Here is a 121,896-nt window from a genome sequence, read left to right as displayed (position 1 = left end):
CTCCCCACTGACAGTGCAGAGCCTGCTTGGGCTTCTCTCTCAGCCTCTCCCCGACTTGCATGCTCTCTTTCTCAAAATAATAAATAAATAAACTAAAAAAAAAAAAATTAAAACCATTTGCTAAAAACTCCACCTTCCCTTGCAAATTTGAAATGTTACCTTCATCAAATACTCCATTTACACGTACATTTAGGTCTATGGGCTGAATGCTTTTTCTTTGATTTGTCTACTTTGGTTTTGTTGCTGCTTTAGTTACTGTAAAAAGTCTCCATATTTGACAAGGCTAGTCCCTTCTCTTTAATTTGCTGTCTATTCACATCTGTTTGCTTTTTAAAAGGGTTTGCAACACACCTACAGGGTACAGAGAGGCAAAGGATAGGGCACCTGGGTGGCTCAGTTGGTTAAGCAACCAGCTCTTGATTTTTATTAAGGTCATGATCTCACTGTTCATGGGATCGAGCCCCGAGTTGGGCTCTGCGCTGTGTGAGGAGCCTGCTTGGGATTCTCTTTGGGCCCCTTCCCTGCTCATTCTCGCTCTCTCAATAAATAAACATTAAAAAAAAAACAACTTAAAAACTATATAGAGGCAAAGGAAGATGTGGGTTGACCTGATGGAAGCTTCCTGCAGTATTCCCGGAGAGAGACGGGGGATACAGAAGGTAGAATAGATTCGCTCTCCCCTTATATCCCAAATTTCAGTCATTTCCTGGTATACCACCTTTATAATTTTTGACATATCTGTATATTGTCGACAGCATTAACTTTTTCACTAATTCACTTTAAAATTTTAAATATATTAGGCTTGTCCTACATGCTGTCTGTAAAAGCACAGATTCAACGCGGTAGTTATATATTTTTCTAACACATTAAACAAAATAGATAACCATGAAGATAAACATTGTTCGTCCATGTGGCACCTACAGTTATTTTGTATACTACCAGCAGCTCTGGAAACGAGTAGTTTGAGCAAACCATCCCCATCTGTTCTCCAGATGAAAATTCTCTCTCAGCAAGGAGCCACCTGGGCTGGCTGGTGATCTCCATATTGTCTTGTGCTAATTGCTGGTAATAAGATCTACGGCATGTGTTCTCACGTAGGTCACGTAAAGAAATGACTAGTGAAGTGAGTAACAGTCATACACATGCAAGACACTGGTAGCAGTTTCTCTTCTTTGGAGTTCTGATGTTCCTGCGAGCAAATCCTCCCTTGCAGAGACCTCTGAAAAGGGCCACAGATGATATCATAGGCCAGTGAGAATGTTCACGGGATGATAAGACGGTGAAGTGATCAGGAGGGCAGAGACAGACAATAATGCCAAAGGCCAGAGCCTTAACACCCTTATCTCTTAGTCTTTATTAAAGGTAAACAGGGATAAATGGAAAATGCCATCCCAACGTTGTGAAGATCAAATTAGAGAGCGAGACTGCAGGGAATCAAATATCTTGTACTGACCTGTCACAAGCACTTACTCAGATACAAGCAAACACACACCACACTCTTTTTTTTTTTTTTCCCCTTCACCCTAAGGTGATTCTGGCTTCCAGGTTTCTAAATGCTCTGGTTTCAGGATCTACCTCTTTTTACTGAGCACCCTCAGCACTGATAATAATAAAGGTTACAAAATTACCAATACTAAAATCTCGGTGCCAAACAGAAGCGGCTGCTTCCGGCATGGAGATTGGAATCGCTTCCATCTTCTGTGTTATAAAAACAGTATAAAATAATCCAGTTTCCTTCTGTTGGTGGCCATGGAAACTAATCTCCAATATTCCTTTCAGTGAATGAATAATTCTGAAATCTACAGCATTCTTCAGCTGCGTCTATTAATTTGCTCCACCTTAAAAAACAATAAAACTACGGACCTTAAAATTCAACCTGCACATTTTCAATTGTAAGGCCCACTGGTTTACGAGTAATTTGGGGGTGTTGCATAGGAGAAGCTCCTGGGGAGAGACTCACATGATTGCTTGTCAGAGGAAAACGCCGAGTCTTGTTTCCTTCAGTATCTCTCAGAGACCTCCCCATTTCCTAGTTCCTATCATTTAGGTCTCTTCCAAGGGGCTTCTGCACTGCAGTGTGAAACACTGTTTCTTACCTCTGCTCTTCCCGGCACTGGAAGCCTTGGTATGTAATCCCTGACCTTTCAAGCAAAATCCCCACTCTTGCTCGGAGAGTCCCCAAGAGACCTGCCTGAGAGGGCTCACTCACTCTTCATGCGCGCCTCGAGGCCGATCCGTTTGCAAACTCCGCTTTCTGGCAAGCTTATGGAGCCTTAGGCCAATGAAATTTCACCTCGAGTTTCTCAAAATCTAACTGCACAGTGTTGCCAGCCTCATCTTGTTCCCCCAAACAAACGATAGCCCTCTTTCTGCCAATGTAATTTATTTGAAGGGCTGTCGAGGCAGGGATTAGCACGAGGCCTCCAGTTACAGCTTCCAAGAGCTCGGTGCCAGGTGACGTCATTCTACCACGCGAGTCTCAAAGGGGGGTTTGAGGACACGGCCGGCCGTGGAGCAGGGCCTCTGCCGGCGCAAGGCGGCGCCGGCTATTTAAAGCCATTCCCTGGCGGAGCAAGGACGGGACAGGGGTGAGGGGCCAACTGTCCAGAGGGTGACAGAGGGTACAGGCAGAAGGCAAAAATGACAGGGAGGAGTCCACTTGGGCAAAGGATTCCTTACTCTCTTCCACCACAAACTGCCAAGGCCGCGTCCCGTCAGCCTCGCGGCGCGTCCTTCAGTAGGTGGCGCACATTTGTTTTCTTCACACCTTCCACACTGGCAATCTGGTGGAGACCGAGAGCCCCGCCCCCCCTTCTTTGAATTTGCAAATCTTAGCTCTTATTTTAGATGATCCAAATGTTCCTTCCACACCCTGTTAGAATGACAAAACAGGGAATTCTGGCTTTGGAGAGGCAAGGGTATGAGGAAGATGTGATGCACTTTTGGGAACCGTATTTAAATCTTTATGTTATTTTGGGAAATACATGCGCAGTCACATGGTCTCAGTTCTACAACTTGGTATAATTCTTATACTTGCTTTGGCGCAGAGCTTTAAATCCTTTAAAAAACTCATGTAGCAAAGAAAGCCTGTTCCCTTAGGTTGGGTTCTCCCAGAAGTAGACTCTGAGTCAAGGATCCAGGTACAAGAGATATATTAAGGAAAGGCCCCTGGGAGACACCAGTAGATGAATGGGAGGACAGGGAAACGGCAGGTGCTGAGCGAGGGAGTGATTTCGTGTGAAGTCCCAGTCTTGGCCTGATCCAGAGGGGAGCTCTGGAGAGTAATTTATGCCTCAGAGCATGTCCTTCCTTCCTTGGGGCAAGGAAGATGTGCTTCTGGGCTCCACAATCAGTCAGTCACTGGCCTTAAGTCAAAGGGAGTGGTAGGGTGGGGTGGGAGGTGGTGTGGACACAGGGGCCAGACACACAGGGGGCTGGACACACAGAGCCGGCAAGAGGGGCTGGAGGGGAAGTGGGTGTGCACTAACAGCGTTGGCCACCGGACCACCCTCCACACTGCCTGCTCTTACCACCAGGCACTACTTAGAGGTCTTTCATCACATTCTGCTGCAAGAGGAAATGAATGATATCTTTTGAAAGTCCCGGGGTTGGCTTTTCATCATCCAGAGACACACTTCCTTCTCCCGATGGGTAGAAGTGGACATCCCTGGAATGCCTCTGTAAGACCGAGCAGCCATCCCGGTTGAAGATGACCCGGGCCATTTGGAAACTGCGGAGGGCATACTTTCGGCTCTCCTGGCCCTTCAGTTTGTTGATTTTCTGAGACAGGCACTGGCAGACTGCTGCGGAGAGTGCATTTCCAGAGGCCGGCTGTGGACAGCCAAACACTTCATAGAATCTATCCAGGGATTTCCGAAGCCCATCATCCTCTGCCTTGGTCTTCACCTGGCCCTTCACAGAAGGGTCCAGCCAGAAGTTCTCAGAGGTCCAGGAATCATTTTGTTCAGAATTTAGGTTACTGGTATCTGCAAGACAAAACACATTCCAGTACTTGAACACACATTCAAAAAGGCCAGAAGCAGATGATGTCTCTTCAAGTCACCTGCTGCTCCTGGGTGACTGGCACTGGGCAGGACTGGCTGATTTTGGAATTGATCCCCACCATCCTGGGGGTTATGCCACTTGTTTGCTCCAAACAAGAACATCTTATGTGCATGTTTCAGGAGTTCTTATCTATGGTCTTTGTACAGAAGTTCAGGGTAGTTGTGAATTTGGGTAGGGAGAAAACTTGTATCTTTATTTTCACTAACCTCAATCAGAAATTAAGCATTCCCTTCCATAATAAATGTAAGCAACAAACCTACTAGCAGCAGTACGTATGACTTTGTTGCCAATAGCTCACAGCTATTTTCATACCACATTACAGTCTGCAGAAGATGTTTCAAAATATCATTTATGCCATCACTATGCTCTGGACTGAAGTGTGGCCTCCAAAATTCACAGTTGAAGCCCTAGTCCCTAACGTGACTGGATCTGGAGATGGGGCATTTAGGAGGTTACTAAGGTTAAATGAGGTCATAAGGGGTGGGTGCCTAATCTGATAGGAGTAGTGGCCTTATAAAAAGAGGGAGAGATCTCTCTCGCTTTTTCTCTCTCTCTTGTCTGTCCAGGTGCAAGACTGGGGAAAGGCAATGAGAGGACACAATGAGAAGGCGGCCTTCTCTAAGCCAGGAAGCCCTTCCCAGACCTCAACCATGCTGGCACCATGATCTCAGACTTCCAGTCTCTGGAACTCTGAGAAAATAAATTTCTGTTGTTTAGGCCACCTGGTCTATGGTATTTTGTTATGGTGGCCCAAGTAGACTAAGACACAGTTATTGGTCCTGATACTAGAACTTATTATTTAAACATTAATTAAAAAATATTCATTATAATATTGTAAATTTGTTCTTTAACTTAATAACTACATTTCAATATTTTTCCCTTGATCATCCCATACATTTCAATTTTTTCACTTAAAACATTATTTAAGAAAGGGTGGGAAGGCTTCACCAGATGCCAAAAGGATCCATGGCACAGATACAGTAAAGACCCCTAATATAGACAGTGCTGGGCATTTACACAGTTCAGACATTTTCTTTTTCTACTCCTTACAGTAATCCTATGGACTCTTTATCTCTCAATTAAAATCACCACCTTTCTGTTTTTTAAAGGAGTAACAAATAAACTAAGTGATTTAATAATAGACAATAAGAAGCCAGAAATGGAGCCAAATCCTAGTCCTTGATCTAACTTTCTGTACCTCTTTGGGAACCTTAATTCTTTTTTTTTTTTTATGTTTATTTATTTTTGAGAGTGAGAGAGAGAGTGTACATGCACATGTGTGCAAGCATGAGCGGGGGAGGAGCAGAGAGAGAGAGAGACAGAGAATCCCAAGCTGACAATGTGTTCTAGAAAAGATTCCCCACAAATAATTTACAGAATTCTTTATACACCAACCAGTTTTAATTTTTAAAATTGTATACATTAAATCAAAATATATTTTCCTTTTTTGCTCTGATATAAGCTTTAATAAATTACTAGCTTTAATTCCACACATACACCCCTCACCCCATTAACTCAACTAGTAGCTATGATAAAAATATTTGCACTCACTAATGATTAAAAAAGTTGTGTGATGCAGTGGATGGTTATAGAAAAAGAGAAGAGATTTACAGTTTTGACTCCAGTTTTGCTACCAGCTAGACACCATACCACCTTGCTGAGCTTTGGAGTTCTCATCTACAAGAGTTTTAGTAAATGATCTCTCTTCTAGAACTTCTATGGTAAGACAAGGAACAGAGGAGTAGTTAATCCAAAGCACCCAAGAAGGATGTGGACACATGGTGTGAGACACACGCAGCCCACACATGGACGAGCATTCACTGGTCCACCACACAAGTCGCCCAAAAACAAAGCACTCAGCCACCTTGAAGAATGGCGATTCCAGGCTGATTAAGGACAGTACAAGATGGGCCTGGTGCATCTTACTATCTAGAATGCTCAAATATTGATGGAGGCTTGTCAAGGGGGAGCAGAGGCCAGCTCCAAAGGGATCACCTGGCCACATCTGGAACAACTTAAGCATCAAAATAAATTATGAGAGTACCTGTAACTGATGGTAGCCCAGTTATTAAAATATAAAACCATAGATCCATAAAATAATTGCAAGTTTGCTGAGGAACAGTCTCAGAGCACTTCCCCATAAAATACTTACCAGTTACAAATGGGAAAAAAATAACTTCAGAGTGGAGAATCATGGCACATATCACCTTAATCAAGTGACCTAAGTGAGTATCACCAGTAATGGGACAAATTGAAACCCTGTTGCCACCTGACCAGATGCAGGAGGAAGACCCAATACCACTTCTCTGATAGTCCTGCCGAAGGTGCAGCCCCTGAACCCAGTTATGAGGGAGCGACAGATAAAACCAAACCGACAGACGTTCTACAAACTGACTGGCCTGTACTCTTCAGAAGTGCCATGGTCATGAAAACCCAGAAAAGACGGAGCAAAAGACGGCACACTGAAGAGTACCAAAGAGTCTTGACAACTAAAAGCAACACATGATTTTCAACTAGATCTTTTTGCTATAAAGAACGTTACTGGGATCGCCTGAGTGGGGCCTGAGGATTAGATGGTAGTAATGTACCCTGTGAACTTCCTCATTTTGATAGTTTCATTCGGTTATGTAGGAGAATGACCTTGTTTATTGGAAAATCAGGGGTGGTGGGCATCGGGCTGGCAACTTACTCTCAAATAATTCCAGAAAATAAAAAATTCTTTGTATTATACTTGCAAATTTTCTATGAGTTTGAGATTCTTTCAAGAAAAATAATTAAATAATTACAGAATTATTTAATTAAGTCATTAAATTCCTCCTCTGGAAGAATAACTGTTAAAATTTCCTTTGGTGGCCTACTTTAATACTAACACAAACAAACAAAAGCCTTAGCCCAGGGCTTGGTGAACAGTACTTGCCTAATAAACAGTACTATTGGAGAGCCAAGGGGAGAAGGGGGTGGGCAAGGGGTCCCACAATGGCTAGATGAGGTGTCCCTTCCCACTTGCTTCCACAAAGATGATCTGGTCCTGGGTAAGTAAGGCAGGAAGACAGGGGCTGAGAAAGGTCAATGGGAAGAGTGAAAGAGAGAGGGAAGGTCCTCAGCAGTAACACTGAAAAGGCTGGAGAGTTCCTGAAACTGCCCACCGAGGTAGCCATTTATACAGAACCCTCCAAGTAGCATAGCATGTACTTATTAAGGAACTAGTCAATAACTTTGATTTGAGCCTAAAGAGCCTAAAAAACTAGTGTGGCTCCTCTGTTTTTCATGTAAATATCAAGCAGATTGCAACTCATCTTAAAGAAACCCTCCTTCCCTTTTCCAGAAAAGCAATGACAACATGGGTTGAGTTATTTACCATATCAGTTCTTTTGAACACTGTCTCCAGCTCATTTCAGTCTTTGATTTCCTTTTAAAATCTGCTTTACCAACAACAAAGCCATCTCTCTAATCATGTGGCTGTTGTGGCCTTTCTGATACCTGGGATTTCTTTTCCAGCAAATAGAGCTAATCGCTTTTCTTTTCCTCATGAACCTACATGTGTACAGAATGATGATCTTTGATAACTCAGTTCCTGCTCAGTGGTGCATCCTCACAGTTATGTTCAAACTTCAATCTTACATTAATAGTTCAAACTTACATTAAAGTTCAAACTTTAATCTTACATTAATATAGGCCAGACTTGTAAGGCTCTCAACTTGGGATGGTAATATCTACTCTAGGGACAGTCTGGGGATGTTTTTGTGTTAGTGATGGAAAATGGTTGTACTTAATGAGTGGGATCAAGGATGGAAACATCCTGTAATGCACAGAACAATCCCATACAACAAAGAGTCATCCTCCCCAAAATCACAATTATGCCTCCTATCCCTTGAGAGGAACAGTGGCTCAAAGGATGGATTCTGGAAAGAGTGGGAAGTGAATGGTGAATCCCACTGCATTGTAATATATTGAATTGCGTTGGGCTTCCCAAGGCACCTTTGCTATTGATCCCTGCACAATCAATGCCTTTCTTGCTGGCATCCATTTGTACCATGCATTCCTCCCTTCTCAGACCTCGAGATGGCATTTTATTTTTCTCAGCAAGGGCCCCAGTCCCAATCATTTTGGCATTGTCTAAATTGAGTGGAATTTCCCTTTTTGTTCCAATTTCTTTAGGAATTGACAAGAAGAAAGGGAGGAAGGTAGCACTTGGTATGGCCATACTTTTGCATGCATTTTCAAGGTCACCTATCTACCAGAGCACCCATTTGTTAAATTCTCTTTTGATGAGAGAGAAAACAGATAGCATAGCTGTTTAAGATTCTTACAAATCTAAAGCCATTTTTATATGTTTAGGAGTCATAGATGGCAATTCTAGGCAATCAATTTGCATGAGGATTTGAGATGAATGGTTGCATTCTGTGAGATGCCATCGGCTTTTAGAAACCCAGATGTTTAATGGGGGTTTCTTCCAGAGAATCTTCCACGACTACTTCTGTGGTTGATAAATGCGCAGCAGGATTTTATCTCTGTGAAACATTTAGCTTTCAACTTTAACAAGTTTTTTCCTAAATGGATTTGATATTTTGAATTCTGTCTCCCTCATGCATCAGCCTCAATAGCCGCCCACTCTGCCTTATTTGTTCAGACTCTCTTTTACTAGTGACTACTAATTGGGAGGATCTGCGGTTTCAAGGCTGCACAGAGCCAAAAGAAATCAAAGACTTTATATTAAAAAAAAAAGAGAGAATTATCAGGATTTAAGGAAAGAAGGAACATGTGGCTCATATGGTCTCCTTTCGTGTTGCTCAAAGGGAAAGCAGCCCCTTTTCAGGGCAGTGCACAGTCTGCTAAGAGTGGTCCTTCTGCCTTGGTTTGTCTGTTGAGGTTCCTTGGAGTCTGTGTGGCTCTAAGAAAGTCAGGGGTGTAAGAACAAGGTGAGTGGGGAAGGGGCGTGTTGTGGTCATTAGTGGTCACTGATTAGCACGCTTTGGATTCACAGATTCGTCTCCTTTATGACGGCAGTAAGACGTCAGAGGCCTCACAGGCTCTCTATGTGGGTGACACTATGATCTATAATATATGAGTGACTAGTGCCCATGATCTGGAGCCCTGCTCTGCTAGGTTGCCTCTCTCTGCCCAGACCTTTCTTTTCCTTCTTGCCCTCGTCTGTCCCTATCACTCCTGCCACTCCACTCCATGCCCCGCAGAGATAAAAAGGAGCGGCAGCATCGCCGGCTGAACAAGACTAAGTCCTGTCTCCAGCCCCACAGGCTGCATGAAACTCTGACTGGTGCAATACCTCTGCATCATTGCCTTGAGAAGTCTGGCTTCGTTTCTGATCCTTGCAAGCTCCCTCTTCAGAAGTTTTGCACTCGCTGTTCCTCTGTGTGGAACATGCTTTCTCTACACATCTGTATGATTGGTTCCCTCACCTCCTCAGGTCTCTGTTCAGATGTTATCTTTTCAGTGAGGGCTTCTGTATCCGGTTATGCTACATAACAAGCGAGTGCCAAATCTCAGGGGCATAAAAGAACAAAGGATTATTTCTCACTACTTACAGCTCTGTGTCATACAAGCAGGTCTGTATCATCCTTGCCTTTATGCCAGACCCTAGGCCAATGGAGCAGCCACTATCTCAACATTGCTCTGTGTCATACAAGCAGGTCTGTATCATCCTTGCCTTTATGCCAGACCCTAGGCCAATGGAGCAGCCACTATCTCAACATTGCTCTGTGTCATACAAGCAGGTCTGTATCATCCTTGCCTTTATGCCAGACCCTAGGCCAATGGAGCAGCCACTATCTCAACATTGCTCTGTGTCATACAAGCAGGTCTGTATCATCCTTGCCTTTATGCCAGACCCTAGGCCAATGGAGCAGCCACTATCTCAACATTGCTCTGTGTCATACAAGCAGGTCTGTATCATCCTTGCCTTTATGCCAGACCCTAGGCCAATGGAGCAGCCACTATCTCAACATTGCTCTGTGTCATACAAGCAGGTCTGTATCATCCTTGCCTTTATGCCAGACCCTAGGCCAATGGAGCAGCCACTATCTCAACATTGCTTAGTGACTGCGGCAGAGGGAAAAGAGCATGACAGAGCAGGCAGTGACTGGGAGGGCTTTGTCACTTCTGTTCACATATCGTTGGCCAATGCTAACTAATTTCAAGAGAATGAGGATGCAAAATTCTCCCGTAGGAGGCAGAGAGTATTGGTGAACAATAATTCAGTCTACCAAACCATCCCTGAGCATGCAACTAAAAATTGCATTTCCCTACAAATCAAAACCACAATGAGATACAACCTCACACCTGTCAGAATGGCTGACATGAACAACTCAGGGAATAACAGATGTTGGGAGGATGCAGAGAAAGAGGATCTCTTTTGCACTGCTGGTGGGAATGCAAACTGGCGCAGCCACTCTGGAAAACAGTATGGAGGTTCCTTCCTCAAAAAATTAAAAATAGAACTACCCTACGACCCAGCAATTGCACTACTAGGTATCCAAGGGATACAGGTGTGCTGTTTCAAAGGGGCACAAGCACCCCAATGTTTACAGCAGCACTATCAACAATAGCCAAAGTATGGAAAGAGCCCAAATGTCCATCGATGGATGAATGGATATATATACACAATGGAGTATTACTCAGCAATCAAAAAGAATGAAATCTTGCCATTTGCAACTACGTGGATGGAACTAGAGGGTATTATGCTAAGTGAAATTAGTCAGAGAAAGACAAATATCATATGACTTCACTCATATGAGGAATTTAAGATACAAAACAGATGAACAGAAGGGAAGGGAAGCAAAAATAATATAAAAACAGGGAAGGGGACAAACATAAAAGACTTAAATTGAGAGAACAAACAGAGGGTTGTGGAGGGGTTGTGGGGGGGGGGATGGGCTAAATGGGTAAGGGGCATTAAGGAATCTACTCCTGAAATCATTGTTGCACTATATGCTAACTAATTTGGATGTAAATTAAAAAGTAAATTATTGATTAAAAAAAAGAAAAGAGAGAAAGAAAATTCTATTTCCCTTACTCCCCTAGACCCTGGCTGTCCCTGTCTCCCTTATCTGCCTTATATTTCCATATAAACATACTAACATCTAATAACATATGATTTGTTTATTGTCTAGCTTCTGCTCATGGATTTTTGTTTCTCTTAATACCTGTTGTACCCTCAGGGCCTAAAACAGTGCTAGCACATGGTAGATGCATTTAAAATATTTTGATGTTTCATTTATTTAATGAATTTCATTTTTTCTTTTAAAAATTTTATTTTATTATTATTTTTAAATGTTTATTCATATTTGAGAGATAGAGACAGAGTGCAAGCAGGAGAGGGGCAGAGACAGAAACAGAATCTGAAGCAGGCTCCAGGCTCTGAGCTGTCAGCACAGAGCCCAATGTGAAGCTTGAACCCACAAACTGTGAGATCATGAGCTGAACCGAAGTTGGACACTTAACCAGTTGAGCCATCCAGGTGCCCCTAAAGATTTTATTTTTAAGTAATCTCTACACCCAACATGGGGCTTGAATTCACAACCCCGAGATCAAAAGTCACATGCTGCAACGACCGAACCAGACAGGCACCCCTGATGAGTTTCATTTACAAAGATGTAAATGTGCATGATTACTGGGTGACCAGTACTCACTAGGGTGACTAGGAGGTTTGCCCAGGATGACCCCAGTTTATGCCTGTTGTCCCAACTAATTATTAATAGCACCTTCTTTCACTCTCAAAAGGGCCCTGATCACATAATTCATTACATGTATACGTGTATCATGATACATCACATATAAGTTCCTGTCATACATACCTATGTCAAAGGAGGGCTGAGTTTTGATGCCAGAAATAATCTGGTCTGTGGATTAATAAGATGCCTACACACTTTTGTTTTTCTCCTATTCTTTTTTTTTTTTTTAATTTTATTTATCTATTTTGAGACAGAGAGTGAGTACAAGCAGGGAAGGGGCAGAGAGAGAGGGAGAGACAATCCCAAGCAGGCTCCATGCTGTCAGTGCAGAGCCCAATGTGGGGCTTGATCTCAGGAACCAAGAGATGATGACCTGAGCCAAAATCAAGGGCGGGCTGGTTAACCAACTGGGCCACCCAGGTACCCTCCTAAACTTTCTATTCTCCTGTCCTCCGAGACAGTCCTCCTTTCCTTTCCCTCTGCTTCCACAGCAATCATTTTTCACCTACCCCCTGGCTGGGCAAGGACCTTTTGGTTTCGGCCCTGCAAGTAATACGGGCCTCAATTTACTTCATCCCATCAGTAATTCACTTTGATTCCTTTCTCTGGTTTCATCTGGCTTTCCACCACTGTACAGTAACAGCAGCCCCGGGGTTCTAAGGTACCTTACTCTCTGTCTTATTAATAACATAAAATTAATGACAAAAAAAAATCAGTAAAATTACGCCTCCTTTTGCCAGATAGCAGCCTGCCATCTGCAGTTTGTGCATTTTAGAATCTGCAACTGTTCCTTTAAAGGACAAAACCCACAGACTCACAAAGGGGTGTGGGTGGGGTGTGGATATCAAGATATTTAACCCAAATGAACACTTCAAAAGATGGATGATACTGTCAGGTGTTTCTGAAACCTCAGCCTAAGTCTGTACTTGTTTATATCTGAAAGCTAATCCTGATGAATCACCCCGAGAGGAGGTGGCCTATGCTGTCACCCTTCATCCTAATGACGAACAGATGCAATGGGCAAAAGCTAGGGTCCTCTAAAAGGCAACTGCTGAGAAAGAAAATAATGCTGGGGGAAAAAACCCAAAAATTTGTGTGATCGGCGAAAAGCCCTAAAATTAAGTGCTCAGGGCAATTAAGAAGGCTCATCTTTGCTGTCTGATCTGTCAGCTGCCTTACTTTTACCTTGGCATTTTATATTTGTCTTAAGAAATTAAAATGTCCTGAAAATTACACAGGAACTGGAATATCCAAATTCACGCCTTTGACATATTGTCATATTTGCTTTAAGTCTCTTTTCTTATTAAAGAAGGAAACATTTTAGGGATGGGGTTTAAGGAGTGCATTTGTGATGAGCACTGGGTGACATAAGGAGTAGCTGAGTCACTATATTGCACACCTGAAATGAATATAATACTGTATGTGAACCATACTGGAATTACTTTTTTTAACATAATTTATTGTCAAGTTGGTTTCCATACAATACCCAGTACTCATCCCAAGTGCCCTCCTCAATGCCCATCACCCATTTTCCCCTCTCCCCTACCCCCCATCAACCCTCAGTTTGTTCTCTGTATTTAAGAGTCTCTTATGGTTTGCCTCCCTTCCTCTTTGTAACTTTTTCCCCCCTACCATTCCCCCATGGTTCTGTTAAGTTTCTCAGGATCCACATATGAGTGAAAACATATGATATCTGTCTTTCTCTGACTGACCTATTTCACTTAGCACAATACCCTCCAGTTCCATCCACGTTGCTGCAAATGGCCAGATTTCATTCTTTCTCATTGCCAAGTAGTATTCCATTGTGTATATAAACCACATCTTCTTATCGATTCATCAGTTGATGGACATTTAGGCTTTTTCCATAACTAGGCTATTGTTGAAAGCACTACTGTAAACATTGGGGTACATGTGCCCCTATGCATCAGCACTCCTGTATCCCTTGGGTAAACTGCTAGCAGTGCTATTGCTGGGTCGTAGGGTAGTTCATTTTTAATTTTTTGAGGAACCTCCACACTGTTCCAGAGCGGCTGCACCAGTTTGCATTCCCACCAACAGTGCAAAAGGGTTCCTGTTTCTCCACATCCTTGCCAGCATCTATAGTCTCCTGACTTGTTCATGCCACTCTGACCGGCATGAGGTGGTATCTCAGTGTGGCTTTGATTGTATTTCCCTGATGATGAGTGACATTGAGTATCTTTTCATGTGTCTGTTGGCCATCTGGATGTCTTCTTTGAAAAAGTGTCTATTCATGTCTTCTGCCTATTTCTTCACTGGATTGTTTTTCAGATGTGGAGTTTGGTGAGTTCTTTATAGATTGAACCATACTGGAATTAAAATAAAAACAAACAACAAAAAAAGAAGTAAATCTTTTAATTAAAATTGACCATTTCTATATAGAAATTTATTCCTTCAGCCCATGTTTAAAATGTTTTACTAATTTTTTAAAGACTTTATTTTATTTTTTAAAGTGTTTTTAAATGTTTATTTATTTATTTATTTTGAGAGAGAGACAGAAAGCATGCACAGGGGAGGGGCAGAGAGAGAGGAAGAGAGAATCCCAAGCAGGCTCTGCATTGTCAGTACAGAGCCCGGCATGGGGCTCCATCCCACAAACTGTGAGATCACGACCTGAGCCAAAATCAAGACTTCGATGCTCAACCGACTGAGCTACCCTGGTGCCCCTTAAGATTTTATTTTTAAGTAATTTCTACACCCAATGTGGGGCTTGAACTCATGACCCCAAGATCAAGAATCGCATGCTCCACCAACTGAGCCAGCCAGACACCCCTTCTGGCACATTTTTATACCTTATACCAATGTTCCCATAATACATGTGTGAGTATCATCTTAATTTTACTTTCCATATACAAAGTTTTGCATTTTTTCACTTAACTTTGACTTTTTACTTCAGCCATTGTTGATATTATGTATGAATCTGCTTTACAGTATCCTAATATAAGAACATACTGCATTGGGGCATCTGGGTGGCTCAGTGGGTTAAGCATCTGACTCTTGATTTGGGCTCAGGTCATGATCTCATGGTTTGTGAGATTGAGCCCCACCCTGGGCTCTGCGCTGACAGCACACAGCTTGCTTGGAATTCTCTCTCACTCTCTCTCTGCCTTCCTCATCTCTGTCTCTCTCAAAATAAATAAATAAACTTAAAAAAAAAAAAGAACATACTGCATTATTTTTCGTCTATTGCATTCTCTTGCTGGTAGACATGTAGATTGTGTCTGACTTTTTCCTCATCACAAACAAGGCCTCAGTGAACCCCCAGTGCCTGCCTCCCAGTGTACTTGCAGAGACACTCTCTGGAATTACATCCAGTAGCGGAACTGCTTAGTCCAAGGGAACGTGGGTGTTCAATTTCACCAGAACCTGCCAAATCGCTCTCCAACTGGCTGTGGCAATCCCCCCAGCAGTATCTGTTGTATTTTCCTGTTTCTCCACAGCCTTGCCAAACTCTGATACTGTCAGGCATTTAAAATGGTATCTCCTTACTCGGATTCACATTTCCCTTAACACTCAATGTGGCTAAGCTGCTTTTCATACGCTTCATGCCCACTTCTTTACCATTCGTATTCATACTCTTTACCATTTTTCTACTGGGCTTTGTCCCTTTTCTATCTTCTTTTTATTTTATTTAAAAAAATTTTTTTAATGCTTATTTATTTTTAACAGAGAGAGACAGAACACCAGTGGGGGAGAGGCAGAGAGAGAGGGAGACACAGCATCTGAAGCAGGCTCCAGGCTCCGAGCTGTCAGCACAGAGACCAATGTGGGGCTCGAACCCAGGAACCGTGAGATCACGACCTGAGCCAGTCGGACGCTTAACTGACTGAGCCACCCAGGCGCCCCTCTACCTTCTTTTTAATGGCACACAAAATAAATTACAGAGAAAACAATATCTTTGTTTGACTTTTCTCCACTTGATCTCATGACTAGATTATCCCTGTCTGAGGCTGGACAAAAGATCTTGAGGTTTGTTTTTGTTTTAATGGCAAATCTCAAGTAAAACAACTTTCACAGTGTCAGTTTATCACTTCCAAAATAATACTGTGTCTCTACTCCATTTAGTAAAAAAAAAAGTCACGCACCAAGCTGGATCCAGGGGCAGGGAAAACATCTGGCTTCCGGAGTCTCATTTGCCAGGCAAGAAAATTGAGACAAAGACCAAGTCTCCAGAATCACTTCATGAAGGGCCTGGAAAATAGACCACGGAAAAGGCTAATCTGCTTATTAATTTTCTTAATTAAAATGCTCTTCATGTGGCTAACATTTGCCATAATTAGGAACAATGATAGCTTTACATGTTGGCCATGAGGAGCCAGTCAGGGGAGTTCGAGGGCCTCCCTAGATGATTCAGGTAATACAAATTTAGGAATCACAGGCCTGGATCTTAAAAATGCTTAACAATTCTCTTCTTTCCTAGAAGATTAAGGCTTAGCCCGAGGCTTGATTTAAAACAGCTTGGTTTTGCATTTTGTTAAGTAATAACCAAATTAAAGGATCAGAACCTGAGCCCCCCTTTACAGTAGAAAAGCCATGGGGAATTATCTGGTTCAGCGGTCTCACTTTGAGGACCAGTCTGATAGCTAGAACTGGAACAAGAACGGCGATCCCCCGACCCTGTCCAGGTTCTGGGGTACTTCACCACCCAGAACCCCAAGAGGGGACTGAGTGGTGAGGCTGTCAGACAAGGGAACCTGAAAGAGAATCTCCTTCAGGAGCCACTGGGAATTAGGAGCTTCCTGTAACACTTAAAGCAATCATTTAAAAATGTTTTCCCCCCTAAATGTTTTTTTTGAAATCATTTTACACGGATGTTTCTGCAGATTTGTCTCACATCATGGCCTAGATAGTAAGGTACAATCGTGAGCACAAAAGAAAATCAAACGATTCTGATCTAGGTTGCTATGGTAACATTGCTATTTTGAATACGACTGTTTACTTTGGCAGAGTTAAGTTAAATGTGAGCAGCTAATTAAGATGAGGCTTGAAACTTTAACCCTAACCTTCACTGTAAGAAAAAAAAAAGCACTTTAAAAATGATGCTTGAAGTGTTGCTGGAGACATTTTTAGAAGCGGGATCATCTCCCTTTGCTGTGGAAGCAGCAAACTGATTTTTTTCCTGAAGAAGAATGGGGGCCTACTCACAATCTGTCCAAATCCACAAGTTAGTATTTGCTAATTTGAAGATATAAAGAGGAACAGAATCCTATCAAAACAGAGCCAGTTCCAGTATTGACATCAGCAGAGTTTCTGAGACTGTGATAGACAAGGAAAGTCTGATGTCTTTCTAAACACAGTAGTATTTTCCTTAACTGCATATTTGTATAAACAGACTTCACATCAAATCAATTTAAGTATATCTATGAAGTAACAGATTGAACTGTAAACAAATACAGCAGAATGTGAATATATAGCTGAGTGCTCTCCCCTTCAAAGTAATCATCCTGGGAGGCCAAGCTCTCATTTTCAAAATGCTGACATCACTGAGAACATGCTGGAGCCTCCTAGGAAGTGTCTCCACTCCCCCTGAAAGCTTCTTCTGAATGTCCTCATTGGTGGCAAATCTCCATCCTCAGAGGACAGAATTACCTTTTTGGAAATTGTCAAAAGGCATTAGGAGTAAAATCTGATAAATAATGTAGGTGATCAAGTAGGGTAACATGGAATGGAATAAAAAGCAAAGTTCATCTCCAAAAAGAAATCGCTTGGGGCGCCTGGGTGGCTCAGTCGGTTGGGCATCCAACTTTGGCTCACGTCATAATCTTGGGGTCTATAAGTTCGAGCCCTGCGTCGGGCTCTGTGCTGACAGCTCAGAGCCTGGAGCCTGCTTTGGATTCTGTGTCTCCCTCTCTCTCTGCCCCTCCCCTGCTATGCACTGTCTCTGTCTCTCTCTCTCAAAAATAAATAATAAAATATTTAAAAAATTGTTTTTCTTATGTTTCACACACTGGCTCTGAAAGCAGTTCTTACAAAGGACTCCAAAACCAATTGTGCATAATGGCAGGCAGCATGGTGTTATACACTTTCAAATTTGTTGCTTTAAAGGACATAACTGGTTGCAACAGCCTCTCCTCTGCTGTCCTGCCTGCCGCTCCCTGGAGGTATATTCAATGAATTTCTATCTTTTTTATAAATAAATATATAAGTAAGTAAGTAAGTAAAGGACAGAACTAACGTGAATTTAAGTTCTGGCTTCTGTAAAACAGTTCATAGTCATAGATCAGAAATCTGACTGTTTCTGTCCTGATAGATGAAATGCTTACGAGCATGGGCTGGGTTTGGAAGGCTTGCGTTTGAGTCCCAGGATGGCCACTTACTGGCTGTGTGACCTTGGGCAAGTCACTTAACATCTCTGAATCATCATGTCCTCATCTGTAAAATGAGGGTGATAATGGTCATGCCTTGCAGGACAGTTGTAAGAATTAATGATTTATTAGCATAAATCCTAGCACACGGTTCACACTCAGTAAATAAAAGCTACTTGGCAATTATTATCATAGTGACAAGAGCAGCACCAGCACAGTGATGTTACATGTAAATATTTAAGAAATTTGTCATTTAACATCCAAGGTTTTAAGAAGTGAATTGTAAATGCTCTTGTATGTCTCCATGCAGTGACAGATACATATCACAAGGAAAGTCCAGATAAACAAGCGTTCATTCCTGACTGGAAGGAACATCACCTTTATCAACAGCCTGTGCCTCATCCTGGTATCAGAGTTGCTGGGATGAATCACAGTAAACAATACCCATCTCACGGTTAGGACTGACTATGGAGAGGTCCCAAGTGCATGCTCTACAAAGCAAATATGATCCCAGTGTAGGTGGAAACAGCAGGTTCCTCAGTGTGGGGGAGTGTCAAACACAGAAGCCCAGACTGGGGGTGGGGGCGCCTCCAGCTGTCCCCTGACATGTCTCCCCAAGGGGGACCAGCACCAGGGTGTGGGTGGGATTGTAGTGACTCAACCTCCAGGGGCCTGATGGCAGTGGTGGTTTCATAGTTGATAGAAACTATGAATCAAGTGAAAAGCTTCAGGGAAAAGTTTAGGTTAGTAAATACATTGAAGAAGGAGAAACAGACTGCATCAAAAAAATTTAAAAAAAAAAGAGATCGGGAAATTAGGCAGAAAAGATCTAATGTTCACAGAATGGCTGCTGGCTGAGTCAGAATTGTAGGGCTAAGTTAAAGTTTAAAAGGCAAGATAAGACTGGGAAATACACTGAGAACAGTCATAGGAGTTAATCTTTCCCTCTCCCCCTGCACTCCCCCATTTACCGTTGAAGTTGAAGAAGGGCAAAGCTTTGAGCCCTCTTTTCTGGAGCAAATAACATCAGAAAACATAGAAAGCTCAGAAACTGGGGAAGCCATAGGGGGCGTCTGTGTGGCTCAGTTAATTAGACTCTCGGTTTTGGCTCAGGTCATGATCTCACAGTTTTGTGAGTTCAAGGCCTGCATCAGGCTCTGAGCATGCTTGGGATTTTCTCTCTCCCTCTCTGCCCCTTCCCCACTTGTGCTGTCTCTGTGTCTCTCAAAATAAACAAATAAACTTAAAAAAATTAAAAGAAAAAAAAGAAGAAACTGGGGGAGCCATAAACACTTAAAAACAGCATGATTGGAGTGCCTGGGTGGCTCAGTTGGTTGAGCATTTGACTTCAGCTCAGGTCATGATCTCATTGCTTGTGAGTTCGAGCCCCTCATAGGGCTCTCTGCTGTCAGTGCAGAGCCTGCTTCAGATCTTCTGTCCCCCTCTCTCTCTGCCCCACCCCGCTGGTTCTCTTTCTGTCTCTCTCAAAATAATTTAATTTAATTTAAAAAAACCAGCTGTGATACAACCTATGCAGAAAAGGCCTTATAGATAGTAGAGAAGTAAAAGCTGGGGCTGACTGAATGACAAAAATATTAGACATGAGGGGTTTAGGATGTATTTGTGTTGAAAATGTTTCTAGCATGAATTATTAAGAGCTAGTAGTGGAGGCAAATAGGGAATTGAATTTCTAGTTTTACAAGGACATCTCTAGTAGGACTGCAAAGATAGTTATATATTTTTGACTAAAAAAATGTGGTGGTAACAAGATCCTTCTTGTTACCAAATATCTAAAAATTCTGGGTAAATTTTCTTTTTAATCTTTTAAAATGCATGACTGAGCTGGAATAAAGTACAGGAAATCCTCAGAGACCAAAAGTCAAGATGGGGTGCTTGAAAGGACATCACTGCATAAAGCTGAGAGCCCTGAAGTCACACACTTGGAGAAAAGATGAACTAGGAAAAAAAAAAAAAAGCAAGCTTTGCAAAGGGTCCCAATAAGAAAACTTGTTTGTCTTGGCTTTGGCCCTGGGTAGAGAAAAGGAAAAAAAAAAAAAAAACCAAAAAAACATCTTTCTGGAGATTTAACTATGAGCCAGACCTCGCATGTGTTTGTGGCCTAAATTGAGACTATTTTTGTGGTCTAAAGACCTCCAAGTCAGGAATTTATTTTAGTATATTTCCAGAATAATGTGCCATTATATGTTTAGAAAAGCAGATGAAAATCCTCTCCAGAGGAATGTACCTTCACTCAAATGTCATAAGAAACCCCTCAAATAAAATTCCACTGAATAGGAGCTCACAATAAAAACGGTACTCACAAAATACACACTGAAAACAAGGCACTGGAGCCAGCCTCAGATTGAGACTCACAGAAACTTTGGATATCAGTTAATGGCCACAGAATATAAAACAAGTACGTTTACTATGTCAAAGAAATAAAATAGGGAGGCTCCTGGGTGGCTCAGTCAGTTGAGCATCCGACTTTGACTCAGGTCATGATCTCGCGGTTTGTGAGTTCGAGCCCTGTGTCGGGCTCTGTGCTGGCAGCTCAGAACCTGGAGTCTGCTTCAGATTCTGTGTCTCCGTCTCTCTCTGCCCCTCCCCTGCTCATGCTCTGCTCTCTCTCCCTGTCAAAAATAAATAAACATTAAAAAAAAAGAAAATAGGAAATAGAAAGTTTGAGTTAAGAACAAGAGACTACAAAAAAATAAGCAGGTAAATTAGAAAAAGAAACAAAAATAACTTAGAAAACTAGAAAATTATAATAATAGGTATTTATCCCTCTGTAGATGGGTAAAACAGATTAAACACCAGTGGAAAGAGAATTAGAGAATAGAAATCAGATTTGAAGATATTACTCAGAATTTAGCAGAGAGAGACAAAGAAATGGAGAAAACAAAACAATTAAGAGATACATAAGTCAAAGTGAAATGGTCCAACATGCACCTAACTCGAATTTCAGAGATAAGAGAGGGAATGGGGGAAAGACAATGCACAATGAGTTAATGGGTGAAGATGTTCTAGAACTGGTGAAAGCATGAATTGTCCAGTTTAGCAATCACAGGGTTTTGCAAGCAGGATAAATAAAAAGAACCTTATTGCTAGGCATGAGATAAAACTGCAGATTATCAAAGGCAAAAACAAAAATTCTAAAATCACCCAGTAAGAAAAGACAGATTACCTATAAATGAATGACAATTAAGTTGATGGTTGATGTCTCGACAGCAGCAATAGAAACAAGAAGGCAGGGGAAGTTCTAACCTACGGTCACTAAGGAAATGGTGAGGAAATTAAGACATTCTCTTACCTGGCCAGATCAACAGAATAATAAATGTCATAGCCAGACTGCCTTCGTGTCCAAAGTTTATTCTTTTAAGAATGCTCAAAATGGACAATATTCATATCACCTAAGTCAATTTATGGAGATTTTTCCTGAAGGCAGAGAAATGAGCTACATAGAATCTTCATGTTTTCTATTCCTTTGGTGATAGGAGTCTATTTAATTCACTAATAGGGTCCCAGCTATCCTTGAAACAGGGTCCCAATGCTAGACCTTGATCCCAAATCACACGTGATCACCTTAAAAGTATAATTCATGTCCACCTTATATTTTGTTTCTGAAAGTTTCATTCTGTAATGAGCCAATTATGCAAAACAATTCAACATCAAAGTTGTTCTAGTTGGTTTTATAAAAAAAGGCAGATGCTCTCAATGTTTTGCTGATGACATTTTCTCTCTCTGTAATCAACTATTTCCATTTGCTTTTCAAATAATTACTAACTTTATCTTCCTAACTCAGCTCATGCCTGCTGCTCTAGTGGCCTCAGCCTTGCAATTCTAATTATGCAGTCATTGGCTCCAAACACTCTTTTGAAAAAAAAGGAAAATAATTATTTTTACTTTCATGATATTCACTCTCTTGGAAGAGATCACATGAAAGAAGCTGTATAGGTTAGTTTTAAGAAGGCAGTTAAGCTTTCTTTTCGTCGAAAAACTGTGCCAATCACTTATAAGAAGATAAACAGAGTCAGAGGTTTTGAATCCCAAAGTTACCACTGATAATATTTACTGCCTTATTGATATTTTGCAATTTTCTCTTATTTAAAGTCCTCAAATTAATTTCATTTCATGTATAAATGAAATAGTTTTCTTCCATAAATCTAGAAAGGACAACAAACTTGTAGAGGACTATGAAAAATAAAAGGGAAAGGTAACCTGATTATACTGATTATTCCAGAGGACTAAATTTTTTTTGACCTCTGAGTGGCAAAATCTCAAAGGCATTTGAAACTTCAGCTTCTAAAAAAAGCTCCCCCAAATCCATACACACAATAAATCTTTCATGAACACTTCTGTTTCTCTGTATCTTGACCTGGGTAGTGGTTAATTGGGTGTATACATATGGAAAAATCCACCAAGTTATAACATAAAATTTGTGTACTTTACTCTATGAAAATAGTATCTCAATTAAGAAAATATCTATACACACACACTCCCTGTCTTCAGTAAGTCCCAGAGGTGGCACAGAAATTAAGTTTTTTAAAAAAGATTCTCAGATAGAGCCACCTGGGTGGCTCAGTCGGTTAAGCATCCAACTCTTGATTCCAGCTCAAGTCACGATCTCATGGTTCTTGGTTTCAAGCCCCAAGTTGGGTTCTGTGCTGACAGCACGGAGCCTGCTTGGGATTCGCTCTCCCTCTCTCTCTGCCCCTCCCCACTTTGCATGCTCTTTCTCTCTCAAAAATAAATAAACATTAGGGGCATCTGGGTGGCTCAGTCAGTTAAGTGTCCGACTTCGGCTCAGGTCATGATCTCGCTGTCTGTGGGTTCAAGCCCCGCGCCAGGCTCTGTGCTGACAGTTCAGAGCATGGAGCCTGCTTCAGATTCTGTCTCCCTCTCTCTCTGCCCCTCCCCCACTCACACTCTGTCTCTTGCTCTCAAAAAATAAATTAAAAAAAAAAAAAAGATTCCCAGAAGGTTCTAATGTTCGGTTAGGTTGGTAACCACTATCCTAGGGCAGCTGGGCAACTCTTGATTAGAATAGATTTTCAGCAAATATTTGTTTCAATGAATGTATGAATAAATAAATAAATGAATGAATGAACAAACCAACAAGCTAATAAATATCTGGTTATTATGGTTGTAGGTGTACCATTGACTAGGGCCAGAAAAAGTCCTAGGCACGTTTAAAAAAGAAAAAGCACGCCAGATGTTCTAAACACTGTAAATGCTTTCTTATTAACTCAACAACTCGATAAGGTAAGTGGACTGTTCTTACTCTTCAGGTGCAGCCGATGTAAATCACTTTGGCTACTTAAGAAGTATACCAGGGTCGCCTGGGTGGTTCAGTTGGTTAAGCGACCGACTTCGGTTTAGGTCATGATCTTGCAGTTTGAGCCCCGTGTCGGGCTCTATGCTGACAGCTCAGAGCCTGGAGCCTGCCTCGGATTCTGTGTCTCCCCCTCTCTCTACCCCTCCCCTGCTAATGCTGTGTCTCTCTGTCTCTCAATAATAAATAAACATTTTTTAAAAATGAAAAAAAAAGTATACCATAGTATATATTGCTGTTGGAAGGGCTGTACAAACGGACTCTAGGCTGAGCTTTTACAAATTACTACTCAAATCAGCCAAAGAGGCTGCTGGCTCTATCATTATTTGAAAGCTAAATAATTAGAGAGCTGCTACAGATGCTGCTCCAAGTTAGTTTCTGCTACAACCTGTAAGCTTCCCAATCAGGAAGCCATCACTAAAGTTGCTAGTTCCAGACCATGCTGCCTCTGCCATTATCCACCCCAGCTAAAAATGAATGTCCATGCCCCATCCCTCTTCCTACATAATCTAGGTCTGAATCCACATGTTTATGGGAATGCATTTGATTAGCAGATATAACTCACATCCAGAATACTAGCTGTAAGAGATTCTGAAAGGGGGAACTTCCATACTCTGTAAGAAGAGGAGGCTGGAATAGGCATTGAGTGAGCTGATACACTCATGAAGAATGACACTGAGGCATGAAGATTAAGAAACTTGGTCAAAGACACAGAGCTAGTAAGGAGCAAGGTCAGGATTCAAACTTAGCAAGTATGGCCCCAAACACTAAGAAGGCACAAAAGAGGATAATGATGTGGTGCACAGGCAAGCTCATGGCTGTGGGGCCTCCAGTCTTGACGTACAAATTTTCGTGCTTATGTCATAACGAGCAACTTTCGATCAATGTACTCATTGATCCTGACATCGCCTCTAGAATTTTAGGTCTCACAGTTTCTCATCTTCAAAATTCAAAAATATATTAATTTACCTGACCATTTTATTTTTGGTTTGGGAAGTGTTCTCAAGTATTGACAAGGGAGGGTTGTCGAAAAGTTTCTATGACCAAATAGTGACCTACGACATCCATACCCAGGCTTCAATAACCGGGCTTCCAGCTGCAGCTCCTCACATTAGTTCCATGGTACAAATTAAAAGAACATCTACAAGTATCCTGAAGTTATTTCAGGACTTTCTAATGGAACATCTTGTTAATTCCACTTTCATCATAAAGTCTGGGAAACTATGTTGATGTAATAGAATGATGGTTATTTAGCCTCTTCTTGGAAAGCTACTACATAGCTCTTATGAAGTGGAAATCTTAAGACTAAAGCTTGTGATGTGTTCTCTGTTATCTGAAACTGTATTTCCACACACGCTTAGTACAGTTTGGCCTCTCAGTCTATCTACCTATTTATCTATCTATCTACCTACCTATCTATCATCTTTCATCTATCTCTCCATCCATCCATCCCTCCCTCCCCCTACTCACCCATTGCTCTATGCAAATGACCCAGATAACAGAATAAAAACATTAAACTGTATCCAAAATAAATACATCAATAAATACAAAGATTGAGAGAAGTGAGAAGGGTCAGTTCCAAATAAGATGGAAATGTTGAAAGCTCCCCACAAAGACAATGTGTCAGCTATTTTTAAATGATTATAATTTTGAACAGAGATCCTTCTAGGAGCAGGGGAAAGAGAAAATGCTTCATTTGACATGACAAGCTATAAATTGCAAATCTGCCAGTTTGGGAAGGGTAAATATTTGCTGAAGATTAAGTGCATGGCAGAGGGATGTCATTAAATCTACAGTAATTAAAAAGTTCAATTTAGTGCCACGTGCATCTACTCCAGTTTTAATGAGCATACAGCCGTAACAACCCCGAGCCATAGTCCAATCTACCTCCATGGAGTAGAAAGAAATGATAAATGTCTTCAGCATGACTTCCAACAAAGTGAGTCTGAGTTAATTACTCTGTGTGCAAGTGAAAATGGACTTGGTTAAACAAATAGGCCTACCAGCCAAGGACATCAGCCACATGCTGGACTAAATTTCATATTAATCAAATACACATCAAACTCTATCAGAGACATGTGCACAGCCAGAGGGCTGCTTGAAGCTTATATTTTAATTCCTAACTAATTTTTGGTTATCAAAGTAATATATGCTCATAGCTTTCAAAAGTCAGATGAGGCTAAAAGTCTTACAATGAACAATAGTGCTCTGTCTCCCCCAGCCTCCTTCCCATTCCTCAGTCTATGTCTCAACTTGCTATTCCCTCTCGTTTTAAAAATTCTGTATATCTAATTAATATAACAATAATGTAGTTTATCGGTTTTAGACGTCCTATGTTCATATCCACATTCTATGTTCATATCCTCAGGCCTCAGGTGCACACTCATACACGCACACGTACACAGAGGCTTACCTTCCCCCATTCTCTAAATACAGTTATGTCGATTTTTTATTAAAGCCACAGTCACTGTTTATGTTATTATAACTATATAAAGTTGATCACTGCTAAATGTAGTAAGAGAATGTTTCCTTTATTGTACAATATTATTGTTTTTGTAGTTAATAGTTATTTCTTTTTTTCTGCCTTTGCTTGTTTGGCTTTGTAACCATCTCTAACTCTACCCACACCCTCAAAGAGCCTCTTGGTATCATTTTTCCTGTGTCAAACTGGCAGGACAGCCTTTTGATTCCCCAGCACTCCTGGTCACCTCCCCCTGAGAGCCCTCCACCTTTCTGCTGCCATTGACTAGGTTGCTCTCCAGGCCTGCCCCCCAGCTATTGGCCTAGGTGTCCCCTCTGTCACTCTCACTCTCCTGAATTTCTTGTATTATTTCCATGATGATTTCCTCTGCCCCATTTTCTGTTTTGTGCATGTGTACATGTGTGGGTGTATGTATTTCTTCTGTTTCATCATTGTCTCTGTTTCTTCCAAGTTCTTCATTTCTTATTAGTCTGAGTCTCTATGTGTTGTGATGGAGGATTCCTGCAAATATCTGGTGATTTTTGGCTATGTGTTCATAATTTAAGGGTGTGGCATGAAAAAACTAATGTCCAGCTTATAGGTTGGTGGGCTTTGTATAGGATGACTGATAATTCATTCAGGTTTTCCAGAGATGGATCCCCTCATCTCCAAACTGGCCAGAACAATGAATGAAGACACTGTTTTGTTTTGTTTTTTAACTTTTTAAAGTTTTATTTATTTTGAGAGCGAGCATGAGCAGGGGAGGGGCACAGAGAAAGGGAGAGAGAGAGAATCCTAAGCAGTCTCTGCACCATCAGCACAGAGCTTGACGTGGGGCCAAACCCATGAACCATGGGATCATGACCCGAGCCAAAACCAGGAGTTGGACACTCAACCGACTGAGCCACCTGGGTGCTCTGAAGATCCTGTTTTAGACAGGAAGGTCCAGAAAGTCCTCTTGGAAGAGGTGGCATTTAACAAGAGCCATGAATGCAACAAGGAAGGAAGCAATGCCAGTATCTGAGCAGCTAAGTTCCAGACAGAGGAAACAGAAGATCCCTGAGATGGAAACAGGTTTAACAAGGATAAGAACCAACCGGGAAGCCAATGGGGCCGGAGCCCATGAGCAAAGAGGAGACAGAAGGAACCATGTGCATTTATAATGTATGGAAACAATTTTCCACGTAGACCTTGTTGGAGACTTTATTAAAAGCCTAATATTAAAATATTTAGCGATATCTTATAAAAATGAATTTGAATCATTTTTACAGTATTTGACATCAAACAAAAAAAATCACTATGACTTTCCTTTTGTGTTTAATCAGGCAGGCTAACGGTTATGTGAAATTATTTATCACTGTTCAACCCTGTGAAGACTGTGGAAAATAAAAAAAATCTATACCTCATAAACACGCTAGAGACTCTGAATAAGATAGAAATCTGTGCACACATCTGAGCTAAATCAAAGGAAGCAACTCATGTTGTTGAGAGAAATCAAAAGCATAAAAAAAACCCAAGGAGTTGCCAAGGCAACGAAAAAATCATTCGACAGAAACTACAGTTTCCATCTTAAGCACATTCACACTGAGAAGCCAAGTACCTTCTGGCCCTGCTTTGGGGGTTTTATGTAACCTTTATCCAGTCATTTGTGGAGATGGGGCAAGACTTGAGAAGCCACTGCACTGGGACCTTGGTCAAAGCTGGACAGGCAGGCAACTCGCCAGTAAAAAGCCAGTCAGGAGAGTGATGGTAAACCCAGTGGTTCACAGATTAAGGCACGAGAACCCTTTTCTTCTCTTGAAATCATTCTGCCACTTTTCCTATATCCTCCAATTTTATAGAGAGCTCCCATTTATGAGCTAGACCCAATGGTTATTGAGAGACTAGAAGGTCACAGAGCTGGCTGGAGGGCTTCCAAATCCTTCTCCCTGAATTTCTGTAATTTCAAAGAGTGACTCAGAGCTGACTTTAAACACCATCTGTGCTCCTCACTGGGCATCCTGCTCAAAGCCTGGCCACTTGCACGCTGCCAAATATGGTCTCAACTCTCCCTTGGCTGGCCTTCTCCACCTGGAGACTCCACTGCTCCTGGGGGACCCTGTGCCCATGCCCCTCCCTGCTGTTCCCCAGGTGGAGCTGGCTGGGCCCTCCCCCAGGGCCCACAGTGCTCAGGACATGGTATTTGGCGTCTCTTTCCTTGCACTACTAAAAGCTTGTGTGTGGCTGTTTTCTTGTCCGATTGTGACTTCCTAGACATGGGGTCCCTGTCCTATCTTTCGTGGGACACCAGGGCTGAGGCAACTGGTTTTAGTGAACCAGAAAAAATGAATTAATATCCTGCTCTAGGTTTTAGTGTGGAAGGACACATTAAATCACCATCAACACAGCTAGCATGAAGCATCTGAAAGCTGGTAGGTGGTAGAGGGAGGCAGCGTGTCTGTCCCAGTTCAGGCCCTTGCTGGTGAGACCACTGACCTCTCCTTTTCTGAATAGTGTCTGCAGAACACCACCTGCGTCCTGAGAGATGGCAGCAGGTGTTCATGAAAAGGGGGACTTGGTTTTCAATAAGTTCAAGATGGGAGGGTTAAAAACATTAACCGGATTTATTTTGCCATAGACCTTTGCACAGTGGTACCTCACCCACAGAACTGGAGGAGGATGAAATGAAGCAAAATGGGGAAGCACGACTGAGTGCTTGATAAATGCTAACTGTTGTTTTCATTATTGTTACCCTTCTCATCCATCTATACTCAGTAGATTTTTCTTCATAATGACTACACATTACTTTTAATTTAAAAATGAGAAAGCCAAAAAAAAAAAAAACCCAAGAAAGCTATTTTACTCAAAGAATTAGTCAAATTAGAACACAACCCAGCTGGATAAGTCTGTAATTAATATATATATATATATATATTTTTTTTTTCTGTATCATGATAGAAATGATCCCATTCCCAGTTATTCCTCTGCATAAAAGTTATACACTGTTAATTTCTCTATCAAATTTTTTTTTTAACTTCAGAAACTCATGTTTGAAGAAAAGGACTCACGGGATAGGAGAACCACTCACCCAGAGGCAGAAAGCCTCCACCATACATACACCTCCCTCCTGGCAGGCAGCTTGGTTCTGGGCCTCCAAGAGAAGGCTCGGACATGGGTGGGAATTGCCCATTTGCTTTCCCAAACGTTGAGCACTGCCTTTCCAATACGAACATAAACATCACGTCTTGAATGTGAACTTGCCCTCAGCAGGTATCTGCATTCCAAGGGTCACCAACTTGAAGGGCATCAAGTATAAACACATGTGAAGTCTTGTCTCCTCAAGGCCGAGGACAGCAGGGGCATCTTATATGAGGATTATAGAGCCACTTCAGGTAACTGAACATAGGCCAAGAGTTAGTCAAGATGGAAACGGTAAAGGTGCAAATCCAAACTATGTCCATTCTCTTCTCTTTTCTATAACTATTTTGGTAACTAGATTTTCTAAAATTATTCTCTCTCTCTGTTTCCTGTCTCTGTCTCTCTGTCACACATACACACTATAGAGCAGGGGACTCCCTTTAGATGGATTCTGATCAGGACAATCATTTATAGCAACACAGTAAAGTACAGGCTTAGATATAATGCAAATGTCACATGGAGTCCAACCAGAGCGGAGCTAAACAAACAAAACAATGTGCCTATTAAGCTGTTTTAAAGGTCAAGAGAAACAGACTGTCAGTATTATGGGGGTGATTTTTCTTCTTACCAATGAATAATCTCATTTAAATGAGTATTATTTAAATACTTCAGGAGTCTAAAGAGAAAGTAGGGACAAAGCTTTGAGGAGTCTGGAGGAAAAGCCAGAAGTCAAGAAGGAGAGAAGCACAGGAGTCTATTTTAGGAGAAAAAGCAAGAGTGCAAACACCACATGGCGTGTGTACCCGGGCACATGACAGATGGGGAGCTCCAGGTCATGACAAGGAAGACAGGCGTGTCAGCCACACAGCGCTGATGGAGGGAAGGTGATCACCCTCTGGTTCCAGAAACAGAAAGAACATCTCAGCCCAGGACAAAAGCCCAGAAATGGCTACCTGGAGAGGCAACTCTTTTGTTCAGATTCTCAGGCAGAGAAATAGGATTCATGGGATTTTCAGGGTCTGAAAGATGTTGAAGTCTAAGACATTTAAAAGCTCTCATCCTGCTTTTGGGATGAGATTGAGGACAGTAATATTAGTAAACATAATAGTTCTATCCTGGAAAAAACTCTAAGTTCTTTTTAGAGACTTGGAGTATAATGCATGCACCAGCCAAGCTAATCTAAAAAGCTTAAGCAGGGGATAAGAGAAGCCTGAGTTACATCTTCTGCTATACTATTCTGTAGCAAGGCATGAAAGCCCAGCTCTTAAGCTAAGTCACACTTTCATATATGGAGAGTAAGGAAAACTGAGGCAGTAACACACCTAGTTTCTAACCTACCTGAGTACCCTTTAAAAATGTGAAGCAGTAAAAAAAAAAAAAAAAAAAAAGTGGAGCAGTTTCTATCCTGGATTCACTCCCATCCCTCTCCAGAAATGAAAGAAAGCAGCGGGGAGGGGAGGGAGCATGAAAGCAATGGCATTATAGCAAAAGCAAAAGAAAATACACAGCAGAACAGTAGAAGAGTTTTTCTTCGGAGTAGGAAGGATTATGGGTGTTTCTCTTTTACTTCTGTGTGCTTTTTCATAATTTCCAACCATGTAAACAAGAAAATGTTAAAGAGAGAGAAAAAGATATCAAAGGGATTTGAGAAATCAAATTGAGATGATTCAAAGCAACACAGTTATTGCCACTTAATCTACCCCCAAAACCAAGAGCACACGGTACACACTGTATGTTGGCCAATTTGACAAAAAATCAGATTAAAAAAAAAAAAAAAGCAAATGCTTGCTCTGCCTTAGGCAGAGCCTCTGTTCATCTTCTTGTGTCTTCAAGAGCAATGGTCATTTGTCAGATATTTATCAAAGGTCCACAAATGCCTGACCCTGGATGGAGAAATGAAAGGTGGAGCTGGTGGCCTTGATAAACTTGCAGTCGAGAAAGAATCAAAAGAAACAAAACGCCTAGAGTACTATTAACTTCTAACCCAGTTCCGATGGTGGCTGTGATCAGAGCTTATAAGAGAACAGAGGTCAGAGGTGCCATAAAGATTTCACTGAACTGGAACATCAGAGCTGGCCCCTAAAGGAACTGGGGGTTTGGATAAGCTCCCATGGTTCTCCGCAAACAAAATCATGGCTAGGTTGAAGTGTCGCATTCACTTGGTTTCATTTGGTAGATAATATGGTTCTGCCTAAAGACAGTGCAGTACAGTACTTGTGTGCCCTTGAACCTTTGTCAGAGTGGCACTGTATACTTGTGCCTTTCTAATGAGTCAGCTTGGAAAATTACAGCAATGTCCAATTTGCAAGTTGATACATTTGTAACTTTTTATTAAATTATATCATATAAAAAAGTGCCTAAATAATGGCTCTACTGCGTTTCACAAACTGAACAGACCCAGTTTAACCAGCACCCAGATTATGAAACAGAGCAGTGCCAGGAGCCCTTCTCGTGTCCCCCTTCCGGCAACTACCCTTCCAATGGTTACTGCCTTTTTGACCTCTAACACCTAGATTGCTTTGTCTGTTTTCTGCTGCAAGCAGATGGAATTATACAGTGGGTACTCTTTGGCATCTGACTTCTTCCACTCAACCCTATATTTTTGTGAGACTCATCTCACTGTTACATAGGGTAGCAGTTTGTTCATTTTCAACGATGTATGGTATTCCACCACATGAATACATAACCACTTATTTCTCCATTCTACCGATGATGGGCATTTGGGTAGGAACTAATTATGGCTGTTATAACTGGCACCACTATGGCTGTTTCACGGCACGTCTTTCCATGAACATAAGAATGCATTTCTGTTAGGTATGTATCTGGGAGCAGAAAAGCTGGATTGCAGGATATCAATGTTTGGCTTTTGGAGATATTGCTTATCTGAGTATTAAGGGCCCATCACTGCTTTTGCCTGTTTCTGGCTCTAATTAGGATGTTCTATATCAAACCTGGTCCAAATCTGACCTTCTGTCATGTAAGATTGAGAGCTCCCAAACCATTTTATTTTCATCACCTTAAAAATATTATCTTCAGGGGTGCTTGGGTGGCTCAGTCAGTTGAGCATCTGACTCTTGATTTCAGCTCAGGTCATGATCTCAAGGCCATGAAATCAAGCTCTATGCTGTTAGCGCAGAGCCTGCTTGGGATTCTCTCTCCTTTCTCTCTGCCCCTCCCCCTGCTCATGCTCTCTCTCTCTCTCAAAATAAATAAATAAATACATTTTAAAAAATTATCTTCAAGATATTGCCTATGCTTATTTTTTTCCTAAAGTAAAGGCTGATAACCAGAAGGGTGGAAGAAATTATATTGTAGTTAAAGGCAAATTATATTATGAAGGACAAGCTGCCTAGTAAAACACAACTTAGAACTGCAACTATCTTCAAAATAAATCAATCATTTATATAAACCCAACCACTCACTGGTAAATTAATGAAAAATATAACAGTGTTGAGCTTTTAATTGCTTCTGTCACAAAACCCCCAAACTTAAACGTCCATTGTCAGGCAGAAAAGAGGCAACTAGTTTACAACAGAAGCATCAGTAAAACCTGTTACAACATGGCCCCACAGTTAATATTCTCCAAGTTTATGAAGTACATCTGTCCAATTTTTTCAGGTTTTCACTTTAGACAATCCAACTTAGTCCCTCTAAAACTAACCGCTTTTTTTTTTTAATCAGGATCTTTTTCTAATATCTCCAGTATATAAGCTTTGTAAAGAGTCCTGTTATCTCAAACCTCAAGTTTAATTTCCTCTCCAGAACATTTTTTTTTCAGAATATTAAACGTCAGAAAAACGGCAGATGAAAAGATTACTGAGCAATGATAGAGCTTAAATAAATTAAGGCTCCCAGGCTGTGTTGCTACTTCCCGTTTCCAAAAAGTAATCTTTTTTGAGGATATTAAACATCATCATTTGTGACCTTTAAAGAGAACTCCCTGAAGTCATTCATTCATAATAAAATCTGGTTAGACTGTCACAATAGTCAATAAGATAAAATGATGCCAATTTTCAATTACAAGACTTGATAATGCTCTATGACACATTTTCAAGACTACTGAATAGGTTTGAAATGGCCCAAATAACAATCAAATATATTTTATTTGGCACCATCAGATTAATAAACTACAAATAAACACAACCAGGGGAGAAATGAGAAATAGGATAATTTCAGAAAAAACAATTCCCCCAAACACATTATATTCCCTATGGAGTTTGAAGGAAAAGGGAATTTGTCCTTGGTACAAGACTGCTCCTGTACAAGTGGAAAGGGTGGCTGCTGTAATGATGAGGGGGGAGGATCGTAAAGAAATGACCCCTTCGAGACACAAGAAATGACTTGAAGGGTATGAAACTAGAATCCCCACTCTGCTGGAATCTTGAAGTTATGACATGTCATGGGTATTATGACCAACACATTTATTCATTCAACAAACATTTGTGAAGCATCTAATGTGCACCATATACTGTTCTAAGGTTTGGAGATGCTGTGAAGAACAACACAGATATGGTCCCTGTCCTCATGGAGCTAAAGATCTAGAAGATCTAGAAGGAATAAATGACTACAAAGATAAATTCTAAACAGTGACGTATAGGGTGCCCCCAAAGAATATGACAGCAACTAAAGCTGGATGCGGGGACAGGGGGTCAGAGAGTGACTTGGTTATGCACAAGATATGACACACTTAGCCAGTGTTAAATATGTTGAATCCAGGGGTGACTGGTGGCTCAGTCAGTCAAGCGTCTGACTCTGGATTTTGACTCAGGCCATAATCTCACACTTCCATGGGATCGAGCCCCGTGTCAGTCTCTGCACTGACAGCACAGAGCTGCCCCTCTCCAGCTCGTGGGTGCTCTCCCTCTCTCTCTCTCTCAAAAATAAAGAAACTTAAAAAATTAAAAAAGAAATCTGAATCCATTATTCATAACTAACACCACCTTTAGCCACGTTAAGTGGTATTTATTGCATCTTTCCAACTAGTCGTTTCAATGCAATTGACTTTTTGAGCATTTTTATTTCAACCACTTGGAGGCACCACAAAGGAATGCAGAGAAGAGTATGGCGCAGTCTCTCCTCAAAGAGAGGGTGATCTAGGGGCACCTGGGTGGCTCAGTCGGTTGAGCGTCCCACTTCGGCTCAGGGCATGATCTCACAGTCCATGAGTTCGAGCCCCGCATCAGGTTCTGTGCTGACAGCTCAGAGCCTGGAGCCTGCTTCACATTCTGTGTCTCCCCGTCTCTTGGCCCCTCCCCTGCTCATGCTCTGTCTCTCTCTGCCTCTCAATAATAAATAAACATTGAAAAACTCTTTTTTAATAAAAAAAAAAAGAGAGGGTGATCTAGTCTATAGAGGAGGCAGTCCCACAGGTAAGGCTCTAAAGCTCATGCAGTGCAGCACGGGTACATGCAGAGCCAGCCTAACAGGCAACCTAACAGGAGGCAGTGAAGACTGCAGAGAGCAAGGGTACCTGGACTGGATACTGTAAGCCTGCTGCACTTCTCCAGGCCTAGAAGGAGGGAAGGGCACCCTGTGACAAGTTGAAAAGCGGCACAGAGGTCAGGTGTGTTTGCTGAGCCGCCTGCAGACTGGCCATGTGGCAGGGTTAGAGACCACAGCAGTAGGTACCAGGCATAGCTCCACGAGGGACGACGTATGAAGGCCAGACCGCCGGGGGCCATGACTCTAGCTGAGTGGGGGCCGCAGACCAGGGCCTCAGGGCAGTAGGCTGGTATTTTCCCCCGCTCCTCTGGTCTAAATCCACTCTCCAGCTGGCTCTGCCCTGCTCTGCCCTGGGAGGCGACTCCATGCACTGCAGGCATGGATGAGTGTCTTTGCTCTCCGTCTTGATGCTGAGAACCAGGGGGTGGTGCTTGGCAGGAGAATCAAGGAGAGAAAAAGGTGAGGTCAGATTCCTTACCTCCCTGCTTGTCTTCCAGGGCAGTTGCCATGGGCTGGCTGCATCCTTCTACCAAGCTCGCTGGCCCCTGCCAGGCAGCCCTCTCCACACAGCTCCTGTGAGTATGCTCTCTCAGGGTTGCCAAGGCCTGGGCACTGTGCTTCCCCTGTGGTCTCCTCATGCATGCTCACACCTTTGCCCGTGCTCTCTTTATTAAGCTTTCCTCAAATTACCTGGTTGGACAGTGTTATCTGTGCCGCCCCTAGGACCTGAACTGAAACAGTCGTGCAGTGAAGATTTCAGGGAGGAGGTGCTGGTGGAAGCAGGAGAGGTAAAGGCAGACAGGGAGTCGCCTGTGGGAGAGATGGGGAAGGGAGTGCGGAAGGTCATGGTGATGAGGGAGGTGGCGTGACAGACTAGCCACAGACTACAGCACTTATGAGAAACCAACCCCGTGCCAGGCGCCATTCCACAGGCTTTAACATAACTCACTGAACTCCTGAAACTTTCTTATGAAGCATCCCCTGTGCCAGGCGCCATTCCACAGGCTTTAACATAACTCACTGAACTCTTGAAACTTTCTTATGAAGCATCCCCTTGAATGGGTGAGAAAACTGAGGCACAGAGAGGCCCAGTGAGTTTCTCAAGGTTCCAGCTACTTACGTGGCAGAGCTCAGATTCAAACCCAGGGAGGTCTAGTACCAGAGTCCAGTTCTCAGCCTCTGTGCTAGACTGACCACTCTGGCTGGGGCAAAGAAGGGGACTTCAGAATTTAAGACTTTGCAGAAGGCAAGACACTGGTGATGAAATTCTTGGGACAGACACATGTGTAGATTGCTGAAGTAAAGCTGTTTGAAGAAAATCTTGCTACCCTACACAAACTCTGCCTCAGTGACAATGCAGAATCATGTAAAGGTATCAGAATGGAAGAAATCCTAAAAACAAAAACAAAAACCAAAAACCAAAAAACATACCCAAACAAATTACAGTCACACATGCTATAAAATTACACTTATATTCCTAAGAAACATTATCAAAAAACATATACAAATAGTTACTTCAAGATGGGAAAAGGAGGGCTATGGTTACAGAGGATTGATAAAGCTAAATAATTTTTCCTGTAGGAGCTTTGATAACAGAGTTTAATTACTTTTTGTTGCCATCTGAAAATAATAAATGGCTTGATCACAGACCAACAAAAGAGAACCGTGAACAGCACAGAAACATAACCTGCTGTCAAGTTCACACCCACCGACGATAAAGAAAAGCCCAGGGCTCCCTCCGATGGTGCCTAAATCACAACCCCTAGTGGCCCAGAAAATGCAAACCATGCTTCCCACGTGGACAGGTGCATAATAACCAGTTCTTGAGATGAAAGGTTCTGCCACAAGGAAAATATCCATCAGTGATGTTTGTACAAGGTCTCTTGCAGCAGATAAGATCATGAAAAGCACAGTGTTCTGGAAGATGAGGAGCACCAGAGACAGGTGACAACAGCACGTGCCTCCGTTATGGTTTTAAATGGCACCTCACCTTCCTAACTGAGGCTGTCTGTCTTCCTTTGGCCAGCCGAGCCAGGCCATCATGTTCCTATGAATATCAGAAATAGCTTCCACAGCAATCACTTTCCTTTCCTTCAGAAGAAAGACAGGAAGGGAAACGCTCCCTGAGTCAGACTCCTATATTTTTCATTTGCACCGTGGGCTGCCAAGCGTGCCAGCCCTGCCGCGGCTGTATTGAGGAATCGGATAACAAGCTCCTAAAACGCCGGCTGGGGGCCTGCAGCCACATGGGGGGGGGGGGGGGGGTGTTGCATAACAGCTACAACTGTACTGACCAGCCCCTGCCTTATTCCGTTCTTCCTGAATATCCTCTTGCTGGGTCCCACGCATGGTAGAGACAGGACTACAGAGAATGGTTCATTTCCACAGTTGGTCACTCCACATCCAGGGCTGGTTGCCGTGATTGTGTGGACGCTCAGCTTTTCCATGCAAGAGGGGTGGCCGGCAGATGACTCTTGTTAATCAGTGACGTTCCATCCATTCATACAACAGGAGCCAAGAAAAGCTGGCGCTATGGCGAGTATTTATCCTTTCATTTGTTTTAAAGGAGTGCACCCTCCTTTTGGGTACAGCAGGAGAGATTTGATGAAGCACTTTGGAAGGGACGTGGCTTAGCTAAATGTGCTGTTAATTTTTGTAAGTTCCCATTTTTCTGATGCCTCAACACCCCCCACAAGCATGCTGTGAGCACCTGTCCAGGCAACCAGGTACACCAGTGTGATAAGGCTGGTCCCTGCTACAGGTCCTCTTCTTGCTCCCCACTGACGCTGACCAAGTGACACTCAAACACACCAGTAAAATGCCCTCCCACCTTTGCTGGTCGACCCCTCCATGACCACCACAAAGGCACTTGCCCTGGGGTGTGCCCCCCCCCCGGGGTGTGCCCCCCCCCCCCAGCCTGGTTGAGTCTTCTCCCTGGCTGCTCCTCCCACGTGGCTCTCCTTCCTCTAGGCCCTGAGAGTACAATAGACCCTTTCATCTCATAGGCCTCTCTGTAATTTCTGTGGCTGTGCTGGAATCATCCTTAAAGACCCCATAAGGGAGAGGAGCCTAGGTGACTCACTCAGCTGAGCATCTGTGTGACTCTTGATTTTGGCTCAGGTGACAATCATAGGGTCATGGGATCGAGCCTCAAGTTAAGCTCGTATTGGGCTACGTGCTGAGCACAGAGCCTGATTAAGATTCTCTCTCTCTACATGTGCCCCTCTCCCCTGCTCACATGTGCTCTTTCTCTCTCTCAAATAATAATAGTAATAATAGTAATAATAAAAAGATCCACAATGGGAGACTTACTCCCCCACTTAGTCCAGTGGTTTTGGAAAGGAAGCTAAGGCCTCTGATGACCGTGAAGATGGAGATATGTATACAGGCCACAGGGATTGATCCACAATTTTTGGTTTGAAAAATGCAATCTGAACATGAGGATTTGGAAAAGGCAATCTAAATTTTAGGGTCTTCAAATAAAATTGGAAAGACACAAGCTCCAGTCCACATTGCAGAAAACTGGAGATTTCATCAGAAAATTGTTCCTGGATACTAGATACATTTTTCCCTTAAAAAATGCAAACTTCGTGGGGCACCTGGGGGGCTCAGTTGGTTAAGCCTCTGACTCTTGATCTCAGCTCAGGTCTTGATCTCAAGGTCCTGAGTTCAAGCCCTGCGTTGGGCTACTAAAAAAAAAAAAAAATGCAACCTTCATGACAACTGATGAACCAGCTGTACTGATATATTAGGTGCAAGTTGTAAAGCAAAATAGCTATGTGTTGTGCTTGGTTAACAAATGTATAATTGTAGCCCTTTCGCGTGATCGAATTCAAGCTGTTTATAAAAAACAAAAAATGATAGTGGCGAAAACTGCCTTCCTGATAGAAATACAGAATAGCAAGGTTGATGGATATCACAAATAAAGAATCCAATTCTTTACATGAAAACAAAAAAAGCAGCCTTCATCTGAAGTCAAGATCGGAAGCCAGCCGCGAAAGCACCTTTGCTGGTCTGCTCCGCCCTCCCGCTAGACAAAGAGCAGCCCTGCCCCTGCGGGCTGGGCCTGCGCTATTCATAGCCGCCGTGTTCTTTACATTCTTCAGTTAAGGTTCCCGTGGAGGAGAGCGTGCATTCACATCCGGCCCCATTGAACTGCAAGTAGTAGCTCTGAAATAGCTCCCTCTTCCCCTTCACATTGCTCTACCTGTTCCCCCACCCCCAATCCTGTGTCCCCTTCTCTGAGCACACAGCTAGGCTGCATTGCCAGCCTCCTTTGCTGCCAAGTGTGGCCACATGACTTAAGTTCATAACAGCAGTGGTGGAGTGTATGTGGGGGTGGGGGTGGGGGGGAGGTGGTGGTCAGTGGGGAGTGGGGAGGGGAGGCACTAGCCTGGCTGGGGGGGGATTGGAGAGGAATTGGGAAGGAAAGAAGGGAGAGAGTGAGTATGGACAAATTAGACATATCTTTCACAGACCTTTGCTGGAAAAAGGAACAGAGAAGTGGGGCAGGAGCCCAAGAGCAATATGGGGTCAAGGGAGGACTTCTTTTTTTAAGATGAGGGACATTGCAGCATGTTTTATGTTGCTAAGAATAAGCCAGTCAAGAGGGGAAAATCAATAATGCAGGAGAGAGGAGATAAGTGGAGGTGTGATATACGTGACTGGGAGAGAGGAGATGGGGACAGCATACCTTAGGAGGGACCAGCCTTAAAGAGGAGCAGAGACAACGTACCCACTCTAACAGATGGGGGCCTATGGGGACAGGGGCAGGTGTCAGGGCCATGAGAAAGTTCTTTTTCTGTTGCTTGAATTTCCTGGTAAAATAAGCAAGAAGCAAGGTTTGGGGCTCATGGGGTGCTCCTGAGAAGAGGTAGAAACAGGGGCGCCTGCGGGGTTCAGTTGGTCAAGTGTCCAGCTCTTGGTTTTGGCTCAGGTCATGATCTCAAGGTTTGTGGTTCAAGCCTCACATCGGGCTCCATGCCAAAATCACAGAGCCTGCTTGGGATTCTCTCCCTCTCTCTTTCTCTCTCTCTCTCTGTCTCTCTGCCCCTTCCCATCTGTCTGTCTGTTTCTCTCTCTCTCAAAATAAATTAAAAAACCTCAAAATCAATTAAAAAAAACAAAGAGGTAGAAACAACCCGGTTTCCTCTAGGCCTGGGCAACAAGCAGCCTCAGGCTGGACCAGTGGGGGCACCAAAGCTCACCCTGAGGCCTGCTGAGCCACTTTTTCTTTCCTTTTCTCTTTCTCTCTTTTTTCAAAAATTATTTATTTACATATTGTCACTGCAGGTCACATTCATGTTGTAAACTGTGACTTAGTTTCAGCAAAACAATATAATGCATAACATTAAATTAATGCTGTTAATTTACTAGTTTTGTTGTTTACTGTCTTGGCTTTATAGCTGTATAAGCACCATAAGCCTAGGGCATTTTTTGATCTTAAGTGTTCTCAACACACACACACACACACACACACACACACACACACGAGTTAACTACTTAAGGTGATGGATGTGTTAATTATTTTGATCTTGGTAATTATTTTACAACAAATCATCCTGTTGTACACTTTAGATACATACAATTTTGTCAATTGTTCTTCAGTAAAGCTGTAAAAAAAAAAAAAAATACTGAGCCCATTTCTAAGGAGAGGAAACAGTTGGGAGATCGCAGCTTAGAAACCAGGAGGGGATAAAAGGCGGCAAATCTCTCCAGAATCAAGACCAGGCAGAGAAAACCCACCAATCTTAACAGTGCTTAAAAAACGAAAAATCCTTGATCCAGTCACTCTCAACTTTCCTAGGAAGCTCTTCCCACTCCATGAGAAAAATACTAATGTCCCGATAGGAAATATAGGCTGAGGACATTTTAAAAGAATTGACAGGTGAAGAAATGTGAATGGCCAAAATACATATGAAAATATCGCATTTCATCCATACAGGCAGAAAATAGAATGTGGATGCCAGGGGCTGGGGAAAGAGGTATGGGGAGTTAGCATCTGATGGGGACAGAGTTTCAGTTTGGGAAGATAGAGAAGTTCTGGAGATGGATGGTGGTGATGCCTTCGCAATACGTAAATGTAGTTTAATGCCACTGGTAAATATGGTAAATTTTATGTAATATGTGTATATTGCCACAGCTTTTAAAATATTACATTTCATTATAAATGATTTGCAAATAAATGCAAATTAAAACAATGAGATGACACTTTGAACCCATAGGGTATTCTCAGTGAGGACACACAGTGGGCATCAATACTGGTGGAATGAGTAAATATTACCAGGATGTGGGGGAGATGAGCCCCTTCCCAGCCTGCTGGGTGGAGGATAAGCAGGTGTCATTTTCCCAGAGGGCCAAGGGACTCAAATACTTTAATCCTGTAATTTATCTTCCAGGAGTCTATTCTCAAGAAAGAATCAGCAGGCAGGCTCAGAATCCCCAAGTGCACACCTATCAATCCACTACAGGCTGGAAGGCGAGGAGGGCACCTCCAGTGGACAACTTGGAGGAAGGCCAGCTAGAGCATGAAACCCAAAGGTGCCACATACCCACACTCCACCCAGCTGAAAGAAGGTGGCTCACAAAAAGTGAGTTTCCCAGCAGAAACCTGAAATGATCCTACAGTCAGAAACAGGAGGAGGTGGAAGGAGAAAGGGTGGGGAAAGGGGCTGGGAGGAGGTGACATCTGGCTGGGTGTCATTTAAAGGGATTAGAACAGTTGAGCCCAGTTGCTCCCTAACACATAGCACAAACCTGCCTCTTCTCAGAATTGTCGGCTCTGGTGTGTGTGTGTGAGCATGGTGCAACACAAAACACATGGGACATTTATGTTCACAATGGCACAGTTTGTAAGACGTGCATGTGACATGTGCATGCCCTTCAAAGCAGGCATTCCACTTCTAGGACCCTATTCTACAGAGGGAAAAAGAGGCAGCATGCAAAACCATACAGAGAGTATGATCTTTCTTTGGTTAACAATAAAAAGCTACAAGTAAATCACAAAAATGGGAACAATGATTAATGATTACCTCCAGGTTTTAAACAGGAGACTGTGTTCTCCTCTGCATTGCTTTTTAAAAATATATGAAGGGGCACCTGGGTGGCCCAGTGGGTTAAACGACAGACTCTTGGTTTCGGCTCAGGTCATGATCTCACGGTTCTGTGAGTTTGAGCCCTGCATTGGGCTCTGTACTGATGGTGCAGAGCCTGCTTGGGATTCTCTCTTTCCCTCTCTCTCAAAATAAATAAATAAACTTAAAAAAAATAAAAAAACAAAAACATATGAAATATCCAAATGAGCAGGAAACAATCAAAAGCAAATACAGCAAACCAACCAGAGTAAACTAACGTGAAGTTTTAAGACAGTATATCATTAGATATATTTGAACACCATCCCAACTTCTTTCCACCCTTTTCCTTCTAGAGTTTCTTCTTCCTAAGCTTTCTTCTTGAAGTTTTTCTGTATTTACAATGAAAACCTATTATCCTCATTACAACCATAACCCTTTGGAAAAAGCATTGAGTGCAAACAGGCAGATAGCTTGCACATTGCTCAGGATGTCCAAAAGGTTCTGGGAATTCCCCCTGACTACTTGCTATTGTAGAAACTGCTATTATCAGGTACCTCCCCTCGCATGCCATAAGACTGGCTCATTTAAGGCTCTGAGTTGAAATAAAAGGCCGTTTGGGAACCAGTAGCTTTCACATTTGAATGCCCAGGTGATTCTTCATTGGAACAATAGCTGGTAAAATGCCAGTTGCAACATGACTTAGCCACGTACTGTACTCATTACCTTTCTTTCTAGTCCCACCACTTTGGTACCGTTACAGAATTTAATACAGAGCAAGCATGTGGCTTGCTCAAGACCAGACCTCAGGTCTCCTATGGGGGAGAATAAAGGAAGGGCTCCACGAACAAGATGGTACTGGGTCCCCTTCTTTCCCTTTTGGAAAATGAGCACTGAAAGGAGCACAGACCATGGCCTGGAGAAGGTGTTTCCAGGATGTTGCACTGAAGAAAGGTTCCCTCCTCAGATTTCCTACAACTTAAGCCTGGTCAGTGCCCCCATCAGTGAACAAAACAGATGGGGCTTCTCCTTTGTACTGGATCACTGGTCTTATTCAGGTTGAGATTTATTCACGCAAACTCGAAAGACTTTTGGTGATCAATTCCTGCCTCTCAGGTGTCAGCTCTTTGGCCCTATAATATGACAAGGAATTGTACAATTGGCTGAGACTTAGGGACATACACACACACACACACAAAACCCCATGGCTCTGGGTTTTCACTTTTATATCTCTCAAGAAGATACAACCAACATGATAGACTTTTAAATGGAACTTTGCTGAACTGTGGCACACAGTAGGTGCTCACTGAATATTGGAATTTACTTTCCATCTTAACATAGCCCATGTGGTAGCCAGCCTCCAAGATGGCTCCCAAGGATGGCCCTCTCCTGATATGCACACTCTTGTGTAGTCTCCTCCCATGCTGTAGTGGGATTGGTCTGTGTGACCTATAGAATAGGCAGATGTGATGGTCTGTCACTTCTCAGATTAGGTTTTGAAAGGCACTGTGGCTTCTGTTTTGAGCCCCTCCCCCTCCAAGTCTCTCTCTCCTCACTCAGGCAGAAGTCAACTGTCATGTCTTGAGGCCTGTGTCCTGTGAAGAGGCCCATGTGGACAGCCAAAAACTCCAGCCAAGAGTCCCATGAGTGAATCTTCTTGGAAGCAGATTCTCTAGCTCTAGTCAAGGCTTCGGCTTGATTGCAACCTCATGAGACCCTGAACCAGAACCCTCCGGCTAAGCCACCCAGACTTCTGCCCCCAGAAGCTATGAGATAATAAATGTTTATTGTTTTAAGCCACTGAGTCATGGGGTAATTTGTTATTACTCCCGATAGATACCTAAGCTCCCTACCCCTCAATATCCAGCATGTTATAACAGTAACTATAGTTTTAGTAAACTGTATTTTAGAGGTTAAAAAATGTTGGCTACAGATTTTCAATAAATTTTAAAGCCCCTTATTTAATATATTCATAATTAATGGATTTTTCAGTTTTCTCTGTTGATTGAACTCAGATAGTAAAAGAATTTTCAAAGGCCTACAAATTGCTGCCATAACATCCAATACCCAAGCAAATTGTGTATTTCAAAGAAGGATTAGGAAGGTCTTTATTTTACGAGGCTTTAGGGGAGCTGCCTTCCCAGCAGGCTCTCCCTGAGCACCTGCTGAAATCCTCCGTGCAGCTCTCAGACTGCTCCGATCTAGGACAACACAGGGGCTTTTAGGTATGGCCTGGCAGGCTTTGTCATCCCTGGTCTCTTTCTCTAGAACACTGTAAATCAAAGGCTCTGGCTAAAGCTTATACATCAAACATGGAGACGAAAAGAAGACAAGACCAAAAGAGACATAAATAAAACCTTTCCCTGTGAGACAGTATGGCAGCTGGCTAAGCTATCACTGAATGTCAGCCTCAAGTAACATTTTCCCTTCTTTATTTTATGAACTTAGCCTGATCTTTCACAACTATTCTTTTTTAAGCCTACCCATGACAAACAACTCCAAGTTTGCCTAGTAAAAATACCACTGTAGGAGAATGTCTTCTAAAGGGAACGTTTCAGAGGCTGATTTCTTGGGTTTTCTATTGCTAGAGGGTAAGTTCCAAGATAGAAGAGACTGTATCTAGCTCACACTTCATTTGCAGGAATTAGCACAGTGCCTGGCACACAGTAGGTGCTCACTGAATATTGGCATTTACTTGCCATCTCTGAAGGCCTATCAATCAATCAAAGGGTATCTGTTGAGTGGCTATGGGTATAGCACAGTGCAAGGAGCTGTAAGGACCACGAACTTAACATAACATATACACACCTGAAGCACTTAAAGAGACGATCAAGTCCTCATTGTGTATCCACTGGGATCTAGTAGTTCTTTACACATAAACACAAAGCTCTGACTTTCTTAACAAGTTACGTGACGTTTTAAATATTCTATGTAGTTCCTGTGGTATCTGAAATCAATCACATTCACTGGGTACTCACTGATGAAAGCAAAGGTGACTATTTCAGTTAATAAGCCAAGTTTGGGACTGGAAATAATTATACGTATAAGGGTGAGAGTATAGATGGCTTTTTTTTCTTCCTTCTAATGTTCTGTATATTCAGTATCTCCTACAATTAACGTGTATTAGTTTAAAGTCAGAGGAAAATAAGTGTACTCTTAAAGGGGCGGAATGAGGTGGAAGGAGGAAAAACATCAGGCAAATCAACAACAAGTCAGGGAAAGACAACCTGTGATGAAGAGCACAGGCTCTGGAGTCGGCAGATCTGGGTTCAAGTCTCAGCACTGCTGCAGTCTCAGCTGTGTCTCTGGGCAGAGAAGAGCCTTTCTGAGCCTCAGTTTCCTAATCTGTAAAATAGGGATAATAGTGTCTTCTTTGGGTAGAGCAAGATAAATGAGATAATACATTGAAAGCTCTCAGCAAAATGGTAAGGATGGAGCCAATGGTGGCTATTATTTCTATATTGTCATGAGTGACAGTGAGTGATATCTGAGGCAACTCTTGGGGTAACTGTAGAAGCCCCAATTTCTACCCCGATAGACAGCTAAAGAGCTTTCCTCTCCCCGCGCTTCCACCACTGTCCTGTTTTACCCTTTCTTCTCTTTTCTCCACTGCTTTGGACTCTGCCTGTAACACCCACTGGCATGTGTAGGTCTGCAGGTGGGATCTAGGTTAGTGAGGAAAGGTTCAGTCATGTGATCCAGGATCCTGCCATCCTACCAACTCTGCGTGTGATTTCAAGCCTCTTACGCACTCTTGGCAACTCTGTGTCATCGAACCTATAAAATGGTGACAGGACCCCTGCCTTTACTTACTGTAGAAAAATATTAGAAGGAAAAAAATCCAAGTAAACAGTCTCCAGCAATGATACAGTAACTGGTACCAGACCTGCCCTTCTGCTGTAAAACAACTAGAAAGCTGGACAAAACAACGTTTTCCAGTTATTGAACACAGGGAGTTCAGGAGAGAGAAGGGAAGCAAGTAAAATGTGCCTACGACTGCCCCAACTTTCTGCGTGGAGTCACTTTAGGGACCACAGTGCAAGGAGGGGGAATCCAAGCAGGGCACAGAGATTGGAATTTGAGGTGCCTGAAATTTATGAAGCCAAGTCCTGTAGAGGAGGGAGCCGCACAGAGATAAAACTCCAGAAATAAGCATAGAGATTATTCTTTTGAGTCTTTCTCTGGACACTAAGCTGTACATTAAAAAAAATTTTTTTTAATGTTTATTTTTGACAGAGAGACAGAGCATGAGTGAGGGAGGGGCAGAGAGAGAGGGAGACACAGAATCCGAAGCAGGCTCCAGGCTCTGGGCTGTCAGCACAGAGCCCGACGCGGGGCTCAAACTCACGGACTGTGAGATCATGACCTGAGCCAAAGTCGGACACTTAACCGACTAAGCCACCCAGGTGCCCCTAAGCTGTGTGTATTTAGAGCAGAAGTCTATAAAGCCAGGCAAAGCCAGGGCAGTTATGACCTGGACACCTTTTAGAACTCACACAGGGCTGGGGGACACACATGTTTTGACAGCCAGAGTGGAGAGTCCTTGTTGAACAACTGGGGTATTCAATAAGAGAGCCAGAAAGGGACACACCTCGGTAGGAAGCCAGACTAGCGATACGTAAAGGCTGCCCTAAAATCTCCCTAACAATCTTACAAACAAGCCTTGAAAGGATCAAGTTTACCAGCAAGTAATCTACCAGTTATGCCATTACTTTTACATAAAAATAAATTCCTGAGTATAGGAAAAAAAGTGGTGCATGGGTCCTATAAAGTGGGATATTACTAAGAAGGGATTTTTCAGTGGTTATAGGGAGCTTTATCAAAAGTCCTTTTAGGGGCGCCTGGGTGGCTCAGTCGGTTGAGCGTCCGACTTCGGCTCAGGTCTTCGGCACAGATTTCGCGGTCTGTGAGTTCGAGCCCCGCGTCGGGCTCTGTGCTGACAGCTCAGAGCCTGGAGCCTGTTTCAGATTCTGTGTCTCCCTCTCTCTGACCCTCCCCCATTCATGCTTTGTCTCTCTCTGTCTCAAAAATAAATAAATGTTAAAAAAATTTAAAAAAAAAAAAGTCCTTTTAGAGCAGGAGTCAGCAAATTTTTTTCCCGTAAAGGGCCAAAAGGCTATGCAAAATCAGCCCTTGGGTTAGATTTGTCTGGCAACCTCTGCTCTACAGTCTTACTCAGGTGTCCCTGGTCTTTGCACGTCATACTCGACTGAATTAGAATCTGCACTTTAACCAGATCCCTGAGTGACTGATACACACATTACATTTTGAAAAGCGCTGCACTAAAGCAGGGGTTTTTAAAGCTTGGCTGCATATGAGAACCACCTAGGGAGCTTTTAAAAAATTCTGATTTCCCCAGGCTGCCCTCCTTACTTACTAAATCAGAGCTTCTAGAGGTGGGTCCTAGACATCAGTATCATTAAAACTCCCTCCAAGTGATACCAATGTGCAGCTAAGGCTAAGAATCAAGGTTGAAAAGGCTTACTTAGTACAGTCAAACTGTCAAGCTCATCTGCTAGCAGAGAAAGCAGCCTCCCTCTTAGAGACAGATGGATTCCAGAATCACAGAAACTCCCAAGGAGCATGAGTGGTGAAAAAGAACATTAGAGCTAATGCTTTTTTTTTTTTTTAATTTTTTTTCTAAAGTTCATTTATTTATTTTGGGGGAGAGAGAGAGAGTGAGCGGGGCAGGGGCAGAGAGAGAGAGGGAAAGAGTCACTTAACTGACTGAGCCACCCAGGAGCCCCAGATACTTTTTTTTTTTAATTGAAGTATAGTTGACATACAATGTTACATTAGTTTCAGATGTACAACATAGTGATTCCACAATTCTATACCTTATGCTATGCTCACCACAAGTGTAGCTGTTGTCACCACACAACGTATTAGAGCTAGTTCTGGATGTCTCTTTCCAGTCCTCTGGTGGTGAGTGCCACTAAAAAAACGTAATCTTAGAGGGGTGCCTGGGCGGCTCAGTCAGTTAAGAGTCCGACTTTGGTTCAGGTCACGATCTCACAGCTCGTAGGTTTGAGCCCTGCATCAGGCTCTGTGCTGACAGCTCAGAGCCTGGAGCCCGCTTCAGATTCTGTGTCTCCCTGTCCCCTCCCCCACTCACGCTCTTGCTCTCAAAAATAAATAAACATTAAAATTAAAAAAAAAAAAAAGTAATCTTGGAAGTGCAGAACGTATTTAAAAAGATGTTACCAATTTCAGTCTCAAAAGTTAAACATTTAGCTAAAAGTAGACAACTTATTAATCTTTTTGACTTTGGGATTATGTTAAGGAATTAATTCTATAGGGCTGAGTTTAGAGGCATTTTAAATTCAGTAATGTTTAACAGAAAATATACAGATATTCCTAAATAAACCACCAATGAGTGTTCAGTACTTTTCTTCAAGATTCTTGGGTCCCAAACAACAATTTCACAGATGAGACTTACTTTTTCCAGTGTTAATAAATATTTAACACCTTTAAAGATGCTTTCTGGATCAATACTCAGGATGCCACAAAAGAGAGGCAGTAATAGGGGTTTTGAGAAAAGCTGGCTCATTTCTTGGTATAAAGTCCAAAACAACCATTTGACTCAGTTCTTTTTGTTTGTTTCTCTGCCTTTTCCTCTTCTGAGGAAATAGTGTTGTAAATATATGATTCTCTCTCCAACTGCTCTTTTCCAATATTTGCATTTTCTCCCACCCATAGGAAAGTACAGAAGCTCTTTATCCCATAATTATAAGCTTATAAGCAAGAAAAATGTATTAACTAACTCCATTAATACTAAAATTCTTCTAGACTCTCCTCACAAGTCACCTATCCAAGAGGCCTTTCCTGGCCATGGTGCTTAAATCACACCCCCATCTCTTACATTTCATCCCCTTTCTGCATAGCACCAGCTGATAGATTATTTGTTTTGTTATCTCTCTACCCCTTGTGTACCCCCTCCAAGCATGAGGGCAGTAACTATAGTAAAAGCTCCTTGAAGGCAAGACCTTTATCTGTTTTGTTCACTGTGTATCCCCAGGGTCAAGCACGGGGCTTGGCACATAGTAGGTACTCAAAAATCATTTCTTGAATGAACAAGCAACATCCACTGCATTTTTAAAGAGCCTAGTCATCGGGGGTTCAGGTAAACAACCCAATTCAACATGGAGAGAACTGAAAGAACTCAGTATATTGCTGAGGCATAATGCCTGGTGAGAGTGACGCATAGGGCATCGTTGCCTCCCATCGGTGTAATGATTTACTCTGAAAGGCAGAGAAACGGTGTAACTGAGCTTGAAGCTTGGTATAATCTACCAAAAATATGATCCATAAACTCTACAAAAATCTCTCCACCAAAGGAAACTTTTAATACACAGAAAAGAATAGCCTTGCTGTCTTATAAGAGGCCATCCACTCACTTGTTCAATGATACCAGAATTTTCAGAAATGGAAGGAAGGGCTCTTAAATTTCATGCAACAGCGTCTCTAAGCAATAGTCATGATTCATACTGCTACCATTTTCCACTTGCCTATTAAGCATCAGGGAACTGTGAGCAACGCTTTCTGCACTATGTATGCCAAGCATCCCAAGCACTGGCCTCTGACTCATGGTAGGCCATGATGAAAAATTCTCACCAGTCCATGGCCAAGTGAGAAAACTAGCAACCACACGAGGCTGATCTTTATTTGGGGATTAGGTCCTCCTTCTATTTCGGAAATTAAATTAGCTTTTCTTTTATGAAATGAAGGTAGATTTGTGGAATCAGTGGTATGGGCTGCTTTCAACGTGTTTCCTTGGCAAAATAAAAAGTGGGGCCAATCTATGTTGGTCCTCAAAAAAGAAGGAGGGGAGGGAGAAGGAGGAGGAGAAGGGGAACCAATAATGTATCCAAACATTGCCAAACATCTCTAGGGTGAGAAGGGCAAAATCACCCCTGGTTGAGAAATGTGGTATAAATACCTGAGTTACCTACACAAATGAGGGAGGATGGATGCAGTTGCTATCAAACATGATAGTGGTAGTTAGAAAACTTGTCCGGGCTGTGGCTGCTGATGCCAAGGGCCAATGGCACTGACTCATACTTGCTGGAAGAATGGCACTCCACTCAGGTGTATGCTGAGCTGTGGAACCGGGGACCCACTCACGCAAGGCAAACAGCATTTGCTACATGGATGATGGCAATCAGACACCTGATCACATGCATGTACCTTTAAAGGGAAATAGGGGGCGCCTGGGTGGCTCAGTCGGCTAAGTGTCCAACTTCGGTCTAGGTCATGATCTCACCATTCCCGAGTTCGAGCCCCATGCCGGGCTCTGTGCTGACAGCTCAGAGCCTAGAGCCTGTTTCAGATTCTGTGTCTTCCTCTCTCTCTCTGCTCCTCCCCAGCTTGCACTCTGTCTCTATCTCTTGCAAATAAATAAACATTAAAAAAAAATTTTAAGGGAAATAGGGAGGGGCGCCTGGATGCCTCAGTTGGTTAAGCGTCCAACTCTTGGTTCCAGCTCAGGTCATGATCTCACAGTTTGTGAGTTCAAGCCCCACATTGGGCTCCATGCTGACAGTGCAGAGCCTGCTTGGGATTCTCTCTCTCCCTCGCTCTTTGCCCCTCCTCCACTCTCTCTGTCTCTCTCAAAATAAATAAACTTAAAAAAAATTTTTAATAAAAAAAAAAATAAAGAGGGGCGCCTGGGTGGCTCAGTCAGTTAAGTGTCCGACTTCGGCTCAGGTCATGATCTCGCGGTCCGTGAGTTCGAGCCCCACCATCGGGCTCTGTGCTGACAGCTCAGAGCCTGGAGCCTGTTTCAGATTCTGTGTCTCCCTCTCTCTCTGACCCTCCCCCATTCATGCTACGTCTCTCTCTGTCTCATAAATAAATAAACATTAAAAACAATTTTTTTAAATAAAGAGAAATAGGGATTTAACTGTGAATTCAGAGCAAATCAATCTAAGAATCTACTTACAGAGAGCTATATCTGTTAATGCCATCAAGATGGACTGTAACCAGTAAATATTCATTTCATGGAATCAAAATGGATTGCCTACTTTTGTGCAAACATGAACATTCAGATCCTTTCTATTAGGCATACATCTAGTTCTTTGATGACTTTTTAAAAGCTGTCATTTTAATCACTTATGAAAACTGTTTTAGAAAGAAAAATCCACCCCCAAAATTTCTCACCTCCTCTTATGAGAAATTATTCTGTTTTAATTCCACCTATGGAAGCGTATTCTAAGGATGTATGTGCCACAGTGCTGTATCTGCCACTATGGCAACTCGTTAAAAAATGCCACCCCCTTAAATTCCTTCATGGCGTATTAATTTGATGTTCTAAAACAAATATCTTACCATGAATTAATTCCTAGTGAATAATAAGATTAACCTAACTAAACTGGCTTCTATAACACTTCCACTATTTGTAAATGTGTTTCTTGTACTTTTTAAAAAATATTTTTTAATGTTTATTTATTTCTGAGAGGGAGAGACAGAATGTGAACGCTGGGAAGGGTGGGGGCAGAGAGAGAGGGGGAGACACAGAATCCGAAGCAGGCTCCAGGCTCCAAGCGGTCAGCATAGAGCCCAAGGCAGGGCTCGAACCCATGAACCGTGAGATCATGACCTAAGCCAAAATTGGATGCTCAACTGACTGAGCCCCCCAGGTGCCCCTCTTGTACTTTTTTAAGGAGATTTTTTGCTAGGCTTCATTATAAATATTCTCTGCTGAAATCTACTAAATCACTAATACAGGTATCCCCTACTTTTCCAAAGTTCATGTCTCACCACTTTGCTTTTACAAAAGACCTTCATTAGTACCTATTTTCACTAACCAAAAGAAATCCAAAGAGGATTTTCACTTTGATCAAAAATGGCAAAATAGCGTTCACTGCTTATATACCGAGGCAGCTGTACCTGAGAAGCCAGAGTGGCCCCACCAAGCTCCTTCCTGGGAACTGTACTCATAATCTCTGCGTCGAGCCACCATAACTTTGACCTGTGTCTGTGGACATCTGTACTTCATCTCAATTTATTATGTGCATCTGTTAACAAGGTGTGTCCTAAGGTGTCAGAAATGCCTAAAAGGGGTTATTTTTGGAGTCTGGGAAAGCTCAAAAAATTTTCCATATAAATTAATGATAATTGCATCTTCACTTTATGCCATTTTGGCTGATGAAAGCTTTCACAGGAACACTCTACTTATGTATATAGCACAAGAAACCTATACTTAAAATACAGCAATATAGTTCTCAAGATGTGATTCAACTAATGAGAGTATGCATTCACCAAATGCACTGGGTAAGATATCACTGAGAAAACCCACTACAAGATTGTTTGTGAGACTAAAAGAGTAGGAACCACCTCAACATCCATCAATAGACACCACATTAAATAAATTATGGTCCAACCATACAACAGCATACGACGTAGCCACTAAAAATATGAGATCTGCGTGTACTAATATGGCAAGATGCCTTGAGATAGCATTAAATGAAAAGAGTAAGATACAAAATGGTAGGTACAATAAAATTCCATTTGCATTTCTAAAAAACAGATACATGTGCTGTTTTGTGTGTGCAATATATGTGTATATGTACGTATGTGTATGTATAGCTATATCAATATTTATGCTTATAATTGCATAGAAAATATCTAGGAAGATACACAAAAGTTATTCACAATTACCTCTAGGAAGAAGCACTGAGGAGACACAAGACTTTTACATTTCATTGTGTACCTTCTGTACTATTTATTTTCCTAAACTTTTCTTTTAAAAGGATCACTACTGGGGCGCCTGGGTGGCTCAGTCTGTTGAGTGTCTGACTTCGGCTCAGGTCATGATCTCAGTTTGTAGGTTCGAGCCCCATGTCAGGCTCTGTGCTGACAGCTCAGAGCCTGGAGCCTGCTTCAGATTCTGTGTCTCCCTCTCTCTCTCTGCCCCTCCCCTGCTTGTGCTCTGTCTCTGTCTCTGTCTCTCTCTCAAAAATAGATAAACATTTAAAACAATTAAAAAAAAAAAAAAAAAGGATCACTATTGCCTTCATCACAAGGGGACCTGCCTTCAAAGACAAGCTGCAGTAAGTATTCAACAAAAAGAAAGATATGGTTTGGATTTATTCTCTATAGCTCTTTGCCTGAAATCCCTAATGGCTTCTAGGGAACATGAATCCTGAAGCCTACAAAGAAAGGCTATATCCTCAAAAAGGAAGTCTAAGGGGAGCCTCTTTTCCAGCAATGTTAAAATAATTCTAGGGCATGTGACTTGCCAAAATGGGAACATTCCACAAAAATAGGACTCTAACTAACAAAGCTGCTTTGAATAATGCAGTGTTTTATATATATAGGGATATATCGGGATGGATATTATTTTCAGAAATATTTTCGGAAGTCAAGAGTTTATATTATATTTCTGGATTAAAAAATTTTTTAAACCAATGATATCATCGTGCCAGTTTTGAATCACAGTTCAAGCACAATCAAATGTGGCCAAGAGCTGCCCTCGGCCCAGCAGAGGAGAGGGACAGGAGGCAAAGGCTGACTGAGGAGAGGCACGGCCCCATGGGGCTCCAGCTGAGAGAGGTGGGCACTGTCCTGGCACGCAGCTGCCAGCCAGTGGATTCCTAAGCCAGTGTGTTCACGAGCAAAATGAGAACTCTGGACAGAAAATCACCGGGAATGGTTACAAGACCACTTACTCTCAGACACTAAAAGCAAGTCTTGTAACAGAAAGATACAACAGGGGCGCCTGGGTGGCTCAGTCAGTTTAGCGTATGACTTCAGCTCAGGTGATGATCTCGTGGTTCATGAGTTCGAGTCCCACGTCAGGCTCTGTGCTGACAGCTCAGAGCCTGCAGCCTGCTTCGGACTCTGTTTCTCTCTCACACAAACACAAAAATAAACATTACCAAAAAAATTAAAAAAAAAAAAAAGAAAGAAAGATACATGTGGCAACCATCACAGCCACCACTCTGCACCCTCCCCTGCCCCAGGTTACCTCGTTCACATGTCCTGCACACAGCAAAACACAAGCATGGGCTGTGACAAGGCATGTTGGTATCCGGACTCAGCAGCATGTCACGGGCAGGCCAACTCTCCCATCATTCTGCAGCGACAGGGAGACGCTGAATCTCCCCGTCCATGGCCAGAAGCAGAGCCCAGTAGTCTCAACCAGTCCCTGGGACAACGCCACCCTTCTCCTAATCTAACTCCTTCAGCACTTGGGAAGTAGTTTACCAAAACTGCCTGCCTGACTGTAAGAGTGGAAATGGACTGGGACACTTATTGCAGAGAATCTGTTTCCTCACAGTAACACAGGAAATGATCACTGCTTCTTAATCATCATAAGGGATGGGATATAGGAACGGAAGAAGAGGCAAATTTTTTCATTTTCAACAGGGAGGAAGAAGATATAATCCGTAAGTGCATACATCATAGACCACCGAGCCTGATGCTTAAAGAGTTTAAAGTGTGGGGTGGGACTGTCATGTGTGACACCTTTGTGTGCCCAACTCCCTTGGGTAGGTATCGTTATCCCCACAAAACAGATTTTAAAACTGAGGCTCAGACAAGTTCTTTAACACACCTACGGACACCAAGTAAAAAGTCACAAAGCCCTTCAAACCCCAAAGGCTGTACTCTCTCCCCGTTCGACCGAGAAACGGAGGCCACCCAGGCCCAGCCATGAGTCCTACCATGTTAGACCCACCTCTGTCTGATCACAAATTTATCAGAAAGTTCAAGTATTTACATCCCTATTTTGTTGTCTGTCCCAAATAATCTACCTTTTACCCTTTTTTTTTAAGGAATTGAATGGATGTTACCTAGACTTCTTACGGTGATCATTTTGCAGTGGATACATATACTGAATCATTATGTTGTACATCTGAAACTACTATAACCTTATATGTCAATCACATCTCAATTTTTAGAAAGGTTTACATAAAGGGGCGTCTGAGTGGCGTTAGGCGTCCAACTCTTGATTTCGGCTCAGGTTATGATCTCGTGCTTCGTGAGATCAAGCCCCACAACCTGACCTCTGCACTGACCGCACGGAGCCTGCTGGCTTTTGCTCTCTCTCTGCCCCTCCCCTGCTTGCACTCATTCATGCTCCCTCTCTCTCTCAAAATAAATAAACTTTTTTTTTTTTTAAGATACTACATAAAAAAGAAAGTGACACAATGTACTGCTGTAGAAGGGCCTAACGTCCTAACCAATGCAAAAGGGGGGCTGGGGCACTGGTTGATAAAGAAGAGAGTGAAGGGGAAACACCATTACCACCCTGCAGCTTCATGACAATTAGACCCAAAGTTAGGCACTAAGGTACAGCTTTCTGAGCTTGGGACAATACTATGTTCCCGGAGGGAACAAGGGCATTCGGGGTTTGCGTTGTTAGCATTTTGGTTTTTCTCTCCGCAGATCACCGGAGCATCGTCTGGGTTCCCACTGCCAGGACTCCACCAAGATCCCCCCGCGGGGCACAGGCTTTAGCTCGCCACCAGCATGCATCCCTCTCTCCAGCAAACAAACTGCCAAGGAGTCTTTGAGTAAGTGGGAACTCTTGGGTTGTTTGTTGTCATTTGCCCCACGCCTGCAAACACTTCCAGAAGTCAACAGGAACCTCTTGTGCCAAACTGAACAAAACCCTGCTTCTCGACACAAATTCCTGTTCGATGCACCAGCAGGTGTTTCCATGCCAGTCACAAAGTGTCAAGTGGCACCGGGAGACAGGACTAGGTGACAGGGATGGCTGATGGGCACCTTCATCCTGGGCAACTCCCCCCATGACATTCCTGGGGAACCCCTTATGTCAGGCCGAGACTGACATGTTCTCGTGCAGCCACAGATCAGCTCTAACAAAGCGAAAGGTTACAGACCTGGAGCAAACAAAGCTGGCCCGCAGGAACCATTGAAGTCACATAAAAAATACAAAGGAAACAGTATAAACTGGTCATTTTTTTTCTTGCTCTGTGCTAATGTTTTGCATTAATTTTATCAATCCAGCACGGAGGCCAACAGCGTCCTCTTTTGACTGAGGAGGCAGGAGACAGGCTCCCAACACCCCAACGGCAAGCCCACCACCACCTGCTCTTGGGATTCTTGTTTTATTCCTTTAAATGTTAAATTTGAGGCCCAGGCTTCTAGGGAGTTTCCCTGAAACCATGCCACATTTGAAGCTCCCTACCTTTTTTTTTCTTTCCCCCCCCCTGGGGAAAGCTTTTTATTCTTTCTATCAGATTCTCAAAGAGATCTGCAGTTGAACCAAGGTAAAGCAAAAATGCCTTCAAGCTTTCAAGAATGTTGTATTAAAATACAGCCCCTCTTGGGGCCCCTGGGTGGCTCAGTTGGCTAAGTGTCCGACTTTGGCTCAGGTCATGATCTCACGGTTCATGAGTTCGAGCCCCACATTGGGCTCTGTGCTGATAGCTTGGAGCCTGGAGCCTGCTTCAGATTGTGTGTCTCCCTTTCTCTGCCTCTCTCTCTCTCTCTCTCTCTCTCTCTCTCTCTCTCTCTCTCAAAAATAAACATTTAAAAAGATTTTTAAAACATTTTTTTTAATAAAATAAAATACAGCCCCTTTTGAGTTGCAAGTGTTATGGGCTTATGGAGTATGTGCTGAGGACCAATAAATCCGCCAAGTGAGAAGGAATGGCCAGGGCTGGTAAACAGGCCAAATGGGAGCTTGAGCAAAATGTAACCCATTTCACGTTGTTTTGGCATGGGCCCTGGCCCTGTAGCATGCTGACAGAGAATTTTAAAGGAATCACCCGGTTAAGCACGGAACAATGTTGCAAGTGGTGATCACTGATCAAGCTCAGGAGAAAGGATGCCTACTCCTACCACAGCCTCAGTTAAATAACCTAACTGGGACTCAGTTTTCTCAACTGTAAAATGGGGCTAAAAATAGTATCCTACCCCCCCCCCCACCTTTGCTTACTGGGATAAGGCCAAGTAAAGAGTAAATGTCAGGGATCATGACTGCTAGTTAGAGGAGAGGTTACACTCCTTTTGTAATCATTTTCATGTGTGACCTTTGCAGTGAACCCTTCCTCAGGGTGAGAGATTTATTGTCATCTCTGTGTTAATTCTTCCCTTTAAGAACGTGTGGTCACATGTTTTAAAAGCATATTCTCAGCTCTGCCGCTTGACTCTTTCACAACTTCTCTCTTGAAAGGACCAAAGCAAATGTATCTCCTCCACGTTTTCCGTACATTCTATTTTCTGTAAATATCACATGAAGTCTACAATGATTTGAACATTTCTAAGCTCAACAGACAAAATTACAGAGTGGATTTTCCAATCTCTGCCACTTACTGACTAAAAACGTCTTGTGTGTGTGATGCTTTGAACCTCTTCCAGCGCTTTCATAACTACTCTTTATTTTATTTATGTGCTTCTTTATTTATTAATACCTGTACCTCTTCCCATCAAGGACTGAAGGTGGCTTTAAGGACACACAAAAGTTGACAAGTTGGCATAAAATAAAGGCAGAGCCAAGGAAAAAAGAAAACCAAAACCCCTGGGAAAGGGGAAGAAAAAGGCATTATTTCTGTTTCACAGAGAAGGAAACCAGGGCACAGAGCCATGTAATCCTTTTTGAAGCAATGTGGGTTAAAAGCTAGAAATAAGCTGACACGAAGCCAGCCCTACAAATGATATCCTGGGACTGTGAGGCACTGGAAAATTGACTCAAAACAAAACCCACCAAATCAGAAAGACCACCATGCAGCTCAGCGAAAGTGGGCAGAGAGATGGGGACCCCTCCCGGGAGAAGCCCTGGGAGCTGGATGGGAACAGAGCTTGGAGGAAACGTGGCACTGACAGCAACGATGATGACCCATAGCACGGATCAGGTATTACTAAGGGCCAGGCACCATTCAAGAACTGTCACAATGTTACCTCATTCACGACTCACCACAGGGTCTTACGACGTAGGCTAGTATTACTCAAGTTTTGCAAAGGAGGCCCAGAAAGATTAAGTAGGTAACTTGCTCAAAGTCATAAAGTGGGTGGAGGATTTGGACCCAGGCGGTCTGACTCCAGAATGTACTTCTAACCTCTGTCCCCGGAGACCTGATGCAGGCAGAGGCCATCAAAGGAAAGTTGGGTGACCAGCTGAGAGAGTAGGAGAGTGAGGAAAGCAGTCATGGTGGGTGGGTCAAGGAGGCTGCAAGGAAAAACGAGGACTCGGCTAGGAAACCAAGGAAGCCAGGATCTAAATCCCCGTGGTGGACATGCCTTTTATTTTGATGCTGGCAGCTTGATGGAGGTATTCCTGAGTGACCTCATGAGGAGCCAGGACACTGCCTTACTTCCAAAACCAGCCTGATCTGTGAGACAGGATAACAGGGTGCTGTTGTTGTTGATGTGGATGCTGCTAAGGATATATGATTATTTAGGAATCCTTTCATCAACAATAGCGTCTGCTTTAGTGTTGCCATTCAATTCAGCTAGTATTCGCCGAGCACATACCGTGTACCAGGCACTGTACTAGGCATAGTGATTTTGAACACAGGACTTTACAGACTTTATGTAATTTCCATAGCACATCAGGTATTTTTAAGCATTAAAAAATTTCTAAATTTTGAAATAGAGCCCTCCTGATTTCTCTGTTTCCAGGATATGAGTGGCTGCCAGCCTCCCAGGCTATTCCTATCACAGCTCTAGTTAATTACTTGCTTTACTGTACAGGGTCCCCTCCCCCTCCCTATACCTTCAGGAGCCACTACTTCCTCCAGTTTCCCTTGGTGCACACTTTGAGCTGTAGCTTCTTCCCTCTGTCAGATCCCTTCCTTCCATGTTGGCCTTTGAGGGGGGTCAGTAAACCTATATGCCAAATATTTTTAATTTTCCTGCTCCAGGCACTTCCAGGATTGCTCTTCCTGGTTCCTTTGTGGAAATGGGGCCATGTCAATAGTTCTGGCAATGAGTTGTGAGCAGAAGGGGTTCTTGGGGCTTGTCCCTTTAAACGGCCAGGGCGACGCCCTCCAGAGTTCTCTTTCTTCCTCCACATGACCAGGGCAACTTTTGAGAAAGGCTGCCAACCATCCTGACCGCCCGAATGAACATGCAGCATCAATGAGAAATCAACTGTGCACTCTCCAATCACTTAGATTGGGGGCTCTGTTACCACGGCATAACCTCACCCCTTCTGGCTGATACAGCCTTTCAAAAAGGCTCAGTATTTCTGGCCCATAGTGACCACCCCTACTTTTCCAGAAGATAGAGAGAGATAGAGCGATAAAGACAGAGACAGAGATAGTGATGGAGATGGAAACAGAGATAGAGACATAGACACAGACGGATATAGACACACATGTAATTTTTTCTTGTCAGTTCTTGAAAGTTTGAGGGGAAAGGTAGGATGTGTGGACTACCAGCCACTTTGTTCCAGTCTCTGTATATAAATTATTTACATACAAAAGTAAACAGAAGTTGCAGCGGGGCACCTGGCTGGCTCAGAGGAGCATGCGATCTTGGCATCTTGAGTCTGAACCCCGCGTTGGGTGTAGAGATTACTAAAAAAATAATTAAATGAACTTAAAAATAAAAATAAGTTGCAGCTTTTGAGAGCCTTTAGAGAAATCTCACAATTTTAATCTGGAAATATATAGATACGAAATTTCTTCACAACATGAAAGGCACAAATGATGCCTTGGAGTATAAAAAGCAGTGCACTCTGTATGAACTTACAAGGCAGTCTAGGAAGAACCTTTGCTCCAGCTCAGGGTTTCTCAGCCTCAGGACTATTGACATTTGGGGCCAGAAAATTCTTTGTTGTGAAAGATGGCTGTCCTATACATTGTAGGATGTTTACTGTCGTCTGGTTTCTACTCACCAGATGGCAGTAGCACTGCCTCACATCCCAGTTGCGAAAACCAAAAATGCCTCTAGGCATTGCCACACATCCCCTGGGGACAGGTCACCTTCAGTTGAGAATTACTGAGCTAGCTATAATCACAAATGGACTTAAACTTTCTCCCACAGAACTGGATATCAATTTTCCTTCCTTGAAGATTAGTGTCATGTTTATATACTGACACAAGTGTTGTCCCAGTGCCACAGAACTGGATCCAAGACAAATCGGTCTGGGTTCCAAAGGTTAGGCCACCTTTTCCAGAATTACTTCCAGGGCATGAACCTTGAGCCCGTGAGTGTCCTTTTAAGAGACTTAGACTCGGGGCATCTGGGTGGCTCAGTCTGTTAAACATCTGACTCTTGATCTCAGCTTAGGTCATGATCTCACAGTCGTGGGATCAAGCCCAGTGTTGGGGCTCTGCACTGTCAGCTTGGGATTCTCTCTCTCCCTCTCTCTGCCCTCCCCCTGCCCTGTCTCTCTCTCTCTCTCAAAATAAATAAACATTAAAAAAAAATTCTCTCTCCCTCTGCCCTTCCCCCACTCACTCTCATTCTCTCTCTCTAAAATAAAAATAAATAAATGATCTAAGTCTTTTAGTTAATAATGAAATAATAACTAAATAACTGAAGACTTAGTTAAGTCTTTTAGTTAATTATTTTATTTATTACTTAACTTTAGTTAAGACAAATTTAAAGGAATGTGGTATTTACTCTATAGTAGGATGGCCACGCATTAACCCCGTCCTCTCCTTGTGTGCATGTACCATTCTTGCATTAAGGGTGGAATTGATTCCTTCACCCCTTGAATCTGAGCTGGTCTGTGACTGCTTTGACCTACAGAATAAACCAGAAGTGAGGCAAGCCTTTAAAAGACTAACAGTTTCTGCTTTTCTTCTTTTGGAAGGCTCCCTCTTGGGATCTTCCCTTGAGGAACTCAGCCACCATGCTGTGAGAAGCCTGGGTCATGAAGAGGCCACGTGGAGGTGTTCCAGTAGACAGCCCAGCTGAGCTTCTGGCTGATGGCTAGCATCCACTGTCAGCGATGTGAATAAGATCTTGAACATTTCAGACAACTCCAGCTCCCATGTGATTGCAACCCCAGCCAACATCACACTGGGCATAAGAACTACCCAGCAGAATCAAGTCAACCCACACAACTGTGAGAGTTAATAAAATGGTTGTTGTTTCAAGTCACTATGTTTTGGAGGAGTTAGGCTGCAACAGATAACCCAAACACAATCTCAGAGAGAACCACTGTTGGTGACAGCGGCCAGAAGGGGCAAATGTTAGGGCGCCTGGCTGGCTCAGTCAGAAGAACGTGCAACTCTTGATCTCAGGGTAGTGAGTTAGAGCCCCACATGGGGTATAGAGATAAATAAAAAACTTAAATAAATAAAAAAATGTAACAACAATAACAAAAGAAGGGTCCAATGTACATGTGTGACATGCCAGGAGTCCAAGCAGTAGCCCAGGAAACAGGGAGCAGAGAGGTCTCTAACAACGGCAGAGTCTTGTCACATGGCCAGGGGTGTATAATTCCAAAGAGGTCAGTGATATCAAGTCATTGTAAGTTCATGAGTAACAAAGTCATCATAACGTGACTTCTTAAACAAATGTAGACGTGCCTTCAGTCAAATACTATTTCCTGGAACATACAATTTTACATGATCATCGTGGCAGATACTATTAATAGTGTGTTTAGTGTGCGTGAACATGGTGCTTGGTACTTTCCATGCATTGTCCTTATTCCTCAAAACAGTCTTGAAAAATAAGAATATTTATCTCTCCCTCTCTCCCCCCAACCCTCTTTCCTTCCCTCTCTTCTTTCCTGCTTCCTTCTTTCATCAGAAAAGGTAGTTTAAATTTTTTCTAAATCACATCATACATTGTTAGATGTAAGAAAGCTTCCTGTTAAACTTTGAGCAAAAAATAGAATCCAGAGCTGTTTTTTTTTTCCTTCCCAGTTCTTTCTTTTTTAAATTCCAACATAATTAACGTACAGTATTGGACTAGTTTCAGGTGTACAATGTAGTGATTCAGCAATTCTATACATTACTCAGTGCTCATCATGATACACATACTCTTAATCCCCTTCACCTATTTCACCCCTCCCCCTCTCCTCTCTGGTAACCATCAGTTTGTTCTCTATAGTTAAGGGTCTGTTCATTTCTCTCTTTTTTTATTTTGCTCATTTGTTTTGTTTCTTAAATTCCACGTATGAGTGAAATCATGTGGTGTCTTCCTCTGACTTACTTATTTCGCTTAATATACTCTAATAATATACTCTAATACTAGTATATTATACTAATATTATATTGTAGTATATTATACTATAGTATATTATACTATATAATATACTACTATAATATACTAGTATATTATACTAATAGTATATTATATAATTATAGTATAATAATATACTATAATATACTCTAATAATATACTCTAATACTCTAAGCATAATATACTCTAGCTCCATCCATTTTGTTGCAAATGGCAGGATTTCATTCTTTTTTATGGCTGTTTCTTCCCAGTTCTTAATATGCTGAAACGAATTCAATATCCTTCCTACTTCCTGGCTAGTTGCAAACAACTTCAACTTCTCACGCCTGTTGAAGGTTGAGTTAATATTTGAAAAGTGATATGTAGGTTTACAGCCTACTACCGGCAGAGACCAGTTACCCTTTCAGTTCACCTCCCATGTTCTAACACCCTGGAAATGTTTATGGAGTGTCCACCGCATGGGTAAATGCCACGTTACCTCCTCGGTAGATGAAATCGGAAATAGATTACAAGTAGGAAGATTCTACCTGGATGGACATACTGGCAGTAGGAAACTCATTTCCTTTCCACCATTCTGTAAGGCACCTGGATAGCCAACAGCAGGCACAGTATTCAAAACAGAGCATGCACTTACTCAACGCTTACTGGATGAATAAAAAGCATTAAATAGAGAGTAATATGAATGTCTGAAAATAATGTTAAACAGTGTTCACTGTGTAAAATAAGTAAAGTAGCATTATCTGATATTATTGGCTCATACTGAGCCCGCAAAATGCATTAAATGCATTTGAATGCATTAAAAAATTCTCATTTACAGCCTTATGTAGATAATTCCAAATTTGTTTTTCCCAATTTCGAAATCTTGCCATTTCATACTTTTGCTCAGGCTGCTATTGCCTTGGACCTGTAGGAAGTTACCACATAATCTATATTCATGAAGTCCAGATTTGAAAGACAACATATTTCAATCAACTCATTCTTTGAAGAAAGAAGGCACAGACTTGGTCACAAAGACCAATGATCTTCTCATCTTCACAAAGTAGCTCAAATTCAAATTTAGGCAATTAGCTGAGAATTTATAGCCAGAGATAAAGCAGTGGGAAACTGTAGGGTACTTTTCAGATGCATCATGAAGGAAAAATTCCACAGGCACCAGCTGAAATCACAAATGAGCAACTCCCTGTTTCTTATTATGACTATTTCTCCATATTTCATTAATGATATATTAATAATGTTATTAATAACTATGGCTGACAGAGCAACTTTAAAGCATAATTTAAAACTCTACAGGTTTAAAAGTACTGACAATAAATAAGGAAACTCTGAGGTCTAGTAATAAATGGTTATAAAAAATGTTTCCTCCAAGATCTGATTAAATTTTGTATTATTGTTCTTCTCTGGGGAACTGTAAATGTAAAATAACATGTTAATTTCTATTCCTTAAGTAATATTTCTCTAGCATCCTCAGAATGTAATAGTTTCAACAGCTACTCTTTTCATAGAGAATTCTGACATGGGAAATAAGATATCTGCTCTTTCCTGAAGAGATGTTATTTTCTTAAATGAGTTTGTTCATTCTATTTATTTGTTCTGTGAAGCTATGATACCTACCCTGCCTGATTTTGTTCCTCTTATTTTAAGTTTGCATATTTTATTTTCCCAACTAGCCTCAACTCCCTGCATACAGAAATCATGTGTTCCTACACGATTTCATGTTTTATGTCACCCTCAACCTAGAGCATGGTGATAGATGCAAAGAGGACAATAAAAAAATGTTTCATTGACTGGTTAGATAGACCTCTAACAAACATGCCATAAAGGCGCCTGGCTGGCTCAGTGGGTAGAGCATGCAACTCTTGATCTCAGGGTTGTGAGTTTGAGCCCCACGTTGGGTGTAGAGATTACTTAAAAATAAAACCTTTTAAAAAAAAAAGCATTCCATAAAACACATTCTCACAGACGTGGCTCTGCTTAAAGCCACCTGAAATTAATGGGGATCCTTCACCATAAGATGATTTGTGGAAACTGCACGGAAGCCTCTTCAAATACAAATCAAAGCACTTTGCAAATGAGAAGGCATCTGTTGACATCTACATTTGCAATGAAGAGATTATATGAGAACAGGGTTAGATAATTTGCCTACAACTATACGCTGAGTTAGCAGAAAACATCTATCCTAACAGCAAATTCTAGGAAGTAATTCTGTGGATACTTTGGGTCAGTATGAATCAGAATAACTTCCCTGTAAAGGCTCTGTGCCAGTACAAATCTTTTTTTTTTTTTTTTTTTTTTTTTTGCCCAGTACTGAGCACCATAAAGGGTAAGGCTTATAGTTGCTTGTTGAAAGGAGTTCAACAAAGAAGTAGAAGTCTAGAAACACCCACAGGGGCACTACTAGCTATAAGAGCAGCAACAGTAATGACCGCTAGCCTTTACTAAATGTTCTAAGCTCTGTTGCCTCATTCAGTTGTCATGACAACCTAAGAAGCAGGCAATATTATAATTTTCATTCTACAGATGAAGAAATTGAACAACGCAAAGTGTAGCAACTTGCCCAGGTCAGAATCAAGGTCAAACCCAAACCAGTCTAGCTCCAAAACCAAAAATGAGAATGCAGAATATGATCTTTTTAAGTGAAAATGATACAATTAAATAAGTAGCTTTAAGACAACTGGCTCCCATTGAGAAAATAATAAAGCTATCACCCTGCCTCACATTCTACACCAAGAAACACATTTCAAAATTAAAAAAAAAAAAATTTAAACTGTAAAATTACCAGGAGATACCTAATTTATATAATCTTGGGAGAGAATGATTTGCTAAATATTATCCTAAAGCAGAAGCGTTGATGGATAAAATTAACTATGTAAGAATTTAAAATCTGTACAACAACAACAAAACGAAACAACACATTTACTTGTAGTAGCCAAAACTGGGACACAAACTAATGGCCATTAACAGGGGGACAGTGAAAAAGATTATAGTGTATTTGTACTCCAGAATACTACACAGACCTTTGGTTGAGCTATTAACATCTAAAGATGATTGTGATAGAACATGGAATTTTAAAAGGTGAGTTGGAGGGGTGCCTGGGTGGCTCAGTTGATTAAGTGTCTGACTTCAGCTCAGGTCAATATCTCACGGTTCGTGAGTTCGAGCCCTGTGTGGGGCTCTGTGCTGACAGCTCAGAGCCTGGAGCCTGCTTCGGATTCTGTCTCCCTCTTTCTCTCTGCCCTGCCCCGCTCATTCTCTCTCTCAAACATAAACATTTAAAAACAATAAAAAATAAATAAATTTTTAAGAAGGCAAGTTGGAAAACAATATGTTTTTGTTAGAGATTTCTGGTTTGCTAAAATCAAACACAAACAGAGACCAGACTTGAAAATTCCCTGAATGGACACAACCAATTAGTCATACATGTAAAGCTTAATTTAGTTTACTTTGCAAGATAAGAGAGGCTAACTTGACCTGGGACACTTCTTGGTTATGTGTCTGAAAATCATAAGCAAAACTTAAATTGTTCCCCCAAACTAATAGGAGGTAACCACTAACCAAACCCTTACATTTAAGAAAATTCTAATATTGTAACCAATTACTGCAAAAGCCAGTCACTGCCTCCACACTACATAAGCTGCTTTATAACAATATACCTCTGAGCTTCATTCTGTGTTTTGGTTTGAGCACTCCCAATTTGCAAAGTGTCTTTTTAATGTATGCACAATAAACTAATTACTACTTCAGTGATTCATTGGTTTTACTTCTGTTTTCTTTTTTTTTTTTTCCCTGAACTTTGACAGGTTAAAAGCTATGCATAATCAACCGTACTAAAATACACACATTTACATGCACAGTTTACCAACACTGAGATATATATATTTACGGTACACTTCCCTAAAAATATACACAACACTACTGGTTACCACCAGGAAGTAGAAAGGGAGGGGAAGAATAGAGAATGTTCTTTTTGCTTCTTTTTCATCTGTGGTATTTTATTTTATTTTTTTAACGTCTATTTATTTTTGAGAAAGATAGAGAGCACAAGTGGAGGAGGGATGTAAAGACAGAGAGGCAGACACAGAATCTGAAGCAGGCTCCAGGGTCTGAGCTGTCAGCACAGAGCCCAATGCGGGGCTTGAACTCATGAATGATGAGATCACAACCTGAGCTGAAGTTGGAGGCTTAACCAACTGAGCCACCCAGGCGCCCTTATTTTACCTTTTTTAAAGTACCCATTACTTTGGTCATTTTAGAGAAAACAGAGAGTGTATAAAAATTAAAAGGCAAAACTGGGATGAATTATTGCAAAAAATGCTAAAGAGTTAGTATTCTTGATGTATGAAGTACTCTTACGAATTAGTAACAAAAGATGACAATTTTAATAGAAAACAGGCAATTCATAAAAAAGAAAATGTCCAAGAAAACACAGTATTTCTTTACACTATAATCAGAGAAATGCATATTAAAACAAAAGTCTTTTTCCCCCCCATAATTAGCAAAGTTTCAAAAAATTATAATATTAGTGTTGAGAAGAGCCTTGGAAAAAATGGTTTTCTTCCCTTTTCTGGAAGGACAAACTAGTAATACATGTCAAAAAAAAGTTTTAATGTGATAGAGCAATTTTTCTTATAGGAATTTAGCTTGAAGAATAATTTAAGATAAATACATGGGCTTAACCAGAGCAATTTTTCTTATAGGAATTTAGCTTGAAGAATAATTTAAGATAAATACAAGGGCTTAACCAGGAGGATGTTGAACACAGCCCTTTATAACAACACATTAGAAACAATGAAAATGATCAAAGCTAGGGAATTGTTTATTTGTATAGCAATTTTTACAGTTGTTTCAGAGAAAAATGCAACTATTACAGAGAAACACAAGAAAACAAAAGAAAACAAAGAAAAGGTGAGCTTACAAGCATTTAAAGAAAAAGGGCCAGGATTTTTATGATGCCCAACAGATTTTTTGGTTGAAAATTTTCTTGAGATATTTAAGACTCCCATGCAGTGCTAGAGATCAATGCAGACAAATCCTGTGAACATTTCCCTACTTTCCCTCAATGTACTTCCAACTACAGAATACTGGCATTAATAAATCCAACAATCTTATTCCGATTTCTCCAGTTTACTTGTATGCATTTATGTATGTCTCTACAATTTTATCACGCATCTGGGTTCACCCATCCATGACCACAGTCAAGATACAGAATATTTTCATCATAAGGATCCCATGCATTGCCCTTCTAGAACCACATCCACCTCCCTTCTGCCCACCCCAACTCCAAACCCTGACATCTACTAGTTTGTTCTCCAATTTCTAAAAATGTTTGCACTTCAAAAATATTGTGTAATGGACGACAGTACGTCAAGTTTTGGAATTCACTTTTTTCCCCATGAGCTGAATTCCCTGGGAGATTCATTCATCCAAGTTGTGTGTCTGGATGGTTCATTACTCTACTGCTGAGCGGTATTCACTGGCCATACCAGTGATGCACCACAATCTACTTAACGATCTCCTGATGAAGGATATCTGGGACATTCGAGTTTTCGGGTGTTAAGACGAGACCTGCTACGAACATTCATGTATAGACTTTTGCATGAATGTGACTCTTCATTTGCCAGATAAATGTCCAAGAGTACAAATGCCAGGTGCTCATATGGTAATTCCATGTTTAGTTTTACAAGAAACTACTAAACCGTTTCCCAGAGTAGCTGTGCCATTTTACACTCGCAGCAGCAATGCGTGAGTGGTCCGGCTTCTCTACCTCTTTACCAGCATTTGGTGGTGTTATCCTAGCCATTTCTGTAGGTATCGTTATTGTTTTAATTTGTACTTTCCTGATGGCTCCTGATGTTGGACATACTTTCACGTGCTTATCTGCCATCTGGATACCCTCTTCAGAGAAATATCTCTTCATGTCTTTTGCCCACTTTCTACTTGAAGTGTTTACTTTTCTGCAGCTGAATTTTGACAGTTCTTTTATACTCAACATACTAGTCCTCTGTCAGACAACAGACTTGCAAGTATTTTCTCCTGGTGTGTACCTTATCTTTTCATCCTTTTTATGTGGGCTTTCAGAGAGCAAATTTAAAAAAATTTTTTTTAATGTTTATTTATTTTTGAGAGAGAAAGACAGAGAGAGAGAGACAGAGACAGAGTGTGAGCAGGGGAGGGGCACAGAATCTGAAGCAGGCTCCAGGCTCTGTCAGCACAGAGCCTGATGTGGGGCTTGAACCCATGAGTGGTGAGATCATGACCTGACCCAAAGTCGGAAGCTTAACCAACTGAGCCACCCAGGTGCCCCACAAATTTAATAAATTTTGATGAGGTCCAATTTATCAATTTTTTGGCTATGGTCTATTTCATTTTCATCATTTCCATTTAGGTATTTTTATAACTTGTATTTCTTCACTGAGTTTTCTATTTTTTCATTTGTTTCAACAGAATTTATAACTGATTGCTGAAGTGCTTTTATGGTGATTGCTTTAAAATCCTTAGTAAATTCCAGTGTCTGATTCATCTCAGGATTGGTGTCTGTGACTCTTTTCATTCACGTTGTGATTTTTGGTTCTTGGTATGACGAGTGACCTTGGCGCTATTTAAGTCCTGTATTTTAGCACACATCCATCCTGTTCAGGTTTAGCATGCAGGTTGTGGCCTACTTTTGCATGGTTCCAATGACAGTTTAATTTTCAGAGCCTCTGCTGCTTATCTTGGTCTCCTTGGTTTATCAGGTACTGTTGAGGCTCCCATAGCACCCTGCTGGAACTGCCTGCAGGACTGACCCAGCCCGTGGGTGTCTCTTGGTAGGGGGTTGATCTCAGGCCCCCTGGGAAGAGGAGGTTTTCCAGATGGGCTGCTTGTTGTTGTGGGATATCCCTTTTCCAGTGCCTCCAGCTGCCCCAGTGAATGTAAGAAGGTAGGGAGCAAGGGGAGTCTCAGGCCCACAAAGACAAAGGGGTTTCTCGGCCCAGGTCACTACTTGAGTTGGCAGAATCCCTTCACTTGTGCTTGTGGGCCACCTGGGTCTGGTTTAGCAGAGGAGTGAAGTCTCTGGCCCAATGGAGGAGAGTGCTTCCTCTCGCCACTTACTATGATGGGTTTTGCTATAGATGCCCCCTTGTTGGGTGCTGGGCTCTCCTGGTGATGTGGGATGACCCACTGCTCAGTACTGTGGAGAAATGAGCCTACCCAGGCCCCTTCTTGTTGCTAGGTTGCAGGCTGAAATGCACCAAGTTCTGGTCACCTTCTTCTGGTGGGTGGGAGAACAGAAGACACTTTGCCTCTGTGTTGTTCCTTCAGTCCTGGGGCCTGAAACCAATTCCTCTTCTTACCACTGCCCACTATTCCTTGATCACCTCTCATGTTTCCATGGTTTATAGTTGTACTTAGCAGGGAGTCATGGGTATGCCATCTTATCAGATCAGAAATCCCGAAAGATTTTTAAAATCTCATTACCCTTTAATGCTACTATAATTTCATCAAATAAAGCAAATTTAAATCCTTTGGTCTTATCTTTGCAGAAGAACGCAACTTTTTCTTGGCAAATGCACACAAAAAAATCAGACATTATTTTTATGTTTACATTTTCACCTGCAATCAATCAAGCAAGATAAATGAAAAGGTGTCCTCAAATTATATAATGCACTTGCAGTAACTAGACTTAACACTGGTGGCCTTAAGACAAGTTAGCGTCTCAGATTTCGAGTAAAAAAATCTCTAATAACTTGAAGTTTTATTTCTAGTAGGCACAAAAGCTCTGCAAAGGATGAATTATAAAGGCTTAACACATCTGGTACACTGAAATTCTTGTTCTCAGTAACGCTCAGGAATATGTAAAAAATAGTCACTAGAGGGCAGTAGACTCGAACACTGCCCCATGGCAAGCAATTGCCAAGCACCATCTCCAGGATCTAGACCCGGAGCAGCTGTTTGGGTTTTGCTGGCTGAAAACACAGAATATTATTTTAACTCATTCTCCCTCAAACTCATGTTCTAAAATGGCATTGGCCCACGGGTAACTTCCTCATGTTTTCACTTGCACTGCGCTTAACATTCCCTAATGTTTTCGAAGAGTTCTTTACAGAAGAAAATTCTGGATCTAACGACTGAATATATTGTGAAGAAACAGGGTTAAATCTCTTGGCTTGTTTGTCGGTTTTTAGAATTTATTTAAAATTTCCACTCAATTCCATTATTTTGCGAGCAGGAAAATTTAGAATGCTATAAAATGTGATAAGAGTATAGTTTTCCTGGGGCACCGGGCTGGCTCAGTCAGAAGACCATGTGGCTCTCGATTTGGGCTCAGGTCATGACCTCACGGTTGTGAGATCAAGCCCTGCATTGGGCTCCGCACTGAGCATGAAGCCTGCTTGGGATTCTCTCTCTCTGCCCCTCCCCTCCCCTCTCAAAATAAATACATGAACATTAAAATTTAAAAAACCCTGTGACTATAGGCAAAGTACACAGAAGTAAACAAGTCTCTTCTCCCATAGCAGGTGTCCTTGAAACTCAAAAGTGAGGAGCAATGAGATATGTCACAGATGGCAAATAGCATTCTTGAGCCTTTGAAAAGAACTCTCCTCTTAAACTACTATCTCTAACGACTATTTAAGGTTATCTACAATTTGGCAGTCTAAACTCGAGAAGAATATTCTTCTATTTTCAGAAAAGGGATAGAAAAGTCACAGTTAGAAGTAGTCTGTAGAGAGGGCCACCTAAAAATAGAAGTTACCAGGTTGCTATGTGACCTTGGGTGATTTTCTTCATTATCCTGGGTTTCGACACTCTCTTGCAGAAAATGACACATCTGGGTGAGCTTGGCAATTTTCAAACTGTTTGGCCCTGACATCCTTTCTTCCAATGACTGCTCATCTAGAAGCCTATGATGCAAATAAGTTGATATGGAGAGCAAGAGTGGAGAGTCCAGGGCCCCCATAAGTTCAGTCCTGACCTTATAGCTCCTAAAGGGATGCTTAGAACACAGTTTGAAAACCACCGGCCCAGGGGCTGTAACATTCTGTAATTCTGTGGGCCTTAGTCATATACACGGATAGTTTATCCTTCACTGCTTGGGCCACACAATTAGGACACACTGCTTCCTTCCAATAGTAGCAAGCAAAGAATTCAACATCCTGTTTTGGACCTGAAAATGAAGCCTACAGTGGCTGAATCTCTAGAACTCACCCCAATGAGTGGTAACAAATCAGAAATGCACTGGCATGCAGGACACTCAAACTTTCCAAATAAAACCCATCAACTGGACATGGGATAGTAAGCACCAGATTTTGTTCTCTGATTTCTCAGAGAATTAGTTCCTCAATCTCCTTCTTTCCCTTCCTCCCTACATTTCAGGTCTGGTTTAAAGGGTGCTGGGTCATTAGCTGCTAGGTTGGATGTCACTTCTAGGTTGGATTGTCACCTCTAAGGAAAATGTCTTTACCATTATTTACATGTGTAGAATACATCCTGACTCCTATTTAAGATGACAACACCACATTCAGAATTCTATAGTTACTATATATAAATTCTATTTTGAAATTTTAGATTTAAGAGCTTAAAGTTTCTTTTTTATCATTTTTTTATTAACGTTTATTTATTTTGGGGACAGAGAGAGACAGAGCATGAACGGGGGAGGGGCAGAGAGAGAGGGAGACATAGAATCGGAAACAGGCTCCAGGCTCTGAGCTATCAGCCCAGAGCCCGACACGGGGCTCGAACTCACGGACCGCGAGATCATGACCTGAGCTGAAGTTGGACGCTTAACCAACTGAGCCACCCAGGCGCCCCAAGAGCTTAAAATTTCTTATGGAAATAAAATTTTCCAGAATTACAAATAGATACCATAGGAATCATAGAAAGGAAAAAGGACACATTTATCTATTCTTAAATCGCAAATTCCTTGGATGAAATGCCTATATATTTATATAGGTTACAAAATGGTCTTTGAAGATTGGGATTTTGACAGATTCCAGAAGAAAAAAAAGGAGACATTAAATCACTATTTACTTTAGACATACAACTAGGGCTACCAGCTAGGGCTTTTAATCATCAAGACTTAATCATCAAACATTCAGTTTGTTCACATGCAACCGGTTTTCTCAACAAATGCTCTTAGAAGTCAAAGTTTGAGGAAAGGGCTCAAAAAGAAACATTTACCAACTCCATATTGCAACGTCTAAGCCAAACAACTCCAGAGCAACTCTTTGTCCTATATTAGAAGGCATCTAATAGAATGCATCTCCAGAACAGAGGCTGCAGAGGGCCCTGATGAGATCAGCCACCGATCTCAGACTTTTCTCAACCTATAGCAGTACACACAGAACTTCACTCCAGGAAACCCTGGTGACCTTGTTTTTGAGGGGTTTATCCGAGACCACTGACCATCTCACTTGGCACTTGCATTCTGTTTACTCTATGCTTTTCTCCAGCCCAGTAACAAAAGAGAAAGGAAACAAGTATCTAAGAGGCAGGGAATCCAAGCCCATCACTAAATGTGTATGGGGGACTAATTGACGGACTCAGCTCAACAGTTTCTGGAGTGGCCTGGAGCTGACCAGGAAGGAAGGAGTACATTTCAAGGACAGGAACAACGCAGCTGAGGCATTAAGGCCTGACTCAGCATAAAAACAAGCCCGACAGGAGTTAGCAGGCCTGTGTTAATGAGTAGTTAGACACCAGCAGGGGCCTGCATTCGGCTGGCATGCACCTGTATGTTACCTGGTGCCTTGCCAGTTACTAAAATATTGCAATACTGCTGAACTGGCTGTTAAATATCTTGAACAGGGGTGCCTGGACGGCTCAGTCAGTTAAGCGTCCGACTTTGGCTCAGATCATGATCTCGCAGTTCATGGGTTCAAGCCCCGCATCAGGCTCTGTGTTGACAGCTCAGAGCCTGGAGCCTGCTTCAGATACTATGTCTCCCTCTCTCTCTCTCTCTGCCCTTCCCCCGCTCACACTCTGTCTCTCTTTGTCTCAAAAGCAAATGAACATTAAAATAATTTTTTTTTTAATCTTGAACAAATGCTTTGGACATGAGATTATGCAGAGCCTTGACAAGGAGGCACAGGAGCCTTGTTTGGAGTTGGAAGGAAAGTGGGGGTGTACAATGATATCTCAAAGGGATTTAAATAGAGAAACATGATGGAAATGCTGTTTCAAGAAGACCTCTTTGGCAGTGTGGCTCTTCTGTCAGATCTCACCAGGAAGAGAAGGGAGGGAGTTCTGTACTCCTATGCCTGGCTTAGGTGACAAGTTGTTGTTTGTTTTACTACTACTTCATAAGAAGTAGCTAGACAATGCTTGCTCAAGACACCAGTTCGAGACATAGGAGCGGTGTTTATCTAGAGAGACACAGCCCAGACTCACCCGCTTTTGGGTACCCAGACTGAAATGACCAAGGCTTTGAGGTTTTCCTGACTAATACTCTCCGATTCTTATCAACTCATTTCCTAGAAAGTGCTCTGAACTCTCATGTCCCTTGCTGCTAATATCCTCCTCCAGGGCATGAACAGTGATATGGCAGTTGGGCATACACGATTAGGGCAGAGAAGTGTCCATTAGGTTTAGCTCCTGGGCAAAATCACCAGCATCTGAGCAAGGGCGGGCTTAGTCTAGTGGGTAGTGGGGGTGAAGGACATGTGCCCAGAATTGAAGAACAATCATAAGAGGAAGTAGAATGGAATATGGGCAACCCCTTCAAAAAGCCTGGCTGGGAAGAACAGGTCAGTGATGGGCAAAGCCAGAGGCAGCTGCATGGTGAAATGGGGGATCCTTTATAAAAGTTAGGCGTCAGCCCAGGTCCCTGTCCTTAAAACCTGGTTTTTCCAGTGGTCCCTGCCATCTCCTAAAATTGAGGCCACTCGTCCCTTGCCTGCTATTCTTCCAGAGGTTACAACTGTGATGCTGACTCCGACCCTGAAGTTGGGACCTTCCCACTCACTGATAAGCCACCTGCACATTGCCTGCCACTTGCTGGGATTTCTGGGTACTCTCGTTGCATTACCTGTTGCAGGGCTGTGCTCTGCTACCAGTAGGCTATTCTACACCATCACCGTGGACCCCATCTCCTTGCTAACTGTGTGTCTGAATTTTAACCATAGGTTTTGACAACTGGGCTAATTTGACTGAATCTTAAGGGTCAGCTCCTGGCTCCTATTTTACCCAGTAGCTAGAGAAGCCAGGTCCTGGGTTCACCCTCAGACCTCTGTAAGCAACCTGCCATACTCCATCAGTTCTTGAGGTAGTCAACCATACTCTGAGGTAAGCACAGGCTATCTAAGTGCAACCAACAGTAAGGAAGTACTAGGGCTGGGTGCAGCCCAATGCTGAGATACCTTGGGTGACTATCAGCTGGAAAACTTTGACTGTGTTCACCAATCTCTAGAAGATCAACTTCCTTACAAAACACAACAGCAAACAAGCAAGCCAAGAATGCAAGTTGGCTTGGGAGCTGGATATGTTAAAAAGCAGAGCTAGAACAGTAGCCATCAGAACACCAACGGAGACCAATGTAAAGGTAGGCCGTGTCTCTGAGCAAACAACAGATCCAGAGTTATCCGAACTAGAATAAAATGTGGGCAAAATCTGCTGAAGGGCTGTGGGGGAGAGAATCTGTAATTACAACTACCTATGAGCATGCAGTGAAGGGAAGGAAAGTGGATCTTACTTATATATACTTCTTTAAATTTTAGTTTTTAAATGTTTATTTATTTTTGAGAGGGAGAGAGAGGGAGAGCCAGGCAGAGGCAGAGAGAGAGAGGGAGAGAGAATCCCAAGCAGGCTCCATGCTGACAGTGCAGAGCCCAACACGGGGCTATAGCCCACGATGAACCAGGAGATCATGACCTGAGCCAAAATCAAGGGTCGGCCCCGTAACTGAATGAGTCACCCAGGTGCCCCAGATCCTATTTATTTATTTATTTATTTACTTAAGATTTTATGTATTTTTTTTAATGTTTATTTATTTTTGAGAGCGAGAGAGACAGAGCATGAGCGGGAGAGGGGCAGAGAGAGGGAGACACAGAATCCGAAGCAGGCTCCAGGCTCTGAGCTGTCAGCACAGAGCCCGATGCAAGGCTCGAACCCACAGACCATGAGATCATGACCTGAGCCAAAATCGCGGCTCAACTGACCGAGCCACCCAGGCACCCCCCCCCACCCCAGGTCCTCCTTATAAATAGAAAATCAAAACTCAAGACCATAGACAGTTTTGAGAAACTGGAGGTGCAAGATGGTCAGCCAAGAGCAAATCAGGCTGGGTGGTTAGGGCAGTGATTTCCCCCACAGTGTAGGACCGTCCACCTCAGCCATTTCACTGGCTGGTAATGGTCGGATCACCAGTGACAATCTTTCCTAAATTTACTTAGTAAAAATCTCTTTCTCACAAAAGGCAACTCTGAAATGTTTACAACAAAATAAATAGCTTCCCATGCTGTGTAAATTTCACTTAGTGAGCTCAGAATGAAGTTCCTTTTGTGGTGGATACACCTGAGTGCATTTATTCCTGCCTACCATAAGCTATCCTCTACAAAGCTACTAAATATAAAGGTGGCTGCCTTCCATTGGATCCTAGCGTAATCCCTGCTCCCATCATGATATCTTTCGGATATCATTTCCACTCAGTTCTTGGGAAGCTCTAGGTGATCTGGTCCAATTTTATTTTATTTTATTTTATTTTATTTTATTTTATTTTATTTTATTTTATTTTATTTTATTTTATTTTATTTTTAAAAATTTTTTGAATATTTATTTTTACTTTCGAGAGAGAGAAAAAAAGAGTGCAAGCGGGCGAGGGGCAGAGAGAGAGAGAGAGAGAGGCACAGAATCCAAAGCAGGCTCTAGACTCTGAGCTGTCAGCACAGAGTCTGACGCAGGGCCAGACTCACAAACTGCAAGATCATGACCTGAGCCGAAGTCAGACACGTAACCGACTGAGCCACCCAGATGCCTCGATCTGGTCCAATTTTAAGCAACCATAACAAGTATCGTGAGTATACAAAAGTACTGCAGAAAGGTGGACTGCACCACAAAATTAAGATTGCTTTTAAATATGTAAGTCTGAATAAAATAGTATCAAAAACTTAATATTCCTCCCTAAAACTGCCCCCCCTCCAAAAATGAGTCGTTTGCCGTATCAAGCTAACAAACTTGCCTAGATTCATTTCTGGGCAATTCCTTATCTCAGTGATATCATCCATTTGGTTGTTTTCCAGGTTAGAAAAAGCAACTTTTTTCCAATAAAAATGTGATTTAAAACAGTGCCTTTGGGCTCAGCCCAGCTCCGCCATTTATTAAGTAACACTGGGCAGGCTTCCTAATGTCTCCACATCTACATTTCCTTATTTATAAAATAGGGTTGCTTTCTGCTTCTCAGGTTTGTGGTAAGAATTAAAAGTAGCAATCTTTGTGAACCACTTAGCATGGAGCCCAACAACAAAAAACCTGACAGGCAGCCAGGCTGCCATAAATAGGAGTGATCATTATTCCTGTATTCTAAGACATTCCGATGTCTAGCTCTGCAGAGAAAAGTAACCACAGAACCTCCGTTGAGGTAGTATGTGCAAACCAACATGAGTGTTTTAAACACATGCTGCAGATCAGGAGGCATGGCCACAGGGAAGAAGGAGGAGATAAGACTACCGGATGCTAGAAATGGCTCCATTTGGAAAGGTCAAATTGGGGGGTAGGGTGCAGAGGGGGGGGTGTGAGAATGTGTAAGGGTGGAAAACATAAATTGGATGCATTTTAGGAACATCAGACAGACAGAGTTCCCCAATCTCTCTTCTACCTATCCTCGATTCCTGAAATTAAACCATTCTTTAAGGTTAAGGCTAGGTATTCTTAAATGAAGATCATCCTAGAAAAGCTGACACTTGAAGCTATTTGTCTCTGAGTCCAAGTTTCAAATCGTCTTTTGGGGAGGCTCTGAAGGGTGACATATGAAGGCCCAGGGCACATAGGAATGGGGTGGAGGCCCAAGCAAGGAGAAGACAAAGTGAGAACTGGGCCTCCAGTTGGACTGGACCCACTTGGGTTTGGGGTGCATGTGTTCTATCCTAGCAGAAGTGGCTCAGGATTTATATCACTGCACAATAGTTGATAACGCACTTTGCACACGTTAATGGCTGACAGTTGGACCATGTCTCCATCAATTACACATTTTGACTTTTCTTCTGGGAGGCAGATGCAATCTGACAATCTCCTCCAACACTGATTGTGCTATGGGGCTAAATTCAGGCTTCACCTGATTCAGTGCTGCCTATGACTCCCACTCCTTATACATGGAACTTTCCAAAGTTACTCCTAACCAGCCTTAAGCTACATGTGTGGGCAGTGGAGAGGGGACCAGAGATGTTTTTACGTTGGGATCAGCTTCAGCCCTACATCCATACAAGCATATCTCTTAATGAAATACCAATAGCAGTTAACATTCACCCATTCATTCCTCATACAAGTATTTATTGAGTACCTGGAATTTATATTCCAGGAGATGAATCAATTAAAGTCAAATCTAGGGTGCCCAGTGGCATTCCTGCCGAGGCAAAGAATAAAGCCAGGGAAGGGTACAACAAAGAACGTCAGCAGGGAGGAGGGTGGCTGGCTCTTAGAGGTGGGAGGCAGAGGCCCCGCCCAGTGAGGATAAGAACAGTAGGAGGTCAGGGCAGAGACGTGGCAGACCCAGGGCCCAGAGGGCATGGGTGCCATAGGACTTTGGCTTTTGCTCTGAGACAGATGAGAAGCCATGGGAGTTTTGCACCAAGGACTCACATGAGCTGATTTGCATTTTTAAAAGGATCCTCTGGTGGATGTGTTGAGAAGAGAGTGTAGGAGGTCAAGGGCAGGTATGGAAAGAGCTGGTTAGGAGTTTGTAACAATAATCCAGAAGACAGGCAATAGTGGCAGCAGAGGGGGTGGCAAAACGGTTTAGATTCTAGATCTTACTCTGGCAGTAAAGCTGACAGTGATAGACTGGATGTGAGAGAGGTTGAGGATGACTCCAAAGTTTGGGCCTAAGTGAATGGATGGGTAAAAATGCTTTTTAGAGATGAGAAAGAGTCAACGAACAGGTGTGTATATACAAGGGGAAATGGACTGGGGAGGGGGTGGAGGAATTAACAATTTGCTTTAGGATATATCAAATTCCAGAAGTCTAACAGAAATCTAAATGATGATGTCAAGTACACAGAGCTCAGAGACATTAAGAAACATGCCCCAAGTCCCAGAGCCAGTAAGTGGGAGAGCTTTGGGCCCAGGTCTGTGGACCTCCAGGTCTGGACTGGGCAAAGAATGGGAAAGACAAGGGCTTTACAACCAGAGATGGTCAGTAACTACGTCAACAATCATCATTAAGCTTAAATAATAAACCTTCTGGCAATTCAGTCAGGGAAACTTGTAGAAAAGTTGTTCCCCAAATGCAGAGTATACTCTATACGAGGAATACTGAGTGCCCTACTACTGTCACCTGTAACATTTAACAGGCCCACATTGCTGCATTCTGAAGTTTTAGTTTTTATTTTATTTTTTAATTTATTTATTTATTCTAGAGAGAGAGAGTGTGCACGTGCTCATGCGAGTGTATGCAGGGGAGGGTCAGAGAGAGAGGGAGAGAGAAAATCCCAAGCAGGCTCCATGCTGTCAGCACAGAGCCCAACGTGGGGCTCAAACTCACAAACCATGAGATCATGACCTGAGCTGTAATCAAGAGTCAGATGCTTAATCCACTGAGCCACCCAGGCACCCCAACTTTCTGAAGTTTTAAAAGAACAAAACAAAATTCAATTCCACCCTCTCCCTGTTGAACCTCTGAATGCAGTTGGATGGAGATTAGAAAGGTCCTCAGACAAAAAGGCCTCCAGGAAATAGCTCCTTGTGGTTACACCAGGGAGCTTGTCCTTTGAAGTCTCTCCCCACAGTTGTGCTTAGATAAGATGTTTTTCTACCCGAAACAATGAATCATTCCTCAGAGAGGTGCTATTGGAAAAGAGAGAAACAAACAACCACATACCTGTATGTATTGGGGGGGGGGGGGGGGGGGGGTGTCAGTGTTAGCTTGTTTTAAACCCTGTTTCTTACCTGGATCTGCATCAGAAGAGCAAGGACTAGAAAGGGCTTCTACAGAACTAAAAGCTTCACTGTCGGCCTCTTGGTGGGGTCTCTGCAGCACATAATCTCTTATGTCATAAACTGTTGGCAAATCCAAGGCACTGCTCTCCTCGGACTGGCTGCCTGGAGTGGCTTCCTGGGTCGCCATAGTCCTGCTGTGGAGAAAATAATTCAATACAAGAAGCATTGCCTAAGAGGAGGCCCCCATTTCAGTCACAGCTTGAAGGACTAAAGTTCCAGCGCCTTAAAGGCCAAACAATACTTTGGCCAAAATACTTTCCCATTAGTAACAGTCTTCCTTGTGCTTACTTTAGACCCAGTATTTGTTTACCATGTTTCTTCATCATGAGAAACAAATACTCTCGACACAGAAAGATTAACAATTTCAGCTGGAGAATAAACCGCATGTCTGATAAGGATGAAGCACTGTGCAACACGATAATCCAAGGACTACAAGAATATGTAATGAGAAGAGAGACTGTCTGTGATACATTATGTGGAAAAAAGATTTTTAAACAATAGGTAGGGTTTGATCCAGACTTTATAAAATGCAGAATCATGTGTGGGGTGTGTGTGTGTGTGTGTGTGTGTGTGTGTGTGTGTGTGTGTGTGTAAGTGAGAAATACACATATCTATAGCTAGAAAAAAAGCATCTGGAAGGATAAATCCCAAATAAACTTCAATGGTAATTAATTCAGTGGTTTAATTGCTGACTAGTGAGATTACGGGTGACTTGTATTTTTATCTGTGGCCTAGTCAAACATGCATTCAGCCAATGATTTAACACGCCAGGCCCTGGGTATACAAAGGTGAATGTAATAGACCCTTCCTTCAAGTTGCTCACAGTTTGGGATGATGCAGACGCACCAACATACCATGTAAACACAACGACAAGACAGAGAAGAACCCAGAAAGCAACAGTAAGTTTTCTGGAGAAGGTCATCTCCAAGCATGGGACAGGCCAGGCCAATGCCTGGGGGACAGCGCAAATGCAAGTAGAACCAGCTTGGGCAACCACAAGTGCCATGGGGTGCTAGGAGTTTAAAGTGAGAGTCAAAGAACAATCGCACATGGGTAACTGGGGAGAGACAAACCTTGTGGTTTCAGCTGGATGGCCGTGGGGCTCTTCTGTTCCCAGCTCTGGGAAGGACAGCGAGGCTTGGCTGTTGATAGCCACTTGGATGCACAAACGCTCCAGCTGAGCTTTCGAGACCACAAAGGTGCTTTATTGGGTTCATCACTTGGACATTTCTTGTTACGTTGGTGTTCCAAAAAAATAAATAAATAAAATAAAATAAAATTAGGTGTTCCTCATCCTCCCTCCCCAGGTAGACCCCGATCTACTTGTGGGTACTGGATTCTCTGTTGGAAGGTTCTTTACAGTGCATTCAGCTCTGCCCACCTCTCTATAAAATAACTACGGGCCTGGGGAGAGCCTAAACCCTCTGCAACTCTCTGCCTCATAAATTTCTGTAATCAATAAATCATATTGTAGCCAACACCACGCGTCATGACTGCCGTGGGCCGCCATGTGCCATGCAGAGGAGTTTACACGGTCAGATCTGCAGATTTGGCAGCTGGATGGGAGATGACTTTATAGGGCTTCAGCCCAGTGGCCAGCAATCTTAGAAGCAACAGGAATTCATTCAGCTGCCATGGTCCTGGTGAGAGACAAGGAGCATGTGAACTAGGGTAGGGTAATCAAGAGCAGGGGGCAGATTAAGAACATATGTAGGAACTAAAATGAGAGTAGAACTTCATCACTGAACAGGCAAAGGGGCTAAAGAGAAAGAGAGTCAATGAGGAATGGCAGCTTTAATGACTGGGTTACTTTATCTAACTGCGTTAGAGAAGGAATAGTTTTCGGAGAGGGTGGTATTCCAAATTATGGAATACTGTACAGCTGTTAAGATGACAGTTGGAACCTGAAAGATCTCAAAGACATATGTTTGAATGAAACAAGCAATTTCAGAATAACAGGAACAGTATAATAATAAGGGTAGATAACATTTATCCAGTGCTTGTTGGGTGCCAAGCACTGTGCGAAGAGCTTCATCTGCAATAGCCCCATGAAGCAGGCAATCCTACCACGGCCCTCATTTACAATCAGACAGTCAGACACAGAGAGAAGTCGAGTAACTTGCCCAAAGAAACTTCATCTAGAAAATGCCAATCTGGAATGAACCCACCTCCCAGACCTCCCAGCCTCCTGTGTCTGCACAGCCCAAAGGACCACCCTATCAGGCAAAGATAGGGTGTGTATAAAAACAAATCAACAGAGAGGCCTGGCAAGATTCCTCGTTTGAGGACAACGGTCGCATGCTGTTGTGGACATTCGCCCATGCAGAGAGTGAGCCAAGAGAGCAAGCAGCTGATTGCTTCTGAAAGAAGCAGAGGGATCAAGGTTCCCAAAGAAGCAAGAACATCCTGTCTCTTCACACATATTACATTAGCCAACCAAGCCTGAAGTTTCATCAAACACCTCTGCCATAGGCATCTGTGTCTCTTCCTTCTCCCCTCGTGTTAACAAACACTGCTCTGGAGGCTTCTGGAAGGGAAAAAATAGTTCCGTGAAGGACAGCAGTACATCCTGCCTGCCTGTAAAGAAGCCTTGACATTGACCATCAAGCAAGAGTGTCATTAGTGATACAAGCAGCAGATTGATGTGATATCTGTCTTTTCTTTTAGAAATCACTGGTATTAAATGTCAAATATATTCCAAACTGGGCATTTGAACAAAAAAAAAAAAAAAAAAAAAAAAAAAAAAAAAAAAGGAAGAAAGGAAGGAAAGAAGGAAGGAAGAAAGAAAAAAGAAAGTTTACTGAAAGGCAGAATCTGGTTTATTCCAAAGTAAGAAACTGTACATGCAAAACATTCTTTGGAATTCTGAAGTTGCCCAGGAGAAAACAAGTAATAGGTACAGATGAGACCCTTCCTATGGCCTGTAACCACCTAAGCTGACAAGTACGATGCAATGATTATCTCTGCCCTAAAACTTTTAACACAGGGTTCCACTTTCTTCTCCAGAAGAGCTTATTTTCCTCTCTTAAAAGTACTTGGGGTACCTGGCTGGCTCAGTCAAGAGAGCATGCGGCTCTTGATCTCAGGGTTGTGAGTTTGAGCCCCACATTGTGTGTAGAGATTGCTTAAAAGGATCTTTCAAAAAAAAAAGTGCCGAGGCACCTGGGTGGCTCAGTCTGTTAAGGCCTCCAACTCTTGGTTTCGGCTCAGGTCATGATCTCATGGTTTCATGGGTTCAAGCCCACATCGGGCTCTGCACTGGCAGTGTGGAGCCTGCTTTGGATTCTCGCTCTCCTTTTCTCTGTGCCCTTTCCCTACTTGCCCTGTCTCTGTCTCTCTCAAAATAAATAAATAAAACTTAAAAAAACAAAAAAGGCTTTAATTATACAATCTAAGTGTTCTTTTCCAATACCATAGGGGCACAGGCACAAGATGTCTCTCAGTACATCAAAACCTGCTCACCGAGAGAAGACAGCCATTCTCCCATGACTACAGATTCTTACCAACCTATAAATCCAAGTCAGTCAGGGTCCTCAGATAAAAAGCTGTTTAGCTTCATCTCTTTTTTCAGCCAAAGGTCTTCCCTCCCTTCATGTTTTTACAGTGAAAAGTTTCAAACATAAAGAAAACTGGAAAGAATTATCTGATGAACAGTCCTATAGCTACCGTCTAGATTTCACAATTAACATCATACTATGATTTTCTTTATCATAAAACTATCCACCTGTCCAAGTCTTTAGTCATCTTTAATTCTTCTTTTTTTACATATTTCCAGTGACCTGTAATGAAAGGTTCTGAGTTAGTGCCCGGTACAATCAATTTGCATTTCCAAATGCTCACACTGTTAGCTAAGTGAAGCGAGTCAGAGGAGGATCAAAGTGGAGCAAGGAGCAGGGCTGGGAAGCTCTGCAGAGCAGTCCAGAGATACGCAGGGTCTCTGAAGTTAGAGACTCACTTTTTAGCTGTGTCACCTTGGGCAAGTCACTAACGTCTGTTTCCTCTATCGATAAAAATGGCTTGATGCCTATGCTTACCTCATAGGGTTGTCATAGGAATTATATGAAATTAATGGATGGAAAATACTCAGTAGAGAATGCATGCTCAATAATATCTAGATCCAGTAAGTCAAGTAGTAATAATTAGAAAAGAATTTACAGGCTTCCATCTTCCCAGTCTACCTCCTATCATTTGCCCTTCTATTTCCCATTCAGTAGCCATCTTACTTCTTTCATTCTTATCCAGTGTATTTTATAGTCCATTATCTTGTCAGTACCCTAAACTTCCCTTCCCGAACCATTGTGTTCTTTTATCACACCCGTTTGGCAAAACCCTCGCCTAGATGAACTCAGTTTATCTCCCCCCTCTGCAGGGCTAGACATGAGTCACTGAATAGAGCAAGCTGGCTCACTCTAACTGAATAAACATCAACTAGAAATGGGCTGTTTGGCCACATGAATCTTGAGATGTTTATCTCATTACTTCCTCTTCCCCTCTCCTTGACTCTTGTGCTTTCTCCTGTCTTCTTCAACTCAGACGCTTCCCATCTGTCACACGCCTTCCTGCTCTTTTCAGTAGATCTGCTCACTTCCTAACTGACAAAGGAAACAGAATCCAGCAGAGAGGAACTTCCTCTACCACCCGTCAAGCAGAACAAAGTCTCCAACGTCTGCACACTGCTTCACTCCTCTTCACAACACAGAGCTGTCCCTCCTGTGGCAAAGTCCAACCCTCCACCTGCACCTTAAATCCTGCTCTCTAGACCCTTCAACAAGCCCTTAGTGACAACAACCCCTTCTCTCACTTCTCTCCCACTGGATCTTCACTTAGATTTTTCAATATGCCCAAATTGCTCCCATTTTCAACAAAACCTAGCATGTAAGAGAATGTCCTTGTTCTTTGGAAATGCCACTCAAACATTAATTGGTAGGGGGAAAGGTGTGCACAACACACTCTCAAATAGCGCTCTGTGTGTGTGTGTGTGTGTGTGTGTGTGTGTGTATGAGAGAGAATGGTAAAGTAAATTGATGGGGCAAGTATAGACAGCTGGTGAATCTGGAAAATGCTATTTGGGAGTTCCTTGTACAAGTCTTGCAATTTTTTGAAGGTATAAAATCATATCAACATTAAAAGTTGTCAAGAAGTGGTGCCTGGGTGGCTCAGTCGGTTATAGCGTCTGTCCAACTTACAGCTCAGATCACGATCTCATGGTTTGTGAGTTCGAGCCCTGCATGGAGTTCTCTGCTGTCAGCACAGAACCTTCTTTGGATCCTCTGTCCCTCTCTCTCTCTCTCTCTCTCTCTCTCTCTCTGCCCCTCCCCCACTCCTTCTCTCTCCCCCTCTCTCTCTCAAAATTAAATAAACTTTTTTTTAAAGTTGTCAAGAAAGTGGGGTGCCTGGGTGGCTCAGCTGGTCAAGCAACAGACTCCTGATTTCAGCTCTGGTCATGATCTCATGGTTCATGAGTTGAGACCCACATTGGGCTCCACGTTGCTTGCTTGGGATTCTTTCTCTCCCTCTCTCTCTGCCCCTCCCTGGCTCCCGTGTGCAAGCTCACTCTCTCTCTCTCTCTCTCTCTCTCTCTCTCTCTCTCTCTCTCAAGCAAAGGTTGTCAAGAAAGAAAGAAAAGTGAAACGGAAATCTTTGACACCTGCACTCCCCACAGCCAGTCTCCTCTCCTATCCACAAAATTCTCAAAAGTCTAAATTGGTTCATTTCCCCATCTCCACCAACTCAATCACTCTAGCATACGACTTCTAGAAACTCCTTCTTCTGCCATCCTTTGTTTGCTTTCCAGGGAACCACTCTCCTGTCTTCCCAACTCTTTGCCTTTGTTCCTTCCATCCTGCTCTGTGGCTCATCCTCCATCCGCAACTGGACTTTCTCCATGTTTAGCCCAAGGCTCTCTCCTCTTCTTTCCTCCTCTGATACATTAATCACCATCCAGAAATTTCTCTCTAGCCCAGATCCTCCAACACCAGGCCCCACTGCTTTCCAGGCTTCAAGCATAATGGCTTTTCTTCAGGTTCTCCAATAAGCCCCACTTCCTCCCACTACACTTGTCATTCCCTTCCCTAAATAACTCTTCTAAAAAATGGAAGAGGAGCAAACACTTCCCAATTTAGTCTAAGCTCAGCATCAGCCTGATACTAAATCAAGACAAAGACACCACAAAAAACTATAGACCAATACTATGAAAACAGAAACAAAAATCCTTGACAGAATACTAACAAACCAAACCCAGCAAATACAAAAAGGATTAGACTCCATGACCAAGTGGAACTTACCTTAGGAATTCAAAGTTGTTCTAACATCTCAAGATGAATCAATGTAATATACTATATTAGAATAATGGACAAAAAGAATAAAGGACAAAAACCACAATACACACACACACACACACACACACACACACACACACACACAGCATTTGATAAAGTCAAACACTCTTTCATGATCAAACCACTCAACAACTAGAAATAGAAAGGAACTTCCTCAGTCTGATAAAGGGTATTTTTTGAAAAAAAAAATGCATAGCTAGCAGCATATTTTGTGGTAAAATGTTTTCCCCCTAAGATCAGGAACAAGACAATGATGTCTTCTCTGATCACTTCTATTCAACATTATACTGGAGGTGTTAGCTAGCACAATGAGGCAAGAAAATGAAATAAAAGTCTTCTATATTAGAGAGAAGTAAAACTATTTCTATTAGCAGAAGGTGTGATTTTGTGGATAGAAAATCTCAAGGAGGGGCACCTGGGAGGCTCAGTCGGTTAAGCGTCCGACTTCGGCTCAGGTCATGATCTCACAGTCCATGAGTTCGAGCCCCGCGTTGGGCTCTGTGCTGACAGCTCAGAGCCTGGAGCCTGTTTCGGATTCTGTGTCTCCCTCTCTCTCTGACCCTCCCCCCGTTCATGCTCTATCTCTCTCTGTCTCAAAAATAAATAAATGTTAAGAAAAAATTAAAAAAAAGAAAAAAGAAAATCTCAAGGAATCCACTTAAAAAACGGGTAGAACCATGAAACAAGTTAAACAAGATTACTGGATACAAGATCAATATAGTAAAATTATATGCAAATGATTTTAAACTGCCAATAAAAAATATGTAAAAATACTGTGTAAATATTTACATACACTAGCAATAAATAATCCTAAAATTAAATTAAGAACATAACTCCATTTACAATAGCATCAAAAAAGATTAAGGGGCGCCTGTGTAGCTCAGTTGGTTGAGTGTCCAACTCTTCATTTCGACTCTGCCATGATCTCACAGTTTGTGGGACTGAGGGCCTCAAGGGGCTCTGTGCTGACAGTGCGGAGCTTCCTTGGGATTCTTTCTCTCCCTCTCTCTCTGCCCCTCCCATTCTCACACTCTCCCCCAAAAATAATACACTTAAGAAAAAAAACAGCATCAAAAAAGAATAAAATACTTAGGAATATAGTTAATAAAAATATGTGAGACAGGCACAATGATAACTGAAAAAAAAAAATTTTGAAAGAGGGGCTCCTGGCTGGTTCAGTCAGTAGAGCATATGACTCATGATCTCGGGGTTATAAGTTTGAGTTCCACGTTGGATGTAGAGATTACTTAAAAATAAAATCTTTTTAAAAAGAGTTGAAAGAAATTAAAAATCTAAATGAATAGAAACACATCTAATATTTTAATATTTTAAGATGGCAATATGGCTTGAATTGATCTATAGATCAATGTAATTCTTAGTTGCATCTCAGTTGTGTGTGTGTTTTTTTCTATTTGCAGACATTGACAAAAGTACTTAAAAAATTCATACAGAAATTCAAGGGAACCAAAATAGCTAAAACAATCCTGAAAAAGAACAAAGTTGGAGGACTCATTTTTTTTTTTTTTAATTTCAAAACTTAGTAAAAAGCCACACTAATCAAGACTGTGAGTACTGGCATAAGGATGGACATATAGATCAATGGAATAGAACTGAGAATCCATAAGTAAAATGTACAGTTATGGTCAATTGATTTTCCAAGACATAGGAAAAGGAAAGGGCAGTCTTTTCACTGAGACAAGTGGATATCCACATACAAAGTTGCCAGCACTTTGGAAAACAGTTTGGTAGTTCTTCAAAAGGTTAAACGAGGTTACACTTGGACCTGGGAAGTCCACTGCTAGGCATATGCTCAAGAGACATAAAAACATATATCCAGGGGTGCCTGGGTGGCTCAGTTGGTTAAGCATCCAACTTTGGCTCAGGTCATGATCTCATGGTTTATGAGTTCAAGCGCTGCATCGGGCTCTGTGCTGACAGCTCAGAGCCTGGAGCCTGCTTCAGATTCTGTGTCTCTCTCTCTCTCTGCTCCTCCCCTGCTTGCACTCTGTCTCTCTTTCTCAAAAATAAATAAACATTAAAAAAATTTTTTTAAAAAACATATGTCCACACAAATATTACACAAATGTTCACAGCAGCCTTTTTTTTTTAATTTTTTTTTAATATTTGTTTATTTTTGAGAGAGAGACAGTGTGAGCAAGGGAGGGGCAGAGAGAGAGGGAGACAGAATCGGAAGCAGGCTCCAGGCTACGAGCTGTCAGCACAGAGCCCAAGGCACGGCTCGAACCCATGAACCATGAGATCATTGAACTGAGCCAAAGTTGGACGCTTAACCAACTGAGCCACTCAGGCACCCCTCAGCAGCTTTATCCACAATAGACAATAAGTGATAACAATCCAAATGTCCATCAATTGATAAATGGATGAATAAAATGTAGTATATGCACACATGGAATATTTTTCAGCTTTATAAAAGAATTAAGTTCGAATACATGCCACATGTATACTTAGTGATAAAAACCTAGTGTTAAAAAACAAGACAACAGATCCAAAATGGTTTTGCTTGTGCTAAACCCCACAACCAATCAGGAATCGCCTCATCAGCACTAGTTGGGTAATCTGCCAGATAGAACCTTGCCATCCCCTAAAGAGGAGTAACCATGCAATAACCAACCTGCTTTTTTGGCCTAGTATCACTTTCTTGTTCCTGCTCCCTTCTGCCTATAAGTCTCTCATTGTGTTCAACTCCTCAGAGCTCCTTTCTATCTGCTAGACTGGATCCTGCCCAATTCAAATTGCTTTTTGTCTCAAATTAACTTAGAATTTTAAATATGCCTCAGTTTATCTTTTAACACTAGTAAAGAAAGACCACATGTTGTATGATTTTATTTGTATCAAATGTCCAAATTGACAAATCTATAGAAAGTAGACTAGTAACTACCTAGAACTGAAAGGTCAAAGTGAATGGAGACTGCTAAGGGGCACAGGGCATTTCTTTGGGGTGATGGAAATGTTCTAAAATTAGATTGGGGTGGGGGGGTGTGCCTGGGTGGCTAAATCAGTTAAACATCCCGCTCTTGATTCTGGTTCAGGACTCAGGTCATATACAGGTCATGATCTCATGGTTCATGGGCTGGAACCCCTGATGGGCTTTGCAATGACAGTACAGAGCCTGCTTGGGATTCTCTCTCTGCTCCTGCCCTCCTTGACCGTGCACTCTCTCCCTCTCTCTCTCTCTCGCTCGCTCTCATTCTCTCTAAATAAATAAACTTTAAAAAATAAAGATAAAAATAGATTGTAGGGATGGCTGCACAATTCTGGAAATATATGAAAAGCCACTGAATTTTACATCTTAAACAGGCGAATTTTATGATATGTATTTATTGCTTTAAAAAGCTGCTTTTTAAAAAGGAGAAGAACCCAAGGGCATCCGGTCACACTGCCTGCAAATTTACGGGGTTTCCCCAAAGAGGTGTCTGCAGAGGCCATGTGTTGTTGGGGTGGAGGAGGGGTGGTACGGGAAATTGGAAGTGTGCCAGGGGAAGCCGCCATAACTTCCCAACTATGAGACTGATCTGATAACATTGCCTAGACTCCCTGCCGATTCCCAATCCCAGGGTACTCCTTGTTCCACGAAGACAACTGATAGAGAAAAATTGCAAAGTCCCGTTTACACTCACCGACCGGCAACAGCAGCACAGCCAAATCCGGAAGCGGAGGCGCCATATTTGTTATGGGAAAGGAGGGTTTGAAAGGAAGTCACTGGAGCCACCTTTGCTGAGGGCAAGTGAGGGCAATAGAATGTAGCTACCGCCATCTTGACTGAGGGCATTGGCCAAGCCAGTGAAATTTTTCGCCCTTGACTAAACTTTACCGAAGGCTTATTGGTAAATGCTCTTGGTGGACGTTGAAGAAAACAGGAAACATTTTTAATTTTAAAAATTTAAATGCCTACGTTTTAAAAAACATAAAGAGTAGAGAGAAATTAACAAAGAGAATGAAAATATTTTAGTATGTTGCGTGCGACTTAGCCATACACCAGTGCCAGAATTGCAGGATCACAGAAAGGAGACTGAAGGTCATTGTCCCATTTCACCATCTTCTTGAAAGAGTCCTGTACACTCACATCCTCCTACAGATTCCTATCTTAGAATAGAATCCCGTAATTTAGGGAGTCCTTCACTTGAGAAGAATTTTTTAAATAATGCTAGCTGAGGTTTGGCCAACCACATGCTGAATTTGAAGGCAAATAAAAATAGAAGCAGAAGTAAAAACATATTCAGACAAACCTAACACAGCAACTGTAAATTTCATTTTTTCTTCCAGCATTGGTAGTCAAAGTGTATAGATTCAATTTTCACCCTTTTTCATGTAATATATCTTATAAAATATTATTATTATTATTATTATTATTATTATTATTTGAGGGAGAGAGAGAATGTGTGTGAGCTGGGAAGTGGAGAGGGAAAGGGAGAAAATCTTGAGCAGGCTCCACGCTAAGTGTGGAGGTTGTGGGGAGAACTCCATCCCAGGACCCTGGGATCTGACCTGAGCTGAAATCAAGAGTCGTCGCTCAACCAATTGAGCCACCCAGGTGCCCTAAAAACATTCTTCTAAAGTAACACAAATTGTGATTAGAGAAAGCCTGGAATAATACTAAGTTGCTTTCCTGTTTGTTTCATAAAGTGACAAACTCAAATATAATTAAATGAAATTATCTGAATTATTATACAACCATTAAAGATGATAGAAAATACAGCAAAAAAAAAAAATCTGAGATCATGCATTGCATTCTCAGTTTCCATGTTTCATTGGTCTCCTCGAATCTCCATTCCTCGGGTTTTTTTGTATTTCTTGGTGTTGATGTTTTTTAAGATTCCAGGTCACTTATTTTGTGGAATGTCCCTCAACTGGAGTTTGTCTGATGCTTCAGCCTGGTTTCCAATGGCATTGAGCACTGTTGATCATGCCTTCCCTCTGGAAAATGTTTTTTCCTGGGTTTCCCTGATACCACCCTCCTATTTTTCTTTTTCCTCTTTTAAAAATTCATTTAAATCTCCTTTATAAGCTCTTCTCTCTCTTCGTTGTGGGCCTTTCTCAGGATTCTGTCTTGAATCTTCTCCTTCCCATCTATGCTCATGATTCCCAAACCTCTAAGCCTCCTGAAAGGCTCCTCCTGAGATTCAAATCAACATATCCTTCAGTCACCTTTATTTCAAACTTCTCCCACCTCTCAGTCAACCTGCTCCTACCTCAGTGTCTGCTGTCTCAGTGAGTTGGACCATTTAGTTGCCAAAGCCAGAACGTTTTTTCCTCCTTTGTCAGCATGTCCTGTATACAGCCATAACCCTGCTGATTCTTTTTCTTAGAGATCTACTGACTATCTCTTAATTCTCTCCATCCACACAGCAACTTTCTGAGTACAGCTCACCATTATCTGCCACCTGGATGACAACAGCTTTCCAACTCTCTTGCAGCCAGTTTGTTTTGTTTTGTTTTGTTTTGTTTTGTTTTGTTTTGTTTTAATGAAGTTTAAGCACACCACTCCCTTACGCTGGGGCTAAAGCTCAAACTTCTTTACTAGATTTAGAGGACCCTTATCCCTTATCTCCCACCACTATCCCCCCAACCCTCCACCTGTACACTCTTTTCTTTTCCTTCAATACTCTGTGCTTGCCTGCTTTCGCCCCTGAGCTTTTTACGTAGACAGTTTGCTTCCTTAGGGACACTCTTCTTTGGTCTTTCTCATCTTTCAGATCTCAGCTTTAGGGAATTCTTCTAGGAAACCTTCTCCGACTTTTCAAATGAAAGTTAGTTATCCCTCCTAAGAACCCCTGCATTCCTCCATTTACCATGATTAAATTCCTTTGCCCTTTCTGTTTCTCCCACTAACTGTAACTGCCTTGAAGGCAAGGACTGTGTCTATTTCATATTTGTAGTCCAGATCCCAGCCCAGTGACTCAAAAGCATTTTTATATGCATGAATTAATAAGTCTCTTCCCAGGTGTCCTGCATTCCCCACTGCCATCTGACTCAACTCTTATACTCTCCAAGAAGTCTCAAAAACATACCTTCTTCCTGACCTGTTATCAGTGAAACAAACCTTGGAACATTTTGCCATTGTCACCCTTTCCTTGAAAAACACATTGTTAGGGCGCCTGGGTGGCTCAGTCCGTTAAACGTCCAACTTCAGCTCAGGTCATGATCCCACGGCTCATGGGTTCCAGACCTGTGTCGGGCTGTGCTGACAGCTTGGAGCCTGAAACCTGCTTCGGATTATGTGTCTCCCTCTCTCTCTCTGCCCCTCCCCTGCTTATGCTCTCTCTCTCTCTCAAAAATAAATAAACAAAAAATAATAATAATAAAAGAAAAAACATACTTGTTTGCTTATAAACTAATTCTTCTTTATTCTCCTGTGGCCTCTCCGTAATAAGTTTTATCTTTCTGATGGGCTTCCTGGAGCAAATTTCTGAATTCTGAAATGACTTGTCTTTGCCATATAGCATGCCTCTGACCATCCTTCCTTACCACTTTCAATTGGTTAGTGCATAAGAAATGAAAACTAATTGAAGTCATCATCAAAACAAAATAGGGACTTTAAATCTGTGGAGACAGCAAAATAGAGATTTTATTGCATTCCAAAAGTAAGGTATAAGTTATTTCGGTCCCCCTGCTGTTTTGCCATTGATTATATAATGGCTGTAAAAAACTGGGTTATGTCACAATCTTATGAAACCTTTATATTTCATGGTTGATTTTTCTGCCATCAGCTAAGCTAGCTGGTGCCAAATCTCTTTCAGCAGAAAGAAGTCACTTTAGGTGAAAGACCAGAATAGCTCTTTCAACGTGGGATGATGTTGTTTGCAGTTACCTTATCTGTCTTTGTTATTCTGAACCTTGATCTAATTACTCACCCATCTGGGGAATTTAGCTTTAAGAAGAAAGAAAGAAAACCTTACAAAAGTTCAAGGGTTAAGTAATTGATGAGTCTCAAGGCATCCTATTGCTTTTCATTCATGCAATATTATAAAGCCTTAATTAAGCAATAAATAGATGTCCAAGGAAAAAAAATACGTATCAGATAGACTGTAAGCTCCTAGACTGGACCGGAAGATCCATGAAAGTGAAGATGTGGGTTTTATTTGCCAATAGATACCCAGCACTTGGACCGTGTATATTTATCATGAACATAAGCTTGGACCTTAATTTCTAGAGTCAGTACTAGCACAATGGTAAAGACTGTCTGACCTATAACCCAAAGCCACTCTGGACTATCTATACTCAGAGGTGAAGAAACAAGATCTCTTAGTGTAGAGTCAGGAGGCTGAGCTTCAGTCCTAGCTCTCAATAACCAATTACGTGGCTGTAGCCCTTTAATCTCTGTGAGCCTCAACTTCCTTGCCTGTGAAAAGGGAACAATAAATGCCTTCCAGGACTACTTAGAAAAAAAACCAAAATTGCTTGATGGCGTCATTGACAGACTGATGGCTAGCAATTCTAAATTCACTTTCCTTGCAAACGAGTGATTTGAAGAATACCAGGTATAATGAAAGTATGATGTCAGCAGGGAACAAAGGCAGTTTGTAGAGGCTGTAGATGAAAACATTGATGATATCTATAAATACTAAAGAAATAATTTGATTCTTATACCTTTATTGGAATGTGATGTCTGAGGTCTTAGTAGTTATTGCAAAGCTTTGAAATCATCAGATATAATAGGGTGATGAAGATTTTTATGTGTTTATATTCTTCCTACCTCCAAGAACTTTTAAAGGAAGTGAATGAGCATTTTACCTGGGGACAATACATAATATATTCTATTTACTATGGCTGCCTGATAAATTACCCCAAAACTTTGAGACTTAAAATAACACTTGATCTTTTATTATCTCTTATGGTTTCTGTGCTTCAGTTATTTGGCAGTGGTTTGACTAGATGGTTCTGGCTCAGTGTGTCTCATGACGATACGGGCTGATAGCAGGTAAGGCTGAAACCTTTTGAAGGCTGAACTGGAGTTGAAGACTCCACTTCCCTGCTGATTCACTCATGACGAGGAAGTTTGTGTTGGCTCTGGATGGGAGGCCTCAGTTTCTCTCCATATTGGCCTTTTCATAGGACCGCCTGAGGCCCAGGGCACTCCAGATAAGTGTGTTCACAGCAAGCTGCCTGCATTCCTCAGATCTGGCGTGGCAAACTTTTTCTGTAAAGGACCAGACAGCAAATATTTTAAGCCCTGTGGGCCACCTCCAGTCTACCACATATTCTCCCCTTTTTAATAAACTCTATTTTAGGAGTACCTGGGTGGCTCAGTTCGTTGAGTGTCCAACTCTTGATTTCGGCTCAAGTCATGATCCCAGGGTCATGGGATCAAGCCCCACGTTGGGCTCCGTGCTGAGCCTGGAGCCTGCTTAAGATTTCCTCTCCCCCTGTCCCTCTACCCAGTGCACACGCTCTCTCTCTCTCTCTCTAAAATAATAATAATAATAATAATAATAATAAAATTTTTAAAACTATATTTGATTTTTTGTTTTTAAGTTTATTTATTTATTTTGAAAGACAGAGAGAGAGAGCATGAGCCAGAGAAGGGGAAGTGAGAGTAGGAGAGAGAGAATCCCAAGCAGGCTTTGTGCTGTCAGTGCAGAACCTGATGTGGGGCTCTGACTCATGAACCGTGAGACTAAAGACCTGAGCTGAAGCCAGGAGTCAGATGCTCAGCCAACTGAGCCACCCAGGTGCCCCTAGAAAACTATTTTAAAAATAGGAGGGGAGCCTGGGTGGCTCAGTCAGTTAAGCGTCTGATTTCAGCTGAGGTCATGAGTTTGAGCCCCACCTCTGGCTCTGTGCTGACAGCTCAGAGCCTGGAGCCTGCTTCACATTCTGTGTTTCCCTCTCTCTCTCTGCCCTTCCCCTGCTCACGATCTCTCTCTCTGTCTCTCGAAAATGAATAAATGTTAAAAAAGAAAAATTTTTTTTAAATAAGAAAGCCAATCTTTGCTCACAGGCATGCAAAAACAATTTGCAGGCTGGGTTTTGCCCATTAGCCCTAATTCCAGTCCTTGTCCTAGAGTAAGCAATCCAAGAGACCAAGATGGAAGCTGCCATATCTTCAAAAACTTAGACTGCCAAGTCACACACTATCCCCTCCCATGTGTTCTATTAGTCATTCAGGGCTTGATTCATTGTGGGAGAGGAGTACATAAAGGCATGGATCATTGGAGGACACTGCTACACCGTGCCTTTAAAAATAATATGTCTGAGCAGCACACCAATTGATTAACATGATAGAGCACAAGAGAATTGTCCTTATCTCAAAATATAAGATATTCTACTCCTAATTGCTTGGTATTTTTCTAAATTATTCCCTAAAAAGTCTAGAAAATAAAAAGAATATAAATAACTAGATTATGGGTGGAGACTATCTTTTTATCTTCAAAAATCTCACACAACTCCTAACAAAATTATTTTGAAATAGTGGGCCTCATATTTTTCAGCCAGTTGTGCTGACTTTACATAGACACAGTATGTGTTTACTAAGAAAAAAAGAAAAATGTAGGAAAAACATGAGTAGTGAAATATTTATGGAAATACCTCACTGTCAAAGATACAGTAATCACTCAAAATTTTTTTTCTTTTTAAATATCCACTTGTCTTTTTGGAAAATACCTTTGAGTCATGTTCTCAAAGATAGTGTCTCAATGCCTGGATGTGAGCAAGAATGCAGAGAACTTGACAGAACTTGCCAAGAGCTGCTGGCTTCATCTGGCTTTGTTGGTAATTTTTGAGTCTCCAAATGATTTTGCTGCTATGATCTTTGACAACAACCTTCTGAAATGAAATAAGGTAAAGCCACCTTCTTACACTCCATGCTGGTTAAATCACAGGTTGAACTACATCGAGCACCAAATTACTGACTTCTCCCCCCCATTCTTTCCACACCATGACCTCTAAAAAGCCTGCAGGTGCCACGAAGAGGCTGTGCAGATTGGAAGATGTCTTCATTCCTGTATTTCTCATCTTTAACTGAAGGTAGCATTGTCCATGACACCTAAAAGCAGTTCAGTCTTTGAACTTCTCCAGCGAAAAGCAAAATACACTCACACTAATGTGTAATGTATCTTCCAAAATTTCTCTTGAATTGTGCAAGTCTTTATTTTCCAGTTCTGGGAAGTGTATTTCTAAATGCTGGTCCCTGAGAAGGTCTTCCTATGCATTCTACATACCCCAGAAGGTGTAAGGAAAGAGCAAGGATTTGACTGCACAGAAATGTGCAAAGCTGACCTAAACACATATCAGAGCCACAGACAGATCAGGTGAGGAGCTAATACCCATCTTATGTAAAAAGGGGGCTCTAGGGAACCTGCTCTGGAAGGATGTCCATGGCCAGTTGCTAGATGGCAAGCAAAGTTCTAAGCGCAGAGAAAAACTGCAGTCGATATACAGTGGCTATCTCTAGAAAGTAGGACCGGGTAGGGCTGGTGAAGAGTGGACACGATTACTCTTTGGTTTATAAACCTCCAAATTCTTTGGATTTTTTTTTTTTTACAACAACACACATTACTTCTGTAATTCAAAATAATTATAATATGCTACCAATAGCTAAGTTTGGTAGAGCACTCTAGACGGTGCTAAGGGCATTAATGACATGAATTTCTTCATGTAATTTTAGTAATAATGCTGTGGGTAAGGTACTATTATTATGTCTGTTTCACAGGTGAGGAAACCGAGACACAGAGACAAAGCTCGTAAATGGCTAAGAGGATTTTAAAATATATAAACTGTAAAGAATACAATTATCCTAAAAAGAATCAGTGGTACTATTCCTAGCTTTAGAAAATAAGTCAAAAATAATTTATAATTTAGGGAATGATTTAAGTTTTCATTTAAACTAATGAACCGGAGCACATTGAACTCATAAATTATTTTTTAAGAGCATTATTAAAATAGAGCAGACACAGCCTTATACTGGATATCTGTGACCTAAATCCTTTGTGTGTTTTAGAAACACCCTTTGAGTGTGCTATAAAAACCCCATGTCAGAATGCATGGTTGCTAAACTGGCTTGTTTAAAGGCCAAGAGAGGGCAAATCACTAGCGAAAGCATAAACGAGGAGAAATGTGTAATTACAAAGCTCAAATGCTCCAAACCCATTGATGTAGAAAATAAAAATGTGAAGACAGCCCCTTCGTTGGGTTTATTATCTTAAATTGGCTGCCTCCTTTGTTGTGGATAGCCAGACAGATGCATGAGAGAGGCAGAGTGCTCACTCCATGTCTGTGGTGACACTCTGAGAGTTTGCAGCCTCCGCTCCTGGGGTTCCTAATATTCCTGTTCTATAAAAGAAGGTAGTAAAATCCACCTCCCCGCCATACCTGAAGACAGCATGTAAACGTACTCTCCTTTTGCTATCAAAGTGACGAGAAAAGCACTTACCTACTGTCCACTGATAATATCAAGTTATAAATACCCATTATCAGTAAGTCCTTGGAATGAACTGAAATCCACTAACCTTTGAGAAAGACAATGAGCCAGATGTTTCTGAAGTTCCAAAGGGCAGAGCCAACCTCTTAAGAGGGTAAAGTAGGAGGCTACCTAGTCGATCATTTGAACAGCACAAGGTAGAACATCCTGGCCCAAAACATCTTTGGACACTTTATGTACCTGAAGTTCCAACATTAGATATTCATTCCTTTGTATTGTTAGAGTCTTCCTTCAGAATGAAAGTATCTTCACATCACCTTGCCACATGGGCAGTTAGTTCAAAGTTGGGTCATTGGGAGTAACACCTAGAAGGTCAATCAGTCCTCAAGTTAGGAGGTTAGGAGGGGCCTGCCCAGAAGAGAGACACAAACAGATGTTAATATAAACAAACTGCAAAGAATGTGATTATTCTAAAAGGAATCAGAGTTACTATTCCCAGCTTTGGACCACCCCTAGGACTAAAGGAGCTCTAGTCCTTCCCAGGTCAGTATGTCCCACATAAACAGGGCCAGGCTGGTAATCTAGTTTCCAACTGCACAAATGCCTCCAGCTTTGGCTGGGTTCCCTCTGAAGTCACCTTCCCAGCAAATAGCTAGACTTGGTGACTCACTGGCGTTATTTCTCTCTTGTGCTTTGAGACTCTGTAGACACACAGAGCTGGGCTATGGGCAGTGTCTAGATGCAGACACGATCTTTCCAAGATGGACTTCTGACCCCCAGAAAACTGGCTTTTTTGTTTTTGTTTTTAAATTATTGTTTTTAAATTTTTTTTCAACGTTTTTTATTTATTTTTGGGACAGAGAGAGACAGAGCATGAACGGGGGAGGGGCAGAGAGAGAGGGAGACACAGAATCGGAAACAGGCTCCAGGCTCCGAGCCATCAGCCCAGAGCCTGATGCGGGGCTCGAACTCACGGACCGTGAGATCGTGACCTGGCTGAAGTCGGACGCTTAACCGACTGCGCCACCCAGGCGCCCCTGTTTTTGTTTTTAAATTATATTGTCATCATGGATTTTGTAATCCTTTCCATGGAGAATGAGTCTGTATTCTGCTCTGATTAAGGATCTCAAGGTCCTAGACAGGAATGCTTTCCCCCCTGCCCCCCGCTCTGCAAAAGGAACTCACTACACTCACATTCTTTCTCTTAGCATATAACCTACCATCCCCTGAGTGCCAGCAACACTAAACTAAGGGCCATTCCCACCAGCCCTGGCTGTGAAGAGGTTGTCATAACAGGAAACTCTTAATGTCTATTTAATCTGCAGACAGCATGGAACTGGGGGGAGGGAGGAGTGGCAAGCAAGGAGGAAGGAGCTAGCAAATCGCAGAGACAGACACACCCTATGTACCATCCCCTTCAGAGAACCATCTCAGAGATTAACTCGAGGAAGTGTTAGGACTCTGAGCTCTGAGCAAGGGTTTCCTCACTCAACCACAAAACAAAATTCAGTGAGAGCAAGCTCTGAATTAAGGTGATAAGATAAACTTACCACTAGCCTTCTTCTAACAGTTGTCCTTAACATTTCTCTCAGAATCTTCTGAATTTCTCTGCCTCTCTCCAGGTCTCACATTGCTCACTGTTTTACTTGACAAACTCAATGAGTTAGTCAAAATATTTTTCATATAAGTTAAACTGCTTCTTTCTGAGCCTCCCTTCATTTCCTCCCTCTTCCTGGATCTGTAGGAAAAAAATTCCCAGGATGATAGAGTGGAATCAGGAGGAAGTCCTTGCCCCAAGAAGACAATAAAAAGTCAAATAACTCAGCTCTCAAGGACTGCCAGGGAAAAGCCACTCATGGGGCACAATGGCTCCTTTGTGAGTTCACCTTCACCAAGTGCATTCATTCAATAGGCTTTGGTCTTTCTGGGCATTTCTCTGGTCAGTGCAGGCTCCTGCCCTCCACCATGATTATTTTAAATTTCTCTCCTCTCCCTCTCAGCTGCTAACTGGCTTCCTAATGTTATTAAACATCTAGCCACATCCAGATTATCTTCCTGTCGATTTAACACAGAAGTTGCTGGCAGTCCCTTTTTGTCTTTCTATGCCCTATCCTCTGTCCTGGACTGTTCACAGGACACTCACACTATTGATCTTCTCTTCCTCTTCCCTTCCCTTCCATTCCCTTCCCTTCCCTTCCCTTCCCTTCCCTTCCCTTCCTTCTCTTTGCTTCCCCTTTCTTCTCTGGCCAATTATTCCCTCTCCACTGGTTCTTTATATCTATATCTATATATCTATTCCTTTACCGGTAATACACATAATATATATAATGCATGAGGCAAATATTTACCCCAAGAAGACAAAAGTTTGTCATTTGCCTTTTAACTTTGTTTATTTTTTTTTAATTTGTTTTCCTCCTTACTGTGTTTTGTGTTGTTCTTTTTTTTGGCATGCAAAGGTTTCTTTCTAAATAATAACATTTATCAAACACTTCTTTCATTGTATCTGGATTTTGAGTTAAAAATACCTTTCCCTTACTAAATACATACATACATACATACATATATACATATATACATATATACATACATAAAAGGGGTGCCTAGCTGGCTCAGTCAGAAGAGCATGTGACTCTTGATCTCAGGGTTTTGAGTTTGAGCCCCACATTGGGTATAGAGATTACTAAAAACAAACAAACAAACAAACAAACAAAAGCCTTACCCCACCCTCAAGATATCAAGGAATTCACACGTTTTCTTCTAGAATTGTATGGCTTCATTTTTACATTTACAGATCCAGTTCATTTGGAATTTACTCATATATGATATGAGGTATAGATCCAATTTTAGAATGTCCAAATGGCTATTCAGGCATCCCAACACCATTTCGTAAAAAGTCTTAGCCCCAGAGATTTGAGATGCCACTTTTATTATGTTCTAAATTTCTGTGTGTATTTGAATCAATTTATGGATTTTCTATTTATGAATCTACCATAAAGAGAAACAACAAAGCCCTCAAGCCCACATCCTTCTCTAGCTTTTGCCCTAGTTCTCTCTTCCACTTTGCAGTCAAACTTTTCAAAATAATTATCTATACTCTGCCTCCATTTCCGTACCTCCATTTACTCCTCAATTCCCTCCAGATTGGCTTTCACCCTTGTCATTCCATCAAAACATTTTGAACTCGAATCGGCACCATGACACTGGATTCCCCAGGCAGATTTTGGGCCACATCTTATTCATTCTCCCAGCAGCTTTTGACATTGTTGAATGCTCCTTGAAATGTTTTCTTTGAGGCACTTGGGTGGCTCAGTCAGTTAAGCATCTGACTCTTGATTTTGGTTCAGGTCATGATCTCACAGTTTGTGAGTTTGAGCCCCACATTGGGCTCCACTCCCAATCACAAAGCCTACTTGTGATTCTCTCTCTCTGTCTCTCTCTCTCTCTGTCTCTCTCTCAAAATAAATAAATAAACTTAAATAAAATGAAAACAATGCTCTCCTGACTGGCCTACAAGTCTCTCCCATCTCCGGCTTTTCCTCCTTTTCCTTAGCTAATTCCTACCTGTGCTCCTGCTGCCCTCCCTGGCCACCCAGCCCTCTCCACTCACTCCCACCCCCTGCTCCCTTAATGCCCACACACTGCCTGGGTTGTCTCATCCCTGCCTGTAGCTTCAGTTTGAACCGACCCACAGGTAACTCATCATCCCCCTCTCCCACCCAGGTCCCACTCCTAAGTGAATCTAGACCCATTTTTTGACCCCCTTCATGACATTTTCACTTGAGCATTTCAAGGGCATTTTAAAGTCAGCATGTCCAAAACTGGACCCAAGAAAGACCTGTTTCATTTTGCCCTTATCCCCAAATCTGGTTCGTGTTCTTCCCTGAATGATAGCATCATCCATCAGGTGAAGAAACCCAAACGCCCAAGTGTCCTCCTTGACTTCCCTTTCCTCACATCCCAGCTCCAAACTATTGCTAAGTCCTCCTGAAGACTTCTCCCATCAGTCTCTCTCCCCCCACAGCACACCCGTGTCCAGGCTATTCTCACCTCACAGATGCATTCCCGCCATGGCCACCAAACTGGTCTCCCTGCTTCCTACTCTTTCCTCATCCCCATATTTCTCTCTTCACTTGGCAGCCCGAGGGATCTGTTTGAAAGCAAACCACTTCACTTGCCTCCTGTTGCTCTTAAAAGAAGCCAAAGTTGTAATGTGGTCTACAGGAGCCTCTGCAGTCTGGCGCCTACTTACCTCTCCCATCTCCTCTTACACCACGTTCGCTTCCCCTTGCTCTCTGAGCTCCAGGGAGTGAGCCAACTCTCAGTGTCTTTGTTATTCTCTCCTGTTAATGGGCCTTTCCTCATGCCTTTGCTAGGCTACCCCCCCTCCCCAGCCCAGCCCCTGCCATGCTTTTCCTGTCTAGGACCAACGCTCCATCATATCCTCTCTGGACCTCCCTTTGGAAATGTTTTCATCACAGTTAGCACTTGATGTTTACATGGGAGATTTATTTTTAATATCTGTGAGGACAAGACCACATCAGTCATTTGTGTCAATTTTATCTCAACATCTACCTCGGGCCCTGACACTGGGAAACAAATGAATAAACTTAAATCAACTCCTACTTCTTTCACAGCCCTTGTTTTCTTTTTTTAAACTTTTAAACAAATTAAAAAAAAATTCTTTTAAGATGGTTTTATGAAACTTGGAATCATGGCTTAGGGTGGAGTCTGATACAATGACCAGAATATTGGGAATCAGGAAATTTTAGTTCTAAATCCAGTCTTATAAACCACAATGGGAAATTTAGGAAAATATTTCAAATATTGCCTACTTCTCCAAAACATGCAAAATATGGCTGCGTCACTTCTAATTTCATTATTTTAGTTACTTTCATATTCTTCTCTTGTGCTGGGTGGTCAAGTTCTTGATGGGATACCACACTGATTTTTGTCTCTGTGAAGTCCATCACTTCGAAGTACATAGAAAGTGTTCAAATCAATGTTGAATAAGTGAGTTAATAAATGTGTAACACAGGATGGCATGATTTTTTTTTGTAGCACGGTGAAAATAATGCAATACTAAAAATAGTTGAGTAAGAATTGAAAGTATTTCCCCTTAGGTTTAATCAGAAGTAAAATATAAACAGAAGTGCCCAAATGTGATAAGTCTTTGGTCAGAGATTTGAATAAGCAGAGCTGATGCCAGGTCAGAACATGTAGTAGGTGTTCAAAAAAGACCTTAGAAGAAACTTAAATAGGGAGTTGAGAAATAAATAGGCATCTGGAGTTGACAGAATATCAGTGTAGGTGAGGCTCTTCAAGAGAGCAGTGAGTATGGAAATTTAGAATTAGTTTCATTTATATAAAACAGAAAATGTACTTAAGTGTGATAGAATATTTTTCTTCATGTAAATGACTTTTGGCTAGTAGCTAGTCCAGTGCTGATATATTGGCTCCGTGATCATTTGGGACCAAGATCTCTTCTATCTTGTTGCTTTGCCATTTGAATGTGTAGCTTCTCCCTCATAACCAAAAATAGTTGCTTGGGTTCAAGCCATTGTATCTGCATTCCAACCAGAGAGAAACAGGAAGAGAGAAAGACGGCCATGCCTAGTCCTTTAGGGACACTTACTGGCACTCATATCCCATTGGTCAGTATTTAGTCAAGTGGCCACAACTAGCTGCAAGAGAAGCTTGTGAATGCAGTCTTTGATCGTGAAAGCCACATGCCCAGTAAAACTTAATAATCAGAAAAATTAAAAGAAGAGTTTGTGTTGCAGGCAATGAAGCTAGAAGGAAATCCATGGAGTAAGCCAGTATTCACATTGCTAGTTCGTACACATAGACTGCCAAGTGCTACACAGCTGGCACAGGTAGTGGCCAGATGAGTGATCATCAAACCTCAGATGGATCTCAGCATCCCAGTGAATTCCACACTGGTGCCCGGTCGGCTCCCTCCTTCACGCCCACAGAGCCTGTTCCAAAGCTTTGCTACTCTTTTAAAGCCTGTCTTCTGCCTCTTGGATCTCTGACGACCCAGAGGAAATGGATGCTGTCAAGCCTGGGTACCTCAGTTTCCCACTCCCATATCTACAAACTTGTCTCTCTCATTCACCCCCACAACGCCTACCCTCTAGTTTTGTGTTTGTTTTCTTTCATTCTGTGTGTTATGGCGTCCTTTCCCCTGATTAAAAGAAACCCTGCCTCTCAAGAAACAAGTCCCAGTGGATATTATGGCTTTTCTTAATATCCTCCCTATCCCAACACTTTCTAAACATTTTCAAGCCTCCCCTATCTTGAAAGACAAAAAGAAGGTTCAGGCCTCCCTTGACTGTGTGGTTTCATCAAGCTACCACCCCTCCCCCTCTCCCTCTATTTGCTTCCACAGCCCAGACTCCTAGGAAAAACAGTCTACTTCCCACCTGCTGCTTACTCCTCAACCCATCGTAATCCTATTGCAACCTGATCTCTGGGCCCTCCTGTCTCCCGAAACTGCTCTGGTCAAGATCTCTGATGACCAATCATTAATTGCCAAATCCAACATTCTCTTTTCAGATTTCATCTTTCCTAATATTTCCTTGGCACATGGCACTGTTGATACTTTTCTTCTGGAAATTGCTCTTATGAGCTCTATGCCCGTTTCTTTTCCACCTCTCACTGGTGCTTCTGAGGTGCCCCAAGGCGATCTCATCCCTTTTCACAACCTCAAATATGTACTCCCTCTACGCTGATAACTCCTGCATCCCGATCTGCAGCTTCAGATCAAAAAGTTCAGGTACAGGGCACCTGAGCGGCTCAATTGGTAGAAGTGTCCGACTCTTGATTTCGGCTCAGGTCATGATCCCAGAGTTGTGGGGTTGAGCCCCAAGTCCTGCTCCATGCTGACAGTGCAGAGCCTGCTTAGGATTCTGTCTCTTTCTCTCTCCCTCTGCCCCTTTCCCCTGCTTGTTCTCTCTCTCTGAAATAAAAATAAAAAAATTAAAATTAATTTTGTTTTAAGTTCAGGTAGTTCCTGGGATGTTTTCACCAGGATATTAATTTGTTCATATTTCTTTGAATAGCATTTTGGGCTGGATTCAACTGGGCAATTCTGCTGATCTCACCGGAGTTCACTCATGCAGCTATAGTCTCTGGTGGTTCATCTTGGCCTAAAAGGGCCTCATGTATCTGGTGGTTGATACTAGCTCCTGGCTGGGGCACTTCAGTTCTCTTCTAGAGAGCTCATCAGGCTTATGCACATCATGGTCTCAGTGTTCCTCCTCTGGCTGAAAGAGAGCAGGCCTCCATGTATAAGTGCTTTTCAGAGCCCTGCTTGTATTACCCTTGCTAATGTCCCATGCACCAAAGCAAGTCCCACAGCCAAACCCCAACTCAAAGGGTGGAGAAGTAAATTCTACTTCTTGATGGTAGAAATAGCAGTCTCGGGATGCCTGGGTGGCTCAGTCAGTTAAGCGTCTGACTCGCTCAGGTCATGATCACACAGGTCTGTGAATTCGAGCCTCATGTCAGGCTCTGTGCTGACAGCGCAGAGCCTGAAGCCTGCTTCTGATTCCGTGTCTCCCTCTCTCTCTGCCCCTCCTCGCTGTCTCTCTCTCTAAAATAAATAAAAACATTTTAAAAAGTAGCAGTCTCATAGCAAAGAGCTATATATACAACAGTGGATAGAATTATTGCAGTAGGCAATCTACCATAATGTCCTTCCCATTCCAAACTTGTTTCTTCCCACCATGTTCCTATCCTACAGAATAGTGCCAGACTCCCCATATTAGCTGAAGCCAGAGTCAGTCTAGTTTACTCCTTCCTCCCTTACAGATGCTGTAGATTGGAGGACTTAATACAAACTTCCAAACCTCTTTCTCTGCCATGGAGATGCCAATGATAAATGCTTTTTCACACTACTTTGTAGCTATAGGTGGTCATGGGGTGCAGTTCTGGCCAATAACTAGAAGTCTCTGAATGATTTTACAAACGCTTTTGCTCCGGGCCCTGAGCGGTCAGCACAGAGCCCAACGCGGGGCTCAAACTCAAGAACCAGGAGATCATACCTGAGCTGAAGCCAGACACTTAACTGACTGAGCCACCCAGGCGCCCCACTTTTGCTTTTTTATTGAAAGGAACAGACCCTGTCTTTCTTATTCTCCTTCCATCCCTGAATGCAAGCAAGACATCTGGAACTGCAGCAGCTATCTTGTGACCATGAGGTGACGACTATTAAGAAAAGACCAAGAGAAGTAGAGAGACAGCAGCCTTGATATTGTTGAATCATGAAACAAAGGCAGCATTTGCCTCGGTCTAGACTTCTTGCTATGGGGAAAAATTAACTCCTCCGTTTAAACCACTCTAAATTGGGATTTTTTTTTGCTACTTCCAGTCAAAAGAATTCCTGGCACACCTTCATCCCTAATCCAATCAGTCATCACATCCTATACACTCTTCCTCCTGTGGTTTTCCCACTGGTACTTCCCTCATTTCATCTCTGCGACCTCTGCCTTTTTTCACACTCCCATGGAACTACCTCAACAACCTTCCATCTGGTTTCCTTCTAATCTTTTCTCCAACCTAATCCTGCTTATTGCCAGAACTTGATCCACCCAGAGTCGAAAAATTTCCGATTTCCCATCATCTAAGTTCTTAGTTACTTAGAATGGCCCACAATGGCTTTCTCAATCTAACCCCTACACATCTCCCCATGATTCAGCATGTCTAGGGTGGGACCCAGGAATTTGTACTCCTAACAACCTCTCTGATGGTGATGCTACCAATAGTGGGTAAACCACTTTTTGAGTAGCATTGGTACAGAGTTCTTTTCCTTCAGAGCATTTGCCTTCACTTGTAACAATAGGTTCCTTCATTCCTTAATTTAGTGGTTCTCAAACATGAGCCTGCATCAGAGTCCCCTGGGGGGGCTTGTTAAAACACAGAACGCTGGCTTCTACCCCCCAGAATTTCTGATTCAGCAGGTTTAGGGTAGGGCCTAAGAACTTGCATCTCTAACGAGTTCCCAGATGACGTTGATGCTGCCTGTCAGGAACCATACTTCGAGAATCACTGTCTTACTACAGGGTTTATCAACCAGGGCACTATTGACATCTTGGGCCAGATAATTCTTTACTGTGGAAGAGTTGTTCTGCACGTCACAGCACATTTAGCAGCATCCCTGGCGTCTACTCAATAGATGCCAGGAATAACTCCTCCTGTTGTGGCAAAAACATCTCCAGGAGTTCTCAGATGGCCCCTAGTTGAGAACCACCATCTTGGACTGACTCTTTGATCTCTAACCATCTTTTTCTTTAATCTCTATGTTTCATAAAAGCAGGAGGCTGGTTTTTTTGTATTCCCAATGCCTGTTACAGCTACTCAACAGATGTTTGTTCCACAAATGAATCCAATTCCAAACGGATTTAAGGTCCTTTAATGCTTCCTTCTCCAATCCCTTTCTGGTATCTCCCTCTGATCACCAAAAAGCATTAAGAAAAAAAAAAAAATCTTTCTGCTGCCACCCTACCCTGAACAGCAAGGTAACAACGACATTTCCAGTCTTTTTTCTGTATTTTATAGGACATCTAGAAATTCTAGATTCTAGAAATAATTCTAGAATATCTAGAAATATTCTAGAAATAATAGCTTAACCAGAAGAACAACCTAATAATGAGAATTTATGAATTGTGACAGGCTGGCAGATAGGGGATACTTTTGCTCCCTCAATAGCAGTATCATATGGGGAGCAGCCTATGACACCCACACATTAGGTGGCCCAGGAAGTAAAGACAAGAAAGCTGAGGACTCAGAACCCTGGCAGGCAGTGAGTAGGGACCAGGGAGTTTGCAGAACTGGTGTCACAGTGTGTTCCTGTTCAAGTGTATTTGACTTTCTCCAACTTCCTCCTCCTACCACCAATCTCTAGATCGGGGCTCCCTGGTGAGCTTGTGCTGCTCCAGGAGAGTAATTAGGGAATAAATTGTTCCTTTCTGGGTTGTCTTGGACCACAAACACCTCACTGTATGTGCCAAGCAGGTCTTTAGGCCAGATTTTGTAAATGCCCGAGGGTGGTTGAAGCTTTGTTCATTCACCTGTGGGGGATTAACAATCATTGTGCTTTCAAGCCTTCAAGAAGGAAATTCTCACAGGGAGTGTAGTGGAGCAGAGCTTTCTGGTTCGCTGAGAGTGTGAGTGTAATTTTACGATGATTTGCTGGGTTAATTGATTCTTTGATGGTATGTTATAGAAGTTACTTGAGCTACCATGAGAGACAATGGAGAATTTATACCTATGTTGTACCCATATCGGCATAATTCACAGAGGAGGAGCCAGGTGTAGGAGGGTTTTAGGAAGGATCTGGATCAAGAAGTCATATCTCTTCTCTGATTCTCTGGGCCATTCTCTCTCTCTCTCTCTCTCTCTCTCTCTCTCTCTCTTCCCTGCCTCCTTGTACCACCCCTCTGCCCTGTCCTGCAGACTGGCATTCTCTGCTTCCCTTACCTGTTGGTATACTTGCAAAGCTCCTGAGTTCACATGTGAGAGCCCTAGCCTCCTGCAGACACTGACCTATATCCTCTCTGTTCCAATACAAGATTCCAGGGAAGGAGAAGCTGATGGGTGTAGCTTGGGTCCAGCTAGCTATGGGAAGTACTAGCAAGCTTGCAGGGGTCCACCCTGAAGATGGGGGTAGTTCCCAGATATCATGCTCTCTTAGATCGGATCCCCTGAAGCAGACTCTGAATCAACGATTTGAGTACTAGTTTATTTAGGAGGATATCGGAAGAACATATACTCTCACCTCACCCTTCTTAACTCCCTTTGGTCCCCCGCTGGAGACCTCTGCCAAAGTCTCAAGCCAGAAGGCAAGGGAGCCAGGGAGCCTATTGAATTGGCCCATGTTGGCCCAGCCTTCCAGGGCACAGAGCAGGGTGAAGAAGGGTATCAAGTAAATCTGAAGGGGCAAATGAAGACATGATTCAGACAATTCTCAAGAGAATCATGTTATTTAGTGGGTGGCTCGGTTGGTTAAACGTCCGACTTTAGCTCAGGTCATGACCTCGAGGTTTGTGAGTTCGAGCCCCGTGTCAGACTCTGTGCTGACAACTCAGAGCCTGAAACCTGCTTCAGATTCTGTGTCTCCCTCTCCCTCTCTGCCCCTCCCCCACTCATACTCTATCTCTCTCTCAAAAATAAACATTAAATTAAAAAAAAAAAAAACCAGGGGGTGCCCGGGTGGCTCAGTCAGTTAAGCGTCCGACTTTGGCTCAGGTCATGATCACACAGGTCTGTGAGTTTCAACCCCATGTGGGCTCTGTGCTGACAGCTCAGAGCCTAGAGCCTGCTTCGGATTCTATGCCTCCCTCTCTACCTCTCTCCTGCTCACGCTCTGTCCCTCTCTCTCTCAAAAATAAACATTAAAAAAATTTTAAAAGAGAGAATCGTGTTATTTATGTACCCTAACAAAGATATGAAAAAATAAACTATTCCATTCTTTAATCAGGTAATTGTAGCAGTTAGCCATGTCTAACTTCATAGCATTACTCATGAGACTTGAATAGTCTATTGATACTTGGCATTTATCACTGTTTCATACAAACTGGGATCAGAAGTATCAATAATTTTCTAGACAAATTTTAAGCACATTTACATTTACATAAATATGATCCTGGATTGTCATAACAAACTTAATCAGTTGAATACAGTATGTTTGAAGATAATATGTTAAATACATATTTCAAATACGTTTATGTTATACTCCATATAAATAGTTGTGTCCTAAGCAAGAGGAAAGTTGTTTTTAGAACAGTGATATCAGGGACGCCTGGGTGGCTCAGTCATTTAAGCATCTGACTCTTGATATTGGCTCAGGTCACTATGGGCTCAGGTCGTGATCTTGAGGTTCGTGAGATCAAGCCCGTGTCAGGCTCCACACTGAGTGCGGAGCCTGTTTAGGATTCTCTCTCTCCCACTCTCTGCCCCTCCCCCACTCATGTTCATTCTCAAAATAAATAAATAAACATTACAAAAAAAGAACCGTGATATCAAATTTTGTTCTTCTCTGTATCTTCCTGTGTAGCTTCTGGAAGCTACTGTTCAAGGCTTCATTAAAACTCCTTCCATATTGATTCAAACTCAGCCCATGAAGATTTGTAGAAACATTTCTTCCCCAAGCAGCTTTCACCAAAAGCCTCCTGTCGTTTCTGAAACAAATGACAACAAGAAAAATAAGTTGTCTATCTGTATTAGTTACCTACTGCTGCTATAACAAATTATCCCAAATTAGTGGTTTAAAACAAAACACGTTTATTATTTTATAGCTTTGGATATCAGAAGTCCAAAATGGGTCTCAGGATTGGATTTCTTCTGGAGGCTCTCAGGAAGAATCTGTTTTCTTGCCTTTTTTAGTTTCAAGAGACTACCAGCATTCCTTGGTTTGTGGCCCCTCTGACATCTTCCAGCAGCTTAGCATCTTCAGCTTTCTCTCTCTATCTCTTCTTCTCTCTCTTTCTCTCTCTCTGGCCTCTTCATCCATCATCATATCTCCTTCTTGGATTCTGACCCTCCTGTCTCACTCTTATAAGGACACTTGTGATTACATTCGTCCCAACCAGATAATCCAGGATAATCTCTCCATCTCTAGATCTTTCACTTAATCACCCCTGCAAAGTCCCTTTTGCCATGTAAGGTAACATACTCAGAAGTCTCAGGGATAAGGACATAGATATCTTTGAGGGGCCATAATTCTGCCTACCACATTGCTATTAGGGCCATTCCCTTCATACTGCAATTTATAAATGTCCCAAACTAATTAAGAAGGAGGACTTCTATCACTCTACACATTTTCAGGTGATGGTAGAAATATCTTAGTGTTTAAGGGAGAATCTCAAGTCTACCAGCAGAAACTTGAAAAAAAATTTTTAAGTTTATTTATTTTGAGAAAGAGAGAGGGGAAGGGAGGGACAGAGAGAGGAAGAGTCCCAAGCATGCTCTGCACTGCCTGCATAGAGCTGATGTGGGCTTGATCTCAGGAGAACCAGGAGATGATGACCTGAGCTGAAATCAAGGGTCCCTTAACCGACTGAGCTTGTAGGCACCCCTAGCAGGAATTTATAATACAGAAATGCAGTGGAGCGAAAAAGTGCTCTCTCCCAGCAATTCACCAGAAGTGCGTGCATTTTTGGAGTTGAGATTGAACTTGGGATAATGTTGGATGCCAGAGAAAGCAGGAGAAGAAAAAGATGAAGGAGAAATAGGGGCAGAGAAACCTCTTTGGGTTAGCTGCAAAGAGCGGTTGCATTGAGCCTTCTAAACACCAAATTTGGTTCTGGGAGGGATGAAAGGATGTTAGATGTAACCACCACATTAAACTCAAGGATTCATTTGCTAGTTTGGTGTTGATTCTCCAGAGAGACTCCTTGCTTCACTGATAGTTGGCTTTACCAAGTTGGGTTTTTCTTCCCCCAGCTTCTCTCCAAGGCTTCTGTTGATCCTGATCAACAATCTTCTCCCACTCACCCTAACGCTCTTGGCCTAGTTTTAGTATATTCTTGGGTTTCAAGGAGAACTCATGATTATCAATTAATCCCACTTTCTCTGTCTGGTTTGTGTTATTTTCCCTCCTCACCAGTCTACAGAGAAAAGGACATGATTAATTTTGTTCAAACTAGATTCAAGGGCCATAGAGACCTTTATTCTCCACACTACCATATGAGAAAAATTAAAATATACTTGATGCCTAATGTGGCACCTTGTATTCTGCAAAGACGGCCACAATATCTCCCTTCTCTCTCTTCTTAACTGGCACTCGGTATAACTGACATGGGAAGATGTAGCCTATATTCTCTCCCTTTTAATCTGGGTGGGTTTGAGACTATGGTGGAATTGACACTATGTGTGACTTCCAAGTCTTGATCATAAAAGACAGCACAGCTTCACCCACGTCATCGTGGGATGCTCACTCCTAGAACCCGGCCACTTTGCGGTAAGGAAGCTCAAGCAGTGACATGGACAGGCCATATGCTGGTGCTCCAGCCAACAGCTCAGCTGAGTTCCCAGCCAACAGCCAGGAAGGACCTCCAGACTTATAAGTGAACAGACCTTCAGATGACATCAGCCTCAAACTCTCAAGTCACTCCCTACTGTTTGAGTTTTCCCAAATGAAGCCCCAGATGTCAAGGAGCAGAGACAAGCTGTCTTCACTGTGCCCTCTCTGAATTCCTGACCCATGAGAGCCATAACCAGAGTAAAATGATAGTTGTTTTATGTTAAGCTTGACGCAGCCTATGTCACGGTGAGAGTAACTGGAATATTTGGGTAGATACAAACGTCAAAGGACACAGTCATTCTTGCCAACAAACACTTAACAAAATTCCTGAATCTTACCACTTTTTTCTCTAGCTTGTTTCTTAAGAATAACAAATGTCTCAATCCCCTTAATCTAATCCAGAACTGGCCTTTCCTTCTTCCTCCAACGCGATTCATCTTGTTTTCCAAACTACTCATGTGGTCAGAGCTCAGTGCTCTAGAGATTTCATGAAACCTCATAGAAGCCGGAAACAAATCTCATCGAAGAGGATAGACTGAATCTTCTTCTTAAAATCAATTTTTGTAAAATGTAGTCAATAAGGCAACAAAGCAAAAAGGAAACCCTTTTCCTTAAGTGGGGGAAGTGGCATGGGATTGAGGGGAGAAGGGAAGAACCAGATGACAAAGGTTGAGAGTGAGGTTACAAATGATCCCCAATCAGAAAAAAAAAATCCTATTTTTCAGTTCTTTGTGGTTTCTGCATTCTGAGAATATTAGTAACCATAAATCTATTCAAGCAGAGCCTTCTTTGGATCTATGTTGCTAAGTTAAATCCCCCTCAAATATCTGCTCGCCGTTCAAAAATATCTGTAGACTCAGAGTTCAGAGAGTAATGGTTTCCTGATAAAGTGTTTTGTGAGATCAGCTATATAGAGGAAGCTATTCATTATTTCATTCAGCAAATATTTGTGTTGGCTCTGTGGACAGGAGAGATGATAAGATGAGATGATGGTTGAAATGGGCATTTGAGGTGGGGCAGACACATGTTTCAATCAACCTAAAAATAAAGCCATATGATTTAATTAAGTGCTCCGATGCTGACATCAAGGAATTTGCTTATTCCTCTGCAGTGTCATTTAAACTTCTCTTGATTTCTTTGAAACCCTTTTTAAAAACGGAAAGTAAAGAATTGGCTTATTTAGTGCCTCTTGAACGATTACATCAGGCACTTATTCTTTTTAACATCAGCTATTCTTTTGAAAGTCGCTGCTTTTTGATGGATAGCTCAAGAATGCCAAGGCTGGCTTGCATGTGTGGATTGATGGATATAGACTATGATTTTCATAACAATTTGTTAACACTTGACTTCACTTAAAAACACAACTTAGAAAAGGCTACGAAAGCATGGATGATTGAAATCCTCTGACATTCTCTAAACCTCAGTATTGCCACTGACCACCTCCTTTCCTGAGCCTTATACAGCAAATGCAATTTGCAAATAGTCTGAGTACTATTTGCCTGCCCTCCTCTCCCTGAGCTGCTGTTGCTGCTGCTGTCACTCAGCAAGAAAAAAGGTGATGTCCCTTTTGATGATGACTAGGGACATGAATAATCATCTTCGTAACACACTGACATCTCTAAGAATGCTTCAGATTGTGTCTCATTGGTTCGATTTCAAGCAGGGGTCAGAACTCCAGAATTATTCACCCATTTAGTCCTTGTAACAATTACTGGGGAAGATACCAGGATTACACCCCATTTTAAAGAAAAGGAAACAGGCACAGATAGGCTGAGTAACTTGCCCGAAGTCATAGTGAGTGGGAAAGTCAGGATTTGAACTCTGAATTCTGGGTCCTGAGTCCACGGTCTTAGCCATTACACAATGATACTATTGAAAGTCTGTATCCTTCTTTATTTAAAAAGAAAAAACCCAAACTCCACAACAAAACTGCTGATGCATTGGCCTTTGTTCTAGACTCACCTACCCACTAATCGATAGAAGCGATAATTCTAAACTTTTATAGTTAATTTTGACCCAAAGAGCATTAGGACATATTGTTTTGGAGAGTCTGTTCTTGGAAAGGACAGCAGGATCTGGTTTGCACAACAGTTCCCAGTGACACAGTCTGTTTTCAGAAGCCGCCAGGGCTTCTGAAACAAAACCTGAGACAATGTTCTTACCAGAAATATGCAGAGGGCAGGAAATGGCTAACTTCTCACGAACATCTGAAGCAAACTAAGAGGGCTTCTTTGATCACTTATATCATTCCATCATATCTCTATTTATAAGTTCACATATCACCATCTTTGTGGTTGTGCATTTATTGCTAAGGTCAAGTGGGAGGTTCGAAGTAATTATAAGGTAAATATAGTTCATTTATATGGTCGACATATTGCCTTGTAGAATTGCCTTGTCTACAATACTTTCTTTCAAAATCTCTACCTTCACACACACACACACACACACACACACACACACACACAAACACACACACACGCACATATACACTGTCAGATTTGGGGAAGAAAAAATCGTAATATATTGCCATTTCCTCCATCAAGGGATGGAGGGGTTTGGCGGGTATCCCTGGCTGGCTCAATCAGTAGAGCATGTGACTCTTGATCTCAGGGTTATAAATTCAAGCCTCACATGGGGTGTAGAGATTACTTAGAAATAAAATCTTTAAAAAGAGAGAGAGAGAGAGAGATGGGATTCACTTTTCCTCAAGTTTTTGGGTGACTTGAATCTGGACTTGGCCATGTTACTTGCTTTGTGCATTAAGACGCTAGCAAATGAGGGGCACCTGGGTGGCTCAGTCGGTGAAGTGTCGGACTTCAGCTCAGGTCATGATCTCAATCAGGTCATGATCTCATGGTTCATGAGTTCAAGCCTCACATCAGACTTGCTGCTGTCAACGTGGGACCTGCTTCAAGTTCTTCATCCCCCTCTCCCTATCCCCCTTCCCCACGCATTCTCTCTCTCTCCCACAAAATAAATAAACATTTATTTAAAACTAAAAAAGACGTTAGCAAATGGGATGCAAACAGAGGCTTGAAAAATACATTGCACTGGGGTTTAACTTGTTGCTGGGGTCTCTTATGCCGTCATGTGAATAAGCCTTGGTTAGCCTGCTAGATGATGAGTGACGTGTGGCTAGGTTGTCCTCTCACCCCAGCTAATCTCAAACCAACATGTGAGTGAACTGCCTCTCCCTACTCCTCCACCTCCAAATCAAACAGCCTCACCAACCACAATTGAGGGAGGCCAGACAATTGAGGGAGGCCATCCTAGACCATCCAGCCCTAGCTTAGCAGGCCCAGACAAACAACATGCCAATTTGACAAGTATAAAAAAGAAGCAGAAATGAGGGATGGAGAGAAAATTCCTTGGTGGCATTTTAAGACTTAAGCATTCCTGATACTCTTGCAGCTGGATGAGTTAACTCTTCCTTGAGTTTCATGAGCCAAAACTTTCCACCTTTTCCCTAAGCAGTTAAAGTTGGGTTTCTATTACTAACTCCCAAATGAATCCTAACTGATATATTCTATTCATTTGCACACACAACTATTATTTATGCAATAAACAGATCTATGATTATTATTTTTTTAAATAGGCTTTATGACCAATGTGCGGCTTGAATTCACAACCCTTAGCTCAAGAGTTGCATGCTCAAGGGCACCTGGGTGGCTCAGCAGGTTAAGTGCCCAACTTCAGCTCAGGCTATGATCTCACGGCTCAGCTCATGAGTTGGAGTCCCACTTCGGGCTCTATGCTGACAGCTCAGAGCCTGGAGCCTGCTTCAGATTCTGTGTCTCCCTCTCACTGTCCCTCCCCAACTCATGCTCTGTCTTTCTGTCTCTCAAAAATAAATAACCATTTAAAAAATTTAAAAAAAAAAGAAATTAAAAACTTAAAAAAAAAGAGTGCATGCTCTGCCAACGGAGCCAGCCAGACACCCCTTGATGATTATTTCCATCCATATGTTGGGTAGCACTTTAAGGACTGTCTTGACTATCTCCTGCTATATAACAAACCACGTCCGAAAACAACGATGATTTTGTCATCTCTCATGGGTCTGTTGGTTGACTGGGATCAACTGGGTGGTTCTTCTGCTGGCCTCATTTGGGGACTCACATGTGGCTATAGTCAGTTGGTGGTTGGGGCAGAGTCATCTGAAGACTAAAGGCTCCATTAGTTGGAACATCCAAAATGGCTTCTAACTTACACAACTGGCATTTCAGGCATCTCTACCTGCCTTTATCTCCGCACTGGCCACACCTTGGCCACAGTTTCTCTCTTTCCAGCAGGATAGTTGGACTACTTACATGGTGGCCCAGGGCTCTCTGAGCATGTTCTCAGAGATTAAATTTCCTTGGGACCCAGACTTGGGAGCCACACAGCATCACTGCCACCGCATTCTATTGGCCTATGTGTACCAGGCCAGGCACAAAGTCATTCCGGTTTCCAGGAGAGGATATTAGACTCTTATTTCTTGGTGATAAGAATGGGAAAGAGGGGTGCCTGGTAGGTGCAGTCGGTAGAACATGCGACACTTGATCTCGGGGTTGTAAGTTCAAGCCCCATGTTGGGTGTAGAGATTGCTTAAAAATAAAATTTTTTAAAAAAAAGGATTTTAAAGAAACTGCAGCCATTTTAGCCTACCACAATAACTTTGGGATTTTAACAGATGTTATTTAAATTTCAGCTTCAAGGTGTGTGACATTTAGAGATTCAAGGTATAAGAAAAACCAAACTTTAAAAAAAGTTAAAGGTCAATAAAAATAATTCTCCCTACAGCCTGGTATTTCTGTGTCTACGGATTTCATTATAAAACTGGCACCTGCCTAAAAAGGTCATTCGGATTTTCTATTAAATATAACTTTCCCCCAAAAGTGAGTTATTTGTGTAACTGCACGTTTAATGTTGATCTCCCTTGCTAGACTATGAAGCTTGAGAAAGCAAGGACCACATGCCACTGGCACACTGTGTCTCCCCTGCTCTAGGAGGAGAAGCATGATGTCTGCCAAATGGTGAATGCTCCTGAAATATTTCTTGAATGGATGAATGCAGTGATTCCTACCCCAACGGTGATTTTGCTTCTTAGGGGATGATTAGAAAGGTCTGGAGACACTTTTGGATGTGACAACTGGACAGAGTGTTGCTACTGACATCTTGAGGGTAGAGGCCAGGGGTGCTGCTAAATATCCTACAATGCACATTACAGCCCCCTACAACAAATAATTATCTGGCCCAAAATGTTAATAGTGCTGAGTTTAAGAGACCCTGAACGAATGGCTAGGAGGTGAAAATGATTGTGTTGTCATAGCCCAGTCTACTGGGACTCTACTGGGCCATAGATTTCCCATTTTTTTCTGCATGATCCCAGTTGATTACCCCTGGTTTCCATATGGTAACATGGTTCCATGGGATTGGGGCGGGGGGGTGGGGGGGGGAGTGGATCATAGTCAGGACTGGAAGCCCATGCATAGCCCTTACCAGCCACCTCCTCCAGGGGTCCTCACTGTCCTCCTTTTGTTCCAGTTTAGGAGTGTTATCCTGAATTGAATATGTTGACCACATGATATACTGAGTATCTTACATTTGCCCCTCTGAGTCCAACCTCTGCCTTTCTCCTTTGTGTCCTGTGACCTAAAAAGGTGCTAGAAGTCCTTGTAAACTGCTTCGGAGGGCCTCTTCCTTCTGGTTTCCCTTTGGATTCAGCCAAGCAAGGTGATGGCAGAGGGAGAGTAAGGCTGGAGAACTTACTGTCCTGGATTCTTCTGTGCTGGTGGCTGTGATTGGCTGCATTCTTCTCTTGGGAACCAGAGCTTCTCCCAGGAGGCTGCCACTCTCTTTAACTATAACTATGACTGCCTATTGATCCTTCAGGCCTGCAGTGTGCATGACTTCTCACCCTTGCTAGTCTCACTGCCCTGCACCATCCATTGTGGTTTCCCTTAACCTGTCCACACCTTTGTAAATAGTCTATGAAACTCTCAGTTACCCCATTTGCATTTGACATCAGTTTCCTTCTGGGAAATACACTGGGAGTTGCAGGATAGCCACATGCATATCTTCAAGGAAGACTGGCCATCTATAAAGACATGTCCCTGGTCTCACCCCTTGGTTTTGATCATCTTGGATACCAACAGCCACCCTAAGCAAGCTGAGTACACCATGCCCCTTCGGATCATGAATAATCCATGGTGTTACTACAGTGTGAGTTAAATCCTACAGTCCATCCTCCTCCCTTTCCTTGCTACCCACCATTGTATCTCAACACTTTACGTCCCAGGCTCAACCAAAACGAAGTTTTTCCCTTTACCCAAGCGTGTCATGCTACTGAGGCTGGCAAGCACCAGGATCAGCTCCCTGCTAAATTGTGACATATTGACTCTGAATGACTCAAGCTTTCATGGGTCAGCTTTGCCCAGCTCTGAACTCTGGGCATCTGCCTGCTGGCATGAAATGTGCTGCAGCTTTGTTAGGAATGACTGTCTATCTAGCCCCTGAGCCTCTGCCTCTCTCTGCAGCTTATATATGGTGTGATACCTGTTATCGTTACTTTCCAATGTGTTGTCCTTACAGATTCCCAACATTATCAGATGCCTTCTTTGGATCTTCATAGGCTATTCAAGTTTATCTGAGACAGGAAAGAAGAAAAGAACTAATTTCTATAGCTACGTGTCATATCTTGCTTTAGCAATTACTATTGCTGCATAAAAAGAAGTATCTCCAATTTTAGCAGTTTAGAACAATGACTGTATTCTGCCTGCAGGTACCATGGGTCAGGATTTCAGGTAGAATGGGAGTGATTTGTCTGTTCTCTCTGATGTCTGGAGTCTCAGCAAGGAGTGTGACTGGACAGCTGGGTCTGGAATGATTTGGTGTTCCATTCACTCACCTGTCTGACTTCTGGGCCAGGCTGACTCAAAGACTGGGATTGCCAACCAGAAGGCTCATGTGTGGCCTTGCTATGTGCTACCCATGGCAGCCTTGGCATTGTCAGAATTCTTACATAGTAGCCCAAGCCTCCAAGAGTGGTTTTTCCAATGAACAAGGCAGAAAATGCATAGCCTTTTATGAACCAAGCTGAGAAGTCAAACAGCAAAGGAGCCTGGGTGGCTCAGTCGGTTAAGCGTCCAACTCTTGGTTTTAGCTCAAATAATGATCTTGAGGTTCAAGCCCCATGTCGGGCTCTGTGCCCATGGCACGGAGATTTTCTCTCCCCCTCTCTCTCTGCCCTGCCCCTGTTCGCACATGCTCTCTCTCTCTCTCAAAGTAAATAAGCTTGGAAAAAGAAGTCAAACAGCATCCCTTCTGTCGTGTGCCACTTGCTGAAGCTGCCATAAACCTCCACCACCATCACCCCATTCACAGGGAAGATAACTGGACTGCGCCTCTTGATGAGAGAGTGGTGAGGTCCCACTGGAGAGAAAGAAGACAGGAGGTATTGTTCAGCAGTCTTTGGAAAGTGCCATCTGCCCAAAGAACCTTAAAAGCAATTGTTTCTTTTAATCCAACAACTCTGAAAGACAAGTGGCAGTTGTCCCATTTTGCAGACGAGAAAACAGAGTCAAAGAGGGTGAGGAACTTGCTCAAAGAGAAAGTGGCAGACAGGAATCAAGGCTGATCACTGAATTCTAAGGGCCACCATCAAAAATATACCATGATTAGGGGCGCCTGGGTGGCTCAGCCGGTTAAGCGTCCGACTTCAGCTCAGGTCACGATCTCGCGGTCCGGGAGTTCGAGCCCCGCGTCGGGCTCTGGGCTGACCGCTCAGAGCCTGGAGCCTGCTTCCGGTTCTGTGTCTCCCTCTCTCTCTGCCCCTCCCCTGTTCATGCTCTGTCTCTCTGTTTCAAAAATAAATAAAACGTTAAAAAAATATTTAAAATATACCATGATTATCTGTGTGTATAAATATAAATATACACAACGTATGCATGTGTGTTTAAATTACAATGTCTCCTGCAAAGCAGAAGCACTTTTGTAATACTGAAATCATGTTTAGGGGCCTTTCCCTGACTTAAATATAGTATTAAAGATCTAGATTTCCATGTTTCCCCTGGCTTCCTTTTCCTGTACCTACTGGCAATTTGTATGTTTTCTTTGGAAAAATGTGTATTCAGATCCTATGCCCATTCATTAATCACATTGTTTGTTTTTTTGTTACTGAGTTCTTCATATATTTGGGGTAATAACTCCTTACCAGATATATGATTTGCAAATATTTTCTCCCATTGGGTAGGTTGTGTGTGTGTGTGTGTGTCTTTTCATTGTATGTGTGTGTCTGTGTGCGCGTAAGCAGGCTTCACACTCAGTGTGGAGCCCAATGTGGGGCTTGAACTCATGACCCTGAGATCAAGATCTGAGCTGAGATCAAGAGTCAGATGCTCAACCAACTGAGCCACCCACATGCGCCATCTTTTCATTTTGTTGATGGTTTCTTTTGCTGTACAGGTTTTTAATTTCCATGAAGCTTCTTTATGACTGAAGGACAGAAATATCTAAATGGCAAGGTTGATTGACGGGATAGGAGCCAATAACAGATTTAACCAAATAATACTGAACTGCCTCTCATCCCAGAGGACCAGACACATACACATACCTTTTCAAAGGTGATAGTATGAATATAGAAAGTTATACGTGCTTATAAGATGTGAGAAGCATCTAAGAAATTGAAACTTGAAGGTAACATATAAAGAAACAAAAATCTTTTAAAGACTTTTAATGTTTTTTATTTACTTTTTTTTAATTTTTTTTTTAACGTTTATTTATTTTTGAGACAGAGACAGTGCATGAACGGGGGAGGGTCACAGAGAGAGGGAGACACAGAATCTGAAACAGGCTCCAGGCTCTGAGCAGTCAGCACAGAGCCTGATGCGGGGCTTGAACTCACGGACCGTGAGATCATGACCTGAGCCGAAGTCGGACGCTCAGGCCCAACTCAGCCACCCAGGCGCCCCAGTTTTTTATTTACTTTAAGAGAGAGAGAAAGAAAGTGAGAGCACAAGCTCGGGGGTCAGAGTGAAAGAGAGAGAATCCCAAGTCGGCTCTGCTCTGTCAGCGCAGAACCCAGGGTGGGGCTCGATCTCAGAAACCATGAGATCATGACCTGAGCCGAGATCAAGAGTTGGATGCTTAACTGACTGAGCCCCTAGAAACAAATGTTTTATTATTTTTTAAATTGCTTAATGTTTATTTATTTTAGAGAGAGACAGAGCACAAGCAGGGAAGGGGCAGAGAGAGAGGGAGACACAGAATGGAAGCAGGCTCCAGGCTCTGAGCGGTCAGCACAGAGCCCAACGTGGGGCTCGAACCCATGAACCACAAGATCATGACCTGAGCCGAAGTCGGCTGCTCAACCTACTGGGAAACAAATGTTTTAAAAGTCTTTAAGGAGTGACTGGTGCAGGAATTCTCTCTCCCGCTGAGTGAGAGATCAGATCAAATGATGAAGGATTTGAGGAGCTGTGGTTGCACGGATCTTCCATAGAAATCTGAATTTCTGATAATGTCAAAACATGTGGAAAATCACAATACTTCCTTATGTGGCATGTCTTATTTGGAATACTTCTATTTCTTTTCCTTGTTATGAGAGATGAAAGGAACAAAATTTTCGAGGTTTGCCTTTGCAATCAGCTCTGCTTTTAGTAGGCTACTCAATATGCGGTCAGTCTCCACACAAAAACACGGATGAATTTTACAAGCACCCTACAGAGCAAAAGAAACCAGACAGAAAATGGTGACACGCCAAGTTACTTCATTTATATAAAATTTTAGAATAGGCACAATTAATCACTGATGATAAAAATCAGAACCCCCTTGCTTGCAATTCTCTAACACTAGCTTTCCAACAACAATTTGCCAGGGAGAACATTTTTTCAAATTTCAAACTCTGCCTCGCTTCGGAGGCTTCTTAGTAATAGGGTTCAACTTCTTTACGGGAACACTCCAGGTTCCAGGGAAAACGGAGCTAACTGCCTGTTGTCTCCAAAGTGCTGGGTGGATATGGTATTTCCTCTTCCAGAACCTCTTCCTAGTTCTTGCAGATCAGTGTGTCCTCCTAATCCCTGCCTCACCTCCTCTCCAGGACAGACTTCCTTCCAGAGTCTCTCCACTCCAGTCTGCAGTGTGGACTGGCACAGCCAGAAACCAAAATAACAAGGGGCTATGGCAGTACTGGGAACACAGGAAGGTCTGCAGCCCTGCATACCAACCGGCAGAACCTTAGGTTCAAATCACTTGCTGTCTGAAACATTGTCTCAGTCTGGGTTCTCCCCAAAGCAGACCCTGAGACTGTAACAGCACTGCAGCCAGTCTTAAGGGTTAATTTGCTTCAACTTTGTGCACTCCTTGCCAGCAGACCTAAGTCCCTTGATCTGTGATTCCCTTACTTTGACATTTGCAGCCCACTGGCCTTGAGGAGCGAAGGACCAAACTTTCCCAGAAGATAAGGCCTGACTACATGCGAAAACAGCTGCCACGGATGCCAGCATGTGTATTCAGGGTCATGTCGACATACGACTAACTGCCCAGATCCTGCACACAACCTCCCGCCCTTTCCCTGTAAAACCGTCTGGCTCCTGCTGGACAGGAAAGGGGGTCTTCCAGCTGTGAGTTCACCACCTTCCCAGGTTCATGAATAAAACAAGTTTCCCTTTCCCACTGTCACTTATCTCTCAAGTATGGATTTTGAGCGGCAAACAGCTGAACCTTAGTCTGGAACCGGTTCTCTGCCCGCTAACAAAACAGGGTCTTGGGTGCAGGTTGTTAACTCCAGGAAGCTCAGTGAAAGGGGAGAGGGAAAAGCCATGAAAGAGTAAATTAATAAGCAAGTCATAACTTAGGGCAAACTGGGTTCAGTTCTATGGGAACCTCCTAAGAAACTGGGTAGAACATGCTTCAAAAACAGCACGCTGAGGGAGCTGGGGGTTGTATGCACTGTTAACGGACAAAACGTCCATATGACCCCCAATTCTCATGTTGAAGCCCTGGTCCCGAGCATAGCTGTATTTGGATTTGGGACTGGATGGAAGTAATTAAGGCTAAATGAAGACATAAAGGTGGGGCCCTGGTCTGATAGGATTAGAATCCTTCTAAGAGGGTTTCCTCTTAGAGCCTGCTTACCTGCTCTGTCTCTGTCTCTTTCTCTCTCTCTCCCTCTTCCTGTATGTACATTTGCTGAGAAAAGGCCATGTGAGGGCATAGGACAAAGGCAGCCATCAGCAAGTCATAAAGAGAGCCCTTACCAGAAATCAAATTGGCCAGAACCTTGACCTTGAACTTCCAATGTTTGAAATTGTGAGAAATTTTTTTTTTTGTTTTTTGAAAAATTTTTTGGTTTGTTTTTAAATAGACTTTCCTGTCTCTAAAATTTCTGTTTTTTAAGCCACGCACTCTGTGGTATTTTGTGATAACAGCCCAGTGCAGACTGAGGCATGC

At 42.4% G+C, this 121,896-nt stretch overlaps 1 protein-coding gene and 2 long non-coding RNA genes across 11 annotated transcripts; 1 reads left to right on the top strand and 2 right to left on the bottom strand.

Moving 5' to 3' along the window:
* Window positions 1–1,336: 1,336 nt before the first annotated feature.
* On the bottom strand, window positions 1,337–84,021 carry SHLD1 (shieldin complex subunit 1). 9 transcript variants are annotated; one of them, XR_003423914.2, is made up of 5 exons: window positions 79,805–84,021; window positions 78,681–78,865; window positions 15,857–15,962; window positions 13,466–14,080; window positions 3,860–3,986 (listed from the first exon to the last, which is right to left on the bottom strand). XR_003423914.2 is itself a non-coding variant. In XM_015078170.3 (4 exons), the coding sequence occupies exons 3-4, from the start codon at window positions 78,856–78,858 to the stop codon at window positions 3,544–3,546; spliced, it is 621 nt and encodes a 206-aa protein (XP_014933656.2). In that variant the 5' UTR covers window positions 78,859–78,865; window positions 79,805–81,258; window positions 82,239–84,020; the 3' UTR covers window positions 1,337–3,543. The 9 variants fall into 9 exon arrangements, 7 of the variants coding, with proteins under 7 accessions (XP_014933656.2, XP_014933657.2, XP_053056210.1 ...); XM_015078170.3 differs by lacking the exons at window positions 13,466–14,080; window positions 15,857–15,962 and having other exon boundaries at window positions 1,337–3,986; window positions 79,805–81,258; window positions 82,239–84,020; XR_008289199.1 differs by lacking the exon at window positions 15,857–15,962.
* On the top strand, window positions 54,614–63,771 carry LOC128311150 (uncharacterized). The gene is made up of 2 exons (XR_008289201.1): window positions 54,614–55,015; window positions 60,232–63,771. It is a non-coding gene; the product is annotated as an uncharacterized LOC128311150 (long non-coding RNA).
* Window positions 84,022–90,622: 6,601 nt separating the features above from the next.
* Window positions 90,623–98,469, bottom strand: LOC113602472 (uncharacterized). Its single transcript, XR_003423915.2, has 3 exons — window positions 97,997–98,469; window positions 96,535–96,854; window positions 90,623–93,227 (listed from the first exon to the last, which is right to left on the bottom strand). It is a non-coding gene; the product is annotated as an uncharacterized LOC113602472 (long non-coding RNA).
* Between the last annotated feature and the right edge of the window lie 23,427 nt (window positions 98,470–121,896).

Source organism: Acinonyx jubatus, chromosome A3, assembly GCF_027475565.1.
Source record: "Acinonyx jubatus isolate Ajub_Pintada_27869175 chromosome A3, VMU_Ajub_asm_v1.0, whole genome shotgun sequence".
In the NCBI taxonomy this organism is placed as follows: domain Eukaryota; kingdom Metazoa; phylum Chordata; class Mammalia; order Carnivora; family Felidae; genus Acinonyx; species Acinonyx jubatus.
This window is presented reverse-complemented; position numbering and strand designations above follow the sequence as displayed.

Bases quoted from the DNA above. Each gene is read 5' to 3' on its own strand.
- SHLD1 (XM_015078171.3), bottom strand. From the start codon at position 78,858: ATGGCGACCCAGGAAGCCACTCCAGGCAGCCAGTCCGAGGAGAGCAGT. The intron at 3,987-78,680 runs GTAAGAAACAGG...TTTGTCTTGCAG, and splicing joins CTCTTCTGATGCAGATCCAG to ATACCAGTAACCTAAATTCT.